This window comes from Coffea arabica, chromosome 2c (genome assembly GCF_036785885.1).
Source record: "Coffea arabica cultivar ET-39 chromosome 2c, Coffea Arabica ET-39 HiFi, whole genome shotgun sequence".
NCBI lineage: Eukaryota > Viridiplantae > Streptophyta > Magnoliopsida > Gentianales > Rubiaceae > Coffea > Coffea arabica.
Genome location: NC_092312.1, coordinates 11,047,337 through 11,184,122, shown reverse-complemented (window position 1 = coordinate 11,184,122; position 136,786 = coordinate 11,047,337). Strand labels below are relative to the sequence as shown.

The 136,786-nt window shown below is 36.2% G+C and overlaps 13 protein-coding genes across 25 annotated transcripts; 6 read left to right on the top strand and 7 right to left on the bottom strand.

Annotated features, from left to right (window-relative positions):
* Positions 1 to 2,921: 2,921 nt before the first annotated feature.
* LOC113725944 (uncharacterized) lies at positions 2,922 to 11,943 on the top strand. 6 transcript variants are annotated; one of them, XM_027249395.2, is made up of 16 exons: positions 2,922 to 3,517; positions 4,759 to 4,853; positions 4,990 to 5,097; positions 5,494 to 5,529; positions 5,665 to 5,775; positions 5,905 to 5,988; positions 6,069 to 6,187; positions 6,749 to 6,850; positions 7,454 to 7,570; positions 7,654 to 7,719; positions 7,891 to 7,957; positions 8,446 to 8,499; positions 9,044 to 9,133; positions 11,228 to 11,254; positions 11,353 to 11,379; positions 11,562 to 11,943. In XM_027249395.2, exons 2-16 carry the CDS (start codon positions 4,794 to 4,796, stop codon positions 11,706 to 11,708), a joined length of 1,215 nt encoding a protein of 404 aa, XP_027105196.1. In that variant the 5' UTR covers positions 2,922 to 3,517; positions 4,759 to 4,793; the 3' UTR covers positions 11,709 to 11,943. The 6 variants fall into 6 exon arrangements, with proteins under 6 accessions (XP_027105196.1, XP_071930425.1, XP_071930427.1 ...); XM_072074324.1 differs by having other exon boundaries at positions 11,353 to 11,415; XM_072074326.1 differs by lacking the exon at positions 5,494 to 5,529 and having other exon boundaries at positions 11,353 to 11,415.
* A 2,454-nt stretch (positions 11,944 to 14,397) lies between these two features.
* LOC113725943 (secretory carrier-associated membrane protein 5-like) lies at positions 14,398 to 20,782 on the top strand. Its single transcript, XM_027249394.2, has 13 exons — positions 14,398 to 14,815; positions 15,784 to 15,828; positions 16,366 to 16,476; positions 16,560 to 16,622; positions 17,465 to 17,498; positions 17,981 to 18,103; positions 18,816 to 18,878; positions 18,977 to 19,070; positions 19,543 to 19,588; positions 19,673 to 19,740; positions 20,009 to 20,057; positions 20,224 to 20,289; positions 20,416 to 20,782. Exons 1-13 carry the CDS (start codon positions 14,756 to 14,758, stop codon positions 20,500 to 20,502), a joined length of 909 nt encoding a protein of 302 aa, XP_027105195.1. The 5' UTR covers positions 14,398 to 14,755; the 3' UTR covers positions 20,503 to 20,782.
* A 5,098-nt stretch (positions 20,783 to 25,880) lies between these two features.
* Positions 25,881 to 26,324, bottom strand: LOC113725942 (uncharacterized). Its single transcript, XM_027249392.2, has one exon. The coding sequence runs from the start codon at positions 26,322 to 26,324 to the stop codon at positions 25,881 to 25,883; it is 444 nt and encodes a 147-aa protein (XP_027105193.2).
* An 11,602-nt stretch (positions 26,325 to 37,926) lies between these two features.
* LOC113723886 (uncharacterized) lies at positions 37,927 to 40,097 on the top strand. Its single transcript, XM_027246848.1, has 2 exons — positions 37,927 to 38,404; positions 38,539 to 40,097. Exons 1-2 carry the CDS (start codon positions 37,927 to 37,929, stop codon positions 40,095 to 40,097), a joined length of 2,037 nt encoding a protein of 678 aa, XP_027102649.1.
* Positions 40,098 to 47,902: 7,805 nt separating this feature from the next.
* On the bottom strand, positions 47,903 to 51,750 carry LOC113725941 (3',5'-bisphosphate nucleotidase AHL-like). The gene is made up of 3 exons (XM_027249391.2): positions 51,235 to 51,750; positions 48,463 to 49,150; positions 47,903 to 48,368 (listed from the first exon to the last, which is right to left on the bottom strand). Exons 1-3 carry the CDS (start codon positions 51,635 to 51,637, stop codon positions 48,065 to 48,067), a joined length of 1,395 nt encoding a protein of 464 aa, XP_027105192.1. The 5' UTR covers positions 51,638 to 51,750; the 3' UTR covers positions 47,903 to 48,064.
* Positions 51,751 to 66,176: 14,426 nt separating this feature from the next.
* LOC113725940 (internal alternative NAD(P)H-ubiquinone oxidoreductase A1, mitochondrial-like) lies at positions 66,177 to 72,235 on the bottom strand. Its single transcript, XM_072074323.1, has 10 exons — positions 71,976 to 72,235; positions 71,458 to 71,531; positions 70,354 to 70,986; positions 69,779 to 69,992; positions 68,865 to 69,025; positions 68,710 to 68,775; positions 68,465 to 68,628; positions 68,253 to 68,367; positions 67,172 to 67,351; positions 66,177 to 66,576 (listed from the first exon to the last, which is right to left on the bottom strand). Exons 3-10 carry the CDS (start codon positions 70,936 to 70,938, stop codon positions 66,421 to 66,423), a joined length of 1,641 nt encoding a protein of 546 aa, XP_071930424.1. The 5' UTR covers positions 70,939 to 70,986; positions 71,458 to 71,531; positions 71,976 to 72,235; the 3' UTR covers positions 66,177 to 66,420.
* Positions 72,236 to 74,657: 2,422 nt separating this feature from the next.
* Positions 74,658 to 76,863, bottom strand: LOC113721931 (endonuclease 1-like). The gene is made up of 9 exons (XM_027245597.2): positions 76,655 to 76,863; positions 76,305 to 76,485; positions 76,114 to 76,221; positions 75,967 to 76,022; positions 75,755 to 75,838; positions 75,574 to 75,669; positions 75,353 to 75,417; positions 75,139 to 75,212; positions 74,658 to 75,026 (listed from the first exon to the last, which is right to left on the bottom strand). Exons 1-9 carry the CDS (start codon positions 76,787 to 76,789, stop codon positions 74,902 to 74,904), a joined length of 924 nt encoding a protein of 307 aa, XP_027101398.1. The 5' UTR covers positions 76,790 to 76,863; the 3' UTR covers positions 74,658 to 74,901.
* Positions 76,864 to 80,095: 3,232 nt separating this feature from the next.
* On the bottom strand, positions 80,096 to 85,578 carry LOC113725938 (endonuclease 4). Its single transcript, XM_027249390.2, has 9 exons — positions 85,273 to 85,578; positions 84,424 to 84,598; positions 83,515 to 83,625; positions 83,384 to 83,439; positions 82,478 to 82,561; positions 82,056 to 82,148; positions 81,458 to 81,510; positions 80,963 to 81,036; positions 80,096 to 80,454 (listed from the first exon to the last, which is right to left on the bottom strand). The coding sequence occupies exons 1-9, from the start codon at positions 85,393 to 85,395 to the stop codon at positions 80,336 to 80,338; spliced, it is 888 nt and encodes a 295-aa protein (XP_027105191.1). The 5' UTR covers positions 85,396 to 85,578; the 3' UTR covers positions 80,096 to 80,335.
* A 7,245-nt stretch (positions 85,579 to 92,823) lies between these two features.
* LOC113725934 (uncharacterized) lies at positions 92,824 to 97,511 on the top strand. Of its 2 annotated transcripts, none has more exons than XM_027249380.2 (6): positions 92,824 to 93,331; positions 94,777 to 94,956; positions 95,449 to 95,473; positions 95,604 to 95,711; positions 95,872 to 96,030; positions 97,166 to 97,511. In XM_027249380.2, the coding sequence occupies exons 1-6, from the start codon at positions 93,080 to 93,082 to the stop codon at positions 97,360 to 97,362; spliced, it is 921 nt and encodes a 306-aa protein (XP_027105181.2). In that variant the 5' UTR covers positions 92,824 to 93,079; the 3' UTR covers positions 97,363 to 97,511. The 2 variants fall into 2 exon arrangements, with proteins under 2 accessions (XP_027105181.2, XP_027105179.2); XM_027249378.2 differs by having other exon boundaries at positions 92,827 to 93,331; positions 95,449 to 95,533.
* A 545-nt stretch (positions 97,512 to 98,056) lies between these two features.
* On the bottom strand, positions 98,057 to 110,336 carry LOC113725933 (beta-galactosidase 6). The gene is made up of 19 exons (XM_027249377.2): positions 109,988 to 110,336; positions 109,793 to 109,888; positions 109,375 to 109,487; positions 108,991 to 109,057; positions 108,739 to 108,831; positions 107,643 to 107,786; positions 106,491 to 106,579; positions 106,262 to 106,367; positions 106,077 to 106,164; positions 104,986 to 105,104; positions 104,334 to 104,498; positions 102,466 to 102,665; positions 101,890 to 101,996; positions 101,291 to 101,400; positions 100,549 to 100,656; positions 99,694 to 99,804; positions 99,215 to 99,426; positions 98,693 to 99,020; positions 98,057 to 98,366 (listed from the first exon to the last, which is right to left on the bottom strand). Exons 1-19 carry the CDS (start codon positions 110,171 to 110,173, stop codon positions 98,256 to 98,258), a joined length of 2,553 nt encoding a protein of 850 aa, XP_027105178.2. The 5' UTR covers positions 110,174 to 110,336; the 3' UTR covers positions 98,057 to 98,255.
* Positions 110,337 to 111,111: 775 nt separating this feature from the next.
* LOC113725937 (uncharacterized) lies at positions 111,112 to 115,188 on the top strand. Its single transcript, XM_027249389.2, has 4 exons — positions 111,112 to 111,810; positions 111,946 to 112,068; positions 112,781 to 113,071; positions 114,656 to 115,188. Exons 1-4 carry the CDS (start codon positions 111,547 to 111,549, stop codon positions 114,863 to 114,865), a joined length of 888 nt encoding a protein of 295 aa, XP_027105190.2. The 5' UTR covers positions 111,112 to 111,546; the 3' UTR covers positions 114,866 to 115,188.
* LOC113725936 (uncharacterized) lies at positions 114,935 to 118,108 on the bottom strand. Of its 5 annotated transcripts, none has more exons than XM_027249382.2 (3): positions 117,944 to 118,108; positions 115,973 to 116,971; positions 114,935 to 115,433 (listed from the first exon to the last, which is right to left on the bottom strand). In XM_027249382.2, exon 2 carries the CDS (start codon positions 116,888 to 116,890, stop codon positions 115,976 to 115,978), a length of 915 nt encoding a protein of 304 aa, XP_027105183.1. In that variant the 5' UTR covers positions 116,891 to 116,971; positions 117,944 to 118,108; the 3' UTR covers positions 114,935 to 115,433; positions 115,973 to 115,975. The 5 variants fall into 5 exon arrangements, with proteins under 5 accessions (XP_027105183.1, XP_027105188.1, XP_027105184.1 ...); XM_027249387.2 differs by having other exon boundaries at positions 115,973 to 116,953; XM_027249383.2 differs by having other exon boundaries at positions 115,973 to 116,959; positions 117,944 to 118,107.
* Positions 118,109 to 124,024: 5,916 nt separating this feature from the next.
* LOC113725931 (ADP-ribosylation factor GTPase-activating protein AGD5) lies at positions 124,025 to 130,919 on the top strand. Of its 3 annotated transcripts, none has more exons than XM_072074321.1 (11): positions 124,025 to 124,409; positions 126,794 to 126,852; positions 126,959 to 127,049; positions 127,289 to 127,343; positions 127,435 to 127,525; positions 127,656 to 127,890; positions 128,734 to 128,953; positions 129,156 to 129,331; positions 129,617 to 129,802; positions 129,895 to 129,953; positions 130,557 to 130,919. In XM_072074321.1, exons 1-11 carry the CDS (start codon positions 124,359 to 124,361, stop codon positions 130,666 to 130,668), a joined length of 1,335 nt encoding a protein of 444 aa, XP_071930422.1. In that variant the 5' UTR covers positions 124,025 to 124,358; the 3' UTR covers positions 130,669 to 130,919. The 3 variants fall into 3 exon arrangements, with proteins under 3 accessions (XP_071930422.1, XP_027105176.1, XP_027105177.1); XM_027249375.2 differs by having other exon boundaries at positions 124,036 to 124,409; positions 130,573 to 130,919; XM_027249376.2 differs by lacking the exons at positions 124,025 to 124,409; positions 126,794 to 126,852 and having other exon boundaries at positions 126,963 to 127,049; positions 127,435 to 127,544; positions 130,573 to 130,919.
* The last annotated feature ends 5,867 nt before the right edge of the window (positions 130,920 to 136,786 follow it).

Here is a 136,786-nt window from a genome sequence, read left to right as displayed (position 1 = left end):
TCAAGTTTTCCAATCTTTTATTGCATTAAAAAAAGAAAAAAGAAAAATGTCTTATTTTAGTCGAACCAAAAAAGATGTATATCTATTTTAAATAAAAACAGAAACCTAACTAAACTTCAGACTATAACAAGAATACGTAAATTATGAATAACGTATTCTTATACGTATTAATTGTTTCTAGAAGCAATTTGATAATATAACAACCTTGACGTACTTTTTTTTTTTTCCTTTGGTTGATGACACAAAGGCTCAATCACTAATGTACTAAACGAAACGAAGGTCAAACAACACTTTGCCCCCCATCCCCCACACCCCACGGGAACCATAGCGAAGTCCCACTTTGGCCACCTAAACCAAAAAGTATACGCTTTACCAAAAAGTATCCTAGTAATTGTTAGATCCTCAAAATATATGAAAATAAAATACGTATACCATTTCTTATTCTTGGAGCAAATATTGTAATTTGAAAACATATTTATATCTTCTGGGTTAATTAAGTAAAAGCATGTAATTGTTATTTTTTATCTTTAAACTTGTATTGAACATTATCTTATACAAAGTTTATTTTGAAGAACTATTATATATATGATATTTTTTCATCAATAATGTTTTAGTAGAAAGTATGTTAGTTTTAAATATTAAAATTATATTATAACTTTTTGACTGATTCAATATATTATATAAAGAATTACTAATTATTAAAGCAAAGTGTATGTTTATTTTTAAGTAAATTTTATATACACTGTCAGTGTATACACTATCATGGTTGAATGAATAATGCATGAGCAAATTTGGATGAGGCATGAGCAAATTTTTTATTTTAAATTCAAATTTTGCACATGTGTCATATATCTAACCGTGATATAGTATATACACTGATAATATGTATAAGATTAATCCTTATTTCTTTGGTTGAATAGAGGAACAAAGTGTGAATAATACTAAGCACAAAGTTGAGAAAAAAAAATTATATGTTTTGAAGGCCTAACACTTACTAAGGTAGGGGCCAAAGTGTATACCATTTTTGTTTAGGAGGGCAGAGTGTCATTAACCCTAAAACAAAAAGACACGTGATAATCACATCGTAAAATATTATTTGCACTCCCATTTTTTGTGATCACATTTCCACTATCATTTTAATCATATAGTACTTATTTATTACACTATATCATAAACCAAATGGTAAGAGTGCATGTAACAAAAAATATAGTACATTCCAGAAACTAGAATTATCACTTGGATCTCGACTTTCCTTCAGGTAATAAAATATTAAAATGAAGTGCACATATTATCTGTCAAACAAAAATATGCTTCAACATATTTGGAATTCAACAAACATCTTAGTGCCTCGAACCCAAAATATCTCCAATGGCTTGAAATTCACTCAAGAACATGACCCCCTCAGTATCTACAAAGCCCGGTTAAGTCGTCACTTTGTGATTCTGAGGTGATCCTTGCGCCCTCTGTAAACTAAGCTCCCAAGTCCTAAGATGCGATATTGATAATGAACTGTTTTCTGATTGGTCGTTACTGGCTTCACCCCCAACTCCCTTGTCTCCAGGATAAAGAAACAGACCCAATTATACTAATCTACAGACGATGGATAAAACGATAGATTTTAATTCTTTGAAGAGTTCTAAAGAGACACGTACACAAAACCGCAACTACTAAACATCTCTACCAAAACGACTTGCTATAACTATAAACTACTGCAACATACACATATTTGAAAAGTTTAGTTGCTAGTATCAGTCAAATTCGAAAAGGGTAGGTGGATCTGGTGTTTAACTGTAGCGATTTGATATATGTGAGGGAAAAAGGTGATAGGGAAATGTGATAACGGAAAACGATAATATTTTCTGACGGAAACAAGCAATCCAAGCATGGCCTTAGTTTAACGACTAGATGTATGTAAGTTAAAAATGTCATTAAAAAATATGTTCACGAAAAATATAAATATTTTTTTTTGGAAAAAATCACAATCCAAATAAAGAGTACCTCAACTTTGCATGCTTATCCCGGGCAAGCAAAGTAGAAAAAACAATTTTCTGAAAATTACATTAAAAATTATTACATTCTTAAGCTTTGTAATAAGCACTCTTCGGATATTCTCTTTTCCTCCTCTCTGTTATTATTATTATTTTTTCGTTCCGTGCATGTTCCATGAAGAACAAGCTTCTACTATGAAACTGACCGCACGAAAATTATTACTGAATCACCACCACAATAACCAAAATAAAAAGGGAAATGCACTGATCTTGTTAAAAATAATTTGGATTGCCATTTTTTAAAAGAATTTTTAAGTTTTTCGTAAATATAATATTTAATTATTTTTTACCTTACATATATCAAATCATTACAATACATCTTTCTATAAAAATATCAAAAAATAGCAATCAAACGGGTTCTAATAATAATATAGTAGTACAACGCTAAATGTACCTGCAAACCGCATAGTACTAAACAAAAATTAAGGTTAGCTTAGCTACGTGTACCCGACCGTGGTACATTGTACTGTATTATACCACTCGGTATTATAATAATGTATTATAACAGAGAAAAGTAGTCAAATAAAACGTATGCATTATTATACTATAGTATTATTATCCGTCTATTAAAGAACGTAGATATACATATTATCCGGGGGAGGGTGCAATTAGGCAACGGCATGGTGGACCGGTGCCCTCTCTGCCCGTGGCTCTAAATTCTATTATTAATAATATTTTACTTGTATTATAAATATATTTTTTAATTTATTTTTATATATTTAATTTTTTTATTATATATATATAATATTATAAAAAATATTATAATAATTATTTTAAATAATAACATTTCAAATAACAGTCCATCCAAACAGATAAATTAATGCCCCTTTACTCGTTCGTTTTCTAGTACGACGACCAGTTTTCTTTGCTTACGTCGACAGTAGTAAGATTGAGATCGGAGAGATCCTCGTCGGCGACGAAACACACACACTCACACACTAACGAATGTGCTGACACATAATATTCTGTTTTCTTTTCTTTTTTTGTTTGCTTCTCTTACTGAATACTTCCCGCTTAAAAGGTGGCGATTCCTTCTCCAGCCCCTCGTCCTCCTTTTACTCTTTCCTCCTCCCCCTTTTTTTTCTTCCTTCTCGTTCTTTGTCTACGTACTTTAACACCATATTTATTCCCTTTTGTTTAACAATTTTTTTTGAGGTAGAAAAAAGCCAGTTCTACTTAACTTTAATTAATAGTGAAACTTAAATTTAGTCATTTTTAAGTCTCTCAATTACAAGTACACTAAAATACACTCACTAGTGCGACTGAGTGTTAATCCAGTTGAATTGTTGCAATCTGGCTTTTGCCGGCCATCGGAGGAGGAGGAAGAGGAGGAGCTTCTTCGGTTTTCCAGCTGAAAAAAGTTAAAAAGGGGAGAAGGGATTCACTGACACGGTGGTGCAGAACTAGTCACGTGTGGATCGCGCGTTTTCTTGCTCGACCAATTCCATTCTTCTTCCTTTTTTTTAAAGGTATTTATTCGCTATTTTTGTTGGATTATTTTCTTCTGTGATTCTTTTTTTCCCCTTTGCCATGGCGTGTTTCTGATATTGGGATGGAAATGTTGATTAAGTTGAGATCCATGGATTAATTTAAGGGTGGGGGGGGGGGGGGGAGAGATTAAAGCTATCTCCTTTTTTAGTTTCTTATCAAGTGGGAAATGAAAGGTTTTATCTCTTTTTAGTGTTTATCTTTTTAATGAAATGTTTTCCATCATCTACTTGGTGCTTCCTTTACTGGAAGCTAGCTACAAATGTGTTATATACTGATCACTCAAATTTATTAAACGTCTTCATAGAAAGATGGCTTAATATTGAATTTAAACGCTTCATTTTTGCTGCGTTTGTGCTACGTGTTCATTTTTCTTTTCCCTGCTTAATACTAGTCCCTCCTCCTCCTCCTCCTCCGTGGTAGTAGTATCATCTTATTTTATTAGCCGTGTAGGAGGCAAATAATAAAAGGGCAAATATATATCTTTGTTATTTGAAGGTTTTTTTTTTTCAATTGAAATAGCAAAATTGGAAGCGGTCCGACGAAAGTTGAAAACTTAAGCAATAAAACACAAGATTAAAAACAAGAGAAGATAGTCAATTGATTATGTCCCTGCCACGTTTTGATCTTTGAGATCAATACACTTGAACATCCATTTAGGCTGAACAGTTTGGAACATTTTTGCTGCCTCTTGGTAAGTGGTAAAGATAATGCCCGGGGTAATGTATTTCTGCCCTCCCCCCTTTCAAACGTCCATGCGAGCTTGTTGTTCAGCCTGCAGAACAAAGTTGTCTTGCAAACAGTTTGACTAGAATTGCCTCGTGAACATTGAAACACATTGTAGGCTTGGAAAGAAATTTAGATGCAAATTTGGATAATTTTGGGCTCTTTTTGCAGCTTGAATAAATAAAGACATGCAAAGGTAGGGAGGAATAATTAAGGACATTATTCATGTGTTTCTGGTTATTTCTTGAATTGCCATTCCTCCCTTTGTGGTTCTTAATTGTTCTAATTTGACTGTAAGCTGTGTTAAAGGGTTTGAGTTTACGTGATATACCATCTTGCAAATTTGGGCGATTGATTGTTTTGAGAAGTGCAATCGTTTGATGTAGAAGGAGAATGGAATGTCTTTAGTTATTGTAACTGAGTTAAAAGTTGTGCTGTGTTTTTTGGCTTCTATTTTCTTCCATTGATCCTTCAGCTTGATATGCATTTCTTGCAGTTTGTTATGAGATTCTTTAAAAGTAATAGTTGCCTATGAGGGCATCTAAACCATGGTGGTGGCTGCTGAAAAAAAGGCTCGCTATATTTGATGGGGTTGGTTCTATGATCCATACACTTCTGTTCAATTCACCATAAGCTGGGTAGATGTGATTACAGATTACTTGAGCATTGTGCTTTGATGACTATGTAAGAATATCACAAGTGTTAAACTAATGAAGTGGTGATGCAGGGAACATGTGGAGCAAAGATGAAACCACTGCCATTTATGGTAGTTATCTGTACATTAATGTTGTTCGTGGTGTATAGGACCACCAATTATCAGTACCGACAAACAGAGGTATGTAGAGATGGTGGCTTAAATGAGTTTAAACCATCACTGCCATAATTCAAAGCAACCACCCACAGCACAAGCATAATTTGGTGGTGCTATAAGCTCGAGGATGAACCTATGTGAACCTAATCATATTGCAATTTCTAATTCTCTGTTCTGGATAAAAAATTTAATTGAAAAATTTATGTGAATTAAGAGTTGCAATGATCAACTTCTTGCTCTCCTGTTCATTTCAAATTGCATATTTTGTACCAACCTGGATGCTAATATTACATACTTTGTTTTGTCGTAAACTCAGTTTTACTTCTATAGAATCTTTACAGCTAAGGACCACCTGTGTTCAGTTTTCATGTTCCCTTTCCTGTGCACTTACTCACTCCCTGTTTCCCCTTTCCTTATCAGATGGAGTCAAGATTAAGGCCTTTTTTTATGCTAAAGGTATAAACTTTGGCATACGTCATGCAATTCTTTTCAGTTGCTTGCACTTGATGGTTGTGTTGCATCATTGCATTAGCAGTTGGAATTTCCTTGAAGTTTATTAACTTAATGAGATCTGTTTGGTGCTTTTTCTAGGATTCTGGTATACCTACTACGAGTTTGAATGCATTACCTCGTGGCATCATTGAGGCCAGATCGGATCTAGAGTTAAAGCCTCTATGGTCAAGCGATAGTTCAAGAAAAGAGGTAATTATTCTTGAACTATAATTCAGTATTTCCTATTTCTTCTAAATTATGACCGCTTGATTTATCATAAACTGGTCATTATTCATGTGCTTAAGCTCTTTCTATGCTGAACATCCTATATATTTGCAGCTCAATACTCCCAGTTCTCAGTGCTTATTGGCTATTCCAGTTGGTATTAAGCAGAAGCACAATGTTGATAGAATCGTACAAAAGGTATTACATTTTGTTGGTGCTTGATTCCTAGAAGTTTAAACTCTCTGGATATATTTATTAACTTATGTTTTTGTATTCAGTTTCTTCCAGAGAATTTTACAATTGTTCTTTTCCACTATGATGGCAATGTGGATGGTTGGTGGAACCTTGAATGGAGTAAGAAGGCAATACATATGGTTGCCTTCAACCAAACCAAATGGTGAGGATGCTCATAATGAAGTGTTTCCTAATAGAGCATTGTAGCAAATAAGAGATACAATTGTTCTACCCATTAAGTGCTAGAAATTGTTGAGTGTTAATTGTGGTATTTACTGGACCAAAGATTGTAGTTTTCATGCCAAACCTTGCTGATGATTTATGCCTCCAGTGTTGCCTCAAATAACATCTACGTATCAGTTCAGTGAGACTTGGACCTAGTTGATCATTAAATGGCTTCCTCTGTCCAACTTATTAGCACTATTTATAGTTTGTGCAACCTTGTGGTGTATACAGAAACTTGAAGAGGCTGAAAAGAATAGGATTAAATCTCCGGATTAAGGGTATAGATAGACTGCCTCTTCCAATCCTGGCGTCGTCGTAGTAGTTGTAGTTGTGGTAGTAGTACTAATAATAATAAAGAAGCTCTTTTGATCCTGATATTTTGCCGGTTGAACTTTGAATTTCTGATTCCATGGTCTTTTATATAGAATATGTAGCAAAGGAGAATTTGCATAAAAGTTCTTTTTTGTAGTTCTCAGTTAAGCATCTCATGGGATTTCAGGTGGTTTGCAAAGCGCTTCTTACACCCAGCTGTTGTATCTGCTTATGATTACATATTCTTGTGGGATGAAGATCTTGGGGTGGAGCATTTCTGCCCAAGAAGGTACAGTAGTTACTCATGCAGTATCTTTTGTGCTTTCTTTGTAGAATGGGCATCCCAAGAGAGGTTTGTGTTTTCCCCCCCTTCCTCTGATCCTGAGAGGAAGAAAACAAAAACAGCCGGCGAGCATCTTTTGTGCTTTCTTTGTAGAATGGGCATCTATCACCTATCTTTTAGGATCACTAGACCCATTTTCCTTTGGTTCTTAAACTCTATTTACTAAAAATTTCCATCACTTTTGTTTGTGGAAACATTTTTAAATGCTTTCCCTCTCTGTCAGTGCCACATATGCTTCTTGCATATAGGGATGAGCAATGCTTAACTCCTCTCCTCTTCCTGCGAACTATGGTCTTGCTTCAGTCTGCATAAGATTCATTTGACTTCTACTTAGATGTTTCTAATTAACTATTTTTGGAGTGAAGACTTCAAATGTGTAATACAGCAAAGTTCGGATTATAGCATTGCAGGGGATGGGAGAATCCATTGTTTTCAAATTTAGGCTGCGCTGTAGTTGTATGATGTTCTTGGTGTTCTTTGAGCAATGCCTGTGACCTTAAAAAAGGTATATCGAGTTGGTTTTTACTTGCATTTCTTTTTTCTTCTTAGATACTTGGAGATTGTAAAGGCAGAAGGACTGGAAATATCTCAGCCAGCTTTAGACCCTAATTCTACTGGTATACATCATAGAATTACAATACGACAGAGATCAAAGAAGTTTCACCAGTGAGTTCAATAATCGCTGTGATATGATGCTAAATTCACCTTGTAGATGCCTTTAAAGGTGCTAATGCTTTAACTTAATGCAGAAGAGTCTATGAAACCAGAGGCAGTACGAAATGTTCGGATGCAAGTGATGGGCCACCATGTGCTGGGTAATTTTTTTAGCTGTCTTCACCAATTGCTATCTTGCAATTAGCCAGTATTCTCACTTGTTTACTAATTTATGAGTACGAATGTGTATTGGTTTATTTGGTATGCTTCTATCAAGAAGGTTTTTACGAATTGTTCAGGTTGAAGTTGAATTAATTGGTTCAATTTTGCAGGTTCGTGGAAGGAATGGCTCCTGTCTTTTCAAGAGCTGCGTGGCATTGTTCCTGGCACCTAATACAGGTGAGATATTTTAAAAAATTCATCTGCTTGGTATAGGTTTTACTTCAACATATTTTGACACGGTAATTCATAGCTTTGTGGCAGTCTGTCGTTGAGAATCTAATGATTTATCTTGGTATGCATGTGAATTATGTTATACTTGTGGCTGTGGCTGTGGCTTTTTGTCCTTTTTTCATGTTGAGAAAAAGAACTAATTCTAATGATTGTTTTAGATTGTGTCCTCCTAATGTTAAGCAATTTATGAGTCTGTGTTTGTCTTGTCAAGGTTCATATAATTCTTTGAGTAATTTGTGTGTTGAAACAGGTGACTAGGAATTTTACTGTGTCTTTTACTTTTTCTTAGGCCTATTTTTATTTTTCCTGGTTTCCCATTTTGGCTGCTATTGTGAGCAGAGATGGATGATATAAGCCGTTTTTATTAAGCTTTGAAACTTTAGTTTTTTCTTTCGATTTACTAAAGTTTTGCTTCATTGCATTTTTTTTTGCAGAGTGATCTTGTTCATGGATGGGGAATGGACATGAAACTGGGATATTGTGCGCAGGTGAGATATTAAATTGGGTTATCCTACAATGTTTTGACGTGATAATGTTATGAACTTCATGTTCCTTTTTATCTATTCATTACATATGCACTGTTATACTAAAAAGAACTTTTGTGTATGTCCATGTAATATGTAAAAGAATCCAGTTTCTTCTGGACATGAAACCTGCAGAACATTTTTTACTGTTACTCCCAATTTTTCTTACCTGTTTGGATTGGAAATTATGGCCACTTCTTACAATGTTGAAGTTGGTTTTTTTTGTGTTGCTTCTCTATTGCTGCAAAATTGGATGTGCTGGCTAGTCAAAGTGGCTTGTTTGAGTCTGTCGCTGTAATGCTTAAGCTACAGGATGATGGCATCTTTATGCAAAGTTATCACCAGAGAGAGAGAGAGAGAGAGTGTGTGTGTGTGTGTGTTTGTGTGTGTGTGTGTGTGTGAGAGAGAGAGAGAGAGAGAGAGAGAGAGAGAGAGAGATATCCTCTCTGTAATGGGGTTTGGTTGACATGTTTCCTTAGGGATCTGATGACGGTTTGCATTCTTACAGGGTGACCGCACGAAAAATGTGGGAGTGGTTGATAGTGAATATATAGTTCATCAGAGTATACAGACATTGGGAGGGAAATCTGCCAAAAAGGTGATCTACCTATTCACTTCCTTCTCTTTTCTTTTAATGTACGAGGTTGTTATTTCATGGCATGGCTACACATATGCGACCATTTTACATGCTACAGCTCACATCAATACTAAGTCACTAACTTTTCTAATTCTGTTTAGGGGGCGGAAGTTTTGGTCCTTGATAAGCTACTTCATTATTGATATTTCACTTCTTAGATGTTTAAATTGCAGCTAATGAAAAGCTTTAAGTTTTCTGTCTTTTTATTTTTCCTTAAAATGTTTAAAATGTTTTTGTTGGATTCTGGTAATTTGGGTTATATGCCTTTAACATTTTGGTTTTGAATCGCAATTAAAGAAATATTTCCTTTTTTTAATCTATGCAAAAATCACCTTAGAGGCTATCTTGGAGAACCCGGCCTCAACTTCTGTTAAAATTCAGCCTTGTTTAAAAACAGAGAAGTGGATTTTGACCTTAAAAGTTTTATGAAACAAGATAGACTGCAATATCCCTGTGGCGAGAAGAAGAAGAAGAGGGGCACATTGTTTTCCGGATTCCTGATCTTTGATGCTTGGTACTCGTTCCACTGCAAAATCCTCTCTGAATGAATAATATATAGATACTATGTGGCCATTTAAACTTTAAAATCACTTCAGAATTTTACAAAGACAAAGTCTTCGCTTGATGTTTCTGGGTCTAGCATGACCTCCATTATTTCCAGGTTCTTTTCTTACCTTTTTGTACCAAATCCCAATTTCAATGACCATTGTTTTATACAGCATTAGCCAAAAAGCTGGATCAGGGTGGTAAAACCTGCACCCATTAGTGCAAGCATATGCAGTAGTTTATCAATCCACCTGTCTTTACAAAGAGTCTGCTGCAATAATGAGTATGACAATAGACAACGGAGGGTTTGAGGTAATGAGACTGGCCAACTATGGTGGAGGAAGAAGGAATAGAATTTGGAAGTAAGGAATGGAGACTCCTAGATAAGTTGATTTCTTTAAAATGGGCTTTGGAAAGTTGATTTTAGAGAAATCGATTTCCACGTTTTATGGAAAATGAATTAAAAGGACAATATTTTTTGACGTTCTTCTAAAAATGAATTCTTGGTAAATAGCCCCTGAAGATTTGCATACCTGCCCTCAATTATAAAATAGCCAGCCACCATACAGAAAAACAGATACCATCAAAGATCAAATTCCACGAGGCACAAGGCTTTAAGTGTTAGCCTTATAATGACCTAGTGGAATTAAACTGCCTGCATGTTTTAGGATAATTCTTGTACTTAAGTTTTCACTCGATTATTAAGCCTTTAGTTCGCCACCATCTATCATCAAAGTTGCTGGCTATTTGACTGATTTGCAGTTTCCTTTTTGTATATTGCTACTAACTTCAACAAAAGTGAAAACACTCTAGCAGTTGCTACTAACTCCAGTAAGTGAACACACTCTTATGGTTGCTGTACAGAGGAGGTGGTTGACTGAATAATTGAAATATGCCAAATATATGAATCCAACTCCCACATCTATGTAGTCGTGGCCTGCATGTGAGGGGACTCTTGTTCAAAACTTAGTTTCTCAAAGCACTGTTGGGCTGATTAACCTACCCCCACCTATGTATCTTTGATAAGACAGATAGTTTCAGATGGTTGAGCTAGCAGTTGAAATAGATATAATGTCAATATTAAGTAGCTGCTAAGGATACGAGGGTTCCATTAAATAACTTCTAACGCTTACATAATTTTTGCTTCGTCACGTATTAAGGAAGAGAAATCTTCAATTACTTGGGAAACAAAGCTATATAAAGCCAATAGCTGCAAGAAGCCTTATTTCAGAAAAACCAAGGCACTGAACCAAAAGATTACTTTTCCTGATCCTGAAGTTGCTTGTATATGCATTGAAGAATTTTGACATATTGGTAGTGCACCTAGTTTTTGCTCGCAACTCAGTGCTAGGTTTTTGGTCGGGAGGAGCTTACGATTTCAGGTCTTGGATCTGTGCCTGATTTGCTTACCATGTATGCTCCTCTGTCTCGGTGCTTTTTAACAAGTTGATGACAAGGTAATGATAATAAAACATTGACATCCATTGACAATGTTTGATCTTTGTGCAGACCTCAATTGCTGGAGGGTCAACAAAGGTATAGACTTTATCTTATGGTTGCTTCTTTATCTTGTCCCTCGTTCCTTGCTTCTTTATCTTGCATTTACACATCGGTTCTTTTTTTTTTAATCTCAGAGGCATGAAGTTGATGTACGATCTGAGGTGAGGCACTGGATCACTGATGTGCTGCTTTCATCAGTTGTATTCCTGTTTCTCTTGAACCTTGTAGATCTGTCTAGAGAAAAAGACCTTAAGATCATACACATTACCATGAAGTGCTTTTCGATAGAATAAAAGATTCATGCCCCCCTAACGCTATCATTCTTCTTTTGCACCTTGTGCAGGTTAGGAGGCAATCAACATCAGAGCTTCAGACATTTGAAGATCGGTGGGAGCGAGCCATTAAAGAGGACAGATACTGGGTGGATCCATATAAAGGAAGCCAAAGAAGGCGGCGGCGATACAGCAGAAGACGGCATCATAAAGCGTAGCCTTAGTTTGTCCGATCACTCAGATTCACACACTGTAGTTCTTAGTCTCTGCAGGCTATAATGATCATCATCATTAATTCATTGTTTCAATAGTGCCATTATTTATTTGTGCCTGTAATTCATTTTTTTTTTTTGTTTCCACTAATGTTACAAATGACTCGGGGTATCCCTAATCTTCCTCTCCTCACTAATTCCCCTTCCATGTTTAATGCTTCATGAAACGGCCTTTGTGTCATGGGATATGTAAAATCTGATGCATATTTGATGACGTCAAAGCCCCATCATGCCATTGGAAAATCATGACTCAGTTAATGATGGCGGTCTTCAGTTACATCGACCATGTTGTTGCCGTCTGCTTGATCTGTCAATGAATGCTTTGGGATGCAAATTGTTTCCCAACGTGTCTCTAATACCCCGTGGATTCTTGAGATGCTGGAGTAGGCAGGACTAGTTTTTCCAACCCGGAATATGTTGGCTCAGGACCTATTTGGATCTCAAATTTTAGTCGAGAAAGCAAAGGGTTTGGGGAAACTGTGGCCTTCTAGATGGTTTTGACGTTTGAGATACGAGAAGGAACATTAACTGCAATCAGAAGATATAAAAGAATAATTGCATTCAGACACTGAATAATGTCGCAGGAAATATGGTCAAAAGGCCTAATTGACAAGTGATTTAAGGATAAACCCAAGTGCTCCCCCCGGCTTCCGCTTTGCCGGTCAAAATTCAACTATCTTTTTGTGGCTGCCACTGACTTTTGCGTTGACTGGTCGGATTGTAAATTAGTAACCATTATGTCAAACATAGTGTCATTTTTATTTTTTTTTTTGGAATCAACAATCACAGTAGTGTTTCTTCATGACCACGCATTTTGACAAAAATTTGAAATAAAATAAAATAAATTTCGTTTCAAAAAGATTGATTACCTTTTAATTGGATTTTCGACTGTTCCATTCCAAAATTAGTGTGTTGAGATACAGCCCTAATTTTAGATTAGTTCCCAAATTTTCAACTAAAACAAATGTGGCAAATGTTACATCTTAAAAATGCCAAGGCTAAACAAATGGTACACTCATTTGCCCCATATTAAAAGTTTTGAATATTTTAACGGGATGCCTAACCGATATTTGTTAATAGACCTAAAATTAAACCTAACTTATCACGTGAATATACACAATCATAATTATTATTGCACTTCTACATTTAGATACTTTTTTTCAAATTAATTATACTTTTTTTAAAAAAAAAAAAACTAACACTAGAGACCCATTAGCCAAACTCAGATTAGGCTGCTTTTGGACATGGCTATACTTAACGCATGATCTATCTATGTACATTAGCCAAACTCGAGGGAGGGTTCTGAAATGATCCCTTGAATACACAACAACTTGGAGATCATGTCAACTGCTATATCATTATTGTTTAATAGATTGATTCCTACATGCAATAAAGACTAGCTTCACCCCAAAACTCACATAGCTAATCCCACCCATTTTCTGAACTCTGTGGCATCTACCTATCATCAATAAATGATCATTTCGTAGGCACATATTGGAGCAGTTGAGACTCCCGTTTAGAGACTCATTAACACGACTTTTAACTATCTAACCACTTCGTTATCAGAACGAAAAAAGAAAAAAAAAATGGTAAAAAGCAGTTCAACGGGAAGACAGGTTTATGGAATTATTCAACTTAGTCTGCGTTTGATAAAAGAAAGCTGAAATCTGAATCCATTAAATTATTGAATTATTAAATACTAAATTTGATACGATTGAGTTTATATCACATTAAGTGATAAATGAATAGTATTTAACTTAGAGGATTCAGTATCACTTAATTAATTCATATGTTCTGTTTTTTTTTTTGTTATCAAACGCAATTAAATATATTAAAATCTGAACTCATTAAATTTAAGTGCTGAGTTAAGTTATCAAACAGGACTTCAGTTTTTGTAGTACTAGATCAGCCACAGTAGAAGTTTTACATTCCAATGAAAATACAGCATAATATACCGAAGAGTTGGTAGACATAATAACGTATCCAAAAATATATTTCGAGTATAACTTGCTGTTTTTTGAGATCGTCACGTAATTATCTTATCTTTTTTTTTTTTTCAGGTAACTAGTAAATTGATTATAAGAAAGTATTCACTCGTAAGAAATTTTGGAAATCTTAAAATTATAATGCGTTTAGGATCAGTGGATCGAACATGAAAAGAAAGAGCTTGAAATGTTATTATGGGAAGTTTATTTGCCTCAAATGTACTTGTTGAGTAATGCACCTAGATTGGCTCTAAGAACTACTCGAGTTGGGTAAAATTTTATAGGACAATGTTCTCAAATTGTAATATCCATGTGTATTATTATAGCATTTTTAGGATTTGATGTATCATAAAAAAAAAAAAAGGTAATTGAAAAACGCGTAAAAGAAATAGTTATGAAAAAGTAGAAAATTTTTCTTAAAAAAAAAAAAAAGCAAAGGAAACAAGACCAAGACAAAATTAGAATCAAAATATTTCCGGTGGCAAAGTATTTCTTTCCCCCATATAAAATTTACGCGGTCGGTTCTGCTTTCCTTTTCCAGTTGGCAGTAATTTTATCGGACAAGGCAGAGAAGAAATAGGCATTAGCCAAATTTCTAATGTCGTCTTGTCTTATTATTATTATTCAAAAAAAGCACTCCAGGATTGGCTGACCAACAGGCCAAGGGCGGAGGACAAGTCTTTCATTTTCGCTTTCTACGTTTTCAACTTTTTCCTTTCTTGCTTTCTTCCCAATTTCACATCTGGTACTAGTAGTAGTAGTACATTGTAAACTTCAATACTAGTTGTAAAAAAAGCCAAAAGGGTCTTCTCCATCTATCTCTCCAGCGCTTAGACACCTCATATATTTTGAATCTTCCAAAACTCTTCTCCTTAATTTCTTGCCTGCTAAGCTTTTTGCTTTTTGCTTTCTTTTTTTTTTTTTTATATATTATAAATTTTAAAAATATACTTCTAGTGCTACTATTATCAGATCTCCGTAAGCCCAATAGTTAACAAACTCTCTGCAATGGCTGGCCGTTATGATCGGAACCCTTTTGACGAAGAAGAAGAAGTCAATCCCTTTGCTGTAAGTTTGCTTCTTACTTTACCGTCTGATTTTGTACTAATTTCCCGTTTTATGTAATTATGCTTGAATTTTCGGTTGCTCGGTGGTTAATCTGTATGTCGGTATGCGGGCTTTGGGTATTATGTGCTTTCTTAGCCGTGAGTTGGGAAGATTTATTGAGGTTTTTGTGGGCTGTAAGATTCTTGGCGGTTGATAGCATGAGCGGTTCTATCCTGAAATTTGGAATTCTGTTACAGTAGTGTTTCTCATAATTACTTTTTTATTTTCTGAGTTTTTGCCCGGTCGATTGCCTGTTTTCAAGTGGAATTTATGTACTTCTAACTAGGTTGACTTTTGTTTGACTGGCTGTACAAATTGATCTGCAATTAGAGCTGAAATCATAAGCGCTTTGGTAATTATTGATCTGCGAGAAGTTTCAAGCGGGTGGCTGGGGGTTTCTTCTATTTTAATTTTTCACTTTTTTTTTGGGGGGGGGGGGGGGGGAAGAGAGAGAGAGACAGACAGACAGGAAGACTTATTGGTACTCAAACCATCGATTATTGTTGGAGGCCTGCTGATTGAGGTTGGAGTATTATAGGTAGGATGAAAAATGATGGCCTTCCCAACTCTGATGTATCTAGATATTTGGTATACTCCTATTCTTTCGGTACTTGGGGCGGCAACCCAAAAAATTTATGCAGTAGAGTGACATTTCTGATGCTGGAGTTCAGAGAAGTGTGATATTTTAGATTATTGGCGTAGATGGTTTTAGTCCTTTGAGAGTTGGAAAAGTCAGCATTTGATCTAGAAAAGTAACTTACAGTAATTTGTTGAGGATGAGGCTATGTTTTCTGATTCTATTTATGCAGTTCTAAGTAATAGCTTTACCATACATATTATGCATAGTTATTCAATATGATGCACTGAGTTTGAAGAGATGTTCAAATTTATGATTCTTTAAATTGCTTTTATTTTTGAATTTATGGCAGGATGGAGGGAAATCTAAGTTTAGTGGAGGAGCTTTTTATACAACAGTAAGTACATCATTATGCCTTTAGTTCTTCCTGTCATATAGTTAAAATGGCCAGTTTTTAGTTTGCTTTAAATTAAAATGTTGTATTCCCCATGTTTTAGAGCGATGTAGGCTGGATGATAGTCGTGCATTTGAACTATATCCTAATTTTTGATAAACGTGGTATTGATATATCATACTAACATGGCTTTGTCTATTTACATCAAAAGGATACTTTTGGCATCACATTTAACGTTCTTCAATGCTTTAGAGGAAGGTTTCTAGTTCAATGGTGTGCTTTTGCCAGTGTTGTGAACTCATTTGTTCATGCAGATGATTTAGATGAATGAATTATCTTTTAAGTTTTTTCTTTTCATTCTCTGTGTATTGCTACAAGACTGGTGACGTCGTCTCTCTCTCTCTCTGTCTCTCTTTAATACTTGATTCAATTACCTCGTATAATGTGTTACAAAAATTTTTTTCCTTCAAATAGTTTTCCTTTTCTCTTTCGAAGGAATAAAGAAACTCATTAATGCCATCTATCTTTCTCGAATTTCAGTCCGGCAGTGTCCCTGCAGCAACACACTCAAGGCTTTCGCCTCTTCCACCTGAGCCTGCTGATTTCTATAACAGTACCGCCTCAATTGATATTCCTCTGGATAATGCTGCAGTAGGTCCAATCCTTAGAACTATCATATAATACCTTATGTTTTTCAACAGTAGTTATGTCTAATTTTATTGTGTCCCAATTAGGATTTGAAAAAGAAAGAGAAGGAGCTGCAAGCTAAGGAAGCTGAATTGAGGAGGAGGGAACAGGTACTTGTTGACTGAAAATCATCATTTTGTTGATCTTTGCCTGATGCACTTTATATTTTTCTGCAAGATGACTTTTGCTCTATTACTTTGTCTTGGATTCTAAATAAATAACTTCTAATGTATATCGGTTATTGTGATTGCCCCCAAGCATTACTATTTATAATGTTAACAGTCCAGTTATGAAAGTTTAATTTCTATAAGTGTGTTTCATTATTTTCAAACAAGAAGAAAATGGGATTTATATTGCTTTCTTCTTGTTTGTTTCATTATGTAAAGCCTGGATCTCTTGTTAGCTTATGACGACATGTTTGGGAATATGTTGGTTTTGTTGTAACTGCTCATTATTGTGTCAGATTGCTTTGCGTCTTCAAACCTTGAGAGCATCTTTAGGCCCTTAATTGTACTGTATGATGCAACTATTTGGAAATTTTATCAGCTGGTACTAGAAGTATTTTGGCATGGCCTGTTCAATGGGTTAAAGGATGTGAATTGGTTCTACCCAACCAACCTTTTCTTTTACCATCCATGGAGTTTCTATAAACAATTTGGCAACGACTAAAAATCTGACTAACTATATTTAAATGGCTGCACAAGTTTTTAAACACTCTTAGAACACGACAGAGACCTGAAATTTCTCTTATCTAAAAGGTTCCATGTGTGGCTGTAGGTGCTGTCTTTAAGGCTGCGTCACTTTTTGGCTGGTTGTCAATATTAAATGAATATCCTTCTGGCTCCTCAGAAACATTCATGTTTACATTCTAGTTGCTTCTACTTTCATGGATTGCTAAAGCGGAAACTTGTAGTATTAACTTGTAGTATTTTGATTTATTGATCCTCTGCAGGATGTAAAGCGGAAAGAAGAGGCTGCTGCCAGAGGTTCTTTCTTTGCTATTCCCTCTCTCTCTCTCTCTCCCCCCCCTTGTCTTAATCACTGTTTTGGTGCTGCATCCCATTCTACCTGCCTTTGCTTGCTTGGTGCTCATCTGGGGAGGCACCTCACAATGCTATTGTGGCTAGTCTGCTAATATCTCTATATGTAGTTGAACATTTTGATAGTCTTTTGAGTTGGCAGAAAATAAGCTTGTTCCTGATGGAAATCTTTCTACTTATCAAACAAGATTTTATGTTTTCAACCCCCAATAATGGGAGGAAAAATGAAAAAGAGAAAGAGATACAGAGTGAGAATTTAATAAAGTAGAAGAATGGATATCATTTTCTTTGATTTCTCTGTTTGCAACGTCTTTGACAGGTGGTCTCATCTTTAACGCTTTCTCATGGATGACAGATGAAATTTATCTGTCACAATCTTTGGTTTCCCAATATTAATAAAGGGTTGACTTGCCTTTGTTGCCTTGCAGCTGGTATTGTTCTTGAGGAGAAAAACTGGCCACCATTCTTTCCAATTATCCATCATGACATCGGAAATGATATTCCAATTCATCTTCAGAGAATGCAGTATGTTGCATTCACAACCTTTTTGGGTATGTCGTATTTTGGTTAGCCTCCATTGAAGTTTAAAGTGATTTGCTTAAATGCTCATTGCCTTCATGAAATTATTTGTCATCATTCTCGCCAATGCTGGGATACCTTTCCACTGCATGTGAAATTTATCATTCCCCCTTTTATATCCTAGGGAAGGGGATTTGGATTGGAGCATATCAGAAGCTTATTGGAATCATAGATATCAACTCTATCTCCCATATATCAGGCTGGTTGAAATATTAAAAGAGGAAGATAGCTTTTAGATTTCTTTTTAACATCGCTAAGCATTTATTTTCAGGTTTGGTAAATATTGAAATCTATTCTGGCCTGAAAATTCTTGATTGGGGATAAGACTGGTTATTCAATGGAAATTCTTTCCTGGTCATTGAAAGGATTCTGAAAACATAGCCTTTACCAATGAGGAGGTTATATTACTTATCTGAATCTATTTCTGACATAAATACCTTATTACAAGCTGGAAAATTTTGTAACTGAGCAGATATCCTTACCGTTGTTTTTTATATTCCTTTTTTTTGTTGAGATCTGTGGAAAAATTTGTAACTGTGCATCAATCAGCGTCTTTGCTATGGTTGTAACCTTTTAATGAATTGGGACTGGATCTCATTTGATTGTTCCATTTGCATATTTAAACCTGCTATTTTTTTTTGGTTATTACCTCCATTTAAGAGGAATTGTGTTTGTGGTGAGCAGGACTTGTAGCATGTCTTTTCTGGAACGTCATAGCAGTTACCACAGCATGGATTAAAGAGGGAGGTTCGTTCCTGAAATTTTGGTTCCTTTCATTTCTTTGGTCATTTGTCTGTCCCCTCTGTGTCCTGTGGTGTAACCTTTTCAACATTCCTTCTTTGTAGACCCAAAAATCTGGTTTCTTGCTATTATATACTTCATATCAGGTGTCCCAGGAGCCTATGTGTTGTGGTACAGGCCACTATATAATGCCTTTAGGTATGCGTTTTTTTTATTGACTTTGTTTTGGCTGTAGCATTACCATTTATTCTGTTGAACTTATGGGGTTAGAGGGTATAAACATGTTCTTATTTGTTTCTTGACATTGTTAGAAAGTTATCCTTCTATATGCACTGGTGATATGGATGGTAGTCAGTTTTGACTTAAACCGGCAAAAATGTAGGGTATTAGATTGGATATATTAGTTATACTATAGCTAGCTTGATAATTCTCTCTTTGCTATGAAGTTATGAATGTTCTTATGGTGCTGTTACATGAGGTTTATCCAGTGCTTAAATGAGGCAATTGGGAGGGTTGGGTCCGTTACATAATGTTTGAGTTTACCTGGATGGATTGGTTTTGAGATTTACCTTTCACATCAATAACATCTGGGACCTTCATTTTATTGTTAGTTTATCGAGTTCACTTCAAAGAGTTTTCTTGTAATATTAACAGCACATTCTTATTGCAGGACTGATAGTGCTATGAAGTTTGGGTGGTTTTTCTTGTTTTACTTGGTCAGTGCGTTTACTTGTTTCCATGATTCTGTTCCGTGTTAGCTGGTTATGTAAATATGGCTGATATCCTGCCCTTGTTTATAGCTTCACATTATCTTCGTCATCTTTGCTGCGGTTGCTCCTCCTGTAGTTTTCAAAGGAAAATCTCTAGCGTAAGTTCCTTATTCCATTTGTTTGATTTCTTGAACTTGTTATGTTAATTATGAGTCTCAATTTTTTTTTGCTAAAAATGGTGGAGATAATGACTTAAAAAAAGTTAAGATTAGTATGATTATTTCAAAATTGACAGCTAATCAATATGGCCACTCATCGCTCTGTTGATTCCCCTCTCCTTCCCAGAAAAGAAAAAGGATATGATAAGTTTATCAGTATATAAATTCTAGTGCTGACAATCTAATATTGTGTGGTTTTTTGGAACAGGGGTATCCTGCCTGCTGTAGACCTCATCAGCAAGCAGGTCTTAGTTGGGGTAAATATCATTCTTATTTTGCTCTCTTGAGCATGACTTGCAACCGTGTAAACCCTGCCTTAAAGTTCTATTGTATCCACACCTCAACATCTGGTTCTCTCTAATTATGTAATATTAGCAGCAACAATTTTGGAAGATATTCATATTCGCATATTCTCCTTAACAGGTTTTCTACTTCATTGGGTTTGGTCTGTTCTGTCTTGAATCAGTTCTCAGCGTTTGGGTTATTCAGGTCTAAATTTGTTGCTTGTGCTTGAAGTTACTCGGTTATATTACATTCACCCATCTCCTCCTCCTATTCTACCTAAAAAGTATGTTCTCATTTCTTTTTGCTGGCTCTTGCTTTCTCCTACTGCAGCAAGTGTACATGTATTTCCGAGGCAGTGGCAAAGCTGCAGAGATGAAGCGAGAGGCTGCTAGAGGAGCGTTGAGATCTGCAGTGTAATGCATTCAACTGCTCAGCCTACTGGCAGTCAGGTGTTGGTTGGGGTTACCTTGCTTTTATAGCTCTTGAGAGCAGTGGATCTTACATCTAGTCGAGTGTTCATTTTTTGTTATGTTAGTCATATTTGTTTGTTACAAAAACTACACTTAGAGATTGATCATTGGACATATGACAAGGTATACCAGATCTGCTGTATGCTTAAACTATAGACTTTGCCCCTCTGTAAATTTGTCGTTGAGATTCAGTTTATTCAATTTTGTCTCATTGAGCGCTTTGGGTAGTTTGTTATTGACTTTTGCTAGAGAAAGGTTGCTTTCATAATGCCCCTTTAAGGGTGCATCTAAACTGCTGACAACAGATTGTCATACCTGATTGTTTAACGCAGTAGCTTTAAGTTGCAGCATTTTCGCCCTCTGGTTTAGGTACAAGCTTTGATTGCTGCCACAAGCTTTGATTGCTGACTGTGTTTAGGTACCTTGAGCACATTGCATGTTTATCCTGCCAAACTGCAAGGGCGTGACTAAATCTAGGCGCTTGAAGTTTATGGGCCTCTGATTCATTCTGTCGGGAGTATTGAAGGTTGGAGTTGAGGCAATTTCAGAGAGCAGGAGAGATAGCAATGCAAGTGAACATTTGCAAATGAGTTGAATCAAAGCTTGTAACGACCACGAAAGCAGGAGAAAGTGAGTGGCAAAACGAGTTGAGTTGATTTGATACCGCAATGGTGTATGAAAAAAAGTGGAGACTGGAGAATGGTTGCGGGGATGGTGATTGTTTGGAAGATGGATGGGAATCGATTTAAAGTGCGTCAATCCGCCGATAATCATGAATAGCTGTGTCCAGAATTGGGACCTTTTGCCCATAATAATACACACTCCGTGCAGAGTATAATCCAGTAGTTGCGGAGGTTGGTTGTGATGGTAATGATGGGGATACGCCAATGCAAAAGGACATTAATGGAGTATTTTAGTCAACAGACAGACATAAAACACAGGTGTACCATGCGCAACATTTCACGATAAGTCACATGAGATTGGTGTAGACATGGGCACAATGTCATGATCGAGAGGCTTTACCATGCATTAGCATGATTTTCTGTCGGGGTATAAATTAATCAAACTACTCGACTTGGGCATGTGAATAGCTTGGTTAATGATTCGACTCAAGCTCGATGTTGATCGTGTTTGAATCGAGTTCAAACTATTTGATAAAGTTATCGAGTTGAGTTCAAGTAAAAAAAATTAAATCTCGAGTATTTGTCAAGTGTTATCAGCTAGTGTATTTATAATATAATTTTTAATTATTAATAATAAAATTATGAAATTTACTCGAAAAAAAAATTCAAGTTTGAAATCTCGATTGAGCTCAATTTGGTTAAGTTTGAGCTTGAGCTTGAATAGGATAAAAGAAGCTCCATTTCAGCTCGAGTTTAACTTTGAAGAACTCAACAAACTCGAGTTCGAGTTCAAGCATTTTCATTTGAGTAGAATTCGTGCAGTACTGCCAGCACATTACTCGAATTTGACTTAACTCGATAGTAATCCTAATTTTCTGCAATAGGTCATCAGTAATTATTTTTATGTATTTATTCCTATGTTTTTTCATTGCAAGTGTAGGAATATAATTGAGTTTAGTTCAATTAATAAATACTAATATTATACTTACCCAATACACGTTCGTCCATATCCTCCAAAACACGTCCATATTTTGTACATTTCAAAAATATTTGTACTTTTCAATTAATTGTATCAAACTCGTAATAAATTTTTAACATAGTCTACTTCACAAATTATACTTCGGCATTTATGCAGAAATTTAAAATTTGAACGAGGATAATGATATACTTCTGAGTCATGAGAAATAATGAATTTAAAACTAGTATAAATGTAGCTTAGTTTTTGAAAGCTGTAGTAAATTTGTTTGCATTTTTCGGTCTGTAACTTTCAAATATATTCATATTCTTTACGTACAAATTTATATGCGTAATTTTGCCAAGCACATACTTTTACGTCGAATTTTTAAGTATACATTTGAAAAAGATTTGATGTAGTATGTAAAATGTCTCATATTACTCCCGTCCTGTATTTTACTAAATATGGTCCTTATACAGAGAGTGTTTGAAAATTGTTTTAAAATAACGATGTAGCACTTTTTTTAAAAAAAAAAAAATTTGATACATGCGAGACAACAAAATGATTGAAAAACATATCTGTGATATAAATTTTTATAAATAACAGGATAATCATACAACCAAGGGGAGACAGTAGCAGAGAAATGCGAATACAAACAAGGCGGTAACGCAGACCGTCGCCGGTAGAAATAGGCAACTTACGGTGGGCACTGGCCAGTGGCGGAACAATTTCGACGCAAAATTCTTTGTACTCTCTAACAAGAAAACGCGTTTCTTGGGGAAATGCGACGTCTACAAGTCTTTGTGCTGGCGGCCCATGTCAAGCAATAGCGCCATTTTAGCCGTGAATGATTGACAATCTTGTGATGATAAACTTTTAGGAAACCATAGAAACCAATCAAGATGGTACATACAACGTGCAAGTCAAAAAGATTATCTTCGGCATATAATAATATGATTCAGGGACGGTTGATGATCTTATCCCTTCCTTGGATTCTTCATCAGCATTTGCCTATAAATAAATGTGTGGTTTGTTTTGTTGTCAATTTGGGGAGCTTCTTATATAATAAACTAAATGGTAGTGCTGACTTTCTAGTTTGTTTGGATAAGAGTTTATTTGGACGATTTATTTGAGATAATTATCGTAGCACTTTTTGTGATATGATGTATGCGAGATAAAAAAGTGATTGGAATTTGTGACGCAAAATATTTTTTTTTTTCCCAAATTATGTCTACACTGAGTGTGACTCTCCAAGACTCCAATCATTGATGCTTTCCCCCCTTGAAACAGCTTGTATTCCGTTTGCGCACAATATTATACGAACATGGATTGCAGAGACTATAAATTTCCGGATATTTTGGATTGTTATTTTCTGGAACTTTTATAGAAAAATGTACATGGATTATCCCGATGAAATCACACAAATTATCCCGATGAAAAAAGATCAAAAAATACATACTCCCTCCGTCCCACTTTGATAGTCTTGTTTTCTTTTTTAGTCTGTCCCAAATTGTAGTCCACTTTCCCATTAAGAAATGTAGTAATCTTTCAAATTGTCTAAAATACCCTTATTAAATATCTTGTTATTAATACATTGTTATTAAATACTAACCCACTACATTGAATACATTGAGCTTTTCCAATACTAACCCATTAGCTGTAACTGATATTAATTGGCACTCTTCGTGATTAGCATAAGGGTATTTTAGGAAATTAATAATCTAAATTTATGTTTCCAATCAAATTAATTACACTTTCTTAATCTGTGTGGAAAAAAAACCAAGACTAACAAAATGGGACGGAGGGAGTATTATAGATTCACATTTATTATGACGTTTGTGTTTAGATACTTTCTCCATTTAATTTTTACTATTTTCCCCAAGGAAAAAGAAAACTAATTCTTGATCATTCTATTGTTCAATATTCCTCGCACTCACTCATTAGTAGGCAGAATCATTTGTTTGGTCTAACACAGAGAGAGGAACAGAGAGTGATGTGCTTTTTTAGTTAAACGGACCGTGCTTTTAGTTACAATGCCAAAACGCACAAAAAGTTAAAAGATGTCAATAAGTAATTTCCCATCTTTACATAATAAATGCTACCGTCCGTTAGATACACCAAAGCAAAGTTCCATTCTTGGCAGCTTCTCTCTTCTTCTTGTCGTCGTTCTTTTATTTTTCTTTTCTATTAAGACTCAAAATTTCCCTTTTCTTCTTCTTGTCAATCCCAACTTCTTCAGAAAAAGAAAACAAACATAAAAAGTATTCAAGTAGTCAAAACATACTCGTTTTGTTCTACCATTACATGGACTCTTCATATTGCCACGATAAAATATACGATGGATAGTCTAGAATGATCTTATGCTCTGCTTGGCGCAAGATTGGAGAGAGAGTTTGGAGTCCAAAAGTCATCATCGTTTCCTAGTTTGGTAACGTAATCTAGATTGAAATGCAAACGATCTGGTTCCCCTACACACGTTAGCAGCGAAATTCAGCCGCAAAGAACGCCCATATTGCAGCTACTAGATCACAGATCTTGACATGAACAAGAAGATTTATCCATCGCAATTAACTATAACAATTAACAGCTCTTTTATTATCAGTAGTACCACAAACCGTAGAACCAACTCTTGCTAAAGGAACAGGCAAAGCAAGGACAAAATTCTTGGCTGCTGCTGCTTCTGCAGCTTCTTTTTCCTTTTCTTTGAGATGACCTCTGTAGCACTTTGAACACAGATTTTCGGTAGCTGGGCTTCCATGGAAACCGCACCCTCTGGCACACAACGGTGGATCCATCACAGCTTTGCACTCAATCAAAGTATGGAACGGCATGGAGCTATTGGTGATGATGCTGTTAATGATAATACGTTGGATTACTTCTGTTAAATTTGTAGGGGTGGACGAGGTCTTGATTTGTTTATACAGAGCTAAAAGAGCTATTTCTAAATCTAAAGAACGATGGCATCAGGAAAGCAGAAATCGTCTGGTTTGTTCTGGGATCAGGCGATAATCCTCTTTCTCTTGTAGGATTTTCAGTTTTGAAAGTTTCCAAATTATCCATTGGATAACAGAAGAAGTGGAGTCGGTGACGATCCTTCCTGGAACGCGGATAAACATAACCCAAATCAGGGTTTGGAGAGGATACCCCCGCAATAAAGATCTCACCGGTCTTTTGTAGTCTATCTATCTTAAAATTGGAGAGTTGGTGGTTAATATCATGACCCGATCGAAAATTAGCTATGAAAATAACAAGTCAACAACACCACACCGCCAATGCATAGCAGGAGATGCCTTGTATTCCATCCATGTAACCATTAAACTTGTTACAAAATCAAGAAAAGATGAGTGAACCAAGAACTAGACCAAACACCCAACAGCTAATCTCGATCATCACTTCATCCTCACAGGTCAAATTAAATCTTCAAGAATTAAAATTGTCAAGCATAAATCACCCCAAAAAAAAAAGGACCAAATTCACACCCAAATTACCATAATACCTCACAATATCTCATTGGCTGCATAATTAAGCTCACACATTACACCAAGTAACAATACCATAAGTTACATCACATGGCGTTTTTTCTTTATATATTCATAGTAATACTTAAAATACTTCTGTAACTATAGAAAACTCAATAGGAGTTGCATCAAAAGCAGCCACCATACCATTTTCTAGTTTAGTAGTCGTAGTAGTAACCAAGAACGCCGAGCCCAACCCAACCATAGAGGAGCCACCAGCTTTATGTGCTTAACAATAGGCAACACAGTTCTTCTTGCAATCCATGGTGCAGCCACCGCCACCGCCACCGGCGCCGTACCCTTTTCCAGATCGGCTGAATGAGCTGAAGCACTTGGCGGGACAAATCAGCTTCTTCTTGTAGCAGGGGCCTTTTTCCTTGCACACAACAGTTGGCCTTATGATGCCACCTCTGCCGTACCCTCCGCTCGGACCTCCATACCCGGCTCCGTACCCTCCACCAACAGTTCCGAACCCGGGTATGTTGAACCCACCTCCGGGTCCGAAGAACCCTCCATACTCACCGCTGTCATCACCACCCCCACCTTTGCTCTGGCTCTGGTGGGGCTTTTCATCAGTGGCGTGATTCGGGTCGGGTCGGACCGCGGAGGAAGAGGAGGCCGCGAGAATGAAGAAGATGGCTAGGATGACAGAGGTGGCAGCTATGGAATTCATGATTTTGAGGAGAGAGGTTTCTTGTTTTGTGGGATTTTTTGAATTTGACGTTATAAGCTGTTCAGCTTCAAGGAGTTGGAAGACAACAATAAGGAGAAGAACATTTAAGTAGTAAAAGGAGTTAAAAAGGCAAGCATTTAAGATGGGGGAGAGCAAGAAAGCTAACAAGTGGATGGCAGTTGGGGGGGGAGTTCTTTGGCTATTGCCAGTTTTTCCGTGCATGAGCTGTGTGCATCTGTGCGTGTATGACTGTGGGCACTTGGTGCAAATACCAATTTGGTGCCATATTGTGTTGAGTCTGGTGTATTTGCCGTAAGAATTGATGTACAAAAAAATACCAACTCTTTTTTTTTTTTTTTCTAGTTAGATACGATAAATTGTATTCTATATTTATTCTTACTCTATACTAGGAAAGGGGATTCAAAGGGATCAAGAAAGAAATTTGAAGGAAATTGAATCACTGTTAATCCGGACGAACGTCTAGCACCTGCTAATAAAATTTTTTAAAATATTCTAAATTTTGAAAATGCAGAATAAGAGATTTGATCTCTAACAAATATGTACAAACTCGTGTATGAAAAATATAAAATTGATAGTGGTTAAGAAATGAGCATTCAAAAACGTAAAATCGCTGAATTTAGTATTGATATTGCATAATTCGCTGCTAGTCGCACTTTGTACATTAAATCTTATAGTGCTAATTGAAGACAGACACACGCACCAATCGTACTTGTTCGGACCAACCTCGAATTGGCAGTGTGACCATGTGTGCGTCAATGAAGGGTAGGTTGGAGAAGGGATGCATTAGTTATTGCACATTCCTGTAAAGAAACCATTATGCCAATAAATACGTTGACATTTGTTGGATATTTCCAATTCCTTTTCACTACTGCCTGTTGTGCTGCGCGTTGTTTGGATATGATCCAATAGACTTTTGACACAAGAGGGACTACTTGCGGCTGGGACATTTGGATTGGTGGTGGGCGTGGTCTAAGTGTGCGCTAGTGGAAGGATGCGTTGTTATTTATCATCCAAAAGTGTAGAACGGACCTTTATGGAAATTTCATTGGTATTGGACGGTCGATTCTTTCGTTCACTGTTCTTAGAAATGAGGATTGAGGGTTCGGTTCATTGTCTGGATTTTGTTTTCCTCTAACTTTCGCCCCTTGCATTCCTTACTAGTAAAACGTTTTCTTGAACAAAAGACTAAAGTTGCTATGGATTCCTAAACATAGGTTTTGTTGCGTAACGTTACATGTTACTTATAATTCCTATCATCGTATCGTCCAACTGAATACTCTCCCATGATGAGATTAATCTGATTGAGCATTTTTTTGAATTCGCAATAAAATCCAAGAATGGCAAGTCACTATTCACTTCTAATTTGTTACGCAAAATGAATCGAACCCCACAAGTCACCTTCGTTACATTTGTAGCAGCTAGTTCTAAGTGAGATTAATTAGGACATGCTAGTTGTCGAAGAAATCACATTTCATGAAACTTTAGATTGATCATATATCTTTACTCAATAATATGTCTAAGCACCCATTTTTGTGCTTATGACTTCTAATCTATTCATAACATTCCACGAGACAAATATCAGCACTCTGAGAATCTCAATTGAACCAAAAACAGAAGAGGGGAAAAAGACAACAACAACAACAACAGGTGGTAACTTGACTACTCGTCTTGGTTCTTTGAACCAGAAATTTCTTTTGAACTGCAGTGAGATGTAGATAGCATACATATATTTATGTTACTTAATATAAAAGGTGAAGTGATGCAGGGGCAGACGCTTCCAAGTTCCAGGGTCATTACTTGTTTGAATGGTCTATAATGTATTCATGCACTCATGCATCGTAATACTGCAGACCAAGGCAAAACTATAGACTATAATGGTATGAATCCTACTCTTTTTCTTTGGCTACCGAAGATGACAATTTTTTTCTCTCACAGTACTTTATTATCATGAGGTGCAAATTAACATGAGATCCCTCGGTAACCTCAATAGATTGCTGGCAGCTAGTTGCCATTAAAGACTCGAAGGTGACGGTTATCTCGACTTGAATCTTATTTGAGAGTGTGTGTATGTACGTACTTCCTCCCTTTTTTTTAATAACTGACATTTAAGAAATTTACTCTAGTGTACTTTTATCTGTCATTTTATTATCCCCATACAGTATTAATTATTTTTTCACAATTTTACTTTTTTATCTCTCTTTTCCAATACAGGGTTCTTAATTACTACTCCTAGTAATTATTGCTTCTCTCTTTGTACCAACCCTAGTAATTAATGAGAGTACAAAAGGAAAGTAGTGTACAAATTTAAGCAATGAAAAATTTTTCTTAACTGGTGTGCAAAACCTTAAACGTCAGTTATAAAAAAAGGGAGGGAGTATATCTATACACATATATAAGAAGTAGTTGGATTTTCCTCTTTGCCGCAGTTTTCGCCTTGCAATTTCATCTGCTTTGTTTGTGAGGAAAATTTGAGAAAAAAAGGGGCATCAGTTTCATTTGCTTCGTTAAGTTTCATCTACTTTCTTTTATCGGATTACAGTCAGATAGTTGGAGTGTGTGCAATCCAAGGTTCATTAGCTTTGTTGGTGAAACAAAATTTAAAAGAGAGCCATCTGTCTGTTGCTATGCAGAGGGAAAGATTTCAGATGGAGGCATCTGTCTGTTGCCATGCAGAGTGAAAGATTTTAAATGGAGGTATCTAGATGGTTGGAGTATGTGCAATCCAAGGTTCATTAGTTTTGTTGGTGAAACAAAATTTAAAATAGAGCCATCTGTCTGTTACCATGCAGAGGGAAAGATTTCAAATGGAGGCATCTGTCTGTTGGAGGCATCTGTCTGTTGCCATGCAGAGGGAAAGATTTTAAATGGAGGCATCTGTCTGTTGCCATGCAAAGGAAAAGATCGTTTGTTTCTTTGTTCCAGAAAGCTCATTGTCTCCCATCTCTCATATCTCATATATCATATAGATATAGATAGATGGTGGTTTTGTGTCATAACCCATTAACATACTGATATCTTTGAAATTGCATTTGTGTCGCTGCATCCTTTTTTTTGCTTTCCAACTGGAGTTTTAGTTTTCTGCCGTCTGTCCTTTCTTTGGTCGAAGAAGGTAATCACTCTATTTCTCTTCGAGTATATAATGATTGTATTCTTGTTGCATGTTTTATTCATCGCCTTCCATTTTCTTCTTTGCAGCTTTTAAACAGCTTCCACCTCTTAAACAACTTCCTCTTTCTTTGTTTTGTCGACTTCCAACTTCGTTTGCTAACTTTGTCCTTTCCTGCTTCTTATATCTGCAACTCCATCGACTGGTTGTTATCCGTTAAGTTTGCTCGCCAGTTGCAGGTTCGGTTTTATATGCATGCTTATTTTCGTCATTCTTCTGTTTATTAAATGAATGAATGAATGTCTTATTAGTTTTGGATTACTAGATGTTGCATTTTCCTTTATTGCCTATATGACTCTTGCTGTCCAATACAATGAGCTTCTCCAAGTTTGTTATTGATACTGTTGATCCAATAACTGAAAAAAAGAAACAACGTAATGAAAAATTAAGAAAACAATACGCTGCGCTCTCTCCTAGAGAAAGGGAAATTCGTTTGGCCAAACAAAGAGAGGCGTATCAGAAAAGGAAATTAAATAATTTTTTAGCGCTCTCTGCTCCTGAACAATTGAAACGCGCTGAAAAATCGCTTCTTGGGGAGACTTTTCGTCTTCATTGTGACCAAGCAAAAGTTGAAGAAGAACAGAATCGTTTGGCAAAAAAAAGGGAACTCCGTCGACAGAAGCAGAGAGAGGCTTATCATAGAAAAAAGATGCGCTTATCTTTTGGTGCTGATGCATCAGAGCATATTAAAGGAACTATGCATACTGCTCCTGCTACTGAGTTAAGTGCTACTATGACTACCGACTGCCTGTCGACTCAAGAGGCAGAGATTCCTAAAAAACACCTTAGTTCCACTTCTGCTACAAACAGCATACTATGTGCTGAAGTATCATCTCCAGAAAGTCTCAACAAAATGGAATGTGCCACTTTTGCTGCAAAGAATATCTTATTTGCTGAAGTGCCATCTACTTCTGGATTAGTCATTCAAGAGCCGGTTAAGAGCAATGCAAAAGGTATATTAACATACAAACGTACGTCTAACTCATCCTTCGAATTTTACAATGTTATCTTTTACTTATTCTCATATCTACATTATTCACTGCTGATTACTATTTTCAGCCATGGATGTGCCCGAATCAAACGACAATGACAAGTCTAAAAAATATATCACTATTTTCTCTAGCTATGAAAGAGGTATTAATTACTTTTATGTTCCATGGTTTAACTTTTTAGCATTTATTATTACATTTGTATTGTGTACCATACACTTGTGATTTACAATTAGGATCCTGCTCGAATACAAAGTCGAATGATAAGTACCGATGCTCTGGAAACTCTGGTTTCCATTGGTCAGGTTTGTTATTCTTTTCTACTGTTTATATTTTTTTTACATCATATACCGTTGAATCTATTTACAACAAATATTAGTCTTTATTTATTTTGTATACATATACATTAGATGAACGCCGACTATGCCCTGGTTGTTACAACTTCCTCTCTCAAAGCCTCCAGGAAGTATCAGGTTGCACATATTTGATTATCTCACCAACTCTGCTTACAAAATACTATAATTCCCGACATGATTTAGTCACTTTCTCTATGCTTATTCTTAATAGAACAATCAATATCGTTATCTACGAGGCCTACTGTAACTCCACCGAATAACAGTAGCACGTCCAATGCAGCTACAGAGCATACTGCTAAACAGACTAAGAGTCGAGGTACTATGCTCTTCTTTTACTTAAAGCTAAGCTTTTGACTCCGAATATTTTCAATCTTCACCTTCCTTAATCACCTATACAACTACCTAGCGCCTCATTTTTTTTGGATTAATTATTAACCTATGTTTTATTTATACAACCAAACATTCTACAAGACATTGTCCGGCCAAACACTCAAGGAGAAAATCTAATGCATCAAAAGGTTGTAAATTATTATTCTTCTTTTCTGATTCCACCAAAAAGCAGTATAATTTTCCCCTTTGATATTTTCCAAATACCTGTACCATTGATCAGTATCCTGCTCTATTTCGAACTAGCTAAACATTCAACATAACAACTTGTCATTTTTAATTTATAGGTAATAGAGTCCTACAAGGCATTGACGCGCTTAGTTGCATACCTGACAAGTCATATAAGTTACCTCCAAAAGAAGAATGTCAGTATTGTCATGCACAAAAATTCCATTCTGAAACAGCTAACTTCTGCTGCTCTGATGGTTCTGTTGTTCTCCATGACAACAAATTACCGAGTGTTCTTGTTGAGCTCTTCACTGCTGAGACACAGGAGGCAATTTGTTTTCGTACATATGTTAGAACATATAACAATATGTTTGCTTTTACCTCCTTTGGTGTTCACTACGACAAAACGCTCTGCAAAAGAAATAATGGAATCTACACTTTCAAGATTCAAGGACAGACTTACCATTTCATTAATCAACTGATTCCTCATCATGGTTCAGGAATGTATCTCCAACTCTACTTCCACGATGTGACGCCCCCGCTTCTCCCAAGGGCGAACCCTAGGGTATCGGCGGGACGCCTGTCTAGCTCGTGCCAGGACTCGAAACACAAAACTAATAAAACGATATTAAACCAAAAGAAAACTGTGTATAATATATACAAGCACCAAAAGTTCTATTTACATCTTCAAAAGCATCAAGTCAAACCTCTCTAATATACTATAACAACAACCAGTAGAAGGTAGACCCTAAGGAAGGTCCTTATACAAACCACCAAAACAAAAATAAACATTCTAACTGTCCAACTATTACAAACGAGACCTAACTATACTAACGGCAGAGTCCCAAAGTTCCCCGCGTCGTCCCCTGCTAAGGAAAACAAAGGAAACGGGGTAAGTTAGAAGCTTAGTAAGTAAACAGGGGTAAAAACGTAAATTTCATGTAACCACATTTACACAGTAGGAGTAAAGCAAAAGCAGAAAAATAACATCACATGATAAGGATACATATGGCTCCAAAGCCAAGTCATTTGCCATGCGTGATCTCCTGTCGACACTCCGTCGACCATAAATAAGGTCCGTAGAACTTCACTTGTACACCTACCGGACACCTTATCACCCTCACTGGCCAGTCACCTCACAAACTTGCCTGGGCGAACGAAATTACAAACTTGAACTTGAGTCACAAGCTCGGGTCACAAACTTGGTTCACAACTCGGTGAACCGGATTTACAAACTTGGTGACCTCAATCCAAGTTGGACTGACTTCGACCAAGCCCTAACCGGCCGAATAGTCCCTCGAGGTATTGAGATCAGCCCCAAACTCACAAATTGTACAAAATTATTCAAAAGTTACCCTAAGCCACAAGTTCAAGGGTTTTAGTTCCAAAATTGCTTATATACACAAGCCATGTACAGATATGTGCGCAAATTAGGGTTTAGATCGAGTGCGATAAAGTACACCCTCGCCTAGGTACCCTTTTCATACAAATCGAAACACATAAGCAACGAACACACAAGAGCGGCCTGAATACTTACCCAAAATACCAAAAGTAGTACTAAAACAAAATCGTTTCGCACGTGTTCGCTAGTAGTGGGCCCCACCGGCTCCGCCTAACTCACCACTGTCTAGTAAAGCAAGAGAGAGAGAGTTGCTTGACACCTTAGCTTCTCCAAACACTTTATCAAACTACTAAATAACACCTAATGAAGAGATTTTATGGAGTAGAAACAAGTTTATGTGATTGTTTTGAAAGATTTGAGTTAGATGGAAGTTAGAAATTGGAAGAGTTTTCTTTCTTCTTTGCTCAAGATGGCCGACCAAGAGGGAGGAGGAAAGAGTGAATTTTTGGTAGTTTTTTGAGATATTTTAACTAAATGGTAAAAAGTCAAAAAGGTGAATAGTTGTCCAACAAGTCCAACCAATGAGATAGTGACACTTGTCACTCCATTTAAAGCATCTCTATCCTTTTTCTCTCTTACATCAATCACATCACAACCTCTACTTATCTCTTAACACCCGATAAATTTCACCCAATGTCCGGAACTTAACCTAATTGGCCGAATTTTTTCGAACTTTTCGCACTAGCGGGTCTCACGTCCATTATATATCCTTAATTTTTCAAAAACTAACCGATACTAGAAAAATCATCTAAAACCTATATTTACTCATAAGAATTATCTGGGAAAAGTTCTAATAAAGAAAAAAATGTAGAAAAGGAGGGCGATAAAAAAAAAATCCCACTTAAACCTTCTAATAAAATAAACTAGGGTTTTCAACCTTAACCGAGGTTAGGGTTTTTCTCCTTAGCCTTAAAACCCGAATTTCACCCCACCGATTAACGAATAACCCTCATATCAGCTTACGAACGGACTGGGGCCTCACAATCTCCCCCACTTAGGACAATTTCGTCCTCAAAATTAATTCTTTGGTCAAAGCGTACCTTCGTAACCCGCCGAAAGATTAGTCACTTCAGGTTGACCCATTACATAGACTCTAGTTGGCCCTTTGAGTCGATTTTTCCCTGCATTTGACGGCTTAGCTGTAGTCCCTTCAGTCGGTCGCTTAGGTTTCTTCTTTTGTAACTTAGGGCACTGGGCGATCAGGTGTTCCGCACTACCACACTTATAGCATCTTCGGATCGAACTGTTCTTCCAACAGTTTTCGTTAGTGTGATTGGCCCCACAGAAACCACAAATTGGCTTAATGCCCGCACTTGGCCCTCCACGCTGGGCACTCCTCTGGGGCTCTTGCCCTACTCGTCCTCCTCTTCCAAATTTACCTTGGTTTAGGGTTCCTGCGGGTCGAAGACCATATGTTCCTTGACTCTTCTTAGAAGGTGACTCATTTTGCGAGCTCTGTCCAGTCACCAAATGGCTCGAATCGAGTTGTTTTCGTTTCCTCTCATGAAAGAATTTTACCTGTCCCCTAACTGTCTCAATCCGCTGTGCTTTTTCTAGTGCCTGGCCAAACGTGTCCAACTGAGCAGCTGCAAGTGCCTCCTGGATCTTCACATTTAAACCTTGAACGAAGCGGCGGATTCGTTTTCGCTCCGTTAACACTAACTCCGGGGCAAAACGGGAGAGTTTTGTGAATTGGGTCTCGTACTCCGCTACACTAAGTGTCCCTTGACGCAAGCGGATAAAATCATCTTCCCGTTTCTCTTGTATGATGGGAGGTAAATATTTTTCATTAAACTCTCGGGTAAAGTTGATCCATGTCCAGGGGGTCTGTTCCCGCTCCTACTTAGCTCTGATCACATTCCACCAGGCTCGAGCGGCCCCCTCAAATTGGAAAACAGCAAAAGATATCTGCCGCTCCTCCGAATACCTAAGTGCGGCAAATATATCTAGCATACGGTCCATCCACTTTTCTGCTAGATCAGGGTTAGATCCACCTACAAACTTGGGGGGTGCGAATTTTTGGAACCGTTCTAAAGCACGGTCCTCTCCCTCGTGATTGCCCGGATTATTTCTCGAGTTTCCAGCAGCATTCCCATGGCCCTGACCCTGTTGGTCAACCATACGTTCCATTAAGTCAGCCATTCGCTGGATGGCTGTAGCTACTTAGTCTGGCTCTTATTCATGTTCCATTTCAGGGTTTCGTCCTCGCCTTCTACCTCTACCTCGAGTACCGGAGGCCATTTAAATGCCAAAAGTCTATTGATCCAAGCATAACGTGTGCTTAGTATTCAAACTAGAAACAAAACAAAAACACAAAACAGATACACGAAAGGCACGCAAAGGATAGGTGCAAAAGATAATACTCGAATATATACATTTATTTTCAAAGTCACACCAAAAGATATATAAATTACCCGACCTCCAGTCGGGTCAAAACTCAATATACACACGAGCACTCCAGCTCCAAAAATCTAGTCAGCCAACCAGATAACAAAAGAAATTAGCCAGGCCAGTTCTAACAAAAGTAAGCTGCCAGCTAATCAAAATACGAAAGCGACCCTAAACGCCTCCCCTAGGGCCCCGGTTCCCTACGGAACCTAAAGTACCTATCTCACCTATCTGCTCTAGCCCGATAACTCGTGGGGGTGCCTCCGCGGCCATGTCTAGTAAGACCCCACAATCAAACGTGATACTCCGGGCCCTCTCCCTGAGCTGCCTCTTCATAGCGAAGAGGTGCTGGTGTGTGTCTCGGAGATCCCGCTCCAGGTCCCTAACGCGCAACGCCTGCCAGCGGCTAAACTCTCTAGCCTCCTCCAGCTGCGCCCTTAAAGTCTCGACCGTCTGGTCTAGGTGACAACGCTCGTCATCCATCGCCAAGACAATCTCGTCAGGATAGCTATAGGTATACCAGCACGCACAGGGTCGGCGCGACACCTGGCCGAAGGGAGAATACAAAATGTATGGCTCCCCAAGCCTCCTCCGATAGCGGATCGCCCGCTTACACAGCACCCGGTCATCCGAGCCCCTCCCACTCGGAGGTCTTGATTCCGGTCCCACGCCGCTAGAACTGCCCGGATCCATACCTGCAAACATTAATTCGTTAGTTAACCGTCATTTCAACTTAAAATATATCATTCAACTTAAAGAGAATCACGTAATCCTAATGAACCAATCACGTATGTCTCACAATTGCCCAAATCCTCTAACCTAGGCGCTCTGATACCAACTGTGACGCCCCCGCTTCTCTCAAGGGCGAACCTTAGGGTATCGGCGGGACGCCTGCCTAACTCGCGTCAGGACTCGAAACACAAAACTAATAAAACGATATTAAATCAAAAGAGAACTATGTATAATATATACAACCACCAAAAGTTCTATTTACATCTTCAAAAGCATCAAGTCAAACCTCTCTAATATACTATAACAACAACCAGTAGAAGGTAGACCCTAAGGAGGGTCCTTATACAAACCACCAAAACAAAAACAAACATCCTAACTGTCCAACTATTACAAACGAGACCTAACTATACTAACGGCAGAGTCCCAAGGTTCCCCGCGTCGTCCCCTGCTAAGGAAAACAAAGGAAACGGGGTAAGTTAGAAGTTTAGTAAGTAAACAGGGGTAAAAACGTAAATTTCACGTAACCACATTTACACAGTAGGAGTAAAGCAAAAGCAGAAAAATAACATCACATGATAAGGATACATATGGCTCCAAAGCCAAGTCATTTGCCATGCGTGATCTCCTGTCGACACTCCGTCGACCATAAATAAGGTCCGTAGAACTTCACTTGTACACCCACCGGACACCTTATCACCCTCACTGGCCAGTCACCTCACAAACTTGCCCGGACGAACGAAATCACAAACTTGAGCTTGAGTCACAAGCTCGGGTCACAAACTTGGTTCACAACTCGGTGAACCGGATTCACAAACTTGGTGACCTCAATCCAAGCTGGACTGACTTCGACCAAGCCCTAACCGGCCGAATAGTCCCTCGAGGTATTGAGATCAGCCCCAAACTCACAAATTGCACAAAATTATTCAAAAGTTACCCTAAGCCACAAGCTCAAGGGTTTTAGTTCCAAAATTGCTTATATACACAAGTCATGTACAGATATGTGCGCAAATTAGGGTCTAGATCGAGTGCGATAAAGTACACCCTCGCCTAGGTACCATTTTCATACAAATCGAAACACATAAGCAACGAACACACAAGAGCGGCCTGAATACTTACCCAAAATACCAAAAGTAGTACTAAAACAAAATCGCTTCGCGCGTGTTCGCTAGTAGTGGGCCCCACCGGCTCCGCCTAACTAACCACTGTCTAGTAAAACAAGAGAGAGAGAGTTGCTTGACACCTTAGCTTCTCCAAACACTTCACCAAACTACTAAATAACACCTAATGAAGAGATTTTATGGAGTAGAAACAAGTTTATGTGATTGTTTTGGAAGATTTGAGCTAGATGGAAGCTAGAAATTGGAAGAGTTTTCTTTCTTCTTTGCTCAAGATGGCCGACCAAGAGGGAGGAGGAAAGAGTGAATTTTTGATAGTTTTTTGAGATATTTTAACTAAATGGTAAAAAGTCAAAAAGGTGAATAGTTGTCCCACAAGTCCAACCAATGAGATAGTGACACTTGTCACTCCATTTAAAGCATCTCTATCCTTTTTCTCTCTCACATCAATCACATCACAACCTCTACTTATCTCTTAACACCCGATAAATTTCACCCAGTGTCCGGAACTTAACCTAATTGGCCGAATTTTTCGGAACTTTTCGCACTAGCGGATCCCACGTCCGTTATATATTCTTAATTTTTCAAAAACTAACCGATACTAGAAAAATCATCTAAAACCTATATTTACTCATAAGAATTATTTGGGGAAAGTTCTAATAAAGAAAAAAATGTAGAAAAGACGGGCGATAAATAAAAACCCCACTTAAACCTTCTAATAAAATAAACTAGGGTTTTCAACCTTAACCGAGGTTAGGGTTTTTCTCCTTAGCCTTAAAACCCGAATTCCACCCCACCGATTAACGAATAACCCTCATATCAGATTACGAACGGACTGGGGCCTCACACACGACACAGAGCATGAGCTACAGAATAGAATGGCTGTATCAGATAGATTAACTGAAAGTCTTGTGATCAAACTCATGGAAGTTATGAAGACCAATCCTTATGCTTGTTTTTTCCGTAGTTTACGCAACATACCTCAGCTGGATTCTTACCAGATAGTCTTAAAGTCTCACACTGATAATGATCAACGCGTATTCAACCAGCCAACAGCTTCTCAAATTGCGGCTCTTTGGGTGGAAGGAGAAAATTCAACTAACGTCTACTCGAGACATATACAAATCTATACTAAAGAGGGTCATACTCATCGAATTCAATATTATTATGGATGCTATGATCCTCTCCAGTACCCGCTGTTGTTCCCACTCGGAGAAACTGGTTGGCATCCAGGAATTAAAAGATCAGAAAAAATCAATCCAAAAAAAACAAAGAGAGCAACAAGAAAACAACACACTTCGGCAACATTGTCTAATTTCTCTTCTGCTCAAGAAATGATTGACAAGGAAGGGCAAGGTTAGACCATTTATATGCATTTCTTATCTTATATATACAAAGCTGTATATTTACACCACTTTTGTTATCTCTTATCTCTCTTATATATAAAAAAATACATATTTACATCAATTTTTCTTAATGCTCATCTGTAGCTATTCAGGAGTGCAACAACTCAAAAGAATATATATCAATGAGAGAATACTATGCTTATAAAATGCAAATTAGACACCAGTGTACGCCTAACATTCTCAATACTGGACGACTATTTCAACAATTTGTAGTCGAGATGTATGTGAAGATTGAGACCCAGAGATTGGATTTTTACAGAAGCAGGCAACAATTAATACGAAGAGAACAATTACAGAGACTCATGGACAGTATTATTCAAGGACAATCTCGCGGAGCACAGGTTGGCCAAAAAGTTATCCTTCCAGCTTCGTTTATTGGGGGTCCAAGAGATATGAAAAGACGATATGTGGATGCAATGGCTCTTGTACAAAAATTTGGCCGACCAGATATATTTATTACAATGACTTGTAACCCTGCTTGGTCAGAAATAAAAGAAACAATGTTACGTACAGATGAAGCTCATAACCGACCAGATCTTCTATCAAGAGTATTCCATGGAAAGGTGAACATTTTAAAGGAAGATTTATTCAAAAAACATATATTTGGAGAAGTCGCAGCATATACTTATGTTGTGGAATTCCAGAAACGCGGACTGCCGCACATTCATATGCTTATTATCCTGCAACCGAAATCAAAATTATATTCCACAGATTCGTATGATCGAATTGTGGCTGCTGAAATACCAGATGAACACGAAAATAAATATCTGTTCAATATGGTTCAAAAACACATGATGCACGGTCCATGTGGAACAAAAAACCCAAAGAATATCTGTATGCAAGGCTCATTTATGAGAAGATGCAGAAATAGTTACCCAAAGAAATGGGCCAGCAGAACAACTCATGGAAACAACACTTATCCAACTTATAGAAGAAGAGACGATGGCAAGAAAATTATTGTTCGTGGACAAGAGCTGGACAACAGGTGGGTAGTCCCCTACAACCCTTATTTACTTGCAAAATTTAATTGCCACATTAATGTTGAAATATGCTCTACTGTTAAAGCTGTTAAATACATCTATAAATATATCTACAAAGGACATGATAAGATACATTTCCAAGTTAACAATGATAGTGAACCAACAACTAATAACCAACAAACTCAGATTGATGAAATCACAGAATACCAATCTGCTAGATGGGTATGTCCAGTTGAAGCTATATGGCGTATTTATAGATTCTCATTATCTGAAATGTATCCTGCAGTTATTCATCTTCAACTACACCTTGAGAACTTCCAATGCATAACTTTTAATGAAAATGAAGACTTACGAGATCTTTTGCAAAATTCTTTCAGGAAAAGAACAATGCTAACGGAATTTTTCCACATGAATGCTACTGATCCATTAGCTAAACATCTCAAATGTACATACAAAGAATTTTCAGAGTACTTTGTATGGTATCCTGGAAAAAAGTATTGGGCAGTTAGACAACAAAAAGATAGCATTGGTAGGATAGTTAGCGCCAGTCCAACAGAGGGTGAACGTTACTTTCTTAGACTGTTACTTACTCATGTCAAAGCACCAACATCTTTTGACGACTTAAAGACAATAAATGGAGTTCATGTTGCTACATATCGATAGTCAGCTATCTTGAGAGGTTATTTTGAATAAAATGATTCACAAGAACAATGTATGGAAGAAGCTGCTTCATATCATATGCCACACAGTCTACGCAGATTATTCGCAACTTTATTGGTTTATTTCCCACCAGCAAATCCTCTAATTTTATGGAGCAAATTTGAACAGGCAATGTATGAAAACTACAATAAAATGTCTACTTTACCTGCTGAACAAGTTAGACTTAAGGTACTACACCAGATCAGCAACTTTTTGGATTCAATGGGAAAAGACATCAACAGCTTTTGCTTAGTGTCTACAACATTAAGATTCCGAGATAGATACACAAATACAAGAGATACCTCAAGTGAGATAAATATTCAGGTATCAGAAACAGATTTATCAACCGCTACACAGCTCAATACAGAACAAAAAGTTGCTTTTGATCACATAATGGATGCTATATTTATTAAACAAAAGGGATGCTTTTTTATTGATGGACCTGGAGGCACAGGAAAAACATTTCTATACAAAGCTTTGCTAGTTACTATAAGATCAAGAGGTTATGTAGCCCTTGCAACTGCATCATGTGGAGTTACAACATCTATCTTACCCGGAGGACGAACAGCGCACTCGCGCTTCAAAATCCCTATAGACATGAATCCAGCTAATATGTGTAAAGTTAGCAAACAAAGTGTTTCGGCAAATTTACTTCGCCAAGCAAAATTAATTCTTTGGGATGAAGCACCAATGACTCATCGACATGGAATCGAAGGAGTTGACAAACTTCTAAAAGACCTGATGAATTCTACAGAACTATTTGGAGGAAAAGTTATCGTGTTTGGGGGCGATTTCAGACAAGTCTTACCCGTAGTCACAAAAGGAATCAAAACAGATTTCATCGAAGCAAGTATCATTAGTTCCTATATTTGGCCACAACTCACAAAACTACATGTCAGCCAAAATATGAGAGCCATAACTGATCCATAGTTTACTGCTTATCTCCTTCAAATTGGAAATGGAACAGAGCCACTGATTGATGATATCAACATTCGCGTGCCAGACACCCTCCTCATTCCCTACACTAACGAAGATGAGTCTATCAACATACTCATAAACTCTTTTTTTCCAGATCTTACGGCTTTTAGTAATCAAAATTTTCCTTTGGTAAACCGAGCAATACTTACAACGAAAAATGAATTTGTTGATGAACTAAATAGCATTCTTATAAAAAACTTTCCTGGGGAAGCACATGAATATATAAGCCGTGATAAATCCATTATAGAATCAGAACAGGCAGTCTTAGAAGATTTCCTTAACAGTTTAACTCCAAATGGTTTCCCACCTCATAAAATTATCCTAAAACCAAATACACCAATAATTCTACTAAGAAATATTGATCATCCGGAAGGTTTCTGCAATGGTACCAGACTTATATGTAAATCTTTAACACAAAATGTTATACATGCTATTATTAGTTGTGGTGAATTTATTGGTAAAGATGTGTTTCTTCACAGAATTTGTTTTCGAATAGATAATGATGCTGATTGCCCTGTTCCTTTTGAAAGAATTCAATTTCCTATTCGTTTATGCTTCGCAATGACCATTAACAAAGCTCAGGGTCAGACTTTAGATTATGTTGGATTATACTTACGCGAGCCAGTCTTTTCTCATGGACAATTTTATGTAGCACTATCTAGAGCTAAAAATAGTACATCTATTAAGATACTAATTAGACCTCCCACCTGTAATACTGAATCATACAATGCCACACAAAATATAGTATATAGAGATGTTTTAGACATAGCAAATAGCTTATAACCTGTATATTACTTGTCTTGTATTCCTTTGCCAGGAACTAAACATAACTCCATATAATCGATTTTCTATTGTATAGTAATCTATAACTTCAGCTCTTTACATCTTTCGTTTGCAGTTTCTCTGTTAACAGACAAGCATCATTGAAAGAATTCCTATTTCACTCATGGAAAGGAAAATCAGCAAAGTCAATGAAATTGTGCCTAATACGCAGCACTGGACAGCTATAGTTCAAGTGTTTGATAAACAAAAAGTTCAGATATCAAAAGCTGGAAACAAATACAAAAAATTGGTTCTGGTTGATGACGAGGTACTACTGGCTACTGTTTTATAACAAAATAGAAACAACTCCTTCTAACTGGTTTTTTCCGTTGCCATGCAAAACATACTTGCTCTCAGGGAAACAAAGTGGATGCTATCATGTGCAAATCTGATATAGAATTCTTTAGAGATCATTTCCAGCTTTACAAAAGATACATGATATCAAATGCACGAGTGGAGCCAACACAATTAGAATTTCGAACTCATGAGAATCAATGTAACTGGATAATCGACAACTCCACTGTTGTTGAAGCTATACAAGAAGCAAATCCTCCGCAGCTTCCTCTGACAATCAACTTCACTCCTTTCAAGAAATTCCATCAATATATAGATGATAACACAGAAATAGGTACATCACTTTCACTAAAAAATATGATTCTATATTCGATTTATTATAGCAATCTATAACTCCTTTCCAAAATTAGATGTCCTAGGTGTTGTCAGTGAAGTTCATCTTCGTACCTACAAAGGAACAACACCAAAGAGAGAGATCGTACTCATCGATCAAAGGTAACAATTATATCTCTCAAATCTGAAATTATATATCCGTTTTGGACCATTCCTTAATCCTGCCAAATGAATAAACAGTTTCATGCCGGTAATTTTGACACTCTGGGGAGACCATGAAACTGATGAAGGCCAGGCTTTGACAAATATAGTCCAAAATATGCCTTTCATTGCTACTTTACGACTCAAAGTGACTTCTTATCATAGTAAGTACCTATCTACATTCTAATCAGACTACCATATACAAATTACATTTTTTTAATAATCTTATACAATCGTTTATCTTTATACATCATATTTTATTACCGATTAACGCTATATGCACTGCAGCAATGAACCTGTCTACAAAATTTGGATCTAGCATTCTTATAAATCCACCGCTCCAGCAAGCTTCTGAAATCAAAACATGGTAAACAATACTCTCATACTACAAAACTCTTCCTAACTATTCACTGCTTATTTACTTTACATTAACAGCTTTTACTTTAACAAAAACACACCATGCAGGGCTACAAAAAATGAATACCAAATTCGACATCTAATGGCTGATAAAGCGTACAATGATCGAGCAAGATTGCTACCATTACCAGATGCAGAAGAAATGGCTACAATAAGAGACTATCTTCAGTTCCCTCTGGTAAATTTCACTCAAACAACTTCTTCTCATAAACCACACAAACCAATTGTTCTATACACAAAAAAAATGAACGATCATATACATTTATGTCACAGCAAAAAGCTTATTGGGTACAAGGAACTCCTAAATTGCTTGACAGAAGTCAAAAATTTTGGTATAATGCTTGCCCCAGATGCTTCAAATCTATACGTTCTATTCCACAGTGGCCAATTGTCTGTGTATCTTGCAACACGAACGTCCGAGTCACTCCAAGGTATGATACAAAACTCCACTCTAAAAAACGTCCACAAATTGCTATATACTCCAAAAATTTATTCCTCAATGTTCTGCGCTTCAAAATAGATGTCGATTAACTGTGCAATTGGAAGATTACACCGGAAACATGACTTTGGATCTCTATGGAAATGATGCTTCCCAATTGCTTCCTTTTACAGTACAAGAGATTCAGCAACAAGAGCAGCAGGTAACCATACATTAATTGAATACATTCTAACTTGCTTTATTACACAAACGCCTACATATAACATCATCTCACAATAACCTGTGACTATGTTTTCCTTGTAGAACGCACTTAATTATCAAGCAATAGAAGAGAATGTGAGCAGCAATATAATAATTTGCTTCGTCAAGAAGATTGCTTCAAACTACGCTGCTCCTTCAAATTATGCTCTGCTAACCAACACCAAATACTCAGCCATTATGGTACACAAACTTCCCAACATGACCAGCACTTCAGAGAGCAGCTCCAGCGGCCTTAGTGGAGAAAAAAACACAACAAGAATGCTCATCGACTCTCCATCACACCCAGAAACAACCGAAGTTGCACATATACCAGAACCTTCAACAAATATAGACAGCAATCTCCTGACCGCACTCAAACTGACAGAGAGCCCCATCAAAAAATAACGAACCGACAACTACAACAATTAGGCTTGCAATCCCTTAACACTTTTGAAAATGCAAACAGCTCTAAGAAGCTTTAGCTGTAAATATGTCTAAATATGCCTGCATGATCCTGTAAATTGGATATAGACAATGATCCACATAAATCTATCCTCTTCAAAAAACCTAAAAAATTATCTATATCACAGACGCAGACCATCAATCAACGCAATAATATAAATAAAAAAAATCCCATGACGCCCACGCATCGCGCAGGGACCGCACCTAGTATATATATATATAGCTCATGAAACTGTTTAAAAATTGTCAAAATAAAAGGCAGAAGACAAAGGTTATTCATGTTCATTACATGCCTTTTTTTTTGTAGTATAAATCAGTAATTCTTCAATGACTTGGTCTAACATATCCCCTAGGGCTAGGATTAAATGGGGAGTACATGTTTATTTTTCGTAAAAATGAAATTTAGTCAGGAAAGTCTATTAATCGATGGAGATAACGGCTTTATTTGGATTAGCTGTTTTTGAAAAATTTTACTGTAGCAGAGTTTTTATAGTATATTTTGAAATATTTTTGAAATATTTTTAGAAAATATTTTGGGATATTTAAGTGTTGAAGAGTTTTTAGAATATATTTTGGGATATTTTTTAAATGTTAAAAAAATTTAAACTACTTTTTAGAGTACCTTTTAGAGTACTTTTTAAAAATTTTAACAATATTTAAAAAACTAATTTTTGAAAAACTCTTGAATTCAAACAGAGCCAACATTTTTTGAGTATGTAAACTAGCAAAAATCCCTTTTAAAATTTGTTGTGTATTTGTACCTTTTGTCTTCTTTTTTTTTTTTTTAGTGAGATGTTTTAAATCAAGGATCTCCACCTTTTAATCTCTCTCACCTTAATAACCAATTCAACCCTAGCTCCTCCTGCACACTTGTACCTTGGACACTGTTTAGAAAAATTATCTTTTTATTATTTTATGTGCAGTTACGTACCTTAAATAGGTAGTATTAATTTCCTTCATGTGTTTTAGCATCAATCAAAAATCTAAAGAACTTGTACATGTGAAAGTAACATGGAAAAAAAAGGAAATGTCAGGAGCCATGAATTATCATAGCGATCTAAAACTCTATACTGCCAACGGAGGAGGATCAACAAGAGAACTAAAAACGAGAATCAATGCACCTGACATAAATTCGATACTTTAGCGTTGTGTTAAATATTTGTACTTTAAAAGGTCCACTATCAATGCGCTTGACATAAATTCTAACCTAACATCGTCAGTGCAGCCAAGATTTCCTAAGGAGTAATTGGTCGGTAGGTATCAAAAATTAAATGATACTCGAACAATATTCAATATTGATAATTGTCGGGCAGACCATTAGGAGATCATTCAATGAAAATCAAATTGGTAGATGTTGCCCTCTGTCCTTCGACATTTGTAGCAAGTTCTTGTTTGGATCGAAGTATTCTGCAAACAAAAAAAAAAATTCACGCTTTTCATGATCATATTTGTTAAATATTCTTTTACCTCACATATATTAAATCGTTACAGTATATTTTTTTAAAAAAAATCTAAAAAATAGCAATAAAAAAAACGAGCCGAATTGATCCTTCTTTTCGTTTCAAAAGCAAATAATATGATTCCGATCCCAATTCTTACTCTGCAAGCAGGAATCGCGTAATCGAATAACAAGAAGGGCGCGGTAGCTAGGGACTGGGGAGACGGAGGACTTGGACAACCGCGCATTGAATTAAGCATCAACTCAAGGCAGATAAGGCTCCAAAATTTTCATTTTTTCATCAGAGCATAACTGTAAGAGTCCACATGCATTTGATTTTTTTTTTTTCATGTCTATGCAGCTCTATGGTTATGGTCAAACCAGCTTTTTATCAATGGGCTTTAAATTTTGCAGTGCTGCTACTACTACGCACCAACTAGACGATGGACACGGTTCCAGATTACGATGAGCAGATGAAGGATTGAAGTCAAGATTGTCGGACCCCATTAATGGCCATCTCTGAATAAACAAGCAGTATTATTGACTTTTTTTTGAATTTGTTTGTTGACTAAACCAACTTGCTGGAGACATCATCTCATCTGTCACATCATATCTGTGCTTAAATTTCAATTTGCCATGTCGGTTCCTTTACGTGTTTATTTAAGCAAATTTGATCAAAAAATTAATTTCGCCGGCACCGGAAAATCTTTTTGAACGTATTGGATGAATGTGACTGACGTAGGCAAATCCCCAGAAATTTTTTTCCTATGGAGTGATTATTGCTTTCTAGCTGGAATGCAGTAATTTGGTTTGCGTTGAGATAGACATTTTTCTTTTTAAATTTATTTTTTGGGTCGAATTCTTGGTGAATCCACTATTATAGGCATGGTTGCATTCCCAGATGACAGAGACAGAACAGCGTTTGTCAAATACTTTGTACGGTTACTGCATGGAAATGAAGTCCAGGTGCACAATTTGTATTGTATGTGTACTGCTGCTAGCAAAGAAAACCAGGATGATCATGGGGGGGGGGGGGGGGTTTTCAACCCTGCCTCCCACCGTTGGCTACTACAATAATATGGTAAGCCACTTCAAGTGACTCTGACAGGTGATTCAAACTCCTTCGATTTTCTTTCAATCTTTTTTCAGGTCCTTCCTTGCTCGTAACATATAATATAATAATTATAGATTTATCGTATCGAAAAAAAAAAAAATCAAAGCCTTCGATAGATAGGTGGAGAACTTGAAAGACAGATCAATTTGGACAAGTATTTCATTTTTGCTTCTCAACTTCAGTTCTAACCATCATGTTTTGATACTTCAGATCTCTGGAATACGCACGTTTTGATACTTTCTCAACTTCAATTCTTGATATTGAAAGGTATTTAAAAGTAATCATTCATATGTAAAATAGTTTGTTTGGATGAAAAAAAAAAACCATCTTGCAATTTGACTGAGAATAAGATATCGGTGTAATTATAGAATTTCTCAAGTATTTTAAGTACAATAATAATTCAAAGTGGTTTTTTTTTTTTTTTGTTCTCTTCCTGATAGAAGAAGTCAGACGCCCGTGGTTTTGTGGAACAGAATTAAAAGCATTAAAACTTAGCCCTCAGGAAAAGACTGAAAAATGGGCCCTCCTAGCTCTGATCTTCATCTTTCCAAGGATGGGTTGCCCTTGAATTACATGATTGACTATTCGCTGTGTAATATGACGACTCTTTGTCAATAAAATCCTCTATTGTCCGGGCGACAGCAACTTTTAAAATGGTAGGGTAGTGGAGGCTCAAGAAGCGTTGATTAGTACTAGGATAGTAGTAGTTTTTAGTACTGTGAGTACAAATTTGAAAACAATTATTTTTCCCTAAAGTTTAAAGGAGTGGCCCGGCCCAAAACCTAATGCGGCCGATCTGGGCCACAACCCATACGCTGCAGTTTTGCAGCAACTGAAGATGCCCCCCGAGTCTAGACCGGACAAGGTCTAGATTTACAAGCTAATTAATTAATCCGCTATAAGATTAAAATTGCAACACCTGACATTAACTGCTCTAATCTGATCTGATCAGTAACCATTGAAGATGGACCGGTGGAACAGATATCAAAGTGTATATATAATACATCTTCATCCGTTTGCAGAAACAAATATAAGTAAGAAATGTGATATTTTCACTATCTTTTGAGAAACAGCAGCATTACAGGCAAAGCCATGAAAGCCTCCAGGAACAAACGGTAACTTCTGCTATCATTTGTACAAAGTATCCCAAGGTCTTTTTTAACTTTTCTTGATCCACTCAATTACAGTACATATTAAAGACTAGAACTGTTCCAGCTATCTTCCACAGCGCTCAGGATCTTCTCATGCAGTCCGGCTCCAGCACAGGCGATTATACCCCGATCAAGACCTTCCAAATATATGCCTTTCGAGAAGTCTAGTGGCTGTCCTCCGGCATCAGTTACCACACCACCAGCCTCTTCAATGATTACCACTCCAGCTGCATGATCCCATATCTTCTCCTTGTAACCAGTCCTGGCAAACTTCATGAAAACCTCAGCGTCTCCTCGGGCTATGGCTGCATACTTCACCATGCTATACAGACGCAACGGTTGGTTCCTAAATTGATTAAGAAAAAAAGAAGTTTCACAAGATTTATCACCCAGCATCGCATTTGGTAATGTAACTAAGAGGAATGGGAAAATGTACGCACCTCATTCCAACACTATGAGCTAACCCCGCTGTGAAGGAATGACTAGAATTTGCCTTCTCAACTGGTTCACAGAAGGTAGCCATTGCAGGGTTGCCAATGGAGGATACTTTAATCTGCCTTGCAGAGTTTGGCCAAACAAACTTCTTATCTCCATGGAGTAATGTCTGCATCCAGGCTTTGCCACTACCCTTCCTGGCATAGATTACAGACCCCTTGGCATAAGCTTCTGATGTTGGTGAGGTCAATCTAGATAAAAGTCTGCGGTAACCATTTTGATAGCTCAGCCAATCCTTCTTCATTGGGTAATTTGGACATCCAAGTACTCCTATGACAGGTTCTCCATCTTCTATCAATGCCAGAGCAATGGCATACTGATCCCCACGCACAAAGCCCAAGGTGCCATCAACAGGATCAAGAACCCAAAACCTTCCACTTTTCCCACCCCTTGAGTTGCATCGACTGATTGCATTTAGAACCTCTCTCATATCTAGAGGCCTCGAGGGAGCTTCCAGTCCCAATAGTGGGGCTTTGGCTAAACATTGATTCACTTTCTTTACCACACTTTTAAGTAGGTCAGCTGAACTAGCCTTTGACAGTACCTCAACATCTTCTTCCGCAACAATTGAAACATTTTCACTGCCAAAAGCCTCAGAAAGGACCCAGCTCACTGTTGCTTGGACACTCCAATCTGTTTGCAAGACGCAAATAAGACACTAGTTGAATTAGCAATCCAAAGTTGGAGATCAAATATCTAGATGATTTATCCAAAATTGGATAAAAATGATGATGGCCTGATGAAACAAGAGAAATATATACCTGATAGAAAGTAAAGGGCAGAAAATTTTTGGAAATAATTACATAAGCCTGTGCAAAATATTTACTTAGCGACATTAAGACATAGCATACCATTAAAGGTGACATTGGCAAAAGAACATTGGAGTTTATCAGCTTTGAATAGGGATATTTTTGGTGGTTTTATAGATGATGACTGTAGGATCTCAAGAATTCCAAATTATGACCTCCAAATAGAACACAATCATTAAATCTGATGAACTTTCAAATGATTAACTAGGGGGGAAAAAAGAACCATAACTTTGAACGAACCAGTGATGAGATGTGTGATATTTGCTTCCATATTACTCAGTAGCTGCTTCATGGAAAATTGATTAAGCATTATACAGGAAACTTGACTTTAAAAGAAAATATGCTGATTTTACATGAATTGCTTTTCTGTGGAAGAGAGGGTAAATATGCGGGAAGTAAGAACAGCATATTGTCATACACATAATTTCACATAAACTCCTATACAAGAAAAGTTGTCCCTTGAGGCAAAGTTTCCTGCTATCTGTTGAACTGTGCTTCGTTCTCTGGTATTTAAAAGTAATTTTATTATTTGAAATGGATCTTCCAGTTACAAGCTGAACAAAACCACCAAACTACTCAAAACATAAAATTCACCATCGCAGCCTAGTAGTAACTTGGATATCCTAAAAGTTGGAGACTAAACCACAATATTTGAATGTGCTTTTCCCAGGAGCACAGGGAAAAGAAAAAACTTTGAGCATAATATTCATTTTAGCTAGCCACCGATTAGACTTTGTCAATCATGTCTCCAGAAATTGGTGATTTAACTAAAACCAACACGTTTCTGATACTTTAAAAGAAAAATGACAATTTCAAGAGCAGCAGAAATAACTGATGACTGAAAAAACAACAGAAAATTTGTAGAGATCATGAATAGGCTCAAGGAAAACTACTGCTGTATTTGTGCATACGCCATTCAACACCTTATCTATTAAAAAGTAAACCTTGCAGCGAAATTGGCCAAAGAGATAGATGAGTCACGGAACCTTCTATAAACCAAAGCACATGTGAAATCAGGATATCCGTTATTTCTTTTACACTATTAACGAGCCAAGAACATGCCCTTCTTTTAATTAAGTTAAAGAAAGTGATTAACAAGCAAAAGATTTTCTGGACATAATTTGCAGCTTGTAAACCCAAAACAGCTTCTTGATAAGTGGAGATAGCTCACAGCAGTTCCAGGAGTTTTCGTACAGTTAACTAATCAAGGACAGGTTAGAAGTCCTTTCTATAACTGACAAATCAGAATTATTAATTCTGTAACTGATGAATCCGATATCAGTTTTTCTTTCATTTTTTTTTCCCACAGCAGAACAGACCTTTGACTAGTTCTTAAACTTCTGAATATATCCCCACATTAAAATTTTGAAACCTTTTTCACCCACTAGTACTACTGTCACTGTCACAGCCAATAGTTGTAGGTTGGGCCAAATCACGATCTAAAACACCAATATCCTCGAGAACATTGGATCTCTTTCGTTTTTCAGCTAAGAGAGAACACTGAAATTGAAGCTTGTTTGAGACTAAAATAAACTCTTATACCTCATCACGTGTGGATTCCACCGCTCTTAAGCAATTAGAAAATGAAACATGCGGCAGTTGGGAGCAAAACAGTTGGATAATATGTTGCAACTTGACAGCCATATTGGCTCCCAATACATATTCCAAAATCCACCGAATATTGTGACCCATAACAACCCCCCCAACCCCGACCCCAACCCCGTCACGGTTCAAAATTTTGTCAGCCTACACTTTTTAGCAGCCTCAGCAGTGTTTCAGTCCAACACAAGGAAGTTAATATTTTAACCATAAAGGACAATTCCAGCCAATGAAAGACAAGAAACACAGTCAACAGTCAAATTTGAACAACAGCTCACGTCAGTTAAGGATAGATAGAACATTTTGTACCTGCGACTGTCACAGGAGAATTGTCATCCTTGGAATGAACTTGTTGATCATTGGCCTCATGGGTTTCAGAAACCAAGCTTTCTTGAACTCTTTGACACAGCATACAAGCCATATGCACTGCTTTAACAGCAACTTCCAATTCTTTGGAAAACTCGTCCTTTGTTTCTGATGAAAATGGTGTGTCAAACTCCAACCCGTTGATTTCTTCCATCGTTGAAGCAGAGTGATTATTCTGGTTGGACCTCGAGTTCAACACACAGACGGATAAGTTGGTTAGATTCTGGCGGTTATGCTTTTTGTCAGATAAGATGGGAAATTTTGTCAGGTGGCCAGGGAAGGAATTACTTCTCTGGACCAAGGCAAAGGGGAATTTGGCAGCAAAGCCTGAAGAAAAAGTCGGCATTTTAAAGATGAGATTTAGAGAGGGAAGTCTACAGGGGACCTTTGCCCCTTTCCTTCGGGAACCATGGGCTGAAATTTGGATTAATGATTTGATGTGGATAGACCGATGAGGGATCCCAATATGCAACCTTTTTAAAGGGGTTATTTGGACTATTTGTCACCGTCTCGTTAACCTTATTAATTTTGTATGGACCGTCGGTGTATGATTTATACTATCCATAAAAGAAAACTAATCAAATCATTAGCCATTTTAATTTTTTCATAATAAATATAAAAACAGGAGAACTTTCAAAATCTGATGATGATGGTTATTTGATTGAAAATCCTATGATAAGGGGCACGCACATGTGACACCACCACCATCTTAATGTTAAATATTCACTAGATAGCATTGTAGAAACGGTGTAGAGAGTAAGTGCATTTGGAATTGGAGTAGTGTTATTTAAAAAAAAAATATTATATTATAAACATTTTTAATTACTTTTTTAGTTATATTTTTTAATTCATACATGTCACATTAAAAAGTACTATAATAGACACAGTATTCTAACACAATTTTTGAAATAATCTTTATCATAACAAAGCTACCAACTTATCCACTTAATAGTCTTCCAAACAATTCAGCCCGATTGCTTTTTATTTTGTTGTACAAGTGTTAGTCGGAATGGTAGATTGTTTTGATCAATGGAACTACCGTAAAGTATCCACTTTATTTTATATTAAAGGCACGTCCCTGACATTATTGTTAAGAGATCGGGAAAAAACTCAAAACAGGACGTTATTGTGAAAGCAGCGGCAGGTATCAGAACAGTAGATGCATTTTAAGAGGCGGAAGCCAAAATAAGTTGGTTCAATTGGTGGGAATGGATTACTTCCTCGTAAAAGATCGTGTATTTGAAACTACTCAAAATCGGACATTATTGTGAAAGCAGCGACAAGTATCAGCATAGTAGATGCATTTTAAGAGGCGGAGTGCAAAACAAGTCGGTTCAATTGATAAGAATAGATTACTTCTTTACAAAAGATCGTGTATTTGAATTTTACTGTGAATATAAAAGTTGTGTTGGTGAGCGATCGGTAACACTCTATGTGAGTGACCTATGGTCCCAATTGGTGTACGATTGATAAGAATTTATGTAAATAATCTATGGTTTCAAAAATATTATCCTGATTTATGATGGTGATCGAAATCGAACTCATCGAAACTTTTACTTGCTAAAATAAATATGTATCCACTACGGTGGCTTAAGATGGTCTCTCTAATTTAATAGTCTGAGACTAGAAAGTTACAGTTTGAGAAATAGATGAATAAGATAATTCAAATGCAACAAATGGGGAGAGGGAGTGTAAGCAAGAGGTCTCGGGTTCGAATCCTCCTGCTTTTGCTTTTAAAAAAAAAAAGAAGGGAAACTAATTGAGACTTGAGAATCACATGTGGCCATTTATTTACTTTGGTTGTGTTGTAGTTTTCTATCTTTTGTTTATAATCTTTATGGTTGGTTCAACTTTTTTAGATTCCAAATACAGCTTGATGCGACAAGCCAAACACCACGTAAGGGTGACTTCACTTCTTACGGCTCAATGATCCTGTTTAGAGTCCAAAAAAAAAAAAAAAAATTGCAAAGAAGAAAAGGGAGCAGATGTGGATATACTACTACCAATGAGAAATCAATTCATCATACAGAAAGGGAAATTCACCAGACGTGCTATTGAAACGGAGGCCCTAAAAGTCCAATTGGACGGTGCTGTAAAGAAAGAAGATTAATGTTGCAGCTTGCCACGGACTTAAGTTTTCAGCCTACAAATCTGGAGTGCATTAAGTTGTGAGATCTTGTTAATGACGCTTATGCTGGAAAATTATGTATCATGGATGATTTCACCATGCCCAATTGTTCAAGCTCGCTTTTTATGTTCTTACCACCTTTCAATAAGCAAAACCACACACACACACACACGAATGTCTTTTGCTTTTTCTTCTTTTATTCGTCATGTTTTGGCTGGTTGGAATTTGGGAAAAAATTAGTACTTGATGGAGGCCAATCACTAACTAAATCAGGTGCAATCTTCTCATCAGCCCCATAGTGTGTGAGACTTTATTGTAATTGTGTGATGTTGTAGTTGTCAGTATTTAATCTACACTCGATATATGAATGCTTGTAAGCAGAGGTGTACCCATTGGAGTCATAGAAAAGTGTGAATGCTAGGGACTAAAGAAGTTACATTAAAATTGGCTTAAATACATTGTGCCCCCTTGTAATTAGTTGTTAATAGCAAATCATCTCGGTATTCATGAAACCTACAAATTACCCCTAGAGGATAATGGTCTAATGTATTTGGGTAGTAAAAAGGTAATTATACACTCATTGTTAGAATATTATTCAACGGCCATTTGTCTTTTTCTCTTTCTTCTTGTTTTTTTTTTCGTATTATTGTTTACATTTCTTTTTCCTCGTTCTTAATTCCTGCAGTGATATATAAATTTTCATACTAATGTGCTAAAGAATATATTATGAAAAATTTAATTGTCATAAGAAATTAATAAGTACATTTTATTATATGTAACTTCTACTTTATTAACAAATTCTTGTTAAGCATTTTTTGTTACTAAAAATAAAAATTAAATAGTTATTTTTTTGTTGAATATTTAACCATCATAAATTATTATAAGAAGCCCAAAAAATATATATATATATATATATATTTTTAATGAACGTAACTTGTATTTTTATTAACAATTAATGCATACTAGTGCAACATCAACATTTTGTCAACAATTAATACACAGCAAGAAATTATTAAAGAAAAATAGAAGCTACTTAAGTTTTATTATTATTATTACATATACTTCTTCTCATATCGTATAATAATTTATAATAGTTAAATATCTTACATAGCTGAATAACAATAAATATATTTACTCATCAAAAGAAATTATTTACAAGAAAATAAAAACATATGTTCCATAAAAAAAAATTCTTTAGCATATTATTCTTAAAATTTGTATATCATGGTCAATATGGAGGAGGAGAAAAAGAAAATCTATCTATAACCGGGAAAAAGAAGAAGAAAGAGGATCATCTACAATGTCTGATGATGAGAGTGTAATTGTCATTTTGCAAGAGACATATATTTGCCTTGTAGTCAATAGGGGGTAATTTGTAGGTTTTGTAAATACCGGGAGCAATCTGCCACTTGGCCCTAATTACAGGAGGTAACACGTAATTAAGCCATTAAGATTTCATCATAAATGTCGGAGACACCAGGATAAATAATTTCACCTCCATCATTGGAAGTATTTTATCGAATACAGATAAGATACGATTCTACTAATCCATGTCAAGAAATTAATTGAATTCCATGAAGATATTAGTGGTGGAATACCATCTCCCAAGTGTTAAAGCCAATTAATGTTGTTTGCAAAAATTAAACCTTAAGCTGTACCCAATTTAGGGGCGTAAAAGGGGAAACTATAGACCATCCAAATTTAGGAAGCTGGGGATAACGTCAAAAAGTTTTAATTTCAGTGAAGCCATTCTGTGTCTTTTTTTTTTTTTTTTTTTTTGGTGTTTATCTTCTGACTTAGAGCATATAATAGAAAAAACTTTTTGACAAAATCTGGTACAAATTCAAACAGTTTTGGTGTAACCGTGGATTTTGATTGTGTACACTTATAAAACACATACCAAAAAATCTTATTAAAAAAGAAAGACACTAATTAATTTCATCTTATAAGAATTTAAGTAGCTGGGCATGACAACGAAGGACAGCTTAGTTGCTAACACGTTTTACCTATATATAATCGATAAGTCGCTGGTTCAAGACATCAATCAAGGAAATAAGTGGAAAACCTTCTTGATCTTTCAAGGCAAAAGAAAAAAACAGTGGCCGCACATAATAATTAGATAAAACTCAAGACATCAAGTGGGGAATCCCTCTTTGATCTTTTGAAGCAAAAGAAAAAAACATAGCCGTACATAATCAGATAAAACTCAACTGTAGCAGCCCGTTCCCTGTTGTAACTTGTAACGCATTGATTACAAGGTACACTACGTCCAACTTGCCTAAGTTTGGAGCATAACCACATAATGGATAATGCATGAATAGCCATAATTCAGAAATGATGTATTGAATTATTGGGTGGGGGGGGGGGGGCAGGTTCATGCGCTGTCGTAAATAATGCAGTTGAGTCTAACAGTCATTTACTAAGTTAGATTGCATGTTAACTTTATGCAAGTTTATAAATCTTCAGCGTCAATTTTTTTTTTTTTTTTTTTTTGCATCAGGTTAATTTTGCCTGAAAAACAGCAAGAAATGTGCAGCACCTCTAAGAGCCGGTATTTGCAGCACCATTAAGAAAGGTTTCACAGTTCTGTCTTAGAACTCTAAAGCATGTTCTTTAGGTCTTTAATTAACCCTACATGCATGATGGATTTATTATGTGGTAATCATGCCTTATTATGCCCTTGTGTGTGTGTGTGTGTGTGTGTGTGTTTCTTTCTTTGTTTCAAATCCAATCCTGCCAATATATAATAGTACATAACTAAAGAGCAAAATTCATATTACAGATTGAGGGGCGGAAGAATTGTGGGTTTGCATGATGCTGTCTTTTGCTCATTACTTCGTCATCCATCCTGGTGAAACATTTGTCTGTTTCGTTCTTCAGCTCATGAAGATAACTCCAATCTAGAAAGTGGCTTCAATCTTGCTCGTTTAGTCAATCAAACTATCACGTATGGAAACTAAACCAACCCATTATTTTTAGCCCCCTAAAAAGGGAGTATCATGAGCTAGATTCTAAACTTGAATAACCACAGATATGAAATCGGCGGATGTGAAAAGGGCTTCCTGATCTAAGAACATGAACATTCAATTATCTTCTTTCGTTTTCATATGTCCAGAGGAATGACAAAAAAAAGTGGTGCGAGTGCAATCGGACTATTCATAGATGGATACCCTTTAAATTGACTGCAGCTTTTATCTGATTATTTACTTACTGGTAGTTGTCACACTAATTAGCACCATGAGTGTGATTTGATGTGGGTAATGCTTACTTTTTCTTTGAACAAGACGGACAAGATGCGTCTTAACATTCAAGGGATAATTTCAGAAATTTATTTATCCCAATAGGTTACTGACAGTTTCTACTAACATCCCTTATTTTTTATATTTTCGTAGTTTAAAGAGAAAAAAAAACTTTAAAATAAAAATTAATATAAAAACTGCAATGGTCTATAAACCACACAATTTTACTTATGGAAGTCATTACTGAAGGAAGAATGATCACAAATTAGTGAGCTACACCATCCACACTCACCATGCCCAATCAAATTAGTGAGCTGCTTGTGTATAACTATTACTAGTACTTTTTTAGGGTGAAGTTTAATTCTAACCAGAATATAAATGCAATATTTCAACTTTGATTTAATTTTATATACACTGTCAGTATATACACTATCACCATTAGATATATGATACATGTGCAAAATTTAAATTTAAAATTTAAAAATTACTCATGTGTCATCTATCAAACTGTGATAGAATATAAATTTACGGGAAAATCGCCAATTTAGTTCTCAAACTATTTTACTAAAGCCAATTTGGTCCCTCAACATTTTATTGCACGAATTAAGCCCCTTAACTAAAATTTTTATGCTAATTGAGAACTTATACAGCGTCGCCACCCAAAACACATGTATATGTACAAAAACCAACAACGAGGCAGGGGCTTTTTTGGAAGTAAAAAAATACGATTTCTACATCCTCCTCTTCGTCTTCTTCATCGTTGATCGTTTCTTCTTTTACGGGTATTTTTGGGATTTCACCGGTTAAGCCGGCTTCCATCATCCCCTTCGTACAGGGGTCTAAGAGGCTGCCCCTTCTTACAGGGATCTAAGTGGTCCCACTTAAACCCCTGTAAGAAGGGGATGATGGAAGCCGGCTTAACTGGTGAAATCCCAAAAACACCTGTAAAAGAAGAAACGATCGACGATAAAGAAGACGAAGAGGAGAATGTAGAAATCGTATTTTTTTACTTTCAAAAAAGCCCCTGCATCGCCGTTGGTTTCTGTACATATACATGTGTTTTGGGTGGCGACGCCGTATAGGTTCTCAATTGATATAAGAATTTTAGTTAAGGGACTTAATTCGTGCGATAAAATGCTGAGGGACCAAATCGGCTTTAATAAAATGGTTTGAGGACTAAATTGATGATTTTCCCTAAATTTACTGTTAAACTTTAGACAACCTTTTCTCGAAAGATATATAACTAAAATTTCTATTGAGGAAACGAGTCGAAGGGCCTCTTAGGCCAGATACTCTAGTTTTCGAGCCTGTTATAGGCAGTCCAGCCTGACATCATATCTCATAGCCTATGGGCCCTTCTTCCTAGACAGACTCAAGTTGTGTGGATTTAGATTACGAATCGCGCATGGGTTAAGTCTCCCTGCTGCGTTTGTTGATGGGCCAGCAATTGGGATTAAGCTTGATGTGTCTCATAAAATGCGAAAACGAAGATTACCAGTGGACCACTGTTATGCAAAACGAAGGCATAACAAAAATCAATGATAAGGACAAGTATTAATAATTCAAGAATTGCTAGTTAACAATTTCTACATGGATCGAGAGAACCATCTGTAGTACGTGAACCTTGATTTTGTGTTATTCTTTTTTTTTTTTTTTTAACTTAATGGCTTTCGCCGAGGAACTTTATGATGGAAGAAAATTGAAGCAAGCATCCTATTCATTTTTTGTTAGGAGTTACTCTACAATATGTGGCTCGTGCTGATCATACCTTTTTCCTTGTTCAGCTCAAAAATTATCATACTATTTTTTTTTTTTTACGCCATACATTAGCTATCAGTGAACGGGGATTGGTTCAACTAGACACTGGAAATCGAGAGAAACTGAATCACCGTCGCACCATTACTAAATTTTAGGAAAAGTCACGTAATAAGTGACGATTGATAAACAACAGGAGGTAAATTTGAAATTCTTGATCTCTCGGTGCTTTTGAGGTGACACACAGGCGCCAGGGGGCCTTTGGTTCAAAAATTATCCTACAGGCGGCTGTGAAATATGCATCATGGCACCGGTACGGCGTATCATATTTCTTTCTGTCTATTGGACGGATGTTGTGTTAGTGCTTTAACTTGCTTAGTAATGAATGGCGACTTGGAATTAAAAACGGGAAGTGGGCATGGGGGATAAGGATAAAAGGCTGCACCAGAAAGTGGAGAGATTGTCCATTTCCTTGTACAATTTACCCTCAAATGGACGCTGCATAGCGCACATTTCAATGAATTCGAGCCATCTTGTGGGGTGGGGGGTACGCGTAGAGGCCGATCAAACGTGAAAAACAAAATAATGTGACATAGGTCATGTCCAATTATTAATAATAGAGTGGGACTTGGTTACGTCATTAGGATGACTATTTTGTGACGGCGAATTGATGATTTTATGCTACTACTAATACCATTTTCATCATCGGGTATGGCACGTGACTTCATACTCTAGGGCCAAGTGGAAGACACTGCTACTTAAAATGTGGAGAATGGAAGACACTACTTTGGCAATAGTCTCGGTGTTTCTCTTTCCCCTTTCTCTCTATCTCACGTGAATTGTGAGTGGTGTGTGTGCATTACTTAAGCTCCTCAGTGTAGTCTGAAAGTCAGCATGCCTTTTGGATTGGGCTGTGAGTTTTCCTTAGGTAGTATGTGCGCGTGTGTTATTTATGGTTGTTGGTGGTATCCAGCAAACTCGTAACTTAAAATTTATCATCCGATTGCTTGTAGAATTTGTAAGAATGGAATGGGTTCTGCTTTCATACCCACGAAAATCTTGATTGATTAGATTATTCTCATGTCTCAATAAATTTAATTAGCTCAGTCATGAATGAAAAGAAGGTGGCTTTAGATGCAAATTCAGGATAAAGGCAAATAAATGATATCAATTAGCATGCACCGCGTTTGACTACGCCCTCCTTCCCCCCAAAACCCCGAAAGAAAATTGCATATTAATTTACTACTATAGAGCTTTAGCTTATTGATACTAGGGTCATCTTTACAGTCGTGAACCCCACCTAGTTAAAACCTCTAAATCGTGATATTAGGACAAGTAATCTTTAACATTTGTGAAAGGGTCACATTATTCCATCAGAATCAACCCGCCCCGTGATTAACAAATGTGCCGAGCCATAGACATTAGATTAGGCAGCCAACCCATACACAACACAAGAGGTAAAGCGGCTGCTTAATCTGCTTTTCCAAAAAGTACTTAGCACTAATTTGACCGCCCTAGCTAACTCCACTTGGTCCCCCCTAGAGGCTAGAACATTTTCCAGAGTTGTCATCAGCCTGCTGAGATTCAAATAAATTGAGAACCCCAAAGAGCTGAGCTGATAGATACTTACAAGGTGCAGGCTTCGGCCTGTACAAAAGACAAGAAACTTTCGCAGGGGTAGCTAATCCGTGGGTCGTGGAGGGTTTTCACTTCTTAGTAGCAGCGGTCCGTCCTAGGCTTGGCCCCTGTCGGGGTTTCTATCCCACATCGGTCTTGGGAGGGTTGGGATTTGGATAGTTAAGTCCCTGGGACATGCTCAAGAGTTCGGCTTTTGAGTACTGTTTTGGGATTAGGTTTAATTAAACAAATTTCGTTTCCGTAAGAAAGATAGATACTTACAAGGACATGGCAGCTGCAGGTAGGGCAATACATTTTTTTATTACGATACATTTTTTTTATTATATAAAAACTCATAAAAATAGCAATCAAAGTGAGGTTAACAATACGGAAAATACGGAGGGAATTATTCGATGCTTAACTGTGAAGAAAATACGTAATCAAATGCTATCATGACATCTACTAAAAGACCACCCCAGGACATGCCGTATCATCCATTGAACCTTAATCTATCAGTTTCGGCAAGCGCCTTTGTTCGATGTGCTTATTATTTAAGAATTCTATTGGTTTAAAATATAGCAGACAAGATCTGATCTTGTTGGATAATATAATTGATGAACCACAAAATTGTTTGCCAAGATAGTACATTTCTTGTTTTGGTTAAAAAAAAAAAGAAGACAGTAGTAGCAATATAACACCAGCACATTATGTACGACGGATCTTGAATTCCTAGACTGTTTTGTACTTTTATATACTAAAACCAAAAAGATTCTTTTCTGTTCTATGTAATTTGATATTTGTTTAATGGAATTTATAATACAATATGTTATTGATACTAGATCTTGAATTTTGATAGTCATGAAGGAGATGTAAATTGAGTCCTTTTATTTTCCCCCCGAACACAATGAGAAAAAGTCCTACATACGAAAATATACCATTCACCTAACGTTTTACCATTCACTACAAACCTTGCGAATTAGTCTGATCGAGTAAGTGAGAATCGGATTGAAGTTTGAGGGACAGAATCTTACAACTTTGAGGGGGGGGGAGGGACTGCAAATTTTCCAATTGTGTGAATTGGGTCGATATCACTTAATCAACGACCACCCCATAATTAAAATGTTGTGCCAGAATTGAAACATGAAAAAGAGCAGCAATAAGGTTTGGAGTTAAAAGTAGCACGTGATCCTTGTTTAAGTATTGGAACTATCGAATCTAAGCATATGGGATATGTCATGTACTCATGGGTACCGTGCACTGCTATGGTACAGATTCCGCGTCAGATTTGTCTCTACACCTGTACCATCACCAAAGAATTCAATATATAAGTTAATAACCTTAATTCTACCGGCTTTTGGGGTTTTCACGAGTTTTAGGGTTAGTAACAACAATGCCGAAAAGTCTTTGGGCTTTGGTTAAGAGTTAATAACCTAATTCTGACAAAAAAATTTAAGCCATTAGGCCTTGGACTCTTATTTACATATTAACCGCACTTTCTTCATCTCACAAATTAACGTGTGACATGACTTTTTACTCATGAACCTAACATATTCGATAGCAAATCATTGGGCGTTGGTCCAAATCTTGTCCATGCATTAGGTCGATGATTCAAACTCGATTTAGTGCATTGCAATAAAGTATTGGTTGTGTTTGGATTGCATTTTTTGTCATTTTTCATGGAAAAATTACTGTAGCGATTTGATATATGTGAGGGAAAAAGGTGATAGGGAAATGTGATCACGGAAAACGACAATATTTTCCGACGGAAACAAGCAATCCAAACATTGAGTACAAAAAAAAAAAATTTTCATTGAGTACAATGATACGATTGTCTGATTTGATAATTCACACGCAACTGCCATACAGATCCAGTTGAACTCCCTTTTTCCGGTGATGTAGTTTGTAGCATCGAAATAATGTAGATTATTGTCATTAGACAAAGAAAAAATGAAACTTGGCTAGCATAAAATGGCTACTACTGATTTGGACTTGCATCAAAGAACGAGCGAGGACTTGGAATGTGAGGTTAATTAAAATAGGGACTACAAAAAATTAAATTTGAGTCCCAATCATTATTATTTTTATAGTCTTAAGTAAGTTTAGATTTATAGAATTCTGATAATTTTGAGCGCCCTATTTAAAAAGAGTACAACCAAGAAGGATTTGAGTAAATAATTGATAGATTACAAGCTCAAATACCTGTTAAGTGATCCAAGTAATCAAAGAGAGATTTGAGAGAATTTTAAATATTTTATCAAATTTCTTAGTAAAAAACGTGGCCCAAAAGTCTTTTAATTCTTTTAGTTTTTCGCATTTCTATGTTGGTTTATACCTGCCAGCTGGCTTATCAGTAGTATATTGGGTTTTGCTCCCGTTATTATCAAGTAAAAGATTAAGGAATTGTTAAATGGCCCCTCATTCAGTCGATGAACTTGACTTGCCCTAATAATCATTTATTTTATGAAGTACAGTAGACAGCTCGGTGCAAGATACATATCAGATTTCAAAATTTTTTTTTTATGAGAGACAACAATTTGCCCCATCTTAGAATGTCTAAATTGACTTGCTATTCTAAACATAGGCAGCTGAATTGCAACGTTTTAAAAGTTCAAGGGAGGAAACTCAAAAATAAAATAAAATAAGACGAGACACTACTACTGATTACCACTCGGCTCGATTCGCAAATATACACACTTTGGAGAGTTGAATTGAAATTAGCCCTAAAATAGGTACATCGTGGCGTGGTGCTCGGTCGACGGCCAAACGGAGACGGAACCTTGGTCAAAAGGGACCGGTATGAAGCCTCAAATTCTGGTCAAGTGAAAACTTTAAGGTCCAAAGACTCCAAACCGGAATTCATTAATTATTGTCTCATAACTTTATCCTCAAGTTTCAAATACTTGATGAATACTACATATTTTCCTAGTGACCTTAGGAGGTTTTGGTATGTTTTATTTGTCGCTCAATTTACTATCACTGTTAACTTGACGTCATCATCGACTTAACAAGTTTCTAGATTCATCTTGACGTCAGAGATGATCCAAGCTAATAAAATGCTTTTTTTTTTTTGCGATTAGAAATAAGTTTACTCAATTAATGTGTCCAAGCTATTTTCCAAACCCTCAAGAAAGATATATAGATTTACTCCACCATGCAATTAATAATATCTTAAATTTGGTGTAAAAATACCTTTTTTACGCACACATCCACCAAAAAGGATTTGCACTTTTATTGAACATGGAAGGTGCAGGGCATCTAAGATCACTTGTCAATTCTTCTCCACAACCTGTACTACTTTGGATGCTTTAGCTGAGAGCAATCTTTCAAAGTCGTCAGGAGAGGATCACCAACCAAATTATTTGTTTTCCCTGACTTGTTCATGCATGTATGTTTGTCGATTAAGATACAAAACGGTGCTAATAAATTTATCAATATATTACAAACTTAATAAATCTAGTCTCATTTATATTTATCTAAAAATTAATCTGGCAAGACCTAAAAAGAGAAAAAAAAAAAAAGAACCACTAACCACAAAAAAAGCCCTAAAAAATTCTTGTTGGAAAATTTAATTTTTACAGGAAAATTTTTTTTATATTTTTCGTAAATATATTTTTCAACCGTTCGTCCGTCCGTCTAAACTAAAAAATTGCAATCCAAACAGTTTGATAAAGATTTTGACACTAAACTAGAGTACCTATAGGTGCAAAGATGGATCCCCTATTGATGGAGAGCTCCATTCATGGAACCTTTCAACGTGAGAAACAGTCAAGATTCAATGCACCAACGAGGCTGCGATTGCCACTTCTTTGGGTTAACTCCACTGCAACTTGGAAAGATAAAGATCAGATTTAGACAGAAAGCAATCATGGCCCCCTTATATATTATAGTATTAAGTAGCAATGTTTAAAAGGATGATAATGAGATATGATTGATTGATGCCCACCTTTTTTAACTAATGACACCAATTACAAAGAACACGTGATCCTTATGCAAACATTGGCACATTGCGTTCTGAGCAAGATACCTTCTGCTTTTTCCTTGGGTTCCCATCAAGATAATCTTTTGCTTAGTAGATCTCATAAAATTAGATAATCTTGTTCTTGTTTTTTTCTTTTTTTCTTTTTTTATATAATTTGAAATTATATATTTATAATTTATAATTTGAAATTAGAAAACTTTTGTGCCACTCACAAGAATCATGGTTTCGAAATCTCAAATTGCTATGATTAACTGGATAAATTAAAGCCACACTAATATATATTGAGTTTTTATAAAAAAATATATTGTAATAATACGGAGTATATGAAGTAAAAAGATAGTTATTGAAAGAATTTTTCTGCGGAAATTTATGTGAAGTTCAATCGGTAACCGATCCATCCATATGGGGGGTGGCTATATTGCTGTTCCTATTTCCATCATTTGACACTTTTGGCAGTTCTGAATGAGCAAGTTCACAAAAATGTTAAAATCGTCCTATTACACAACAAGTAATAAACTTTTGAGTCTGTACAGAAGCAATAATGGTACCAACCAACAAAACCAAACAAATGGCCTGGCCAAATAATTTCGTATATTCTATTTGGGTTTGCTGAATGTGAACAGAACACCACTTCCTGGGCTTTCGTGTTCAAAGTAAAGGAGAAAGTGAAAGAAAAAAAGATATGTGAACATTAGAAGGTCAAATTCGTCAAACAATTTTCAGAGTCCCTTTCTTTTCTTAGCTTGCTCAGAGTCGTGGAGTGCAAAAGTAGGAGCGCAATAATTGTCGCATTTCGTGGCATTATGGTATGGTAATTATCGCCAAACTTAAGGGCAATTGGCAACCCGGAGGTCTTTAAATGCCCACTACTTATCCACTTCACTCGTGCATTTCTCAAGCAAGCAACAAACACACCAAGAAAGAAACTAGAAAAACTCTTAGCGAAGCTTTACTCAAAGCCAAGAGAAGCTTCTAGCATCAAGAAATCTCCAAGATGGCAGGAGGAGTAAGAAGAGAGATGATCAACGGCAGAAGTATTTCAAGGGGGCATGGCGTTTATGGGCGTCAAATACCAAAGAGAGGTCAAGTGAAGGTGGCTATAGTCTTGGGTTTGGCTCATTCTTTATCATCCATCTTCTCTTTCGGTGCTCGTTCTCAATCTTGCCGAAGGACCCCTTTGTGATGATTTCAAGAAAATAGCTTGGCATGGCAACTGAGAGAGATTTGTGTGTGTGAGAGAGAGAGAGAGAGGGGAGTAAAGTTTTTGCGGGTTTGTGAAGAGAGTTGTGCGTTATGGATCCGAGAGGAGCATTCATTTGTTTGCTCCACTGAATCCGGCCACCTCTTTGTAAATTTTTGTATGTTAATGAATTGTTCTTTCCGATCCTATTCCAATTGGTGCGCTTTCCCCTTTACTAACTTCAACATGATGCCCCTCGGTGATATAATTTGAGTTGGGACACCTGAGCTCTAACCAATCAATAATATATACCAACTGCGTGATTCTTCCGAATGTTTGCAATCATCTAAAAATTTTTAGCGGTAGAAGCTAGAAAAATGTCAATTATTCTCCAATTCTGCGGAAAAGAGATCAAAAGGACACCGCACACATGCTCCAAAGTCACAAACATAAAGGGCAGGCTGGGCTTTTCAATGTCTCGCCGTTTGTCCCAGCTCAGATGGTCCTTGGGGAGATGGGAATAGTTGAAGTCAATGGTCAAATTTGGCAGATGATTATAACTGACTTCTAGCAATTTGTCAATTGAAACGTGCACTGGTCAATCTCGACGTAGACTATGACCGTCCAGTGTGGCTGCTCAGGGTAACTGCCATTGCAAGGCTAAATTTAATTTTGGATGGAATCTAATTGGCGAAGTGCATGGGAGAAAATTTGTTGTGAAACCGGAGACTTGTGTAAATTGTGAAAGGATTAGACAAATACTACTAGGAACGAATCAAACACAGGAGAGAATCATTTAGGTTTGGAGTCGTATTGGAGTGGTTATTTGATGAGAAGGGGAGTGGTTATTACTTAGTAGTAGTAATGGCTGGTACGTCTGGAGTCGTATTGGAGCTTCAACAGAAATATTCCATGATGTACCTAAAAACCCACCCAAAAAAAAAAAAAAAAAGAAGGAGAAGAAGAAGAAGAAGAAGAAGAAGAAGAAGAAGAAAGAGACAGAAAGACTAGGGTGCAAATTGTTAAATAATTTGGGTGCTTGATACCGTAAATTTAACCATTTCCAGCCCATATCTCAAAATTTTCCACCCTGATTGGCTGCTTTAACATGATATAACCATGGTAAATAATTGATAGTAGTAGTCTAAAGTTAGCTAAAACTTAAAAGGTGCCTGCGGTTAAAAAAAAAAAGACCTGACTGCTATTTCGACATAAAATGATTTTACTAGGTTCATCCTATTCTTGAATTGTCTCTGCCAAAGACTAATGTGGTAGCCCAGTTCACAGCCACGTAAAACCTGTTCCTCCAACTCACCACACGAGTGAGATAAGCCGAGCGCCACATTAGCCAGCTCAAAAAGCCTGCCATGGATATGCCCTTCTCATCCTGTCATATTGAGTATGGATCAACACCGAATCAAGTGAGTCATTTGGGAATTGAGACAGGGATGCTTGGCGGAAAATACACAAACATCATCTAATAGATAATGCCAATTAAGGTGACTGCAGATGTAATTCGAGGCAAGACAGCTTTATTAGACAGCAAATATGTGAAGCTTGCAGAAAATGATATGCACGAAAAGATAACCAAAAAAAAAAAAAAAAGGAAAATAAAAAAGAAAGGAGGGTTGCCCGGTTATCCTAACTGTGATAATGCAGCCGCCACAAGTTATCCCTGGAGTCGGCTACAGAGCTTCGGACATGTGATGCACAAAGAAATACAAGAAAAGAGAGGGTTGTACTTCAAAGCAAAAGACATTTAAATCCTTTTAACTCCTCATTTCCAGAAAGAAGGCTAGCACCTAGTAACTTCTTTGATAAATTATTGCAGGGACCAACTAATTGATCTGTTTTTGCAAATGTGTGATTGATAAGGTTGGATAAATTAATAAAGATTCTAGATAGCGTGCATGCTCTGTGGGTATGAAGATTGCTTCTTTCAAATGAATTTAAGCAAGTGAAGCTCTAACAATGATCAGTACCTTGGACTGGCGAAGATCAACCAATGCCTTGTACCGACCTACAGATGCCATGCTTCCAAGATGCTTGTAGACAAAGGGCTCCCCCAAAGGAATGTCTTTCATGGATAGTGCCTTGCCACCATTTTTAGTGCCGATTTTATTGAACAACTCAACTAGATGCTTCCCTTGCCTTTCTGCTACCTGATTAAGGCATTTTACAGGTGAAAAAGAACTTGAGACTTCTTCACATACTGAAAATATCTCTAGTACAAACAGCGACAGATACCAATCGGTAATCAGGTGGAAACACGCTGTCAATATCATGCAGCCGATTGAAAAAACTTCATAACATTTTGAAAATATACGACCGATGCACATGGTAAAAGTTTTACTGGGAAAAGTCATATACGTTACGCTGGACCAAGCAAGTGATGGAAATTTGAACGCATGTACCCAAACTTGGATACTAATTCCAATCTTCCCTAGTTTGACTTGTCAATCGTACGTTGCTAGCAAATCAAATGTCGCTCCTAAACAATGAAAAAGAAGCCATTTCTTCGTCTCTTCCTGCTTTGAAGCAAAACAAACTCTTGTCCTAAAATTTGAATTTCCCCCTTTACTGCTGAATTCTAAGATTTAAGCCAAAGTATACTGTGCATTATGCACAGAATGGACTCATGTTTCAAACTATTATATCATCATCATTACTAACATTACTACAGTTATTGCCAGCAAATGCATACTACTATTCTGACCATAGTCGAAAGCACAGCCTCAACCTGTTCTTAATGTTTGTAGCATTTAGTTGGTCAAACATCATAGCACGTCTCCACTTAGTCCATCATAATTAACTGATCTCAGATAATCTACTGAAAGATAAGATTTCCACCTTGGAGCTAAGTTGTTGCCGTGGCAATAATCAAGCTCAATGTTGTACGTAGGAGAGAAGAAAAAGGGGAGCATCTAAGTACCATTCAGAACTGAAGGGTTAAAGGACAAGAAGCCAAAAATAAATAACCAAAAAAGGTAAAGTGAAAGCAGTTGCAGACAGAAATTAATCACTACCACTACCAAGAACAAGCAATAGGTTTACGTGCTGAACCTGCGCTAGTGCTGGAAGTACTTGCCTCCCTGTTTGTTCAAGGAAACCAGCACAATCTCCAAGTGCAAACACATCATCAACAGAAGGAACTCGCAGCCATTCATCAATACCAATTCTGCAAGTGCAAGAGGTTGTATCATAAGGTCCATCATTACTCGAGAAAAAGAATGAAGGACCAAAAAGTTGATGCAGTAAACATGCAGAAATTGTACCTTCCACCCTGAGACTTGGTCAGATCTAGTGACTTTACAAACTCAGACGGACCAACTCCTGTAGACCAGACAAGGAGACCATATGGAACATCACTTCCGTCACTGAGGACTATTTTCTTAGGGTGCACCTCTCTTACAACACCTCTTACAAGGCGAACACCACACTGTTCAAGTTTTGGAAGTTGTTAATATTACGAAGCCACCAAAAAAGCCGAGATCTTTCAGGAAAAGGAAACAAAAGCTACCTTGGTCAAGTGCTTTGTGGCATACTGTCGTAATCCAACATCAAATGATGACAAGATCTCATTCGCCTGTATAGAAAGAAATGACAAAGTTTGTAGTTCATGCTGAGGCCATCCACTGACATCTAGTTTATTCAGACTGCCAGAGAAATTTATACCTCAATGAGAGTAACACGAATGTAGTTTTTCACATGAGCATATCGCTGGCGTACATCTCTCATTATAAAATCACTCAATTCACCACTAAACTCCACCCCAGTAGGACCTCCCCCAATAACAACGCAATGTAAGAGGCGCTCCTTTTCTTCTTCAGTAATGCCTGTGAGCATGCATCGGGGTGGTGAGTAATTTCTATCCTCATGGTGAGATCATATCCAGGTTATTAATATACAACAACCCTTAGGTCATAGATCAAATAACTTATGCCTACACAACTAAGATCATGTACAATTTCTTTTCTTCATTAACTGTGTAATCAGTCTGTTTAAGCTGCTCACGAGCAACTACCGTGAAGATCTACAGTAATCAGCCAAAGAATGAGAAAATCAACCCTGAAACTCAACACTTGTCATCTATGCACTCCATTAAGCATAAGAATTATGATATATTAGCCCCCCCCCCCTTCTTCTCTCTCTCTCTGTTTTTTTTTTTTTTTGGTTTGCTGCTAAGCTTAAGAGACAAACTTTGTAGTACATTTCAATTACTCAGGACTAATCATAAGACCAAGGTTCATGTGGATATTACACTAAAAATGCACCTCTATACTTTGAATTATTGATGTCATGTAAAAAGCTAGCCCCCTTTCCTTTACTATTACAAATAGTTTAAAACCACAAAGTTTTTGAAAATGATGAAAGGCACTGGAAATACTGGTTATCGGACGCCTAATAACTATATTCTATATTAAGCCAGAAGACTTGAAAAGAACAAAATGGACCAAATACCAGAAATGTCAAGCTATCTGTACTTTTCACTTCCCATGATCAAATAAAACATAAATTTGGCATCCGTATATGGGTGTCATCTTAACTTTGTCTTCCTCTTGTAGGAGAGCGGTGAAGGGAATAATCACCTGGGTTTTGAGAGAGCATGAGGTTCAATAGAAGTTTCTTCCTTATTTCTTGTGCATGATTCACTTCTCGAAGAAAAAAAGCATGTTCCTTAACTCCCTTAATGCCAAAGGTTAAGGGCTCAGCTCCAGAAGCAATGACAAGTTTGTCATATGCTACTTTAAACTGGTAGGGCTCGTGATGCAGTGCACCATTTTCAACGGACTGACAATACACCTGATAGACAAATCAACATAAACACATTAAGAAGGTTTCTCCATGTAGTAATTCAATAGCGTCGAAATGAATATACAGAGTGTATACGCAGGTAGTTCAAAATACAATGCCATTCGAATCCTCTTATTAGCATTTTGTGAAGAAACTTCTTCTGGTCTTAGAACAGATTTTCAGTTCTTGTTTGCAAATTGCAAAGTGAAGGTTTGATTCCTCCCAAGCAACTTGTGAGTGCAAAAGAATTCCTGTATTTGGTTGCCATATTGATACTTTATCAGGTTGCTTTGGTGATATAGTATTCTATACGAGACTGAAATGTTCATAAAAAAGAAAGGAACAATGCAGCGCAGGAAAATTAATTTACCTCATGCTTTTCTGTGTCAATGCCAGTGCAGGAAGCCAGGAAGAAATAAGAATTAGGATCCTTTGCTAGTGCTTTCTGAATCTGACTGACAGGCTCAGCAACTGAACGGAATTCCAGAGTACCAACACAGGTTGATGCAAGTAAAGGAGTGAAAACCATGTGATTCCTCGGTGATATGCAAACAACATCATATATCTTGGTATCAAGCCCCTTAAGGAATCTACACGCTGCCCAGCCAGAGCCAAGAACAACCACTCTAGGTTTTTCGCCTGGCTTTGTGGCTTCCAGAGTGGGATACCTGGTGCTTTCATACTCTGAATCATACCCTTCCATGACGCTTTGTGCATGAGCGAAATGATATTGAGGGGTCATCCTCATTCCTCTGATCCACATACAAGAGTAATCTACCTTCTCGGTGTTTGAGAGGTACGAGAAATTGCCTCCTCCTCTGACATTTCGCATGTAAGTTGAAGGGCTCTCTTGCACTGATCCCCTTTCAAATGGTACATTCCTCTCATCGGCATAACTGCAAATGGCACTTCCAGATCGTCTCAACCCACTCCTTGAAAACCTTGCTAGTGCCATTTCAGAGTACCAGTCAAAGGAGCTGATACCCCTTGGGTTCTTCTCGCACTAAAAGCAAATTAAGCAGCAATTATCGCCCTCAAATTTCAAATTAAGTCAATGATCCCACAAGGCAATCTTTTATAGTAATAGCAAGCACATAGTCAGTTCCTTTCAAACGGAAGAACAGTACAGGCCAAGCATTAAGGCATTTAGAGTTCCAGAAAAATGGGCAAGTCTAGATGATTAAAGCGAGACCACGTTGGTTTCTAAGACCAAGATGACGAAAATACAAAATTCGCCAGCGAGTTTTTAATTGGTTGATGGCAGATTCAAAGAAAAATATACTTCGTAATATGCTATAGAAGGGAACAGATCTGAAACGGCTGTAATTGCTCCTATATTACCAAGAGTACGTAATATTTATTTGTAGCTGATTGATAGTGAAATCTCAGTCTGATTCGCATACTTAATATCTACCCCTGTAGCTGTGCCAGTGTGCCTTACGAAGAAAGTAAGAAGAAGGTGCAGTTTCTTTACCTGCAATCGACTTGAAACTTAAGCCGAATATCGTTGATGCTACTATTTACCTCTACCTGGTAAATGATTATTAGCTGCGAAGAAAATCACGCCAAAAATAAAAAAGAAAAAAAGTTAGAATCGTCCATGTGACCGTTCATTTATGAATTAGGCACCAAATCGAATTTCACAATGCAACGGCGAATTTCATGATCAGCTAAAACCTCTCTTAAACCACGAAATACGATTCGATACTCAGAAAATGCTGCACCAAAATTCTGTAAGTAGGATTATGACGAACATAAGTTTGAATCAAGAAAAATAGAACAACAAAGCAATCTGCGGAAGGCATGCATTTCTTTAAAATCGCTCTAAAAACTTATTACTCCAAAATCCCGAAAATAAAAAATTCAGGAAGAAAGAAAGAAATTGCAACGGCACATAATCGTATATATACAAGAACAATGATACACGCGATATACGTAGGATTATACGCATGTGTGTTGTGTTGGTTACACTTTCGCAGTGACGTGCATTACCGATAGTTGAAGCAGCGTTTGAAGAAGAATGGTGGCGGCGGCGGCAGCAAGGCTGAGGCAAGCCACTTGGTACACGATCTCAGGAGCGGCAACGTTTCAGACTGAAAATTAAAAAGGTTGCTTGATATTTTATTGCAATGGTTTTTAAATATTGCAGATTTTGAGCCTTGAGGAACAAGAAAAGAAAGTTTTGGTCTCTCCCCTCTCTCACTCTGCTAAATTAAAAATTGTCAGCCTGCACGAAATTTCAGACTGAAATCAGACGAGTAGAAAACGTGGCATGTGTTTAAATACTGGTTGGGGCGGGGGGCGGGGGGCGGGGGTTCTCGTATACCCCCGCCCCGCCCCCCGCAAAACAAAAAAAAAATATAAAAATATATATAATTATATATAACATATAAGTTAATTAGTTATAAACTTATGATAATGATATTATTAGTTAGATATACTATATAATGTATATTAGTTTATGTAATATAATTGATATAATCAATTATATGAATAATTCTACATGTCTACTAATAGAATTTATTAATTAGTTATATTAAATTTACTAATATATTTATACTAAATTTCTAATTACACTTAATAGAATAACACTTTTTTCTAAAAAAAAAAGCACAAACACAATAATGAATTAGTGATTGCATTTGTACTAAAAGTGAAAACTTGACTATTTTAGTTATATTTATTTCATCATATTGGATTGTATTAAAATAACTTTTGTTTGATTGTTTTTATGAGTTTCAATTGTAAAATTACAATAAATAATAATTTGGTGATGTGTTGATATTTTAGTACTTGATTATTTATTAAAATTTAATTATAATAAAATTATATAATAAAATTTTATTAACCCCGCGGGGGCACCCGCGGGGAAGCGGGGCGGGGCGGGGCGGGGCGGGGGGAGCAGGAGGCGGGGGACGGGGCGGGGGACGGGGGGAACTAATAGGCAACGGGGCGGGGGACGGGGGAGGGGTCCCCCGCCCCAACCCCGCCCCGTTGCCATCCCTAGACACGACGAGCCAAAGAGCGGGGAAAAAAGGAGCGGAAGGAATGTTGCCTCGCTGTCTGATTGTATATTAACATGTGCTCGTTAGGTTCTCGTCGCTGGAGTACTTGTTTCCTGGTCTGAAATCTCAAGTCATTTTCAACAGCATTAATTAATATTAGTCGGCAGCGTTACATTATTGATCTTGTGTCGAGCTTCTAAAATTGGGTCCAAACAAATTGATCTCTAAAGAAATATCTCCATTTTATATACTGATTGGGCTAATGGATGACCTTCCGCAACATCTAATGACCCAAACTGTCCCCAAATGTTAGGAAAAGGCCTATTCCTATCAGTTTGGCCCAAACGAATTAATCTCTCAAGAATTTCCAGCGTGGCAGATATCCAATTTCATGGCAGTTCTGAATTAAAAGTAATAAAAATTTTTTTTCTTTTCTTCAACAAGGTGATTCAGTAAAATTGTGATCGTTTTCATCTGAAAGGTAAAAGGGATTAAGGGAATTTGCAATCCCTTTTGCCTATGGTGAAAAAACAGTTTTTTCTTCTAATTAATCATTGTTTGTCCAAAATGTATCTGGTTGTTTGTCAGAAGTGCTTAAGCATCCTTTTTTATCTTCCGATTAGACTTGTCAAACTAGTAGCAGGGCGTAAAAGAATGTACAAGGAGAATCAATATATGGTGTCAACTGCATGTTTCTTTTATTGCGGGATTGATTGTTTTTTATTTTTAGATGCACGTAGGAGGAGAATGATAAACAAGGGATTTCAAAATTTGGATAAAATTCTCCTGGGACGTCTATCCATCGCACAGGATTTGTCTAGTGCGTCTTATCCTTCCATGTGATTGACGAACTATTGCACGGGACAGAATTTACCCAATACGCACTCTCGGATAACGGTTGCGATTCCCTTGTCAAAAAAAAAAAAAAAAAATCTGGACAAAAGAATAGGTAAAGACTTGGAAGGTACAGATTTCATGATGATGGCTTCTAATTAGTTTCTTGATTTTGTCTTTATACTAGTTACAGAAAAATGGCGAAGCGTTTGTGCTTGTGCATAGTCACATGAAAAGCTTTCTTTAAATTTGGAAGTTAGGTTATAAGTTTGTTTGATAAGAAGCCGTGTAGATTAGGCAAGAAAAATAGATAGAGGATTTGAAGCCACATATCAGGCGGCATTTTTAGATGCCATAGACCGGGAAAATGTCCAAGAAATTAGAAATTTTCAACATATCCTCTGTTTAATAATCTAATTCAGCATTTAGGCTTGATGAATTCAGATTTTAATAAGTTCAGACCTGTTTGATAACAATAAATTGAACATGTAAATTCATTAAGTTGCACGGAATTTTTTAGACAAAATTTATTTCCTAAAATAAGGGATAAGCTATGTCCTTAACATGATATACACTCCAATGTATCAGATTTAGTATTTAACAATTTAATAACTTAATGGATTCAAACTTCTCGATTTCATATTTCAGTTTATCAAATGCATCCAAAGTAAATGTTTATCTCAATTTTGAATAGGAACTTAATTATGTAGAGCTAAATGTAATTTAAATCTCCTCATCTATGAGATCAAATGAAAAGGAGAGAAAGGGAGATTTGAAAATTTTCGACATAGTAAATGTTTATCTCAATTTTGAACAGGAACTTTATTCTGTAAAGTATCTTCCAAGATTACATCTAGCTTTTCATAATTTAAGGTCATGAACGAATTGTTGTTCATTGCCGATGCTTTCAGACAACGTTATTGTTTGTCCTATCTAAATTTCGCCAGTTATAAGCGAGCACAAATATTAACTGATCAGTTTCATGTTCTGATGACTACGGATTCTACGAAGGCAGGCTGTGCAGATGCGTCTTTGGTCAAATTAAATCTAGCAGTTGGTTCAAAATGGAACCAACACAATCAAGTTGCTGCAAGGAAATCATCTTGAGAACGGCCAAAAGCTCGATTGAGGAACATGGCCAATCGAACTCCACCCTGAGCTATTCGTTTCATCACCAGGGGCAGTCTGGAGTTGAAGTAATCGTCTGTAATCAAAGAAGCCAAAGCATTATTATTCTTTTGGCTTAACAAGCAATAACAACAGATGAAATGGAACTTTAGTTTTGGATTATTGGAGGATCAAATTATTTGTAATACCAGAGAGAGTCTCTCCAGCCTCAACTCCCTTGTAACCCCATTTGCAAGCAATATTGATACTTTCTGCTGCATACCTGTGTTTGTGAGGAAAAACATCCGTCAACAATTAAAGCCTACGTCTAAATTTTGGCACCAGAGAGTAGAAGCAGAGTGCCTTCTTCTCACTAGATCAATTTCTTGGCTTGCCTAAAAGAGATTCAGGGAGAAAGCTCACTTGGTTACACAGGTATGGAGATCACTGCAGTCCCTCCAGGAGTCAAGATCGTCAGACCAGATTCCCTGTTCCATGAAGCAATCTATAAATTTAGTTAATGGAAAAAGTGGCCCTAAAGACTATGAATGTAACAGGCAAGAAAAGCCATGCTCAATATGTTAACCAAGCTCCCAAATTATGTGTTACAAGTAGGATACAATCCAGTTTATTTAGATACTTACATCTGTAAAGTTACTTTCTATGTCTTGCTCAAGGAGGTCGACTTCCTTCCCGTAGTAATCTGCAGCAGCCGTAAGAATAATCTCTCTGTCCCAGACCTATATGCATAGATGTGAATAATACGTGACAGTTATCTCCCAAATTTGTGATTTCATGACAGGTTAGATCGATGTCAATACTCACATGGTGCAGATTGGATTTGTGCCTAAACCAGCGCAAATTTATGGTGTTTCCTCCTTCATCACTTGTAAAGCCTACATGCATTGGCTGAGAGAGTAAAATGAAACAGAAGCAACAAATTGCGTTAGATATTCACAACTATCAAATACAGTGGCAACATGAACACTAAACTAATTGAACAAGAGAGAGAGAAAATTTTCGATCAGACGCCGTACCTGATGTATATCTCCCATAAAGTGTGAAAGAAACAACAAGGCCTCTGTCATATTATCTGTGATCATTGAAAGACAAATATTCAGAGCGTGCAGGTTATAGCATCCCACAAGGGGTAGAATTGCTTAAGATTTGGCTTGGAATCTTACGTCGTCGATCAGAAGATCCATGGCGGTAATGTGAAAGCTGAGTAGTGAAATTCTGGATGGCACCAGCAACACACATATCCTCAACTCCATGTTGATCATGACAGTCCCCTTTTAGGCCAAATCATGGTTACAATGTAAGTGATGTTACTTTGGTCATTCAATTTCAAAAAGTACCATAAAATTATGCTTACTTTCATAATCAAAGTTGCAGGCATTATCAGGGGTGTCAATGAAGTGCAGTGGGCTCGTCCACCTATACTTGTGCCAGTGCCTCACTTGATCAGGCCATACACACAGGGCTGACAAGTCCCCGTTAACATAGTCGGGCAACAACATTTTGACCGCATGGGCTGCATCAGGTTCCAGGAGATCCTGTTCTCAGAGGAGATAAATGTTAGAGTCGAAATTATTTTCACTATGTTTATCTAATTATTTCTCGTATAATACGATTAACCAATGAAAATAAATGATCCTACACATAATTCCTACTCATTCATCTGCTTTCCATCTAAAGGGCTTGGAGCTTCAAATTCTACTTTACCTGTGCAATTTGGCATGTCATGATATGGCCCTCTTTGCTCCATGCTCGAACACCAGGATTTGGATTGAAAGGATTAGAAAGAAAGAAAATGACCAGTACTGAAGGCAATGTCGACAAGATTTTGGAAGTTGTCATTTTGACGGATGTTCAGCTTGTTTTGTGAAATCGAAAGCAGAAAGAAAGACCAACCAAGACAACTTAGTTCTATATATAATTCCATGTGATCAGCTCCTTCCTGTCAAATTATATTTTACTAATTAAGGGACTTGTCATTGAGTGCAAGAAAAACCTTTACAATATTCTAATGAGAATTGCATGTTGATTTTCATTAGAAGCAAGATGAGCATATTCCAGGCATCTCAAACATCAAGAAGAACGCGAAAGGAACCCTGGTCTGATTGGCTTTATGAAAAAGTTGACTTCAAAAGGAATCATGGTTGTTAATTAGGTAGTTGATCACTTCTTGACGTGGGGGAAACTGATATCATTAGGGAGGGTGCAGCCCCTGGTCCCCTTTCGATGTTCTTTACTCAATTAGTTTGCAGTTGTTGGGTGCGAGGCAGAAATTCAGCCAAGAAATGCAGCCACATTTCGACCAGATTGATTATTTAACACGCTGACTTGCAGGCTATTTGAAATAATCAGAGAAGTTGCTGTTGATAGAATGGCAATATTCTAAGAATTGATCAACCAGAAGAAACCACATTGTCTGCAATTTCCCATAATCCTGTCTCTGATTGTGTAGATCATGACGCATAGGAGATGTGAACCGGACAAAATAATGACTTTTCTCAATGAGAGCACGTCCTTTTCTTAATCCTTCGACCATATAAACAATCCAGTAAAATTTGTCAAGCGCACATGCTTCTTCTAATAATTCAGTAAATAGTTCGTAGAAGTTTGAATCGGCTAAACAAGTTGAGAATTACTATTAAAAAGTGCGTCGGATGACATTCCAACTGCTCTCAAGGATAACCTCTGAGGTTGCTAACCCACAGGGATAGAGACAGTGTACAGTATATGATCAATAACATGATAAACTGCTTGCAAAACTAAGCCATTTGCAGAAATGACATAATTCTTGTGAAACTTCTTCATTTTCACCCAGAATTGAAGGGCTACGAAAACCAGTTCTGCACCAATGAAGCCATCGTTGAAGTTTGCAGAAGCATATCTGCAAGTAATTGATTTGCATACTTCTAAAAAAAGTACTCCCTCCGTCCCATTTTGATAGTTCTGTTTCTTTTTTCACACAGTTTAAGAAAAAGTAGTTAACTTTGTTGGAAAAGTAAATTTAGATTGCTATTTTCCTAAAATACCCTCACATTAAATATTGTATAACTTTATGGGAAGTTGAATTGATGGTAAAAAAAGAATCAACTCTCATTAAATATGGTAGGTTTATAGTAACAACTACTTACATTGAATAAGGGTATTTTAGAAAAATTAAAATACAACTACATTCTTCAATTGGAAAGGGGACTATAATTTGGGACAGATGAAAAAGGAATACAGGACTATCAGAGTGGGACGGAGGGAGTATATCGTTGTGATGTAATAATCTGAAAGCATCTTTTGATGCCATGGAAGAATTAGGAACCATAATTTTGTGATTAGCTTTTGCATTTAACTATATAATACCTCCAAACTAGTCAATGAGGACAAAGCAGATGAGTGCTAAGGAGCATTCGGACTAATCTGTTTGACAAAATCACTGGCTCAAGATTTTTTTGGTAGAACTTGAACATCAATAATAATCTTTACATATCAGCATGTAAAAAGTAAATTTGAAGTTTTTTTTTTTTTTTGATCTATTGAGTAAATAAAATTCTATTAGAGGTGGCAACTTGTCCCAAGTCCCAATGGGTTACCCATGCCCATGGGGACTTTGGGCGGGATGGGTATTGAATTTTGATATTGGGTTTAAAATGGGATAAATCCCAATTGTACCCATTAATTGATGGGAATACTTGGGAAATACTTGGGTACCCATTGGGCTCGAATAACAAGGGTTCTGTTTGGTTTAGCTATTTTTGGGGGGTATTTTTGAAATATTTTATTATAGCAGTGTATATGAAAAATTTTTACTATAAATTTTTTTGAAATATTTGATATACTAATATGGATGGGATGTTTTTTGAGTTATTGTATATTACTGTAACATTGTATTTGAAAAACTTATTTTTTGAAAAAATAGCCAATCCAAACGGAGTCTTAGATTCAAAAATTATCTTTAACAATTTTTATAGTCATACTAGATAATATAATCTAGTAGTTTTCCTAGTCATTATCCATAAGAATTTTCAACATTTCAGTCAATTTAGACCTGTCATCTTTGGACAATGATGAGGATAAATATTCAACACCTTAAGTACCTTGGCCATCTTGATATATGTTGGAATATGACTGTATATCCATTTTTTCCTTTATTTGTTAATCCAATTTTTGATGGGAATCCTGAGTATAAAGCACTTGCATGTTTATTTAATAAAACTAAAAAAATATTAATAAATAAAAAATATTAAAATTATACAAAAAATAAAAATGAATTAAAGGAAAAAAAAATATATGTAGAAAATAGATTTGGGTATTGGGCGGGATCAATCTAAACCCATCCCAAAGTGATCCCGCCCAAGTTAGTCCCAAAACACATATGGGTAAGATTGGTCCCAAACCCATATGACTCGGCTCCATCACAAACCCAAGCAAATCCCACCCATTCCGTCCATTTTGCCACCTCTAAATTCTATATTCAAGCTTGGAAACAAAATATCTATACCCAAAATCTATCCTAAAATGGAAACATAAATGATAATAAGGGAGTTTGGCAAACAAGTGTGCTCGAAAGACACTTGTAATGAGATGAGAGGACCTGGAGTTAATTTTTTGGCAAAAGTGTTCAAATTTACAGAAAAAGTGGTCAAATTCAAAGGTATAATATTTCTGTGTGTAATTATGTAATATAAGTTGGACGTGAAGTACATGTATTGACAGAATGCCCCATGATAACATACCATAGCACATTATTTAAAAGGTTTTCATTGTTTTACGGAAAGATTAAGAGCCCCCCGAGATTTTTAGTTGAATAATAAAAATCTTAATTCGAAGAAGAAAACAATAATGCAAATGCGAACAGGCTCAAAACCTAAGACGGAAATTGAACAATTCCCCTTTCTACAAATACGGAGGAAATCCATAAGGTGATTTAATGATGCAAAAGTACAAAAATCCAAGGGTAAATAAGATTAAATAGAAAGAGTACATAAATTTAAGGGAGGGTAATAATTATTAGAACTAATCTTTCCTACACTAACTAACAGTGTATACACCGTCAGTCTTGAATGAATGACAACTACATAAAATTTGCATTTAAAATCCAACTTTCGCACATATGTCATACATCCAATGGTGATAATATAAACACTGTCAGTGTATATAAGATTTACTCATAATTATTAATATATATATATATATAATAGATGAGGTGAATGTTAGTTACATTAACAGGTACCCATAGGCATCCATTAGAAAAACCCTATCAACATAACGAAGTTTTGTACTAACATACAATAGGTAAGGAAGCTTGGTTTACTTGAGTTGCAGATTTGAATTTTACATAACGGGGCTACTATTCCCCAACTGCTGAACCATTATGTTCTACCCATATCCTAACATTTTCTTTCACTCTTTCGCAATTGGTAGATTTGAAGAGAAGATACGATTGAGAACAGCAGCCAAGCGGATGCCACTCTGAGCCAGTCTCTTCTCCACAACAGGCAACCGAGAAATAAAGTAATCATCTATAAGACCAATAGCAAACAAAATTAGATATGGAAGACAATTTGAAGAAGAACATGATTAGGGCACTGATCAAGCATCCTAATCCTCACAAATATATACTTTAAAAATCCCAAGGACAGAGAGAGGAGCAGTTTGAATTTAACTTACTGCTAGTTGCTGATGCAATTAATCAACAGATGAAACAATGCATGTTAGAATTTTTTATGCTATTAAGTGACTTGGATAGATAAAAAAAAAAAAAAAAAAAGAACTAATGCCAAAATTCATATATCATATAGGATTCGTTTAATCTAATCGAACTAAAAACATTTCTTTAAAACGCTACTTCAGAAGAAATAATCCAGCTTCACAGGAGAAAGTTCCTGGAAAAAGCCTTCTAGAGGTAGTTTCTTACTTTGTCTGCGCCTTCCTCGTTAAAAAAGGCAAAAGGCTTCACTGATCGCTAAAAAGAAATAGATGTATGCATCCAAATGGATTCACTTTGAAATAAAGGGAAAGGAGTACCACCTCCTAGAGTGCTTCCTGGTGTAGCATTTCTGTAGGCAAACTTGCATGCGAGATTTACACTTTCAGAAGCATACCTGAAACACAGTGCTACTACAATTTAGATCACTAGGGAGTTATAATGGTATAGCTAATAAAACATTTATCATCTAAACTCAGCTATGCAGAAGATGAGCTTTGTAATGCAAAATGTTAGACCTCAACTTTAACCACTAGAGTCCCCAAGCTCAAGCAGATATGCATTACCTGACAGCATCTTTACCAGCTTAATCCATGTTCAAAAGCCATACTTAATATGACCTCCTTAAATTTTATTGCCATATGGAAACAGAACAGCCATGGGAACACTAATTTGGTGCCAAATGACATGCAAGTTTGGGAAGCACATAAAATGGAATCAAGCATCGCAATATAATTGGACATTTATAAATATAAAAACATGCATCTTGAGCATGACAAACACAAAAACTGATAGGAGTGACTGAAAGAAGTGCTCACGGATCTGGACAAACTGTGCCATTGCAATTCTCCCACGATGAGATATCCTCATTCTGTTACAGGTTAAGAAAAAAGATAAACAGATAGTAATGTGTATAGATTGTGACAGAAAACAGTCCAGGCAGTGTTTTGCAATCAAGAAATGCTTACTTCCCCACACCGCACAAATTAGTTCCTTGCAAATTTAATCAAACAGATACACTATGTTACAATAAAGACCATGATGTGGACAGGATTTCAAAACAGGAGAAGAATATGGGACAATGAGACGGTAACATTATTATGTCAGGATTAGCTCTCCATTCCAAGGTGAGCTTCTGTGTAAGAATATCATGAAAAGATTTCATTTGTCATTATTTAAGACAATCTGGTTTTGCTCCTACAATGAATGAGCACAATTATCCACATATTCAGCAAGGACTATAGAAGAGAATACCAACTGAAATGTCAATGTTTTTTTCTACTTCAATTTCTGTAGCACATGACTGTCTGTAATAATGGACTATGCATGATGTAGTCCCTCTGAATTTCAATAGCCTTGTCATAGTGCATGAAACTACTCAAGCAGTGAAGGTAGAAAAGGACAAAGAGAACATACTGTGATATTTTGTTGAATTGCTTGTATCATAGTCGTAAGATCGGAGTTATAATAGGTCTTTAAAGCAGATTCAATGATCATAGTATCCCATACCTGAAAGCAGGGGAGGCAACATAAAGCAAGTAGGCATTAATCAACAACTAATTCTAATATTTTTAAAAGGAACAGTGTTTTGTGGGCATCTTCCTAGACTAGTCACATGTCAAAAGTGGCAAATGATTAATTTCATCAGAATGAATTCTGCACTTTACCACAGTAGCTACCTTGTATATTTTTCCAGCAATATTCATGAAGTTCCAAACCAGACGTTGGTAGAGCCACATTTGATTTATGATTTGCTCATGGTGCTCGTGATAAAAAAATGACAATCAAAGAAGAATTGAATGAGACTTTAGTCCAAATAGTTTTGGTTAAGGACCTACATGGTGCAAATTTGTCTTTCTCCGGTACCAGCGAACAGTTATTGTGTTTCCACCTTCATCTCCAATAAATCCCACATGGAGAGGCTGCCATGCATGTTAAATTTATCAGACAAAGCTTAATTGATTGTGATTCTATTTTATTTGTGCAACCTGTGAAATAAAATCGAACTGTAAAAAGAAAATCATGCTCAATACTTTGCAGAATCACTTATTTACACAATCTAAAAGAGAATAACATGGTATAGCTTTAGATGCAGACTACTAACATATTCCTGTGACTATTGGAAATCAAAATCCCTATGTCAAATTGATCAGAAAGATATTATTCTTGCGCCCTTTGATCCCTAACTAAAAGGGCTTCAAAATTACTTCCATCCACCTCACGAGGCCTATTATTCCAAAGATGATAAAATACAACAATAAAGCTTGCTTGTTGCAAAGATGCAGCATAGCAACGCGACTGCAACTTTGCAGTCACGTATTTATTAGCAGTATATAGCCCATGAATGGACTGTAGCTCAATTCCGCCCATCTCCTGAAAATTGGCATCAGTCTACGGAACAAGAGATAACTTCCAAATATGGACCTCCAATTTTTGCAGTACAATTAAAGTGCCTATACAACGAAAAACCACAAACAAGGTACTTCTCACTACCACATATTCTCTCACTATTGGGGAGACACTGACAGAGGCCCAGCATGGTATTACTAAAAAGTAATTGGTTATGAGTACCCTTTGAAATATTAGCACCCTTGAGATAGCAGTTGTAAGCAATTTACATATATGAGAACCATGCCAAATACATTATGATATACAGTACTTGTTTAAGGCCAAAGCCTTCCCAGACTACAATACAAGAAGCAGTTGATCAAAATTTTCCGAGAGTGGTAGAAGATTAAGCTAACCTGGTGGACATCACCAATGAAATGTGACAAAAACATGAGCGCCTCTGTCAAGTTGTCTGTTATAGGGAGAATATTAACTTAGATTCTTTATAAAAAATCATGCCATAAACATGTTAGAAGTGTAGACTTACATTTAATTTCAGAATCTGGAACATCTAAACTGGATGTTAGTTGATTAGTGTAGTTGTATATTGCACCAGTGACACACATGTCTTTATGACCAGCAGAATCATGGCAGTCTCCTTCAAAAAGTAGAAAGGGAGTCAGCCTTGTTGTCTACAGGTAAGGTAATGAAAGTTAGAGGCACAATTCCTACAAGAAGTAAATTTGTATTATACACATAATGGAAAAAAGAGATTTTGGTTCTCAAGGAGTTGTCACATTCAATTGAATAACAAGAATTGCTAAATAAACATGAATAGCGATGATATGCAGAAATCCAAACATGTTGATGAAGTTATACATCAAGGGAATGTGAATATTTGTTTCACAATGTTTTACACGTAGCAAGAAGGAATGCGCCGCAATGTTTCATCATTGGCAAAACCAAGCCAGAAACCTCAAGAAGAATGCATGGTCAAGTGCCAATTTCCAGAAATACTAGCAACTAGTAACAGATTTCATGCTTTAAGAGTATGGGACGTCCTCTATCTGTCGGCAGCTGAAAATAGGCTTACAGGATTTGAACTTTATTAAAGGTCAGAGCCTTAGTACTGAAAGTATAATAGCATACTCCCAGTAGTAAGCTCTCACCAATTAGTTCACCTTGCATGTTCAAAGTACTATGTCAGGCAAACATCCTCCTCCTACAGACATAAAAGCATCACAGAATTGGCAGGCAACAATAGAAAAATAGATAAATGATTACTATTGCTAGCAGAGACAGATTGAAACTATGGCAATTACCAAGCAATTGCAGTTATCACATCCAAGAACTAGAAGTAGGGGGGCATTGGTGCATTATCTTAGTTTTGTAGTTTCATGCCAAATAGAACAATACAGTATAGACTAAGGGAAAACAAGCAGACACTGTAACTTACTGCAGTACTGGTAGTTACACCTAAAGTCAGGCGTGTCAACGTAATGCAAAGGCCTGCTCCAGTGATAATGCCACCTAATCTCATCCGCCCAGAAGCAAATAGCGGAAAGTTCTCCTTCTGCATAATCTGGAAGCAATTGTTTCACCCCTACCAGAGCATCTTCTGAAAGATATCCCTGATGCATATAAAGCATTTCCTATCAAAGTGCTGAGGGGAGGTTACCTAAGATATACTATCAGTTATTCTTATCACTAATATGACCATCATCGACATCATATCTGGGCACAACCAGAGTACTTCTATGTACCATCCTCAAATCCCTCTACTTAATCAAGAATCAACACAAGTACCAGTCTGCCCAGGCAAAAAGAAAAGCACCTTTTATCTACAGTAAACCCTTTGTTTTTGGCATTGTATATTGCTAGCTGGAATCAGAGAATTTTTTGGTCAATGAAAATATAACCAGAGTACTTCTTACAATGACTTGATATGAAATCAGTTAATCCTAGACTTCAACTCTAACAAGAGTAAGTTTAACTCACTTTAACCAGCTTTAACCAGCTTGATAACCAGATTAACAATTTGCTTGATTCAATTAGTAAGCAAGTCACATAAAAGTATCAAGAATTGATTTACTTGGGGAAAACACAGAAACATCAAAAGCCCATTTAAGCTTCACATAATACTGAAGTGGGACTAGAATTAGAACTCCAACAGCATTTCTGCTAAGCCTTAACTTAAAACAAACATAAAATTTTACCAAGAATCAGGCAATGAATTGGTTGTAAAGACTGAATTTTTAATTTCTCAGAGAGATTATAAAGAAAGAATGAATGACAGATAATTTACCTGGGCAATTTCACAGATAACATGATGGCCGTCTTTTCCCCAACCAAAAGTTCCTGGAACTAATAATGATAAAAGAAGAAGGGATAATACGCTTCCAATCCACCATGACTTCAGACTGATCATGTCTTAATGATGCGTAAAAACAAAGGACAGTGGAAGTAATCAGAAAAGCAAAAGTAACAAATATGAGAAAGCTCAGTTGAAGCAGTTTTTTTTTTTATATATATTTTTGGGAGTATTATTCTTGTTTAGTTCACTTCATTGATGAAGAAGAGGACACCAGAGGAGTAAGAAAAATAACTGAGCAGTTGAAAAAGCTAAACAATGATGGTAATGTATTGATTTTCTTGCCATGGAGGGAATAGATAAAGTTAGGCGACGTGGCTGACGGGATTTACACACATTTCTTACTAAGATGAAAAATATTTTGATACTAGAGGTACCTCGGCTGTGAAACGCACAGCCAGGCCCTCTAGAACATTAGCGTGCCAGGTCCTCTGGAACATTAGTTAAATATATAATAACAAATATTTTAATACATAATGAATAGAAATATAGGAAAAAAATTAAATATAAAAATAATTAAAATTTACTGTGAAAAGAAATTTCATATATAAAGTTAACCCCAATTTATTGTGATTTGGAAAAAGAATTTTTAACCAATATTATGTGTACGTAATGATACCAAAAAAGAAAAGAAAGCAAATTCATTATGAGTGTATTATCGGTTTAATAGCAGCATAGTTTTAGTTGTAATTAAATAAAGAGTAGTCATAATGTTTCTAACATATTAATAATTAGAAAAAATACAGAAAGTCACAAAAACTTGTCACTATCTTCAACATCAATAAAAAAAAAATACAAACTTGCATATTTTTCTTTCTTTTTGGAGAGTTAATCTATCCATTTAAATCATGTCTAATAGTATTACAAATAGATGAAAACATTATCTAACCAAATAGTTATAGAATACATATAGCAAGTTTAAATAAAAACATGAATTGCCATATTTGTAAATCTACATATGCAAATTCAAATCCAACAATTTGTTTGATTGCAAATATGTCTTCTTAATCAAAATAGAATTTTCTAATAATATTTTGTAGAGTGACACTCTAAGCTAAAAGCCTCAATACTAACTTCCCACCAAATGCATTCCTTTGAAAACTGCAATTGTTTTAGCTAGTCAAATCGACAACATATTATTAACTTCTTTAGCCAAATAGTAATGATATGTCCAATTCTATGTCTAACAATCATCTCAAACTCTAATTACATTATCTATCATTATGGGCAATAGAAAAGGATAAGAGTACAAAGTCATATAAAACCAGTTTAAGTAGAAGATTCTGAAATCTAATTTTGCACTTCTTTTATTCCCAAGCTATCATTTGCTAAAATTAAAACCATGAAAATAAACTACCTATTATGGATACAAGCTAGTCATTCAAAATGTTGAATGAAGAGATATAAAATATTATCTTCACATTCTAAATTGCTAGCCCCAACAATTATTTTACCCGTCATCCACCTTATCCAGTTTATAAGTATTTTTCACAATTAATAAACTTCATATAAATTAAAATATAATTACCTATCCATAAATTAAGAGATTCTGGTTAATTTTTAATATGCATTATTTTTTTCTTCCTGATCCTTGTTTACCTTGGATTTTCATTTATTAGATTTTTTTCTCCTCTACTGTAGTACTATCACCCTATTATCAAATAACAATTTTAATAAATAAAAAATTAGAATTAGAATGAATATGCATAATGATGTTATTTATTTTATGAGAGAAAAGTAGTTACAATTCTTTCATTGTTAGCCTAAAAATTCTTCATGTAATCACCACCCGTCTTGTTGTCAGCCTTTTCCAAAAATAAAAAGATCAAAAAGTAGTTTCAAAATAAATAAAATATAAAAAACTAAAAAAATGTTTCTTTAGATTTGGGGAAAAATATTCACAGCATCACATACCTATTTTGGGCAGAAAAGAAAGTCAGCTGAAGAAGAAATAGGTGAGGAAAGCAATAAGCAAAGGTTGCTGATCAAGACGCAAAAAATGACAAAAAAATATCAAATAGTATATACCAAAAAGAGACATTAAAAGTAGAAGATCATGAATCATAATTATTGGACTATGGAAGAAAGGAAATATCAAACCCATTCTTGATCTCCGATAATGAAATCATTCATTTAGTTTATTATGGACAAAAATGAAAGAAAATGCATCAACTAATCCAATAGAAAAAAAATAGAATAAATGATTAATTAGGATGATAGGAGAAAAAAATGGAGTACAAAGTGAAAACTAAATAACAAACCTGCAGTGTACATGAGGATTTGTTTAATTATCTTTAATAAAAAAGGAGAAAGGAAATAAAGTGAACAAAAGAAAAAACAAAGCAAAATGAAGAAAAGAAAAGGAATGGGCCACGTGTCAAAATGAGAGGGATCCACTTGGCAATCATCGAAGTTGCTACAGTAACTCCACTTTCTTCTTATATAATAGGTAGACTCAATCAAATTCACTTAATAAGAGTTTTTTTTTTGAATTTGATTGTTAACTAATTTAACTAAATTTAAATATTATTTTATATTTAATAATATTCAAGTTTAATAAAAAAAATTTGTTTAAATTTAGTTTAACAAATAAATAAATTAAAATTAAATAAAATTTTAAATTTATTAAAATAAATTAAATAAAAATGCACGCTTTCGATTAAACTCGTCACACCCCTGTTTACACCGCTATTTCTGTCGCCTTAGGACCGCGCTTTAAGGTCCTTTTTAATATCCTTTCAACACTTGCGCTTGACTTTAAGATGCTCGGTCGGTCGGTCGGTTCGGTTACACTCGTTCAACACCCTATCTCTAACGCTTTTAGGATTGCGCTTTTAAGGTCTTTGCGGATGTCCTTTCAACACTTGCGAATTTTCGTTGAAGGACCGGATTTAAGAGTAAGATAACGAGGACATATTTCATTTTGGCCCTTCCAGTGACATAAAATCTAGAGTTGGCCCATTGAAAGGACAAGTTTTTCTAATTTGGTTGGGGATGGCCAGGTCGTTTATTTGGATGAAGTCTCTAAAGTGCGCATGCATATTGGCCATCGAGGCACGTAACGTGAAGTAATGTTGACATAAAGTCTACAAATTGGTTTCATGAGACCGCCTTGTCAACTTGCCATTGGCTCCGAGGTGCACCAGACGCAAATTTGTAGACTTTATGTCAACATGGTTGCAACTTGCCATTGGCTCCGAGGTGTACGAGAAGCAAATTTGTAGACTTTCTTTATGTCAACATGATTGCAGGCTCTGTTTCAATTTCCGTACCATCTCTTATTTTAACATCTGTTAAATTGCTATATATTTTTCATTATTTTACTTCTTTTGCTTGTTTCTTTAAGTTCTAACACTACTAATAGGGACTAAAATATAAAAAATCATATATTGACAAAATTTAACTGAAAAATGGAATTTAAATAGATATTTTTTATTATTTTTCTATTATATATTGTTATTTAGTCTGTTAGCTTTTATATGCTACCCTACAAGCAATTGTTGAATTTTACAGAAACAAGAAAAAGAATTAATTTAAGGTATTTCTGAAAGATATATAGCAATTTAGTAAATATTAGGGCAAAAAATGATTCATAAAGTGAAACAGAAGATCCTTGCATCATTCCTCCACTTTAAGCGTCTCGGTAGCTAACATGCACGCCCACTTAAGTAACTTCCACATTTTCACACTTTAACCTTTCTATTTTTTTTTTTCTTTCTGTCACTAAACTGCCACGCATGGGAGGCTAGTAATCAACAAGGCACTGCTTGGCATACTTGTGATTAGAGGTGATAAATCAATCCAATTAATTAGATTTAATAGATGGGTATGGGTATCTTAAATTTTTGTATATGGATATAAATGTGTTACCCATTTATTAAATGGGTATTATTGGGTAACCCATCAAATCCAATTAACCCATTTAAAATTCTCTTCCCCCAAGTCTCTTCTTTTCTCCTACCTTTTTTTTTGTTTTTCAAATTTTTCATTTTGTCATTATGTTAACATTATTATTATTATTATTATTATTATTATTATTATTTGTTGGTTTTATCTTATTATTTTATTTTTTCTTAGTTTGTTAACTTGTTCATTTTTTAGCATTACCAATTTATGATAAATTTTAGCCTATTTTCTTATCTTTATAAAATAAAATTTTAAATTTATATATGAAAAAAATGTTAGGGGTTCAAAATTTTTGGATTAAGTTTTTATATTAATTTTTATAGTACTTAATTCAAATTTTTATATTCGTATTATTCAATTATTAAATAATAGGTAATTTTGTGACATAGAGTATAAATGAAAAAAATTGGTAATTAAGTTTATTGAACATTATAAGTAAATATTTAAAACTAATGATGGGTACAAAGAGTGGTATACATTGATAACTTAGTTTACAAAAATGAATTTAAATGAGTTTGCAAAAAGTTAAAATAAATGAGTTATAAATGGGTAATTGGGTTACCCAATTCATTTTTTGACTTACCCATTTATACCTATCTAATTAAATGGGTATAAATGAGTTGACTCACTTATACCCATTACCCATTTTATCCAACCCAAACCCGCCCAAGTCACCCATTTTGACACCTCTACTTGTGATGGACCGGGGGAACATTCAAGTGGGTAATTTTGAAGTGGCTAAGTTTGCTGTGGAATAAATAATGCAGGGTCTTGATTTTTGATAAGTTAGAAACTTGTCCTGAATTTTAGTATTTAGTCTCCATTTAGTCTCAATAGTTTAAGGGGAAAAAAAATCTTCTTTAGGCAACGGTACTACTTAATTTCGATAGTATTGTATCAAGATTGTAGAATTTAGGATTGTAAGATCCTACAATCATGGTCACAATCTCAATGATCTTCCTAATTTAAGGTGAAGTTTCAATCTCAGCAGTGATTCGGATCAAATTGTGTTGATTCAGATGGTATAGGGCAAAAATGTGGTTGAAGGTCATCCATCATCTGTAATTTTGCACGAACCTGTACTGTAGTCTTCGAACTGTCGAGCGTTTAGATGTATTTAGTAGATCACTGGAGAGGTTCTCCATGCAGGTGTTTCGTAAGTTAAACATCTGAAATCTGCTTCATTTTGCGAATATGTGGACAGCATTTTGGTAAATGGAAATGGTTGATTGATGGTCGCGGTTGATCATGAGCTGAAAAGACAGCTCAAAAGCTCAACTTCCTTGCAACAAGTGCCAATGATCGAGGAATTTGCTTTCATTTGATGACAGATACTTCAATCTCCACTAAGCTGTCTGTCAACTATACTTGTCCATAGTATAGCAAATTCGCTGATTCAATCCAACCCATGAGAGAAAATGAAAGCATAGTTATTAATATAAATCCGACCTGAGTTCAACCCAGAGAGGTGATTGAGTCATCGGCTCACCGGTCAAGCGTAGGTTGAGCAGTTCAACTATGAGTTGCACAATAGTTATATAATATAATATAATAATCTATTTTAAATTATAAAAAATTTAATTTTCTATACGCTGACAGTGTGTACACTTTCACCATTAGATGCATGACACATAACTCGAATTTGAATTTGAAATCCAAAATTTGCAAATATATCGAGTATCCAACCATAATAGTCTATTGTATATATATTATCAGCGTAAATAAGATTTACTCCTATAAAAATAATAAAATTTTTAAGTTTAGTGTTTCAACCGATGATTTTTATCCGATTCATCAATTGAACCGTTGAGTCATTGATTGGTCAACGAATTTGTTGTTTAACTGATTTAATTAGTAACCCAACCCGATCATATATCCGGCTCACCGAGTTGATTGGTTCAACCGTCAGGCTAGACTGAATTTTACAACTAGGAATGAAATTATGTTTTGAACGTAAAAGCTCTTTGGCATGTCATGCTGTTAAAAGCCATTGAGATGCATTAGCCATGTCTTGGAAACTCGAACCGTTAATTGAATTAGGAAAGTGATCGGGTCGAGATTCAGTGAGTCAGACTGCTTCAATCTTGATTCGATGATTATGTATATACACACACGCACACACATTTGTGCACAGAATAGGATATCCCATGAACCAATTTAAAACATCACATGATAAAATGTCAAATATTTTTAAACGCAAATAAAGTTTTAAAATTGTAAATTCAAATAAATAAATTCATTTCAATTGTACCTACTACAAAAAAAATCTTAAATCCTACACAAACCACAACCATATTTTGAAATTAAACAAAATGCATTGGTACTTCTAAAATTAAACAAAATCTAATAGAATTACAAAAGAAAACAACGATCTTTGAATTTGAGGATGGGAAATAGAGAGCGTTTGGTTATTCTTTTAGAAATTAGAATTGGGAACAAAAGATTCGACAGATAAGTTTTATGTTTAAAACTTTAAGTTCATTTAAAAAAAATGAAAAAACTGTAGTTCTCCCTTTCCGAACTAGATATATATTACTCTTTCCATCCCATTAAAAGTGTCATACTTTCTATTTTAGAATGTTTCAAAACATTTGTCATGTTGTAAAAGTAAAAAAAAAAACTTTTAGTTTCTCTTTTCAATATAACCCTTCTTTCTAATTATATGTATGTTACCATTTAAATTTCAAATTTAAATTTATGGGGGTAAAATTGAAAAGAGAAGTACAAACATCACAATCAAACTATTATTTTTAAAAAGTTGAATTACCTAAATATGACTAAATAATTGGGACGAAGGAGTATTTCTTTCTTCTTCTTTTTTTTTTTTTTTTTTTGTAGAATTTGATGGATAGGAAACAAGAGTCGGTCCAAACTCCAAAGTTGGCCAGTTACAACTAGGGTTGGCAACGGGGCGGGGTTGGGGCGGGTGACCCCTCCCCTATCCCCCGCCCCGCTGCCTACAAACTCCTCCCGCCCCCGCCCCATCCCCTATCCCCGCTCCGCTTCCCCGCGGATATTCCCGCGAGACTAATAAAAATTTGTTATATAATTTTATTATGGTTAAATTTTAGCAAATAATCAAGTACTAAAATATCAACATATCATCAAATTATTATTCATTGTAATTTTACAATTGAAACTTATAAAAACAATCAAATAAAATTTATTTGAATACAATCCAACATGATGAAATAAAAATAACTAAAATAGTCAAATTTTTACTTTTGGCACAAATACAATCACTAATTCATTATTGTGTTTGTGCTTTTTTTAAGAAAAAAATATTATTGTATTAAATGTAATTAGGGTTTTAGTATAAATGTATTAGTAAATTTAGTATAATCAATTAATAATTTGTATTAGTACACATATATAATTATTAGTATAATTAATAATATCAATTATATTATATATACTAATAAATATTATATAATATATATAATTAATAATATCATTATCATAATTTTGTAACTAATTAAATTATCTATTATATATATAATTATATATATATTTTATATATTTATTTTTTTTAAAACGGGTGATGGGGCAGGGGATGGGACGGAGGTACTCCCCCGCCCCGCTTCTAAGCAGGGGAAAAAAATTCCCCACACCCCCGCTCCAAACCCCTCCCAATTAGCTCCTTGCGGGCACCCGCCCCATTGTCATCCCTGGACCCTAGTCACAGCCGCCCGGTCGTGTAAACTTCTCTAGTGTGCTACAGAAATCCACGTCAAGAGACAGCAAAAACCTTCATGTCAAAACTCAAAACAAACACCGCTTCTGGACTCGCACACTGAGAAGGACACCAAACTCCAAAGAAAACAATTCAGGAACGATGAAGGCTGTGGTGATCACAAGCCCCGGTGGCCCAGAAGTGTTGCAATTGAAAGAAGTAGAAGACCCACAAATCAAAGATGACGAGGTCTTGATTAAAGTTGCAGCTACTGCTCTCAACAGAGCAGACACCCTTCAACGCCAGGGCAAACACCCTCCCCCTCAGGGTGATAGTGAGTACCCTGGTCTTGAATGCTCTGGTACCATTGAAGCTGTTGGCAAGGATGTTACTAGGTGGAAAATTGGTGATCAGGTCAGGGGCAAATCTTCAACAATATTTTCAAATTAATTGGACTAGGAATGGATTATGATTGGTGAAGCATTTCCTGTGATGTTTTATGAATAATTAAGTGGGTTGGTTTCCTTTTCTTGAAATTTGATTGTTTTGAGAATAAAAATTGAAACTTGAATCTCTAGAGAGGATTTTACTGGATTTTACTTTTAATAGTGCAGGCCGTGTAGCTTGTATAATTTTCTGTGACTGCTGACTATTGAGAGAATGAATTTCATTCAATGAAAGGAATCGAATAAAGTTGCTAAAGCATTTCTTTGATATTTAGACTACATACTAATTAACTGGGTTGTTTTATTTTTCTTGAGGTTTTATGGTCTTCAGCGTAAAGATTGGAACTTTATTAGTTTCTGGAGAGGACTTTCCTGAATTATGTACATTGCACTGGGCTGTACGTTTTGGCTGGCTTGAAACTACTTTAAAACTCCTGGTTTCCTTATGCGGTCATGAAGCCTAAAATTTTGTGACTGCAAAAGAACGATGCTAGTAGTTCAGTTGTGTATATGTTCTCATTGAGATCAAATATTTGACTGTCCTGATTGCATCAGGCGATTGGGAAAAATGAAGTGAGTTTTAAGATTACTTTTGGAAGAGAGCTTGCTGGTACATGTTATTAAGGAAGTATTGAATGAGTTAGTGAGTGATTTAGGACAAGGGCTTCCAGCCATTTTCAGTAGTTTGATGACATAACCTCTCGGCATAACAGAATAAGTTGACATAGATTAAGATGATTTGGACATGTGGCAAATTTACTGGATAGCTGGAAGAGTTATGTTTATGATAATCAATCAGAAAAAGGAGGATTTGAGAGACAAGAACTTAGTATAGAATGAGGATATCAAATAAGATGTGATCAAATGTAATTCCATCTAATTATTTAGTGTCAGAGAGTGTAGTATAAAAAAGCATTTTACATAGCCAAACATGAATGGGCTAATAGGCTTTTACAGTTGCACTTGTTAGATTTTCAAGTTAAACTTCATGAACTCTGGAGAAAAAAGCCAGGTTTTTTTCATACTATTGCCTTAGACGAGAAATTTTCATGAATCTTTCGTTATTACGCCAGTTTCTGTTTTGCTGGCCTTTTAAGTTATAAATTTCTAACTTCCCTACCTAGCTTGAACAGATGTTACCACAAATACCTAGATTTACTCTCTGCACTTCCTGGCCCACTCTCCCTCTCTTGTCTATATCTATCTCTCTTTCTCTTCCACTCTTGTCTCTGTCTATCTCTCTTTCCTCTCCCCCTTTCCTCCTACTCACACACTGTTACGTGTGATGGGTAACAGGAGGTTTTCCAAATTAAGAATTAGATAGGAGGATGTCTTACATGTTACTGGAATTTAATTCTTCTGGTGGTAATATGTGTGCGAGTACATTGACAAAAATGTGTTGGATTTATGCAGGTATGTGCTCTTGTTAGTGGAGGGGGGTACGCAGAGAAAGTAGCTGTGCCTGCAGGACAAGTTCTTCCTGTTCCATCTGGTGTTTCTTTGCAAGATGCAGCTAGTTTTCCTGAGGTAGCTTGCACTGTTTGGTCAACCATCTTCATGATGAGCCGACTTTCTGCGGGGGAGACTCTTCTGGTGATTCATAAACTGAAGCTTCTTGATTAGTATTTTTTTTTCCAATTTCCTTTTAAAAACAGGTTCTTTTGTGTCTTTTGGGGATATAAATCTGATGTATTGTCACTTATTTCGCAATGCCATGTCAGTGTCAAGGAACTTATGGTACTTTTGCGAGATTGTATACTATGATATTTAGAACACAGAAGATTAGTCATATCGGAAATACTTTGTCCTTTGGACACCTAACTTTACTTCTTTGATCATAGCAGTAGGGTCTGGGGTGAGGAGTTATGGTCATCTCCAAGTTCTTGTAATCTTTAAAGTTGGACTCAACTTCAAAGAATTTGTTAGGTTATAGGATGAAATCATATCAAGGTGGTGGATTGGAGGGGAAAATATTTGTGTTTAAGGGACTTTCCATCATTTCTGGATAAGCTTCGTTTGATTGAAATTTAAATCCTTCATGAGATGTGATGCAACAAGCCAGTTAAATTATATATTTCTTTCCAGGTACATGGAGGTTCTAGTGGAATTGGTACATTTGCCATCCAAATTGCTAAATATTATGGAGTGACCAAAGTATTTGTCACAGCAGGTTGACTAGCTAGTCTTATCAGTGGATGTTTCATATGGATCTTCAGTTAACTGTTTTTTTTGTCCATTAGGAAGTGATGAAAAACTAGCTGCTTGCAAGGATCTCGGGGCAGATGTTTGTATCAATTACAAGACTCAGGATTTTGTAGCCTGTGTGAAGGAAGAAACAGGAGGAAAAGGTTTGAATATGAATATCTACTGTTCATGTTGACTATTTCTTTTGCAGTTGCTTTTTTAATATCATTATCATTATTCACATGGAGGTATAAATACTTCTACCCTATCATCTCTTTTTGCATTCCTCTGGAGGAAAAACTGATTCTATGTGCTATGAGATAGGTATTGATGTTATACTAGACAACCTTGGTGGGTCGTACTTCCAGCGGAATTTGGACAGCCTGAATCTTGGTGGGAGGCTTTTTATTATTGGCTTTATGGGTGGGACGGTAACTGAAGTGAATCTTTCAGGTATGCTTGCGAGACGTCTCACAGTGCAAGGTATGTTGAGCCTCCCCGTCGGATACATAGTTTTAGTATCTGCATGATTTTTCTTTTTTCTTTTTCTTTTTTATTAACTTTTTTGTTTTGAAAAACATTTTTGGTTTTGCCCTAATGGTTCAGGGCATGTCTTTGAATTGCGAGTATGAATGGAAGCATTTTGAGGAAATAAAAATGCGGAGATACATATTTATTTATTCTGACCATTGTGATTGCAACAAAAGTTACTTTAGTTGCTACCAACTCCACCCAATGGACCTTGGGAACACACTCCCCTGAAAATGTGCCTTGAAGCTTTTCATGCTTTCAAATCGCAGCATCTCATGGAGCAGGCGTTGCATTTCCATTTACTCTTTCAGAATTTCTGGATTTTGTTCATTCATATGAGAAGATTGCATGTAAATTGGACTTAGGAAAAGTGGCAGTTAAACTTTAAATAAAACTTAAAATTGTGGCTGACATGGAGCTGCCACAGGAATGGTGGGGCATAGGTTAGTGAATGGTTAGTGAATGGCATCCAATAGATTCAAAGAATGAAACCTGATAATCTTCCATATCTGGCCAACTCTCAACTCCCTATCAGAGCTTTTCTGCTGACAATTGTAAACTTCCTGCAAGCCATTCTTTGCCTGAATTCTGTTCCTGGTCATCTCGGTGCACCACTATCTAGTTTCATTGACAGTTGGGTGAATGATGCATTGATATGTTGCTACGGCTATTTGTATGCGTGCATAAGTTAAGGCGAGGAGAGGCATTGATATGTTGCTAAAGCTATACATGTGCATGCATGAAGTTTGGGGAGGGAAAGGGGGTAAAGGGAGGAGGTAGCTATTGGTGAATGTTCCATCAATCTGTGCTATGGTTGTATATATGCATGCATGAAGTTCAGATGTGGTGGGAGAGTGAGAGCGCGCAAGCTGCCCTGTGGCAGTTGAATGTATATATATTTGTCCATCAAGTTAAATATGAACTTTGCTGAGGAGATTTCCTTGTATTTTCTGAATCAAAATTGATGACTGAAATCTTTTATCTTCTGCTGGTGGCTCATTGCAAGACATGGATTAAAATTTTAAAGTATGTCTCCTTGCATGGTAGAGTTCTCTACGACATTAACTCCATAAATATTCTGTTGCAGCTGCTGGATTGCGCAATAGAAGCAAGGAAAACAAAGCTTTAATCATCAGTGAAGTGGAGAAGAATGTTTGGCCAGCAATCGCTGCAGGCAAGGTGAAACCAGTAGTTTACAAGTATTTACCATTAGGTCAAGCATCAGAAGGTCACAAGCTAATGGAAGGCAGCAAGCACATTGGGAAGATACTCCTTGTTGTATAATTTGTGCTTCTTTACATGCGGATTATCTCGTATATTAGCAGTGCATAATGGAAAAATGCTGTGTGTGTTTGCATGACAAACCGTTTGTAATAGATGGTAAACTTTTTACTTCTGAATGACTATACCCACGGAACAGCATGGTTTCAACATGATCATAGAAGCATATATACTTATAGGAACTGCCATTGCCTTTCCCATTCATTAAACTTAAGCCTCAACGAGCTTAACCCTTAGTAAGGGTTGCTGAGAAAAGCTACATAGGATAGGACCTCAAGGATATGAATTTTTTTTTTTTTTTTTTGTATTAAATAAGGTGCACTGCATCTTTTTTATCATTTCACTAAATTAGTGCTATTAAGTTTTCAAGTTTAAAAACTGTGCCTTTTTTCAAAGCATAGGCATTTCCTGCTCCATCTGTATTTCATTGTATAAAGTAAATAAATGTAAAAGTTGCTGCATTTTTGGCCTCAATGCTTGCTAGGAGGAGAACTTCTACATGTTAATCAGTCAAAACGCAGTGACCCCAATTTCTCATTTGTGGAGATTCATTCCTCTGGCTATGTCTGCATTTCACTGTTCTAGGTTTAGGCAAGACATGGATGTAGTAAAGCTCAAATTATGGTGGTGTTCCCTTTAGACGCGTTGTTGAAGTGCTTGCTTAGGAGCGAATTCTAAGTTCAGGACTCTAAAAAGATTTGAAGTAGCTCAATGCAATTATGCATTACCGAAATTGAAGGGGCCATTTTCCGGCAGGGTAATATAGACATAAGCCGGTATGGTTTCCTCACAGTTTCTGCTTTTGACAAGCTCAAGAAATAGCGAAATGGTAACTTGTAAGACAAACATCCGTTCTGAGTCGAGTCTAGTAATCATGAGAAGGATTGATTCGTGTCTCAAACACTGCAAAGAGCTTGAACTGCCACCCTTTTCAGCACCCCAGGGCATGGGTCTCCGAGGTTAGCTGCAAAGACAGGAACTGAACATTGCTGTTTGCCCACGCAAGCCTGCAGTGTCAACATTGAAGCATGTCAAAAACAATCTTAACAGACAACATTGAAGCAAATTAGTAAAGAACAATTAGTATTCGAAAGCTTCGCCAGGTATCACAATGGCAAAAGATGCAGAGTAAGAATGTCACATGATAATCACCAACACTTGCGTATTTTCACTTAGAAGGGCATGATAATTGTGCTGCATTCGCGAAGGACAAGATCGGCTCTTTGTAAGGACTAAACACAATGGTTTTAAATTGCCAAGCTGCTGAATAACTTGAAGGCTGTTATCATTGGTAAAAACCCTGGCAAACATGGGAAACAGAAAATTTTCTCACCTGTTGATAGATGGAAGTCACATTGGCATGACAACTCCCTTGCATGTATGCTCCACAATCTCCTTCTGGAGTTCCAAAGCTGGCAAAGCGAATTGAAGCTATGTGCCAACCTTGGTCGCAGGTCAGCCGAACTTGAGGGACTTCAGACGAAAATCCTACTTTTGGGTTCCAAGTATCAGAAGGTGGAAGGTCAGCCTCTGACAAACTTGCACAGATTTCTTGCCCAGTCCGTGTGACCAAAGAAATTTTTGAAGGGTCACCTCCTATCTCTTCGTGGAGAACGAGTATATTCTCGCCTGCATGTAACCAATGGCGTGGTATATGGTACCTAACATAATTTATGTGTTACATAATTAGTCCTGAAATTTGTCCCTTTATACAGAATCAAATGAAGAACAGAAAAGATGTTGGCGTCCAGTTTTAAACAGTGCCAACTGCTGGAATGTTCATAGATTAGTGGATAAAATTTGACAGAACATGAGTGAATCAATTTCAGAGGCCATATGTGTGATTCGAACTTACAATGTTTGAGTAGGTTGACCACATTTCTTCAAGCATTTCCGCGCATTATAGCTTCCCCTGTAGTCACAATTGTCGGTGCAGCCAGTTGATGGAGAGTGATAGGCAGGCCAGTATCGCCCTATACTCCGACCATTTACCCATGCTTGACCCTTCCCCATGCTGGAGAGATCAACGGATACTGGACCTTTTCCATCAGGAGCAAGAAAGGTGCCCTGAGAGAAATAGAAGCAAACTAAGCATGCTGCAGAGGTACTTAGCATATTTTACCCCCCGTCCACTATTTGGGAAAAACTTCATTTTACCAACTACCATGCCAGAATATTCATTCAATTTCACCTAATTACACTAAGCTGGAATGATTTCTCGTGACAGCTGATGTTTCTGCTATATCTACTGTCAGATTACAGCTATGCACACATTAAAGTTTGCTATCTCTTTTTCAACTCAATAGACTAGAAAACATCAACCACATGACTTACCTTGTACCATATTAGGCTCTGATTGGTCGGTAAAGCATTTCCCTTTTTCCATAGTGAACTATTTTGAAGATTTACTTTATATAATCCAAGGGATTCTCCTTCGAGTCCCACCTGAAAATAGCATGCCAAGTCCATAATTGGTCAAATTTGCTTCATTAAACCCAAGATAAGTTCTCTCTTTTTTCACAGTTTCCATGAACAACAGCTTAGTAAATTCTGGCAAGGGAATACAGAATGACAGAGTCACAGAAATTTTGGCAGTCGTTTCTTCGAGTCCAAACGCAACGTTGGATACTGAAGTTGCCAGTACATAGAGTATTTACTGAGTTAATAAAGCTCCAATTCTCAAAATCTACTATTACATTTGTGAGAATGTTACATTCAACATTCATCCAATGTCACTCAGTCGAAGTTTTAATCATTCACCAGCATTACTTCTAGTACCATTTCATATGATTTTGATCTCTTATACATAGAGGCATGACTGCCCTTGCCTTTCCCACTCTGGCATGCTACTTTTGACGAACAGAACCTGTTTCATAATGCTCTATTTTATTATTTTTTTGGATAACTTTTAACTGAACTAGAATCTAATGTTGTAAATGCATAAAAAACCTAAGATGGTTTGCCCATATATATTATCCATTAATAGGATTGGACATTATATATTGCAGTGGGAAATCATACAGAGTGCTCATGGTTTTTCTGGTTAACAAGTAAATGAAATAAAGTTACATGATCGATATATTTACAGAAGTTAATCATATTATCTATCTGAGTGCAATAATATCAATACAAACATTGAATAAGACCAATGGATACTGAAACATATTGCGTGAGAGCAAAGGTAAGAACCTGATAGTTCCATCTTTTTGAAGAAAGATTTTCCTTAGCATTCTTCAAACCACTGAGAACAACAGAATTAACTCCTGCACCTTGAATGTCAAACCATGGTCCATAGTTCTGGTGATTTGTTTTAGTGTCAGAGAATTGCTTGACGATATAAAAGCACAAGACAGAAAGTGCCAGACTTTATGTAACATTCTGAAGTTGTTGGTTAATGCAGGCTACCATCAATCATGCAATGAAGGAAGACAAAAATCCATGCCGCCATGGACCTCAGACAGCTTTTTGTGAGTTAATTTTAACATGCAAAGCACCAGATTTGCCTCTACTTTTCACATGGTTTACAAGGAAAAAGGGGAACAACTTTACAATGAATGGAGAAAGAAAACTAGCATCCCAAAATCAAATCACTACACAAGAGGTACCATTCTTGTCATTTTGTATCAACATTAAAAATCCTCTTCCAGATGAAGTTTAGGAAGACAAATGGTGCGGCCAACAACTTTTCAAGGTGATGTTTCTTATCAAGAAAACATGCATCATAAGTTAATTCTTTGGACATAAAAGAATCTAGCAACCCAGAAGTTGACAATACAGCACATGTACACATTAAATTTGTTCCTCTTACCTGCAAAATCATATTTACATCAAAATTCTACTGTTTGTCAAAAAGAAAAGCAGCCAAGGATACAATGCAATCTTTAATTTCATAACTAAACAGAAAAAGAAAAACAAAAGAAAAATTGCATACCTGCAAACCAACAATCATGCTCAATACATCCAACGTGTTATTTCCAGGGTTGAGACTAATTTTCTTTTTAAGCACAAAGCTGGCATCATCATGATTACCATAACCAAATCCTACAAGAAAAGACCACAAAAAAAAAAAAAAAAACCGTTACAGATATGCACTTTCTAACCAACATTTGGATGCCATACCTACAGTAGTAATCTGTATGATGATCCTGAACTAAACTAGGACATATTTGATGTCACGTCAGTAAAAATTACCAACTACAAATGTCACATGTATGCATTTAATTAGTCAAAATGTATGCTACCAATTGGTCATACCATATTTGAAAAGGAGTGATTTTATTGGAAGATGATGCAAGGCTCAACATGTCAGAACTAATGTTTGATGGGTATTTAGAAAGTAAATTGCTACGATAGACAGTCTTCTGATCTACAAGTAATATTAGCACTTAGATTTGCAAACTTGCTCTGGTCATCTTAATCAAAGATATATACCAGCGTCAATGTTGGGAGACAAGTATATAATGTAACTTTCAGAACAACCGAGTACTGCATAATTTTTGAAGTCAAGAAATCTGAGCAATGCGTGGTTACCTACTGGCCTCTTGTTCACGAAAACGAGTGCTGCATGCCCCAAACTTGCAATACTCAAGACTACTACATTCTTGTGATGTCGTTCAATTTTCTCATCCACATTTACACTGATGACAACAAGAGAAAAAGGTATTAGACAAATGTCTCGTAAGATGCAGAAAGAAATTGTGAAAAAACTAGTAAGCCTGCATCCCAATTGTAATGATATTAGGAGTACAAGCAGTTGCTTCTGGAAGTTAAACTCAGTGAAACTTGATAATTCGCTTTGGGTTTCGAAAGGAAAACTCAATTCAGAACAAAAACTACCCAGAAGAAACTTTGAAAGATTTGACATTCTAACAAACAAACTATAGCCAACAATACCTGATCTAGTTCTACGATGACCCAGAAACTCATGTTTGCGTTTATGACACTAATGTCTCCCACAAAGACACAACAAGATGGGGCAGGACGGGGGAGGGTGAAGTTCTGTAATATTATCCCAGAAATGTACATCACCGAGCCAATAACAGTATTAGGCGCCAACCAACTCACATAAACCATCATAACCGGCAAGATACCTGGTGTAGTAGTTACCTTGTTGTGTACCATAGAAAATCACTCGCATCTTTTGTTGTATTTATCTGCTCTAGTAAACCTGATGCTGTAAATGAGTTGCTGCCCCAAATGCCCACTCTCTCTTTATACCAATCCCATGCTGATGACGCCAAAGAAGACTTCCTTGTAATCGTATTACGTACAAATGAAACATCATCAAGGGTCTTTTGGGACACAACCTTGGCCATCACCAAAAAAAAAAATATATAGAGTGTTTAATCAAGATGGTCATGAAACAGGGCAACGCTAGCATTGAAACATAAAAAAAATTTACCAAAATGAGATTGAAATCCACAGAGAAAAATTCTTAGGGAAACAAGTTAATTGCATGTTCAATGTGATACGAGTCATAGATCTTCTCATAACAAGCATAATGCTAAACATAATTAATGCAACTGAAATATGAAGGTTCATGTTACACAGCACTAGGACTGAAACTCTTGTTGAATAAAACATATGAGAAACTGAGGAACAGCAATTGGACTGTCAATGAAGAAACTTTCATATGTCAACGATATTTATATATGCGCGCGCGCGTGTATATATATATATATATATATGTTACCTACATCTTTGGTGATTGTGTGCACCAAAATATTTTAACAAGCTATTGTCCTGTCAACTTTCAGTTGAAAACTTAATACATACAAAGAAAAAGTAAAAAGTCAAATTCGAAAGCTTCAAATGAATTCTCAAGTAACAGATTTTGGCAATAAAGGCTATGGTCATAATGTAAATGTGCAGTTTAATTAGTGTAGTTCCTTCCGGGTGTGCTTCCAGTCTTGAACTCATGTATATGATATTGGCTGTGAAATCAGTAGTCTTTTTTCGAAGTTTTTACTTTATCTTTGGCATTAAATGCTTTTATCTAAATCAGTAGAACCATAGACTCTTTACAGGTTAAGTGCAATCCTGTATAAAGCGCATCAAAACCAACTAGAGAACTCTGTTTGCTTGGCAGAATAGTCAGCAGTAATTGTTAACAAGAAATTCCAAAACCGAAAAAGAAGCTCCATTCATTCACAAGCAGGCCGTCATCGTAGCTAAACAGATTTTCTCTCTTTGGCAGAGTGGACGAGAAGAAGATACAGCACTAGTACAATCTCCATTCAATATAAGTAAATCTTGAAAGAGTTGCAAAAATTTCTAAACTTAAGCAGGGCTGTGATGTTGGGGAAATCGGGTAATTTTTCACTCAAAAATTCAACTAGTGATTTAAACCGATTCAGTAATTTCCAAGAAAGATCGTTAAAACAATCTACAGAATTACTATTCCAAGTAAATTCCCAGGAAAGGCTGGTGGAGTCACAAGCGGTCCCACTTAAAATCCAATCTTCCTATGGCAGAATTTACGTGCATAGTATATTATCACAATCAGATTCGTATATACATAAATAGACGGACACACGAATAAGAAAAATATGCTCAAAAGAACCGTATAAAACACTACAAATAAACCTGACAAATATATTGAATACTATACTACAATTGAAAAGAAACTACTAAATAAATGCGGAATAAATAAAAGAGATAAGGAAAGAACGCACTCGAAAATTGATAACGGAGTTCGGCCAATTTTGCCTAATCTCCGAACACCGCTTAAGCGACCCGCTCTTAATAATTTTGGGAGAAGAAAGAATTACAAATAATTCTTTGGTGTCTCTTTGGTGTATCTAATTGTGAAGGCTTGAGAGTTACAAAAAATAACTCTCAAGCCTTGCACCTACAACTAATCCCACCGTTGTGGGATTAGATATTAGGCCAAAAAAGTCAACATGTGATTTAAAACTTGGCCCTTCGCTGTGTCTATCCTGCGTATAACTTAATGCAAGTGTTTCACAAGTTACCTTTGCTGTGTTGAAAACAACATTTTTGCAGTCTGGAAGAATGCTCACAGACCAAGCAGGAAGGAAATATGAAATCCCCTTGAATGTGACGTTGGCATCTACTTTGCTGTCATAGTTAGCAAGAAAGGCTGCACAATCGTTTGAAGTTTTATAGTACACGTGTGCCTGATCAAACAAATTAATCCTGTCAAGATGATGGAATTAAAAAGAGCACATTCAGCAACATTTTTCTCTGGTTTTACGTTTTATTCCTACATCAGGTGTAAAATTCTGTAATTCAACATCATAAGCAAGTTACAGGACCAAGTACATATGAGGCAAAATCAGTTAGCTGGTAACCTAATCACTCAGAACATTCGGGGGGGAGGGGGGTGGTGCTGGTGTGGGGCAGAATATCCTGAAACATAAGCAGGTTAATTCATCATGACATCCATTATAAGTTCCAAAAGCAATACAAAATCTTCAGCAACCAAATTCTTCTACCTTCCAAAATGTATCCTGGGTAAAGGATACTTGAAAGGAAACATTGTATATCCTCACCAAAGTTTATAACTATTCAATAACCAGTTATGCCTTTCAAAACATTATTCCAAACTTGGCAATTTCAGTTTCTCACTATAATCGGTCATGAGGGAGTTGGAGCATTGCATACCTCAAGGTTCATACCAAGTGATACTCTAGATGGATCTGCTTCAACCAAATAGTCTTCACAATGCTTAATTGCAATGTGCAAGTCACGCAGGTGTCCCCATTTTGGCTGTCTAATAAAACCTGCATCATTTGTCATCTCGTAATCTGACCAGTAACTGAAACTCCTTGGATGAGGATTTCTATCAATTCAATTCTTCTTTCAACCACATTGTTATAAAGCAGATAAAAGAAATTCAATGTCTGTGGAGAAAATTCCTGTCACATTAGTTATGCCATATCTTGGCAGGCAACTTGAACATGAAAGCTATAGCAAATACGAAGAGTCGGGATGCTAAATTGTAAGAGAGAGAAGAATAAAGCAAATAGAGAGATGACAGCACACTTCACTTTTTCTTCTTCTTTTTTTTTGTGAAAAAAATCTAGCCAAAACTGAACGATAATGTAATGGGAGCCGGCAGCTCCCAGTCGACTTGGCGTTTTGAGTAACTTCTAGAAATTACTGAGTCAAAGCTAAAAAGATGGATGTATGATCACATTGCAGACAGAACAAAGATTCACCATAATATGCCAGTGAGTCAATGATGCAGCCAAGTTAACTGAGACCTTATGATTAGGCAACGTGTTAACTGATAAACCCAGTATCTGAAATAAACTTTAACAGCATAAAATTGATCAGATGATGTGTATACCGAGGCAGCAATTCAAAGAAGTTTTCTATATCAGATCAGCCAGGGGATTTGTTAGAGTGGCGGTTACAGATCACACCCCGCCCCTACATTTCTATAGATGAATCAAAGAAGAAATGCATTGGATAAAAAGACAGGGAGTAGAGATGACAAAACTTCTCCATTTCAAGTTAGTTTTCCTGTTCTGAGTATTCTGGTGGTAGCTTCTAATGTGGGCAATTCACTAAGTTCCATCTGTTACATTGTCATTGTCATGCACTCCATCTAGTTTTTACAGGAATGGCTTTAAATAAGATACTGTGCAAGATAGCCAACATTGAAGGTGACCATTAATAATATTGCGTGCTTACTATTTCACATCCCTTCATAAGACCAATTGCAAGTAACAACATTTAAGAAAATTTACCATATTCATCCAGTGGAGCATCATAATCATAGCTTGTTGCAATCAAAGGACCTCCTGCAGTTCGCCCAAAGTTGGTGCCACCGAAGTACTGAAAAAGAAATTAAGTTGAAGTCCTATAAAATCGAAGTTCAAAGCACCAGATTATTTTGCAGTTGTACTAACAAATTTACATACATATCACCTACCATGTAATAGTTTTGAAAAGTTCCGCCTTTCTCGAAAAAGCGTGCTACTGCAAAAGCAATGTCCTCAACAGGTCGATAAGGGATGGGATAACCAAATGCAAGAAACCTGCAAGCCAGACAAGGCTCTCAGAAATTCCAACCTAAATAATGAACTGGAAAATAAATCAAAATAATGTACAACTATGCCAGTAAATAATTCATTGAGGGCATGAAGGACTCGTGCTCCAACCATCCAGGGTAATTTTCTGTCCACATTGCTGGCTTGGAAGGGGAATTTGGGGTGAATCCATCACAATAAAAGCCATTGCATGTGTTTATCTGCATTCTTAAAGTTTAGTACATCAGGAAAGTATTATGGGATCTTCAAAACTCATGCACAACATGTAATAAAGATATCAAATATGATGCTTAGCCACAACATTGGGCCTTTAAATCACTAGATAGCACGTACCTTTGAGAAATTCAAGAAATACCAAAATACTGTTGTTAAGCACATAAAATTAAGACAATAGAGTGAATAATCAGAGTTTCTATCACCTAAGCCAATGAAGAAGCAGTTCAGTGTATGTTTTTACAACATCCTCCTCCATGTCCACAGTCATTCTAATTCAGAAACAGCAAAACAGTAATCAATGAATCTTGCATCTCTGGTCTGTTAAGTTCTTATTCTCATCATTTACCAACCACTCTTGAATTCAAAATTCTGCAGAGCGAGGAGGGCAACTAATGCTAGAAGACCATGGTACAAGAGAAACTGCGAGTCCAGTGAGGGGGGCACACTGAATAAATTTTCAATATTCCTATGCATATAAACCTTAGGACCTAACTGCAGGACTTGACATGTTAGGGGGCTCCATGGCATACATGTAGAGCTCTCTCTGACTCCTTTAGGACTTCTCAAGAGTTCTGTTAATTAGTTGCCAAATCTTCTTTTCCTTAAAATAACTAACTGCCAAATTCTATAACTGTTATATGGGATCAAACCTACCAGCTGTAAGTATATTAACTACAAAGTTAAGACCGTACCCTTCCAACTACATTATGATTTCCTTATATTTTCTTCCTTGGGTAATTGACTTCATGCTTAATGACTTCACTTTCTAGTAGGCTTTGATGAAATTCCGCCCATCTAGTATATTCCTCGAATGCACCAACATTCCCCTCAATCCCGATAAGCAAGAAGATAAATATGATTTGCACCAGCCTGAACCTTCAAAAACTAACTTATTCCAAGTAACCAAGTTTTGATGTCTGACGCATAATAAAAAGTCATCCCCATCTTCATGATCTTTGGTTTATTTAACTTGCAGTAAACAAGTATATTAGTACATGGTGCAGGAAAAATTCTTGGTAGAGAAATATTGAAAGCTAGCATGCATACAATTGGATCAGGTGCATCTTTCTGAGCACACATCACCCACGGGACTGTAGTATTTAGACTAACAGCTGTTTCAGCAGCCCATTTGACATATAACTTTCCACCAACTCCATAGGCATCCTCAACATTCCCGTATTCATTCTCAACCTGTTATAGAGTAAAAAAAGTTGAAGAAAAAATGAGTAGCCAAGCCAAGAAAAGCCAATAAAAAGGAAAAACTAAAACTAAAAAAGAAATTAGATTCATAGAACTTATTCTCAAGCACTGAAACAGGTGTTACTGACGAATCATGATGTTGGTCATTTCTTGCATAAAAATTAGGCTAGAAGCATGTCACTGAAATGGACACTTCGAAAGAGAAGTTGGGTTATTTTAAGATTGAAAACATGCTGCACTTTTACTCTGACAGATCACATGGTATGGTGCTTTCGGTCTCTATATGCCTCTCCAGCTGAGTTTCCAATTAAAGAACAAGTACTAACTTTGAACTAGTAAAACATTAAGCAGGAAGCACCAAGATATACCGGAGATCAAGGCCTAGGTTCATTGCCATGCAAACTTTCACAGACTAAAGCCACTTCTCCCAACCCCAACACAAGGGTCACTTTTCTTTTTCAACTTTAGGGCTCCAAACTTTCTTCGGGAACCCAAAAAAAGATTTATTTTAAAGTGATTAAGTTGCTATCAACAGGATATCTTGTTGCTCAGATAGATTATGGAACTTTCAAAGGATCAGTCTGATTCGTTTTCCAGCCTGCATGTTTGGGTCGTGACACCAAAATATAGATAAGTTTTGAACTAATTAAAATTCCAATATTCTTCTGACAAAGTCTTTATCGTCACATTCCTAGGATACATGATCTTGTTACAGAGAGAAGGGATCAAGAAAACTTCGCAGATGCTGTGCCCACAATATAGTAAATATTGTCTTCACGACCAACTAATCATTCACACAATCGATCAACAGTCCAAAAGGCTACATAAAAGGGTTACTGACTCGAACCAATCAATCAAACCAGTAAGAAAAGAAACCATATTTTCAAAAGCCAATGCATACAATTCACTTCTAGAGTCTATGACAAAGGCAAGAGATTACCACCTGTGCAAGAATGATTGGACCGCCTTGAGATGCAAATAGATTCTCATCCTTCATTAAGTTGACTACTTTTTTCAGGAAACGCTTCATTTCCCTCTGCATGGATTACAGAAAAGTACAAACATCTTGATCTTGAAGATTGGCCCAATTAAATTGGTCTAATCCTTTTCTTGGGTTTTGTCCGCAAGTAAATCGAGAAACTAACTAGGCAGTTAAACAATTGAAAGATCTTTAGAAAGTCTATGTGCCCATTACCTTGAAAAGTTCATTCGAAGTTCGAAATTTAATTCCAGGAATAAAATGTAACCAAACAGGGAATCCCCTGTCCATGTCAAAAACAGAAGTCAAGAAGAGCATGGACACCTTCACACTGAAAACTTACTGCATACAAAGAAATGAAATTCATTTCTCAGCTTCAAACAACATGTCAGAGATTAATTAGCCTTGATCAGTTCGACATACCAGAATAAATATTACACTGGTCAATTAAGAACATAAACATCATAACGTAATGAGTTATTTCGAGTACTACCTACAGGCTAAAAAAGCCGAAAAAAAAAATGTTGCAAACAAAATTTGCAAGTATAAATAATGGACAAATTGTTGCAGAATCAAAAGGAGATTGCATAAGAATCAAACCCGTAATTCCATTCAGCACATGCGTAGGGGCCAATTCTTAAATGGACATAAAGGCCAGCTTCGTGCACCGTCTTCACGAACCTTACAAGATCAAATCTGCCCTCAAAGTAATACTACAAATGTACGAGACAAAATCACAAGTGAGACCGAGATAATACTCATTACAACAACAGATATCAAACCACGAAGTCAAACAGAAGGCACAAACACAAAACAGAACTTAACATAACAACCAGAGTTCGGCATTATCACAGATTAATGATACAAGCAGTTGAGATAATGTCCTCCTCTCATCATATTCTACTCATTTCGACATACTAAACCAAGCAGTCATGTTTCTTATCAACTATAATCACATCAAATAAGTAAAGAAGAGTAATATATTCAGTATTGAAGCGAGAGATGATTTACTTAATACCTGCCCTCGAACAGGTTCATGATAATTCCAGAAAACGTAACTCTCGATCACATCCAATCCTCCTTCCTTCGCCTTGCTAATGATGCCTGGCCACAACTGGAGTTCTCCAGTAAAAGTAGCATTGCCTCAAAATCAGCCAAAAACAACAATTGCATGTAATTACCAGTTAACTTCAGAAATGAAGTTCCAACTCACATCAGGTGTAGCTCGTGGATAATGTATGGAGCCTGACTGCAAAATCCTCCTCTTTCCATCAATAACCAATGCCTTATGATCATAAGTTACAGTTGTTGAAACCCCTCTTTCCCAATAACAGCCTTCAACGACCAAGATTACCAAGAGGGTAATTATGGTTCTCATGTTCATTCTTCCCATCAGCATCTCAGTGCAACTAACAGTCAATGAACTCAAACCTCGTATAAATAATGCTTTTATTTGACATGATTATACATAAAACAACACTAGCATCAATGCACAATAATTCTTTTTTGCGGAATCTAGTTCTGCACATTTGTTCGGTTCAAAAAAGAGGAATATTTATTCTGCAGCCCACTTTTTCAAGCCCCCACCTTTGCCTCCTTCCTTGACATATTTAAGAAGGACCATACCTTTGGCAGTATTTGGGATGATTCGATCATGAAGTTACATCTGGTTAGGCAGTCCACATTATCCATGTTCTTGACAATGAACGATGGTTCCAAGAGATTGATATGTTATAATGATATTGTCTTCCCCTTTTGGTCGCTCCTGCCTTGAATACATTGGCTTTTGTTTTGTTTTATTTGGTGGAGCCATGGAGGTGTATGAGAGACTGTAATTGCTACCTTACAAACTATGCAACGACAAGACTTCAAGGCCATGGGCATCCAATGCTCAAATTTCAATCTTGAACACAAAATCTTGAAAGATTAATAAATTCTTGGCAAAATCTGGACAGATTAATACGCTGGCTTGGGCTTTATTCAACTCCACATAGATGTACCGGGATCCTTCATTCCATAGTCCAATGGATCATGAGGCTTGTGGATATGGGCTTTTCAATTAGTTTAACATGATACTAATATTTTTGTTCATAATTTGACCTATAGTGTAGACCATCCAAAAATTCTGTACAATCAGATAGCAAAAAAGTTCGAAGTCAATTTTTCTCATAATTAAACAAACTGGATTTAAATGTATTATCAAACGTTTTTTCTAAAGCTCTAGAAATATGAGGTATTGAGTTCAATTTTCCCTTCTCGCTCCCAGTCATATAAATCTACCCCTTTCCCTACGTAAAAAAATTTTAAAAAGAATATAAACAGATTTATAGGTAAACAAATAAATTTTTTTAACAAAAAAAAAAGAGGAGGACCGAGGCACAAAAGATTTCAAAGCTTAATAGTGAAACTTCTCTCTTAATAGGTTTCTTCCTCTTGATCGAATCTGTAACAGTGTAATCTGCGTTAGCAGTTTTCTCAGTAAACAGCTACTTTTCGCGCAATCAAGAGACTCACGCGCCAGTCACTCCATAAACTCCCGACTTTTCAGCTACGTTGCTTTCAGCAATTGAATAACGGATTCATCGCAATACCTTATCCGACTCTTCCATTTCTCTACCCCTTACTAAAAAGGCTGATCAGCTGATTAGTACATCAAAGATTCTGATACTTCTTTACCGTTTCTTGGTGGACACTTGGGCTTTTGTTGATTGAACACTGGTGTTTCTTTCTTGGTTTTAGCTAGCTAGCTGCTGAAGTTACTTTATTGAAAAAATGGACATAACAAAGATGGATCGAGGCCAGATTACTACTGTGGGATCTGGGTTCTGCGTATTGCTGACTGTCCATTATACTGTACAGCTCTTATCACAGCACCTGTTTTACTGGAAAAATCCGAAGGAACAAAAGGCCATAATCATTATTATACTCATGGCTCCTGTTTATGCTGTCGATTCATTTGTGGGGCTGTTGGATTTTCAAGGTAGCAAGGCATTTTTCATGTTCTTGGGCTCCATTAAGGAGTGCTATGAAGCTTTAGTAAGTCCATATTCTTGATTTTGGGGTGTTCAATTTTGAGCCTCTTTCAGTTATTTGGGGCTTGACTTTTGCTTATTGAAGTTGAAATTAGTGCTGATAATAGTTAATTTTGCCCTGTCTTGTGTTGAATTTTAGGTGATTGCAAAGTTTTTGGCTTTGATGTATAGCTATTTGAATATATCCATTAGCAAGAATATAGTGCCGGATGAAATTAAAGGGAGGGAAATTCACCATTCTTTTCCTATGACTCTTTTCCAGGTGAGACTTACTACTGCTTTTTATTAACCGTGTTTCAGTGTAACTTTGTACAAGACTTGCTGCAAGAAGATATAAAAGTAAAAATGTAAGGCTTTTATTGAAAGAGTTAATTACATAGAAGTAGCGTTTAAATTGTATAGGAACAGGAGTACAATTTTCCTATTTTAGAATTTTGGTGGGCAACATTTGGTTTTGTTAGCGGAGTCTTTCTCTTCTTGCTAAAGGTATGTCAAAACAGATGATCTTGACAAAATGTGATAGGGGATATTTGAGTTATGCAATGTCCCATTTGCATCAGTTCTAATTTATTTTATTTCTGCACATTTTAAATCTGAAACAAAATTAAACAAAGTCTTATAAGAGTCTTGTATTACGTCTAGTAACACACCATTTCGGTAAATCCAGCCATCTTGCAACTTATCATGAACCATACCATAACAAAATGCCCTGTATTCATTGGAAATTTATTTTATATGCACAAGTCTGTTAAACATTTTCCGATTCGTTACAAGTTTGTGTGTGTGTGTGTGTGTGTTTATATCTCTCTGTGTGTGTGTTTGTACTGGAATGAAGTGCAAACATGATTTAACAAGGATTCTGCTCAGTTTTTGAAGATCATAGCATGTAGGATTTCTTTGTTCATATTGTGTTTAGATGAGTGGTAAATGTGTTACACATGTTGTTTGTACTGAATATTGATTGTGCATTTCAGCCTCGCACTACTCGATTGAACCATCAAACATTGAAGCTTCTCAAGTACTGGACATGGCAGTTTGTCATCATTCGCCCTGTATGCTCCCTCTTAATGATAACACTACAGCTTCTTGGCATTTATCCCAGATGGGTCAGTTGGACATTCTCCATTATTCTCAACATGTCATTCTTTTTAGCGATGTATTCGCTACTTGCCTTCTACCATGTCTTCGCTAAAGAATTGAAACCACACAAGCCACTTGCAAAGTTCATTTGCATCAAGGGGATTGTTTTCTTCAGCTTTTGGCAGGTTTGCATTTCTGTTTTACCTTCTCAAATTGCTGAATCTTTATCTGCATTTGTAATGAGCAGAAATTATCTTATAACTGTGTATGCCTATAGTTTTAGGACAATGATCACCTGCAGTTAAACACAATGTTGTGTATCTTGTAACGTGCCACACTTTTGTGTTCTCTGTTGTGTCTGTGCTTGATAAGAAACATTACTCTAAGCAGAAGAGAGAGCCCATATGTAAGCATAATACGAGCAGACTATATTCATGGATGAGATGTGAGCATCCCTATATCGCTATGTTCTGATATGAGCAACGTATGTGCAGGTGTCTGACCCCCTGGAGTTAAATCAATTTGATGAATCTTTTAATACATGCCAGGATTTCAACTGTCTATCTGTTTATGTGCTTGTGAGAAATGTATTGTTACCTGAAAAGAGAGAATCCAATAATTATGATAGACGTAAACCATCTCAATAACTGCATGATACAGTTGTATCATTAAATTATTCCGGCTTAGTGCACAATAGTTGTACTGGTGGTAATTGCTAGTGTTTCTCAAGGCAATTGCTTGGTTTCAACTATCACTTTGTCTTGTACCCACGATGTATCATCTGTGCCCCAAAAAGAAAGTCAGTCCAGATGTATCAATAGCCAAATTTTACCCGCTGTTCAGCCAAATTTATGAAGACCCAGAGAAAAAATCTTCTCCCCTCCCCCCCCTCCCTCCCTCCCTCCCTCTCTCTCTCTCAGGGGGGGGTGGGGTTGGGAAGGTTTTGGCTCTAGAAAGACTGAGCATTTTCAATGCTAAAACTACACAAGGTTCTTATGCATATAGGCCTGACAGCTGGGGCATTTGGTCTTCTAATAATTCTGGGATTAACTATCAGCATTATGCTTTAAAGAGAAGCCATCAAAGGTCAAAAAATTAAAGATATGAACTACCAGAAATGTATTGGCCAAATCCCATCCTTTTGTGAGATGTTGTTCGCTGTATGCTAGAAACATAAAGCAGAAGGTGAAGGTAATTGCTTCTTGGTTATAGTAATGAAGCTGAGCATCTTTAGATTGTCTAACAGTTGCTCTTATACTGTATTTTATTTTCTAAAGCCTTACTATATAGCAGGAAAGGCTCGTCTTTGTCAACGTTTATAAGCCACAATGCCTATATTAAGAGTACAGACATATTATTTTGCTGCTATTCTTGTTGCCACGTGTACATACTTTGCATGCATTGTGCAGCATTCAACTTCTTTTGTTTACCTCCCAGATCCTATTGAAGCTAGTCTGATGCTGTTGCAGATAATTTTGCTTGTTCAATACTAATTTATTAACTGCTTCTTTACCAACATTTTTGTTGTCTCTGTGTTTTTTCTTGCAATCAGAATGAGTTTATGCATATATAGTCAATTAAATAACATGCCCCTGCTAATCTCCAATGATGTCCATCTAAAGGTAGAATTAAGCATGACTTGTTGACAGCACAAGAGAGTTAAAAAAAAAAAGGCTTCTTAAAACCATGTTTCCCTCTTTTTACTATTTTTCCTTGATGCTTGATGGGATTACTGTTGGTTACTAAAGCTAGTATTTCAACATATTTAGGGCATGGTGCTTGATATCCTAGCTGCAGCAGGCATCATTAGATCTCAGCATTTCTGGTTAGATGTGGAACACGTTGAGGAAGCTATTCAGAATCTATTGATCTGTGTGGAGATGGTTGCCTTCTCTGTTATTCAGCAGTATGCATACCATGTTGCTCCTTATACTGGAGATGTGGAAGCTCTTTTGAAATCACGAAAGAAGTACGAGTGATGGGCTGTGGATCCAAGAATTTGTGAGAGAGCATCTTGAGGAAGTGGTCTTTTATGTAGTAGTGGAATGTAGCAGCAAAAGTGGCATTGAGTGCAGGATCCATTTATGTATGCGAATCTTTTTTATGTTCGATTATGTACAAGGGCACCATAATTGAGAAAAAATTTCCAACGAACCTGTAGATTTTAGAAACATAAAAGACATAGCACAAAAGATATAGCTTTTGCTGATGCTGCTGCAGAACATAAACACTTCTGTACCTAAACGTAGCATTACTGGTAGACCATGATAAATTGCAAGTCATACAAAAGAGTGCAAGATGATATCCTGGTAGTAGTTCAATGTCCTCCAAGTTAGCCAGAACTTTCTCTAGCGACAGCCACATCAAGAAGTAAACCTATTTGACTGGTAAGCAGGTTTATTGCAGTATGCACCAGTAAAAATATGTCGGTCACAACAGAAATTACAAATAAGCTTCAGATCGATTTCTAGACATCCAAGTCTCTTTTACTCCACTTCGTTGGATTGATATTGTGGAACAAGTAGGCACTAGACCAGCCACTAATACCTGTCACAGGGAAAAGTAAAAGAAAAACTCGAGCTAAATCACGAGGAGTCACAATAAAATGGGAAGGCAGAAACATTAATGTTGAAACCAGCCAGCAAAACGAATTGCCTTTCAACACAACCAGTAACTTTATTGGCTTATTTCTGTTTATGATGCTACTGTATCGTACTAAAAAAGGCTGATCTAAGAGAAGTGAGAAACATCCAACTTGTAAAGCTTCAGCATCTATTGCCTACAGGTGCAAAAGGTATAGAATTTACATCGGACCCATCCCTGAAATTTTGGGGGGGCAATCATTAGGCTGAAGATGGCAGAAAGTACTTTTGGCTTGTGAATGGTTTATTGACATTTCGGTTCATTTTATTGCATTGAAAGAGACTCAACGCTATCAAAACATGCTTGCATTGCAAGTACAGCAAATGTGCTGCATGAAGTTGATCAATTACATTTTCTCAATACGTGCAAGGAGAAAACATATAAGAGCCCTTTTTGAATACAAATTTTACCCTGTATAATTAGTAGTAAACAACTACAATTACCTGTTAGTTATATTTCTTGGAACCTTCATAAGTGAAGAGGTTTACCGCATTTCCATAACTAATTTCAGCAAGTTCTTCCCTAGTCATATCAAGCAAAGATGCTACATAAGACAGTACATGGTGAATGTTAGCAGGATGATTAAGGTTTTCTGTCTCCAAAGTTGATTTGTTGGTTTCCTTTAGAGATGCATTCTCAAACAAGGGACCGTCCTTGGTAGTTGAATCTTCATCAGGACTTCCAATCACAAGAAGAGAATCTGAATTGTTTGATTTTGGAAGAGCATCGGGTGCATCTGTCTCCAACAAAATTCTATCACGAGGAACAGACTTCAACATTTTCCTTGCCTTGGTTTCCTTCATGGACATAAGAAACCCCGAAAAGGAAAAGTACGCACCAAGCTTAGCAAATTCAGGAACCATTTCGGCAGAACCCAAGAAAGAATGCAAAAGCACACCAGCAGGGAATGGTCCTTCAGATTTCAGTATATCAAGTAAATCACCAAAAGCTCGCACACAGTGGATAGATGCTGGTCTTTTCAACTCTTTAGCAAGCTGAAGTTGCTGTCGGAACACTTCAACCTGGTCTGTAAAATCAATCTGCTTCCCACGTGAACCTTTGTCCAAACCTATCTCTCCAACTGAAGCTGCAGGATTAGCCTCAAAGAATTCCTTCAAAGTGTTCAGCCAATTGGGAGTTCTGTCAGCAACAAACCATGGATGGATCCCAAAATTTGGAATCACCGAAGGATGCCTATCACTCATCTCCTTAACCAAATGCCAGTCACTCTCACTGACTCCATTGACAGCAAAATGAGCAACCCCATTATCAAGCGCTTTCCTGATTATCTGTGGGGCCATATTGAACACCCTCGGATCTTGTAGGTGACAATGAGCATCAAACAGCTTCATCATGGCCATGGAACTATTACAGGCATTGCTTGTCGGCTGTTATTCACCTAGTCACCCTTTAAAGAGTTTATTCTGCTCCTGAATCAAACACTATCCAGTAAGTCAGAGCTTGCAATAGGTAACCTTAACTTCTAGAAGAGATACTCGGGCAGAATACACTAAGGAGCACAATAAAACAGAAAGGCCAGAGAAAGAGCAAGAAGTCGTGGCAACACAAGTCCCTGGTGATTTAATTAGAGACAACATAAAAAGTTGCAACCAAGGGAATTGCTATCAGAAAGGTTGGTCTATCGAGTTAATACAACCCCATGTTCTAATATTTACCGAACGCCCAAAAAAATCAAACTGGAAAAGGTAAAAGGCAAAGAAAAGGCATTGGCATAACAACTTATCGAAATGGGAGAAGGCATGCACCTGGTCAATGCCCTGCAAAACACCACTATTTGAAGCCAGAATACTCCACATCAAGAACAAAAAAGCAAACTAAAACTACAAAAGTAACACCCAGCCATTATGATAGATCACAGGATATCAAGAACCAACTTGTGAACAAATTCCGTTTGATACTTGCTGTCATTTCCCTACTGCACATTGTGAATCCAAAACTAAAGCAAGATATACATGTTGGGGAAACTGGGATGCCCATCACCAAACAACACACATAAAACTGCTTTCTAGTGATCAAAATGCCTGCGAGGACTGCATCAGGACCATCATTTGGGTTCTATATATAGTCTAGCAAGAGAAATAACTTGCTATATTGCAATACCCTCCCTCCCTCGACTTCTTATCTTATGCTATTCCATCATTTTTCCTGGTTCTGTTAGCTTCAAAGTTGTACTTTGCAATGAAAAATTCAGATAAAAGAAGGGATTTCCAAATCAGTTTCTGAAACCCAATAATCCACAGACCATATGTTTAAATCCAAATAATCCGTCTTTGAACTATCAATCACTATTATTTGAATAAACTCAAAAAAAAAAAACGTAGGTGGCCCAGGTTCCAATTAATTCTGCAAAATTGCACACAAGAAAGAAATACAAAGGGCATAAAAAAGTTCACCTTGTTCTCTTTATTTTGATGGATAAAACGTCAGTTGGCAGCTGGCTCTTCGGGTTGTGACTTGTGAGGCTTCCAAGGTACGGAGAAAGACTGGAGCCTGTACGACGTCGTTGAAAGATAAGATTGCGGAAGAAATGGGAATGATAATGGGATGGGTGAAGTCTTTGTGGCTAACGAGCCAAATTGCACTTCAAGTCTTCAACTTGTCATTAATGAGCAATAATACATTTTTATTCTAAAATAATTCTATTCGAGGCCTTATTGTTTCCATTTGGCCTCTTTTTTGTTTATGTCTAATTCAAGCAGAGCAATATTTTATTTTGAGAAATACTAGATGAGGCATTTCTGGATTTGCTCTAAAAATTTTTGCAAAATATTTAAAATAAAAAATCTTTATCATCCTATTTTAAATACTCATGAACACCACATATTAATACTAATATCTTATTAAAACACTGACAATGTGTATATATTATCACCCGTTTGATTTATAACATATGTGTAAAAATTGAATTTCAAATTCAAAATTTATATAATTGTTATTTATCCAATCAATATGTGTGCCAAACTTCTCCAAAATAATACACCATATCCAAGCATTTCACAAAGAAGAAGAAAGGCAAGAAGGAGCTTTTTTTTTTTTTTTTTTCTCGACAATCTGCATAAACGCACAGGCGGTGTATTTTAAGAGGCGGCTGTCAAGAAATACAAAGGGTCAGTGTTAGAGGTGGAGAATTGCAGGATGGTGCCTTTTGTGTAGGACTGCAAATGAGTCGAGTCGAGTCGAGTTTTGAACTAATCGAGTCGAGTCTCGACTAAATTTTACCAAACTCGAACTCGAGCTCGAGCTCGAGGAGCCGGCAATTTAAAGTTCGAGCTCGAAAAAAATAAAAAATAATTTTTTTTATTTTTAAAAAAATAAATAAAATAATATTTTTTTCTTAATAAATAATAAAATATTAAGGATATATATGTAATTTTATTATTAAAATAAGCAAATAAAAAATATATATATACTTAAAATAAAAAAATATATATATGCTTAAAATAAAAAAATAAAAAATATTATATATATACTCGAACTCGTGAGCCGACGAGCTTAATATTTTGAGTTCGAGTTCGATTTCGATTTCGATTCGAGCTTGACTCGAGACCGGCTCTTTGCATGCCAAAAGACACACTACTCTATCTATGCATGTTCCCCAAAGTACGGAAAGCTGCATTTTACAGTCAGTCATAGCTCATGCTACTGTGAATTTGGGGCGTAGAGAGAATGGTGCATGAATTAGGAGGCGTTTTAGCTTTGATTAGGAGGCTTTCAGTTTCTGGTGCAAAAATTAGCAGCACAAGAACCGAGAAACACATCTGCAAGGTCATCTACGGCAGAGTGAAAAAGAGAGCATAACAGTTGAAGCAGCCACCCCAAGCCCAAAGAAAAGATAAAATGCCCACTTACTACCTCGGACAGATGCTTCATCGCTATTTATCTGCGATCAAAGAAATACAAAAAGTGCATAAAGAAAGATGAGATGGTGAATATGAACTTTTTCATTATCAGATTGTACGACCAAAGCGTGGATTTCGGAGCAGAAGTCAGTTGAAACGGAAGAAGATGTGGTAGTACTATTGTAATCTGGAGCGTGCATCATCCATATCCATCTCCCCACCGGCCGCCCCCTATCAATCAATCAAGACGGTAGGAAAAGGGCTTGAAGCATGGGTCATGCCTGATCATCGTGAAGATCTCTGACCACAGCCATGTAGGGTCGTTTCGTTAAAGTTAGGTTTAAGTTGTTTCTTGCCGGTCGCACTGAATGATTCATCTGGCTCTCCACTCATTTTGCAGAATTGCATCAAGTCGATTGGCAATTTCTTTGCATACTTGCCTTGAAAGTCATTTGGCAATTCTTCTGTATTCTTTCCAAACTCTCTCTAAAATCCAATAAACTTTAACTCGTAATGATAATATGATATTAATCAGATTAGTTCGAAAGACGATCGATGATCATCAAAGAAGTGCTGCTGCATCATCTTTAATATTTTATTTGTTTGTTGTATTATTCATCTCCTCTTTCCTCGCAATCTTCATTTTTTTTTTCCAAAGACGGCGACACGTACACGTCTGAATTTTTTAAAACAAATTCACATTTTAATGTAATAATTGATGGAAAAACCTTACTTTCCGCCTCACCAAGCCTTAAAGGCTTGATGGTTTGGGCTGGTGGTTCCTCGCAATCCTCATTTGCTTGAAGCAGATTTTGGTGTAAATGGGAGTGCTTCTACTATTGCTATGAGAGATATTTCTTGGCTCTAGTAAAGTATGGAATGACAGGTTTTGCAACTCGTAATTAAAGAAGATCACAACAACAAATTTCGAAATGTGAAAATATATGATCAGAAGAGTATTCCAAAAAAGCTTTGCCAATAATTAAAGTCTTTTCCAAACAGAACTGATGGGGCCGACATTTACACTTGGTGAGAACATTTTATGGACGAGACTAAACATGCTGCTCCTCCTCCTCCTCTTCTTCTTCTTGGGAGTTTTTGAAACTGCACAAACTGGATTTAACGGAGACCGAAACTTGGATTGGACAAAAAGAAAAGAGGCTGGAAATTGTTCCGTTTAAAAAGAAAAAAAGAAAAGAAAAGAATGATGAAATTAGTGATCGTGTTGCAATTTTTCGAATTGAAGCCTTTGAGCTTTAATTCTATATAGAAAATATCAATGACCTTCGTGTTTAAAGTGTAAAGATCGTGTTTAAAATTAAAACTCAAAGTACAAAATTAAAAAAAAAAAAAAAAGGTAATACAAAGTGAGAGGTGCAAAGCGAGACCAGTCCTTCGTCAGAATACAATCTGCAAGGAAGCAGATTACTAGACTACAACATCGATCAAATCAGAATCTTCATTCCACTTCCATAAGCAGTATTATCAAATCTAAGCGTATGTGGTTCTCTAGTGGAATTGGCTAGACATTTAAATACCTTCTTGTTTTCTTTGCTTTGTCTCTTCTTTATGTAATTCTTAGAAGTCCAATCATCAATTCCAAGCACAAAATCACTTGAAAGTTCAGTATGTTGAAGCTACGTCAGTTTTCACGTCCAATTTCCACGTAATGTGTTTCCATAAAAATTCTAATCTGCCCCTTAATGTTGCCAAAAATCCCAAAATTCTCGCATACGCATATAAGAAGTAGAATAGCATACAGCGGTGTTATGGTACTAATTTTGCGCCTGCCCATATTGTCATTTGACAATTATTAAAGTGCAAATTAGTACCCAATTCAAAAGGCAATATGCAAATTCAGAGCTGCAAATTTTAAGAGTCTTGTCTTTCTTAAAAAAACTGGTACAGTACAAGCTTTCGCTCTGCTAAAAGGTTAGTTCTATGTTACTTGATATATTTCGGTTCTTTCAATGAGTAAATAAACAAAGAAACTTAACTAGAGAGCGAAAAGATAAATAAGCTCCCATCTTGATTATGGGCATAAAATTAGAAAGTTATTGCAAAATTTGTCATAAAAAAGTTACAAACATAATATATATATATATATATATATATAGGGTCTGCATATATACAACTTTTTATTTTATGACAAACTTTGCAACAACTTTTTGACAGTGTGTGTGAGTAACTTTCTGATAGTGTGTTTGTGTGTGTGCGTATATATGCATTAATCATCAATCACAAACAATTAATGATTGATTTAGGATAGAAATCTGCAAAGTAATGATGGTGTATAAAAATGTTGTTCACAATTAAGGTGTAATTTTCCAAACTTTTGGAGGGCTCCATTCTCCGTCTGTTTGGTAATCTAATCTCAAAATTTCGTTTTTCATTACTTTACTCGACAATTTATTCTTATTCTTCTCTTTGTTTTTTTTTTTGTCAGCAACTCAACTAGATCAAAGAAATGTTGCAACACAATTCTTAAAATTTTTTTACTGCAGATGAAGTTTGAACCCTCACCTACAACCCGAGAGGAGGGACTTAAGTCTGTCCCTGATGGCGTGTGAGCCATTGACCCAGTGGTTTATTCTTATTCTTCTCTTTTTTGTCAAAATCAGCAGACTTTTGGACGCTTTTTTACTAACCGATAATCCCGTGAGAACCCTCAAAAGCCGACAACTTTTGAAGGTCTCATAGGAGACTAATATACTAACCACCCAAATCCTCCCAACCCCGATGTGGGATATCAACCTCCACAAGGGAACCCATACCCCCCGTGCATTAGGCTGATGTTTTTTTTGTCAAAGTCAACAGACTTTTGGACGCTTTTTTACTAACCGATAACCCCGTAAGAATCCTCAAAAGCCGGCAACTTTTGAAGGTCTCACAGGAGACTAATATACTAACCACCCAAACCCTCCCAACCCCGATGTGGGATAGCAACCTCCACAAGGGTTATTCTTATTCTTCTCATTCTGATTAGTATTGGAAGTTGGTAAAATGGATCCGACATCTTCTGACAATTCATCATTCATGTACACAATAATATTATATTTAAAATCTAATGAGATGTGAAGAATTCCGTAGAAACCCAGGCCAGTTTTAAATGCTCCGGAAGGTAAAAGCTTAATGAATGCACAAGCTACAAATTACAAACATTTAAGAGGTAATGAAAGGGGAAAGAAAAATTACTTTGCTTCCCATTAATGTTGAAATGAATTACATTTTGGTCCCTTCCAATGTTGCTAAAACCATTTTGGTCTTTTTACTTCAAAATTTTGGCCAATTATGGACATTGAATAGAAATTAAAGATAGGTAATGAAAAAGGTGTTAACTAACTAGATGTTAAAATTGAAATATGCTGAGACTTTCGTTGAGATCATGGTCGCAATTCATGAGCAAAGTGACTGCTACAGTAGAAGAGTGCCCCCCACATTGGGTAGTTAGTAGCCTTTCTTGTTAATCCACCGCTTTTTCGATTAGCCAGCTGCAAAGCGAAGAAAGTGATTAGTAAGCTCAAATCATTGATTAATCAAACCAAAAATATGGAATCATAAAGCTTGAGATGTTGACAATTATACTCCTATTTTAGAAGGTGGGGAGTTATACAGCTTGAAAAGGTGAGGAAATTATTAGTAATATATTATTTAACCCAAACAAAAACAACTTTGATAATTGAGTGATGACACAAGAACAAGCTTTTCTCGATGCATGACTTGCTGAGTTCTTTCTCGATGCACGTCTGCTTTCTTAGGTATCTTTTCTCAGTCATCAATTGCAATTTTGTCAAAATTAAAGGACCAGAAATTACAGTTTAATGTATACTCGATCATTGAGAATTAAAAGGTATTTTGCAGTTTAGACCATATTGTGCTTGCATTTTATGATCGAACAACCATGCAAGTATTTAATAAACCTATTAGAATCTGAATTTGTAAAGCAACAATATATAGTAAAATGAAACACCAAAAGAGGACTCGTAAACAAAAGTTTATGATAGTTCTGCAAAAGTCCACACATCCATTGCCAAAGATTTTACCTCCCAATGACATCTTTTACACAACTTGTATTAAACTTTTCTTTGGAATGAGTTTGATTGATTTTTTTTTTCCTCTAGTCAAGGATCAACAACACACACACAGTTAGATTAAACACTCAGCGGGAATCGAAAGAACGGTCCAAATATATGAGATTGGATTGAGTTTCAAAAGTTGGAATGAGTTTGATTGATTAAAATCCCAAACATATGAGATTGGATTGTTTTTCAAAAGTACTGTTAGGGACCGAAGGGGTCATTTTCTACTCACAAGGGCTCATAATGAAACTTTCTTTTTTCAAAAAAAAAAAATTTCAGGTACGATAGTGGAACTTTTAATGCCTTCTAAAATTTAACTCATTTTTCTTTAGCCCGTTTCAGATTTGTCCTTAAATCAATCAAAACTCCCCACCTAAAGTTAACAAACATAATAGACCAAAAGTGTTACTAATAATTGATACTCCGACCAGGCACTGTAATCAACAAGATCAATTGGAACACTTCTTCCGCATAGAACAAATAAATTGTGTAGAAACAAATGGCAGGCACAATTTCAAGAACCAACAAAAAAGCGGGGTCGTCTTGGATTTGACCAGCCAGCCGCACACGCCAGCTTCGAAAAACAACGGCAAAGCAATGAAGGAATCGGAATGGAACTTCAAAAAAAGTCAAATTCAGGGGACTGACTCACAACTCACAGCCTTAGCCACCTCCACTTGCGTCCGCTGGGGCTGCGAATATCTTCTCCTCTGTCTCTTTCTTTTCCTTCTCTTTACGCTCAGTTTCCTTAGCAGTTTCTTGATCCTTTCGTATCACAAGTCCAATAAGAAAAACAAAGAAAAAGTTTTATCCTCCTTGTATTGTTTGCAACTACGCAAAGACAAAGCAAGAGAAAGTTTGGCAGCCCAGCAAGGGAAGAGCACCACGCCATGAACGGAAAAGCCAGCGTTTCCAAGGAGCTTAATGCAAAGCACATAAAGGTAAGGTTTTTTTTTCCTCCTTATCATGGGAAATTGTCAAAGTTCGAATTTTTATGGAGCTGAAATTCATCTTTGTTTTCAAAATTTCGTGTTTTTATGATTCCTTTCATCAATATATATGTGTCTTCAATCATGCTGGAGTCTGTATGTCCAAGATTTTGATAAAGCTTGAATTCTTGCATAACAAAGTAATATGTGACTATGTCTTTTAAGTTTTAACTAATGCGTTTTGGAAATTTCGTTGTTCTGGTATCCCTGTTCAGCAATAATATGTCAACATGCTCCATAAGCATACATCTGTTTTCTTTCAATCCCATGTCAAGTTATTTTTTTGAAAAAAAATTGTTAAAAATTGAATCTTTAGGAGCATGAAATATGTCTAACCATCCATGATGCTGAAATTTACGTGGGTTTTGAAATTTGATGTGCTAGGATTGTTTGAATTTGTATTCCTTGTGTTTGAATACTTCCTCTTGTCTTACCATGATGGGTCTGTAATTTAAATTATTCTTTTTCAATTTAAATTATTTTTTTTTCTCTCTGTTTATTAAGGTGTTAATTTTTGTTCTTGAGAAGCATAGCAGAGCTATGTCCGTTATGGACAAATACATCGTTTATTTCTGTTATTAGTTAGATTTTAGTTTCAGAATTTAGGCTTTTAAGTTTCTTCTTTAGGTTTGCTTAGAAAAAGAACATCTTTTCTTGAGATATTTCTTTTCCTTTCTCGAGGGTTTAGCATGTGGTTGAATTTCAATTTGGGACGGAACATGAATGTCTAACTAATTTGGTCTAATAGATTGATAGTCGGTGCTTGACTATTTTGCTGCCAAGTGCCAATGTATGATTTGGTGTGTTTGGTTAACAAACTTCCTATTTTTTAAGTCATTGATGACATAGGACGAACTTATTCTGTGTTCCATTTGGTGCTCAAAATAATTAGACTTATCCACAATCATGAGCTAATGCTGGGTCTTAATTCAGTTTTATATATTCCTATACCTGTCAAAGGTTCTATAAGCCAATATTTCTTTTGGCATCAGGCCCCACATTGGAGGTTGGAACACAATTTTATAGCATTGATATTCTGCTATTACCATGATACTTCGGCATAGCTGGACATATTGGGAAAGTAGTTGAGGTTGACATGCATAAGTCCATAATCTAGAGCATACAGCACTATATTGGTGTATTTCAATTTATATGTTGGCAAAATTAGATTGGTGCCCCTGAAAAGACTAGCTTTTTTATTAAAAGTTCCTGTGGACTCTTAATTGTGTCTTAAAACTAGCCCTTCCTCCATCTGTGTCTTTGATTTGGCATCGATCCGAAAGAGTTATCGCAGTATGAGTTTCCTTTAGTGCTAAAGAAAGAATTAACAGAACATCTAGGACCTCGATGAGGAAACAAACAGGCAAAGAATGGATTGGCACAAAGAAGTTTGTGCTAGATAAGATTTTACAGGAAAGGCAGTCATGATTGATATGAAGGAATATCATTTTCATGGATTAGACATATGTTAAACATTTGGGGAGCTATGATGTTCTAGGTAATTCCAACATGCAGTTCATGTGCTTTAATTCAGAATACTGTGAGATTAATAAGTTTCATTTAAAGATTTTGGCTTGACACATAAGAGTCTGGAAGTTGCAATACCAGAACCAAGCAATCAACATATGCCAATTTTAGCTTGAATTGATTGCTTATACTTGAACCAGCATATGAAATGTTTGGAAACCTCCTCCCCCCTTTTTTGGTTGACAAGCAATAAAGAGCTGGTTTTGCATCTTTCTGAAATCAAATTTCATGTTAGTTTGAGCTAATGCAGATCTCCACAAATTTTATGGGTATTAATCCATTTATGGAATTTGATTTTCCTAGCAAAAGATGCAGAACAATGGCATATCAAAATGAGTAATAGATTGAATTCTTTTCTAAATTTGAAAAGGCATTTGACTGTAGACAACTACGAGCATATTTGTTAGATCTATGTTAATCTATGTCTTCAACTGGTTTTTGCACCCCTGAATGCATTAAAGATGGAGTCTTCCTTCTCTCTACTAGATAGACTTTGGTTCACTGATCTCTGGGGAAAAGTTTTGACTTTTCTGTTGTCCAATTCTTTCTGTGCCAAGAAAACTGAAATCTCAGGTATCAATTTTGACTTTTCTGTTATCCATGATGTCTAAGCTCCATTCAATTTTGACAATAAGATAAAATCTATATCTGTTGACGAGTAGATACTATAATGATCAAAGATGCCTCTGTTCTGTGGTGATTGAGGGCCTCTGACCTACAATCATGCTTTATCCAGCAAAATTAGATCCAGTTATCTCTAGTATACTGAGGCTAAAAGGAAGAATTTCTATGTTGTGTCCTTCCGACAGATTCTTGAGGGGCTACTCAAACTGCCGGAGAACCAATACTGTGCTGACTGCAAGAGCAAGTATGTACCTGGGAGCTGTATATTCTGCAATTAGTCTCAATATAATTATTTCAAACATTAGATGTCATGCTTTTTTGTCCTAATGGTACATTTAATTTCTGTGAAGAGGCCCTAGATGGGCTAGCGTGAATCTGGGAATCTTCATATGCATGCAATGTTCTGGAATCCATAGAGGTCTTGGAGTACACATATCAAAGGTGCGTGTATCATACTTGCATGACACATGTTCAAGATTTGGAAAAGATGTGTATCATACTGTTCATCTGTAATGAAAGAGTAGTATGATATTCATGGGAAATTTTAGCTCTTGGGAGTTACTTGTGCACCTATCAGATGGATAGCAAATCTTTTGCCCCTGCTACTTGTCTTGGATTAATTGTATTTCCTTAAAATGTCTTCAGTGCTATGCCTACTAAACTTGTTTAATTTGTTGCAGGTGAGATCTGCTACTCTTGACACATGGCTTCCAGATCAAGTTGCATTGATTCAATGTGAGCAGGATTCCTTTCCACCTCTTGTGGACAGATAAACTAAGTTTTTCAATGGTTCCTTTGGACTTAACTTGTTTGTTCATCTTTGCAGCAATGGGGAATGAGAAGTCAAATAGCTATTGGGAAGCTGAGCTGCCTCCAAAATTTGATAGAGTTGGAATTGAAAATTTTATCCGTGCAAAGTATGATAGTGGTTGATCGGTACTTTGACCAACTATGATGCCAATGACTTTGTCCAGCTTCATTGTTACTCCCTAGTGGTGGAATTCTAATAGGCACTTATCCTGTTTCTATTTTTCAATTTCTTGTTAGGTATGTCGAGAAAAGATGGATCCCAAGGAATGGAAACTTTAAAGCATCTCCAGCTGTGAGAGAAGATAGAATTTTGGACAAGAAGATGGGATCTGGAAGTAGAAGTACTGGATACCTTAAGTGCACAGATAATTTGTCGGAAGAGAGGAAAAACTCTAAACTTCTGAATAATGTTACAAGTTCCCCCTCCATTCAAAACGGCTGTAACCCTGCGCCTCCTAAAGTATCCGAGCAGGTTAAAAGAACAAACTTAAAAGATGTTCTTTTCTTGGTTGCTTTGTCTTTTGTTCCTCCCTCCCTTCATCTCCTTTTGTCCTTGTACTTTTCTTCGAAATTTTTGCAACTTCTGAAGATCTTACTTTGTATTTTTGTCTTCTTTTCCACGAGTCCGATGAGATCAGTTGAAGCCTGTTAATTTTGTACATAGAGTCATAGCACGGTAGCTGCGTTTAGCAACCCTTTTGACTGGATTTGATAGTGAAGAGTAAAGAACTGTATTCTTTGATAGTTGTTGTGTATCATTCGAGCTTAATTGTTGCTTGGATCTAAAAAAGTGAACATGTTGGAACTTTTTTACTTTAAAGTGAGTCTACATTGAATTCCTGAATTTTATAGAACTATAATTGTAGAGGGCACAGTATGTGATAGAGGAAGGAATCTTACAATGGGGTCCAAATGGATGCAAATTTGAAAAGTGGTTAGCACTTTTATGCCTATGAAGTACTTTTATCACAGTTGGAGGGGGTTGGGGGAAAATTGCTCACTGTTAAGCACATGTAACTCTGCAACCACATATGATGGTGAACCTTCACATGCCTCCAGCCACATTTACAACCTAATACTTGTCAGTCAGGAGACTTCTGAATTTTGAGTTCACTATCACTAAAGAGATACAGAGGTCTAGACTTTGATTTCCTTGTATTCCATTTTCGGATGTCTTGGAAATTGAGCCATCCTTTTTCTGAACATGTTTCTGCCCTCTTTGAGCATATATTTGAATGATCTGGATTTGGTAGCTTGCTTTTATTCTATACCAGAGATAATTGTTTCCCAAAGACTGACATGGACTGTTGGACAGATTGCTTCTGCTGTGAAACTGCAAGAAGTTCACCAGAAATTGGAGCCATCAGACACTCAGGCTAGGAAAGGACAACCAGGAGGCAGGGCCACCCCAATGGAATCAGAAGCTAAGGTTGAATATGCTACTGATTTTCTTAATAAGCTTTCTATGGAGGAAGCCAAAGAAAATGACCCCAAATTGTCTGCTGCTAATAATCTTTCATTGGGACGTTCGCAGAGTACGTTCTTCACCTGAGATTTATTTGGTATCATGCAGGCATTTTTACTGACTACTCCCAGCACTTTTTATTTCCTTCTTTTATTTTTTTAGGGAGGTGGTGATGGCTGTAATTCTTATCGCCATGGAGTAAGAAGCCATTTATAGTTGGATAAGTTAAAACCTTTTTGCCTTGCACTAATGATTTAATTGTCTTGTTGCAGCTGCTGAAGCTACACAATGCTTTGAGCAAAAGGTTCCATCTAAGGTTGCAGAAAACAAGAGCAAGCTGGACTCTGGTATTGAAGAATTACTTAGAGATTTTCAGTGGAATACCCCAACTGTTGTAGGGAAACCTTTAGATGATATGAAGAATGACACCATGAGCCTCATTGACAAGGTATATGACTTTTTGCGACAATCAGTTAAAGTTTATTCTGCCATATTATGAGGTTATTTTCTTTTGATGACAAATAATCACTGAAATAAAAAAGGAACAAGGTAATTCAGAACATTAACTGTATTTTAAGGTTCAATTCAAATTTGTTGGGCAGTCCCTGGAAATTGTTGTACTTGTAACGTATGTTCTTGGCCAAATCTATATGTTTATTAAGTGTTCATGTGCAGTTCTTGTTCTTAGTTAAGATTACATCTTAACTTGCTAATTTTTTTTTTTCCCTCACAGTCTAGCATGGTGTCACCTTTGCCCGTCCAACAACAACATACGATGCTGGCTGAACAGCAGTCTAGTTACATGGCTGCTGCACCAAGGCCTTGGGGTCAGTCTCATTCAATTCCCAACAATATACATCAAGCCACCTCCAATGCTCAAAACTGGGGAAGAATTAGTTATCAGGCACCTGGAAGAATGGTTGGTCTCCTGAATGTATTCTCTTAATCTTAATTTTTTTTTTGAGCATATTTTCTTCTTACTATTGTTATATTTTTATGTTCTTGTACAAGATGGGAAGTGTTCAACCTTTAAACTACTATGCTGCTGCTTCTGCAAGTCCAAATTTAAGGTAATACTAACTATGGAACGTCTTTTGCGTGAATTTCTTCATCCATAATTGTTGGAGAAATTACCTTTAATATCCACTGAATAATCTGAAATCTGAGATCATAGAATGACATCTAGACATGAATAACAACTCAATCAAAAGGTGTCTTTCACCTTTCTTAAACAGCCTTCATCAGAGTTTTCAGCTTTATTTGAAGAGAGACCTGCTGTCGTTTTGTTGCAAAATACAGTGTGTGCCCTTTCGTTTGCATCACTTCCGTTAATAGATAATCTCAATCTATTGCAAAGGTTGGCATAGAAATTCCACCTGAATCATTCTTCCAGCCTGTTCAAGCATCTGAGGGCATGTAACCAAATCAAATGTCCTCTGGTTCTATATCTACTAGTTTTATGAAAATTTGATGTCCCGCAATCTGATATCCAATAAATGCAGCTCACAAGAATCGCTGTGAAAATTTAAGATGAAATCAAGAAAGTGCAAATCCCCGCAGTCCCTGCGTGGCATTCTAATAATACATTGAAAACATGAAGATAGGCATTATTCAATGGAAAGATACCAGTAATTTGAAATCAGCCTTTCGGAAATAACTTCAAACACTTACAGAATCTGCCTTTGCCAGCATGTACAATGCAACACCAATGGCTCCAGTAGGTGGAATATCAGCTGCGGGGATGGGCAGGCCTTACTCAACTTTGAGTGCCCCATCAAATTATGACTTCTCTTTTTTAGTGCAGGGAATGTTTACAAAACGGTGATCCACCACCCCAATTCATTTGTTACTTTAGAGCACAAAATTAGCATATCCACAGTTAAATACTACTTTTGGTTTGAAGCAATTATTATAATGACTGATGTTCAGAATTGGCTCCATTCTTTTATTTATCAGCAGATTGTATATTGCAAATATTTGTAATTTACCTGCTATATCCCTTCTTATGTTAAGGCATTTAGCTTGTCAATTCTTAATTTTGCTAGCATAAATATAGTAGATTTTTACCTTGTGAACTGCCGAGAATGATTTATGCTAAGAAACACAATGCTTCTAACTTGAGTGGAGTGGATCACCTGCGATGTGGGGCATCGACAGCAACTGGTAATAAGAAAATGAAACACGAATGTTGCCCGATACTGTAATAACCAAAAGGATGTCTGTTTTCATGCTAGGAAAGATTCAGAAAGCAGGAAACAAGATTTATATCAGAAAGGGGGCAAAAGGGGGTTGTAAAAAGCAGCAAGCAAATATCGATGTAAATCCCCGTAATCGGGATGATGGCACCAACATGAAGAAAATAAAACTAAAATTGTTATATATATACATATATATTGTTCTGTAAAAGTTTTGCGAGACTTTGTTAAAATTTCCGCCAATGCTGGTGGCGGAATTCTTCTTGGGTGACTCGTGGAATGTTGATCGGCTTCAAGCTTTTCTCTCTCAGAATATCGTCCAAAAGGTGCTGGAGTTGAGTTTTGATTCCACAAAGGAGAACATTATGATTTGGGAATCTCAAAAAACTTTTACATTTTTCGTAAATACATTTTTAATCATTTTTTTTTACTTTACACACATCAAATCAAATCGTTACGATATATTTTTTACAAAAACTTCAGAAAATATTGCAAAATCTCTGACTTTTGATAGTCAATTACTTATAATCTCCAGCTCAAAAGTAGTCTTCCTTGGCTTGTCTTTCGGGTCTCTTGGGCCACAACAACCAGGTTAATTGATCTCTAAATTTAGGGCACGTTTGATAAAATTGAAGTCTGAAATCTGAATTCATTAAGTTATTGAATTGTTAAGTGGTAAATTTAATACAAATTTTTGTCTGAATTTGAACATTGAATGTATTATGTATGTAGACAACTGAATGCCGAATTTCTTTTATTTTACAATTTTGTCCTTATATTGATTTATTTATAAATAATGATATTATATTGGTGTATTTTAATAGTAGCACATATGATTTAATTTTATTTAAAATAAGAATTACTTATTAGAAAAAGAATGAACTTAAAATTGAAATAAAATTTATAATGGAATAAATATATTTGACAAAATACAAATACTGTAAATATAATTCATCTAAAATGCTAAAAATGTTGATTTTTAATTTGCTCACGGAAGTTGATCATAAAGCCTTGATCAACTTGTCGAGATCCTCCTTTGTGTTCTATATTTTCTGTGATGTCTTCAACGAATTTTGTAATCAAACCATAAACTAATGATGAATCATATAGCTGTCAGGAGTAGAAACGATACAAATATCTACAGACTTGTACGCATACCTTTAGCTTATATGAGAGAACACTTCAATGGAAAACTCCTTTTAATTATCCATAATGATGCCAAATGGAAAAGGAGAAAGGGAAGGGTGAGCGAGGTAGGATCGGATGTTGATGAGAGAGGGAAGAGATGATGGAGAGAGGGTGTGGGAGAAGACAACCGATTATACGGATTATTTTTTGGATGGGAGTAGTGTTTTTCAAAAATTAGTTTTTTAATTATAATAAAAAATTTTAAAAAGCACTCTAAAAGGTAATCTAAAATTAGTTTGAATTTTTTTAAAATTTTAAAAAATATCTCAAAATATATTTTAGAAACTCTTCTACTCTTAAATATTTCAAAATATTTTTTGAAAATATCCCAAAATATAATCTAAAAACTCTGCTACAGTAAAATTTTTCAAAAACACCTCCCAAAAACAGCTAATCTAATCGGAGTTAGTTATATAAAAAAAAAGTACTTAAACCCTAGCGTAAAAGCATATCTTGTATTAAGTGATAAATGAAAAACTTATCACTTATTTTCTAAACTCAATTTTACCTAGATAATTCAGAAGCACTTAATCAATTAAGTGGCACTCTTTTTTGTTATAAAAACAATCTAAACACAATTAAGATTTGAATACATTAAATTTAATTGTTAAATTTGATTATCAAATAAATTAAAAATTTTTACATGTGAGTTTAACACATGCCACTTAATTTTTTTTTTTTGTTTGACATTCCACCGCTCCTCATCATCCCTAACTGTCATATCCAAGATTTAGGTCTAAAAGTGGCGTATGAGGGAATTCTAAAAGTACTTCCCTACTCGCCCGACAAATCCATCCATTCTAAATGTACAGCTGGTATGAACTCGAAATCAAATGGTACAAAGTCATTAAATAGATGAGCCCATCAAAAAACGGGTAAAGCATCTAGGTTATCATACATGTTTTTGACTGATGAGCAACCTGCCTGAAACTTGTGTACTGATGATTCGTCGGCAGTTCTGAAGCTTCAAATGTGACGTACGCTTCAGTAAAAATGGTAGCTTTCAAACTCCAAGTACATGTAATATAACCCCCCGCCCACCAAACCCATGCAGCCATTTATCTTAATTGCTCGCTGCACATTTGGCAGAGTCTTAGAAGATTGACGGTGATAAGGTCTGAACTAGCTACATACATCCACTTCCATTGTTGCTTTCACACGTTAACCTTCAGCCTCAACTCGTATCCTCTCTTCGTTTAATTTGTCGTTTCAAACAGTGAATATATATATATATATATAATTGAATAATCTTTTTGGCACATTTTTTAACTTCTTTTTCTTGACAGTTTTATTTTAGACAAGGCTCCATCAGCTATAGGCCTGATAGCCACCCCCAAAAAAAAAAAATTTATTTTACGTGCAGAATATGCATAACTTAAATAATTAGCTTAACATGTTGGATTTATTAAGAGAATTAATCAAAAGTTTAGAATTTGAGTAACATTTTGAATTTATCAACACTTCTACGAGTATTATTTGAAATATTATTTGGAATAATTACTGTAACACTTTTTGTGATATGATATATGTGAGATAAAAAGATGATTGGAAATATAAAATGGTAGATTTGAAAATATGTTTATGATACAAGTAAAATATTATTTGGGATAATTTGCTATCCAAACACTTTGTTTTACTACAAGAGGCCGGGCAATTATCCCTCCTTACTTCAATTTAGCACAATTTATGGCATAGCCATGAAAACTTTACAGAATTGTAGGCTTTTATCATAATTGTCCCCCCTCCCTCTCAATTCTAGGAAATATTTCTCCCTTGAAATCACTCCCTATATTTTGAAAAATTCATAATATTAAACATAATATTCAAAACTAATTAAACAAAAAATTGAATACTACTTGAATAAGTAAAAAATTTTAAAAAAATAACTCAAAATAAATACATAATTATAAGTTCAATATTTTTCTCACATAATAATTATATCATTTTTTTAACTATAATATTGCTCCACTGGTCTAATGTTCCGGCTTCGCCACTAATTTTACTATTCATCCTCGTTTTCCATGTTTTTAATCCTCTAGTTACGCTGGGTACATCAGTTTCAATTGATTAGGTAATCTCGTGGATGGCCCGAGTAGACTGACTCATAATGGCGGTCAATTGTTTGGGTTCAGCAATGGCCCGTCAATGCAGACGACTTAAGCATGTGAGTCAAGAAAAGTGTACAAACGCCATTATGAAAGCATAAATTATTACATGGTCCCTTAGACTTAAACTCAATTGCAGGTTGCCACATTGGCCTCGGGCCGACACTGAGATATGGTCCTTTTCGTCATCAACGCTACATTTTGTAATTGAGCTATACAATCAAAACTTAACTACTCTCACCACGTCTTCATTTTTCTCTTTCATTCATTTCAAATTACAGTAATTTACTTTGCAATTGAAAAACATAATTAAATTATAACTTTTTAAAATATCCATATTTAATTTTTTTTTTTTGATAATTGAGAGGACTTTAACCAAAGACGTTTTACTTGCAACCCCTACCATCTTACTGCTCAATCTAGCCCTCTTCTTGAGTATAACTTAACTTATTTAATGTAAAGCTAATTAGTTATCTTCCATTTAATGTAAGGGTATTTTAGTAAGATAGTAAATTAGATTTATTATTCCAATAAAATTAACTAACTTTTCTTAATGTGTGTGGCAAAAAAATCAAATCTATCAAATCAAAGTGGAACAGAGAGAGTATTTAAGAATTAACTTTTTATGCATTAATAGTATAGTAATTTTTTTTTACACTAACAACTATGAATGTATGTCGCATGTGCATAATTTAAATTTTGAGTTTAAATTCATGCTATGTAATATGATTTCAATTTGATAGTGTAAATAATTATACACTGATAATATATAAAAATTTTACTCAATATTTAAAGAGAAAATATTGTATATGCTCCCCCCCCCCGGGGATAGTTAAAGCCTCAAACAATTAATTAAAACCAGTTATAAATATTTAACTGTATATAAATATCTAAAGTGAAATTATTGCATCTGCACCCCCACTTGATGGTTTCTTGACTCGAACAATTCAAGCCAGCTATCATCGAAAGCAACAGTTACAAGGTTTTTAAATTACCATCCTAGTTTCTTTGTCGAAGAGTGAGATACATCTTTGTTTCTTGTTTTTTCCCCCTTCCTTTTGATATAATAATCCATTATCCAGAAAACAAGTTGTTACCCAGCTATAGACGTTAGTCTTTTCCATTGAAAAATAAAGTACCCTTTTTGACACTAGTACTACAAATTTTTTACAAGCTAATTTTGGCTAATCAACGCAGGTGAGGAATCGAAGAAGAATTAGTAGTGTATTCCCAATTTGATAAGATGAAACTTGAAAGCAAGAAGAAATATACCATCTATACCTCTACTCCAAAGCTTAATTTATTGGCCATTGATAAGCATTCACTTTTATTTTCTATCGTACAAAAAAAAAATTCTTTTGATTTATCGAATTAAATCTCAAACATTAAAAATATTTTAAGTGATAATATGGCAAAAACTGACCTTGATTCTCTACCATCCACAGTTTTCTATCCAAACACACTTGCATAATTAGGATGGCGACGGGGCGGAGTTGGGGCGAAGGACCCCTCCCTCATCCCGCGCCCCGCTGCCTACAAACTCCCCCCGCCCCCGCCCCATCCCCCGTCCCCCGTCCCCCGCTCCTCCCGCCTCGCTTCCTCCGTGGGTATCCCCGCGGGACTAATAAAAATTTGTTATATAATTTTATTATGGTTAAATTTTAGCAAATAATCAAGTACTAAAATATCAACACATCATTAAATTATTATTCATTGTAATTTTACAATTGAAACTTATAAAAACAATCAAACAAAAATTATTTGAATACAATCCAACATAATGAAATAAATATAACTAAAGTAGTCAAGTTTTCACTTTTGGTACAAATACAATCACTAATTCATTATTGTGCTTGTGCTTTTTTTAAGAAAAAAATGTTATTGTATTAAGTGCAATTAGGGATTTAGTATAAATATATTAGTAAATTTAGTATAACCAATTAATAATTTGTATTAGTACACATATATAATTATTAGTATAATTAATAATATCAATTATATTATATATACTAATAGACATCATATAATACATATAACTAATAATATCATTATCATAAATTTATAACTAATTAAATTATATATTATATATATAATTATATACCTATATATATTTTATATATTTATTTTTTTAAAGCGGGTGGCGGGGCAGGGGATGGGGCGGAGGTACACTCTCCCGCCCCCGTCCCCGCCCCATTAGCCCCCCCACGGGGCGGGTGCCCGCGGTCACCCAGCCCCATTGCCATCCCTATGCATAATGCATTATCCAAAGCGTTGTTATCCAGCAATAAACGTTGATTCTCTACCTTAAATCTCAGACATTAAAGATAGTCTTAAAGATAGTCTTTGGCTTTATTTTTTTTTATTCTTTTCGACATGATACATTATCCAAAACGCTGTTGTCCAGCTATGGACGTT

Excerpts from the sequence above, each read along its gene's own strand:
- LOC113725943 (XM_027249394.2), top strand. The coding sequence starts at position 14,756 with ATGGCTGGCCGTTATGATCGGAACCCTTTTGACGAAGAAGAAGAAGTC. Across the intron at positions 16,477-16,559 it reads TTCCTCTGGATAATGCTGCA|GATTTGAAAAAGAAAGAGAA; the intron begins GTAGGTCCAATC and ends TGTCCCAATTAG. Across the intron at positions 18,104-18,815 it reads TGCATTCACAACCTTTTTGG|GACTTGTAGCATGTCTTTTC; the intron begins GTATGTCGTATT and ends TGTGGTGAGCAG.
- LOC113725944 (XM_072074324.1), top strand. The coding sequence starts at position 4,794 with ATGAGGGCATCTAAACCATGGTGGTGGCTGCTGAAAAAAAGGCTCGCT. Across the intron at positions 4,854-4,989 it reads GGCTCGCTATATTTGATGGG|GGAACATGTGGAGCAAAGAT; the intron begins GTTGGTTCTATG and ends GTGGTGATGCAG. Across the intron at positions 8,500-9,043 it reads AACTGGGATATTGTGCGCAG|GGTGACCGCACGAAAAATGT; the intron begins GTGAGATATTAA and ends GCATTCTTACAG.
- LOC113725931 (XM_027249375.2), top strand. The coding sequence starts at position 124,359 with ATGAACGGAAAAGCCAGCGTTTCCAAGGAGCTTAATGCAAAGCACATA. Across the intron at positions 127,344-127,434 it reads TCAAGTTGCATTGATTCAAT|CAATGGGGAATGAGAAGTCA; the intron begins GTGAGCAGGATT and ends TCATCTTTGCAG. Across the intron at positions 129,803-129,894 it reads ATCAGGCACCTGGAAGAATG|ATGGGAAGTGTTCAACCTTT; the intron begins GTTGGTCTCCTG and ends TTCTTGTACAAG.
- LOC113725941 (XM_027249391.2), bottom strand. The coding sequence starts at position 51,637 with ATGCCGACTTTTTCTTCAGGCTTTGCTGCCAAATTCCCCTTTGCCTTG. Across the intron at positions 49,151-51,234 it reads TTCTCCTGTGACAGTCGCAG|ATTGGAGTGTCCAAGCAACA; the intron begins GTACAAAATGTT and ends TCTTGCAAACAG. Across the intron at positions 48,369-48,462 it reads GCTCATAGTGTTGGAATGAG|GAACCAACCGTTGCGTCTGT; the intron begins GTGCGTACATTT and ends TAATCAATTTAG.
- LOC113725934 (XM_027249378.2), top strand. The coding sequence starts at position 93,080 with ATGAAGGCTGTGGTGATCACAAGCCCCGGTGGCCCAGAAGTGTTGCAA. Across the intron at positions 94,957-95,448 it reads CTGCGGGGGAGACTCTTCTG|GTACATGGAGGTTCTAGTGG; the intron begins GTGATTCATAAA and ends ATTTCTTTCCAG. Across the intron at positions 95,534-95,603 it reads CAAAGTATTTGTCACAGCAG|GAAGTGATGAAAAACTAGCT; the intron begins GTTGACTAGCTA and ends TTTGTCCATTAG.
- LOC113725937 (XM_027249389.2), top strand. The coding sequence starts at position 111,547 with ATGGACATAACAAAGATGGATCGAGGCCAGATTACTACTGTGGGATCT. Across the intron at positions 112,069-112,780 it reads TTCCTATGACTCTTTTCCAG|CCTCGCACTACTCGATTGAA; the intron begins GTGAGACTTACT and ends TGTGCATTTCAG. Across the intron at positions 113,072-114,655 it reads TTTTCTTCAGCTTTTGGCAG|GGCATGGTGCTTGATATCCT; the intron begins GTTTGCATTTCT and ends CAACATATTTAG.
- LOC113725940 (XM_072074323.1), bottom strand. The coding sequence starts at position 70,938 with ATGGCACTAGCAAGGTTTTCAAGGAGTGGGTTGAGACGATCTGGAAGT. Across the intron at positions 69,026-69,778 it reads CATGCTCTCTCAAAACCCAG|GCATTACTGAAGAAGAAAAG; the intron begins GTGATTATTCCC and ends GCATGCTCACAG. Across the intron at positions 66,577-67,171 it reads TTGATCTTCGCCAGTCCAAG|GATGAGAAGGGCATATCCAT; the intron begins GTACTGATCATT and ends TCAATATGACAG.
- LOC113723886 (XM_027246848.1), top strand. The coding sequence starts at position 37,927 with ATGGCTGTATCAGATAGATTAACTGAAAGTCTTGTGATCAAACTCATG. Across the intron at positions 38,405-38,538 it reads GATTGACAAGGAAGGGCAAG|CTATTCAGGAGTGCAACAAC; the intron begins GTTAGACCATTT and ends GCTCATCTGTAG.
- LOC113725942 (XM_027249392.2), bottom strand. The coding sequence starts at position 26,324 with ATGAATTCCATAGCTGCCACCTCTGTCATCCTAGCCATCTTCTTCATT.
- LOC113725933 (XM_027249377.2), bottom strand. The coding sequence starts at position 110,173 with ATGCTGATGGGAAGAATGAACATGAGAACCATAATTACCCTCTTGGTA. Across the intron at positions 109,058-109,374 it reads TGTGCTGAATGGAATTACGG|GGGATTCCCTGTTTGGTTAC; the intron begins GTTTGATTCTTA and ends TGACATGGACAG. Across the intron at positions 99,427-99,693 it reads AGAGCCTAATATGGTACAAG|GGCACCTTTCTTGCTCCTGA; the intron begins GTAAGTCATGTG and ends TATTTCTCTCAG.
- LOC113721931 (XM_027245597.2), bottom strand. The coding sequence starts at position 76,789 with ATGACAACTTCCAAAATCTTGTCGACATTGCCTTCAGTACTGGTCATT. Across the intron at positions 76,023-76,113 it reads TGGATCTTCTGATCGACGAC|ATAATATGACAGAGGCCTTG; the intron begins GTAAGATTCCAA and ends CAATGATCACAG. Across the intron at positions 75,670-75,754 it reads ACAAATCCAATCTGCACCAT|GTCTGGGACAGAGAGATTAT; the intron begins GTGAGTATTGAC and ends CTATGCATATAG.
- LOC113725936 (XM_027249382.2), bottom strand. The coding sequence starts at position 116,890 with ATGGCCATGATGAAGCTGTTTGATGCTCATTGTCACCTACAAGATCCG.
- LOC113725938 (XM_027249390.2), bottom strand. The coding sequence starts at position 85,395 with ATGATCAGTCTGAAGTCATGGTGGATTGGAAGCGTATTATCCCTTCTT. Across the intron at positions 81,037-81,457 it reads GGCACAGTTTGTCCAGATCC|GTATGCTTCTGAAAGTGTAA; the intron begins GTGAGCACTTCT and ends ACTGTGTTTCAG. Across the intron at positions 80,455-80,962 it reads ACCAGGAAGCACTCTAGGAG|ATGATTACTTTATTTCTCGG; the intron begins GTGGTACTCCTT and ends TTGGTCTTATAG.